General features: G+C 33.3%; 5 protein-coding genes and 1 long non-coding RNA gene across 7 annotated transcripts; 4 read left to right on the top strand and 2 right to left on the bottom strand.

Annotated features, from left to right (window-relative positions):
* The first annotated feature begins 16,590 nt into the window (after window positions 1–16,590).
* LOC133181240 (uncharacterized) lies at window positions 16,591–32,398 on the top strand. The gene is made up of 5 exons (XM_061315775.1): window positions 16,591–16,636; window positions 17,027–17,236; window positions 17,503–17,718; window positions 31,703–31,912; window positions 32,169–32,398. The coding sequence occupies exons 1-5, from the start codon at window positions 16,591–16,593 to the stop codon at window positions 32,396–32,398; spliced, it is 912 nt and encodes a 303-aa protein (XP_061171759.1).
* A 3,359-nt stretch (window positions 32,399–35,757) lies between these two features.
* LOC133180993 (uncharacterized) lies at window positions 35,758–36,997 on the bottom strand. The gene is made up of 2 exons (XM_061315491.1): window positions 36,027–36,997; window positions 35,758–35,781 (listed from the first exon to the last, which is right to left on the bottom strand). The coding sequence occupies exon 1, from the start codon at window positions 36,993–36,995 to the stop codon at window positions 36,447–36,449; it is 549 nt and encodes a 182-aa protein (XP_061171475.1). The 5' UTR covers window positions 36,996–36,997; the 3' UTR covers window positions 35,758–35,781; window positions 36,027–36,446.
* A 12,364-nt stretch (window positions 36,998–49,361) lies between these two features.
* On the top strand, window positions 49,362–88,023 carry LOC133181247 (fibroin heavy chain-like). Its single transcript, XM_061315783.1, has 10 exons — window positions 49,362–49,407; window positions 51,704–51,913; window positions 52,166–52,303; window positions 65,596–65,805; window positions 66,423–66,566; window positions 78,381–78,590; window positions 78,771–79,037; window positions 86,946–87,002; window positions 87,384–87,590; window positions 87,809–88,023. The coding sequence occupies exons 1-10, from the start codon at window positions 49,362–49,364 to the stop codon at window positions 88,021–88,023; spliced, it is 1,704 nt and encodes a 567-aa protein (XP_061171767.1).
* A 9,439-nt stretch (window positions 88,024–97,462) lies between these two features.
* On the top strand, window positions 97,463–133,136 carry LOC133181001 (uncharacterized). Its single transcript, XM_061315504.1, has 6 exons — window positions 97,463–97,482; window positions 105,270–105,361; window positions 108,189–108,463; window positions 117,494–117,635; window positions 126,411–126,617; window positions 131,605–133,136. Exons 2-6 carry the CDS (start codon window positions 105,271–105,273, stop codon window positions 131,778–131,780), a joined length of 891 nt encoding a protein of 296 aa, XP_061171488.1. The 5' UTR covers window positions 97,463–97,482; window position 105,270; the 3' UTR covers window positions 131,781–133,136.
* LOC133181002 (uncharacterized) lies at window positions 131,831–134,496 on the bottom strand. 2 transcript variants are annotated; one of them, XR_009720423.1, is made up of 3 exons: window positions 134,430–134,496; window positions 133,348–133,480; window positions 131,831–131,914 (listed from the first exon to the last, which is right to left on the bottom strand). It is a non-coding gene; the product is annotated as an uncharacterized LOC133181002 (long non-coding RNA). The 2 variants fall into 2 exon arrangements; XR_009720424.1 differs by having other exon boundaries at window positions 133,348–133,483; window positions 134,430–134,462.
* LOC133181000 (hydroxylysine kinase-like) lies at window positions 133,888–141,038 on the top strand. Its single transcript, XM_061315502.1, has 6 exons — window positions 133,888–133,978; window positions 136,248–136,507; window positions 136,864–136,974; window positions 138,229–138,353; window positions 138,479–138,653; window positions 140,425–141,038. Exons 2-6 carry the CDS (start codon window positions 136,255–136,257, stop codon window positions 140,883–140,885), a joined length of 1,125 nt encoding a protein of 374 aa, XP_061171486.1. The 5' UTR covers window positions 133,888–133,978; window positions 136,248–136,254; the 3' UTR covers window positions 140,886–141,038.
* Window positions 141,039–144,179: the final 3,141 nt, after the last annotated feature.

The following is a 144,179-nucleotide window of genomic DNA, read 5'->3' on the forward strand; positions in this document are numbered from 1 at the left end:
CTTGTAAACAAACTTAAATTCCCTTTACTCAAGGATGTTTTGTTGCAAGTTTGTTTGAAATTGGCCCAGTGGTTCTTGAGAAGAAGCCGAAAAAGTGAAAAGTTTACAGACGAATCACGACAAACTATGGACGACAGACGACAGAAAGACGACGGCCACCCTTCGATCAGAAAAGCTCACTTAACGAGGCCGAGTCTAATTTGAGTGAGCATGACTTTGCGCAGCTTTTTAATTTCATGCAGTCATATTTGAAACATTACACCTTTCTCAAACACTGTGATTTTAATACAAAATTATCTGTAACACCTTTGGGTCTGAAATTGTGCTTTTACGACAATAATTAGGAAAAAACCGCTGAAAGGCTCTGATGATGTGACTGTTTTCCGATTTTGTAAGAAACGCATGACGCTTAAGAATGACACATGACTCGCTTGTATATTCAAGACGTCCATGGATATTTGACTAAAAACTGTTGAGAACATCAAAAGAAACATACTAGCAATCTCAACATTGCTATTTTTACCAAAATACATGTAATTTATTTGCGCCGATAATTCATCTGCACCGATATATACAATTACCGGAATATCATGGCAATTTTGGAGGTTTTGGGCATTGAAAAAATAAATTTTGTAATAATTCCTACATCAACCAAGATGGTCAACTTTTTTGAAATATTCACAATTTGGAGATTTTTTACAATATCTTTGATGCATTTGGTTGAAAAAGAAATCTCTAGGACAGAAATACAAAAGATATGGAAAAATGTGATAATTTTGCGCTTTTCCAACAAATTCCCATAAGGTCCAATGTAAAATTTGACAACTTTTGAGATGACCCCCTAAGAAAGCGAGACAGAAAACATTCGATTTTTAAATCTTAAAAACAATAAATATAATAGTAAAAATTCATTCAAGAAAATTTATCAAAATCTCTAAGGTAGAAATAATTAGACTCGGCTTCGTTAAGCGTTTGGCTCAGGTGAGCTAAAAAAAAAAGAACCACTGTATCCGTTTGAGATACAGTTTATGATATTCTGGCTTCATGATCATGATATTCTGGCTTCATGATCATGATGATGATAATGATCATGATCATCATCATAATCACCATCAGGATTATTACTCTTATAATTAAGATCTTCCATCTTGCAGGATGAGGACAATCATGTTCTTCAATACACTGAAAATATTGATGATAGTTTGTTTCTTGAAATCCTTTTGATGGAAATTAGGGGGGTTACAATTTCGTGTTACAGTTGTTAAAACTATACTTACATGTATCCCAAAAGTAAATCACCTGTTCATATCATTGCCAACACCAAAACCAGAAGTAATCTCTTTTCTTTTTCGAGATGTTTATAAGTTCATTTGGAAATCAAAGTGTGATAAAATTGATAGAGTTACTATAACTCAAGATTACCAATTGGGGGGGGGGAGGGGGGGAGGGGCTTAAAATGATTAATTTCAGCAAATTTATTATGGCCCTGAAATGTTCTTGATTTAAGAAATTGTCAAATTATTGTTGTAATAAACCATGGATGGATTTATTCATGGCTGTAAACGTCAATGACATTTTAAATAAGATAATCGATTTTGGTGATGATTTTACATCCAAAACTTTAAGGGCAAAAAATAATATATTCTGGCAAGATGTTTTTACTTCTTGGCTTGAAGTTATAGAAACCCCGAACGATTCACTTTCACAAGATAATATTTTAAATATACCAGTGTGGTATAACTCAAAAATGAAAGTTAATAACAAAAGTATTTTTATTCAAGATTGGTATAAGAATGGTGTTAAAACTATTGGTGATTTTCTAGATGAAAAGGGTTCTTTTCTTACTCAAAAGATTTTTCAACAAAGATTTAATATTTATACATTATAATAGTGCTGTTTGTGCAATTTCAAGGTACATAAAATATATTTACAATTGTTTAAACACAAAGGAAACGCTTATAAAATCTTTATACAGGTGGATTGTGGAATTATCTTCATATGGAATTAGTGAAATTTGTGTCAAAGTTGTTTTTAAAGTCTGTTTCAAAACGACAAAGGACTCAACAATTCAATAGCAATTTAGAATTTTACATAGAATTCTACCTTTTAACTCTTACTTAAAAATAATTAAGAATAAGAATTCGGACAATTGTACTTTTTGTAACCCAGAAGCAGAAACTAATCAGCATTTTTCATTGGTTGTGAAAAAGTTTTATCTTTGTGGACCAACCTCAGTTTACATAGTTACAAATCAATGAACAAAAGAGTTGTCTTTAATGTTGAAAATATTATTTTAGGTGAACTATCAATGACATATAGCAACAAAGTCAAAAATTTTATAATATTCTATACAAAACAGTACATTTTTATATGTTTAATGCAAGGTTAAATTCCAATTTTTGGGGGGCTATTAAGTCATATTAAATTGAAATATAATATTGAAAAATGTAAAGTTATTAAAGATTTCCATAAAGAAAAATTTGAAAAAGAGTGGTCCTTGTGGAAAAACATATATCAATCAGCTTAAAATTGTTACATTGTCATATTTAGATTTTCATTGGTGTATCTATAAATCAATGTAGAGTAGTAGATATATATATATATTATAACAGTAACTTGATCTGAAGAGCCGTATCACGTCTCGTTGACAGGCGCGGATCATCAGATCAAACTCGTTTGATCTGATGATCCGCGCCTGTCAACGAGACGTGATACGGCTCTTCGGATCAAGTTACTGTTATAATGATAAATTTATTATATACCCCTTAACAACTAGCAAAATATGATAAAAGAAAAAACTTTTTGGATCAATTACATAACTTTTATCCATTAAACAAACCATTTTGTCAAGGAACTTTTTGATGCGCGAGAATAAAAAGGTCATTTATCTGTGTACTACGTCATCAGTTTCAGAGAGGGGTGATATGGATTCAGAAAACCACAGTGTGGTGATCCGGAACGTCGGATCACATCGTCTCGTGATTGCGTAAATTCAACAGTAAAACTGAGTGACAAACAGTTGGGTATATAATAAATATAATTTCAAGTAAAGTTGTGATAATATATATGTACTATAGATCTTTTTCAACCATTTTGCCATTATTATTATAATCTAAAGAATGAGTCTGTATGTAAGATAGTAAGTGTCTGCTAGTGAAAGTGATTATAATGTTAAAAAAGAGCTCATCAATTGTCTTATTTTTATTCATGTTATGATATTGGGCAATGTAAATAAAAAAAGATCTTCCGTCATCACGGAATACCTTATAGTGATTCCACTGTTTCTTCATATTTTTGCCAAATTTTCTGCACGCGATTTCTCCAAGACAAATCGGTTGTTTTTAACGAAACTTTCAAGGATAATTGGGATTTTGTTTTACTTTTTTCCAGCTCAATATGAGATTTTTCCTTGAAATGTATCTGATATTTTTTCCGTTCAAATTACGCGATATTTTAACAATAATCACCTTTCATAATATTTCATGTATGAGGGAGTAAAAGGGAATGCACAACGTAATGCATATTGTGTTATGAGTGAAGAATCAACTTTTCAGATGCCATGGCAACAAGGTATTTAGTTATTATTATTATTATTATTATTATTAACTAGTATTCAATTACCTATTCCTTGTTCTCAGATCTTTAATCTTGTAAAAAAAAAAAAAAAAAAACAAGCAACCTTCTGCAGTTTTGGCACAAGAACGAGTTGCAGGCTGGACACATGGTCAGGGGGTTTGAAGCAGCTGCGTTACAGAATGTACGATCTGGATCTGCACAAAATGCACAGGAGGCATAATTTATTCAACATGCTCTCAGAGGAGGTAGAGCTGGGCTGCATTATTGCAATTAAAGATGGACTCCGATTAATGAATGTCACCTGATGCTTGAAAGAATAAAGTCTGAAAATTTAAAAAGGAACTATCATAAAATAATAAGAGGAAATAATTAATAGTACTTTTATGTAAGGTCAAACAAGCGGAGCTACAGTATCACCAAATACCTTTGGTTTTAAAGTCTGACAACACCTTCCTCGAATCTTTTCGTAATTAATAAAAAAGAAATATTCATAATCATCATGACCTTGTGATTTTTAAACCGTTTTCAAGATGTCTTTAAAAATAAATACACACCCAAAAAACGTGTCATGTGAACAATCCAAGTGATTTCATATAGAAGTATGTAGGAAACATTGTCCCCTGGTACATGTATCTTGCACAAATGCCTGGTAAGGTACCTTAATTTTTTGTGAGGAAACTTGTTAAAGTAACAATAGTACAGTGATAAATTCTTGGGGAAAATTATATATTATTGAGAATTGTGTCGTCTGACTTTAAATGGTTTCCTACAGTGATCTATTACATATCCCTTTTTTTTCGCCCATATTATGCTAACTGCTAATAACCCATCGGACACTTATTTAGATGATGGATAATGTAGTTAGAATAATAATTCAGATCAAATCTCAGTCTTCATAAGGGTCTCCCGGCGGACGGTCTGACAGTCACTTTTGAGGTGAATATCACTGGAGCCTAGAAAGGTTTTGTAATTCTTTGAACATCTAGACTTTTTAAATTCATAATCATGTCAACTTAAATCATTTTCAGGTAACGATCTAAAAACATAAATTTTTAATCGTTTAATATAATAACTTAAGGGTGTAAGTGTGTTCTGCTGAAAAAAAATTACATTAACTTTTTCAATTTTGGTATTTTGATTCGATGCATTCATTATTTGAAGTCAAATTATTTGAAAAATGAGTTGGTCAGCATATTTTGAGATACAAAGCGTAAAACTACGGTGGAAAACCTGATTTCTTGTGATTTTTTACAGACTGAGTGAAAACTGTCCCTGAAAACATACATGTGTGATTTAGAATTTTTCTTCATATCATTTTATTTATAAAAATATCAAAATTAAACGCTAGAAATATGAGTAGAAAATAGGGGTAAATGAGCATACATTTTTATGCTTATTTTTTTTATTAACATGATAAGAGCGGTAATATCAGTTGACGCAGAAGGAAAAATACTCAAGCTAAATACACAGATCTTCTTTCTAGATTATCAAATGTGATAAATTAATAAAAAGACATATATTTGCATTTATTTTATATCAATTCTATTTCTGAAATTTCAGTTTAAGCTGACCTGGCGATTACAATGTTTTCTAAGCTTATTCTGTGTCTTGGGTTCCTTGCTGTTGGTGAGTTTTTAAACTTTTATTCAAATTGAAGTAGTTATGGAGCTACTTAGTATTTTCAGTAACCTTAAAGGGATCTTAGTTTACAGATATTTAATTTGAAACAAAAATGAATGGGATGTTTTTCTGCAAAAAAATTGTTGAAAGTAAAATAACTAAAGAAATAACCAAATCTAGTTCTAACAATCCAAACATTAAAAGAATCGAATCATTTATTTGTATTTCAACGTAAAAAAATATCTTTAAAGAAAAAATATGGCAATAAAAAATGGTAAAATAAAACATCTTGATTTTTACCCTTAACCTGTGTTCACAAATTGTTCATACATGAAGTAAGAGTTTATTAAGCTGTATTATGAGGAATCAATTTCTCTTAAATTTTTCAAGGGTTTCGCCATGCCCTGGCAGCTTATGGAGGGCAAACTTGCACCATACCCACGGCAGGTAACCCGGGGGCCACTACTGTGTGTACAGGGACTGCAAATGGCTTTTGTTTGGTAGACACTTTTACCACCGCGGGTAGCCCATCTCTCACTTCCGCCAGTGTAACTGGAAAATGTGTCTGTTATTATGGATACAGTGGTGCAGCTTGTGGAAGTAAGTTTTCTTTTACGCTATCAGGCACCTAGCATCAGCCTACCCCCCCCCTTTTTTTCAAACATAACTTTTTTTTTACTATTGAAAATGTTTATTGAAAGACAGGTTGCTTCACCCCAAAAGTTTTTTTTTTGCTTGTCAAGTTTTTCAGGTAAGATGGATTTTTTTCTCTGGCTGTCCCCTTTGAAAAACGATGTTACGTCCCTGTTTATACAACATTTTAATGTTTGAATATCCATTACAACGTTAACGATGTTCTTTTCAATACTGCGGACAAAAAGAAAACCATGATTATTACTATAAAAATTGATGTCAGAATTTCCATTTTTTTTTTATTTTACTAAGAGAGCTGCATACAATTCAGGACAGCTATAAACCAGACAGTCTGAATGATTGTTGACTCTTCATAATGTAAAAAAGTTGTCAATTATCCATTTTTAGCTGTTGACCCTACAGCTACATCATCTTCAACCTCCTCAAGCGGTACTGGTAACGCCATTGCAGCACTGGGACTAGGACTTGCTGCAGCCTGGGCACTCAGTCAGGGGCTCGGAGCAGGTGCATCACAGAATGCACTTGGTCTAGGAACTGGATCTGCACAAAGTGCACAAGAGGCGTTATACCTTCAACAAGCCACCGGATGAGGAAATGGCTATGGTTATGACAAATAAAAGGCGGAGTACGATTTGTAAATTCATATGGAACTTCAAAGAATTAAATTGGATATTTGATTTGCCCAACAAGTTCCAGTTTTCGATTTTTTTAGCAAAAATACTTGAACGATTGATCTTCTTAAATTTAGTGTTTTGTCAATGAATAAATAGGAAACTGAAAAATCCTGTTTTCGATGTCGACAAAATGTTATGAATTTTATTTTAGTTGTTTCAAAACCCATCAGCGTTGACTACTTTCATGTGTTGCTCTCCATATGGAATCGATGAATGTTTTATGTCGTTTACTGTATGGAAAAAATTCTAAGATTAAAATAACACGGTTTGCATAGTATATATAAAAAGTACAGTAGATTGTAATTCCCCAAAATCTATGCATTATTATATATAGGCAAGAATGTAAATGCAATGCTTTTGGTTTCGAATGATTTTTTTTATTGATTATATAAGAAAGTTAACTCGACCAGTAATTTTGACATACTTCTATGCTTTTTGTATACATGTACATACATTTACATATCCACATTGTCCGGTGTCCGATATTTAAAGGGACTATTTTTTCTCACGTGTACCTCTTGGAACTTGCAACTTTCTTGTATCGATATAGCTGCTATACATGTATTTTTTCATTGTTCCATATCAAAATTGCTATATCGACATGATTAAATCAATGTTTCAAAATAATATTTTGTCAAATCAATATAACTTATAGAATAAAATCGATCAAATTAAATAAGGTGCTTCAAATTACATACAAACACCTAGATACAATTAAGAAAATAAATAAATAAGCTGTCATATTACTTTATATTCTGAAAAAAAAACACTAAAAAAATAAGACCATGTATAAGCTGTATCAACAGACAATTCTACATTTACCTGCCGCTGAATTATTTAGTAAATACATGTTAGTTTCTTGAAATGCTTTTTTTTGGGGGTGGGGGTGGGGGGTGGGAGGGGGGGTGTTATTTTTGTTATCGATATAAAATGCTTTTTATCCACAAGTGTTAATGGATTATAGAAACATTATACATATTGAGTTATACATGCAATTTAAATAGCTTTCATAAGAATCATTTGACATTTGTAATTTCTGTATGGCAAAGTATATTCATTTGCAGTGGTAATTTTTTTGTTGCAGTTAAAAGAGGTTTCATGCATATATGTACGCCTCTATGTGTGGAATTCTTGTTTAAAAGTCACAAAATGAATTGCACTTAACCTAGATATATGTAATAGAAAACTCCGAAATCATGTTGTATTCAATGCATTATACAATTTTTAATTAAAATAGTTTAAAGTCGCCCGATTTTTATCATAATTTTTATTATTTGCTTAAAAAATTACAAATAACATTAATATATGAAACTGATTACAGTGATATATTTAGCATGACATAATATATTTCAGCTTACGTCTACGACTGTTTGTTAAATTAGAAGTTACACAAACAGTATCCATGGAATTCATCATTACATATTTTTCATACAGTGTGAACCTTCATAAAAATAGTGTTTTCCTCCAAAAATAATGGTCCCAAATATCCGTTTAATATCATATTCAAATGAAATGTATTGTTAATACATTCATTTATTGATATCATGCAGTTGTTATACAAAGGGTTGTAGATATGTTAATATTGCTGAATGGCTCGAACTATTTTACAAAAATCAAAAAGAAATGAAGGTTTATCACTACAAATTGTCGATAAAATGTTTAGAGCAACTTGCAGATAAATGTTAAGATGTCATACAGGCAACATGTTTGGTATAAAACACGTTGCTACAACATATTAAAGAGTGGTGTAAATGAAATATGGAGATAACGAACAGCAATCAAGCTATAAATCAATTGAAACAATACATATTTGGAGCAGAGCAAATACGGACCTCCAAAAACATCAGAAGTGGGATCAAGTGCCATGGAGGAGTAAGTGTCCCCTGTCGACCGGTCACATTCGCCGTGTTCTCATTGACATGACCGGGCAAACGAAAAAATCCTTAGACAAATCAGTGGGTAAATAATGGCATCAAAATTGTAAATCAACATTTTTAAATTTGTAAATTTTAAACATTTGTGAATCAAATGTGGATTTTCACAAACTTCAAAAAACTTTTTTTAAAAATCACAATATTTGTCATCAAAATGTATTATTTCAACGCTTTATACAACCAGCCCACGTGATTCAAAGACTGGGCTTTTCGACATCGTAGACAACTGCTTTTTTTAAAAAAAACATATCTTGTTAGTCATCAAAAAAATTAGTTTGTCAAAAATCATTCAGGTTTTACGCACATGTACTCTGAAGTTGATATTACAAAGATGTTGGAGTCCATTGACAATACCTATGTAGTCTTTCGAGATCAGGTCTTCCAACAATCTGTTGAAATACAGATAGGCATAATCGTGCTCATTTTTTCACCGACCTGTTTTATATTATTTGATAAAAATCTTCTATAAGACAAGAAAACTCTTGATGTGGTTTTCAATTCATCATTTCGAAATATCGTTCTATAAATTAACAGAACTTGTTTTCATTCATATGGCCACGCATCTGTTTTATAGGGTGTTTTTGTTTCCCAACTTCGATACGCAAGGGTGTGGTCTGAGTTCAATCAAAAAATTGAAGCAGGTTACTGACAAATAAGTTGACGTTCCAAATGTAACCTATCGTTGACTGAATTTGACTGATTTTTTTTCCCACCAATCGTTAGGCCATGGTTTAATACTAATTTGCCTAAAGATAACTCCCTTTACCTGATTAATACAGAAGGCTCACAGGAGGTTTGCGCTGTTGACAGGAGATGCTTACTCTTTTTAGGTAGGTGATACAGTTCTGGAATTGCGATGGGTCCGTGCATGTTTTTTGTCCTGTTTACAATTCGTTTTATTTATTATGATTTATAAGATCGATCAATGTTCGATATCTTCACCTTTTACATTTATAACAAGATGCTATAAGAAACAAGAGAAACCAAACTATCAATATTTCCCAGAGAAAACATACGAATCGGCACGATTTTCTAACCAACACCATTGCACCAAAAGCAATAAAATATTTTTCAAAATTAAAAAAATGAAAAAGAACGAGGACTATAATGTAACATATTTGTTATAAAACACACCAAAGTACATACTTACATGTATAAGTACAATATTGTAAGCAAATGTGGTGTATCACAATGAATGAACGAAGACTAGAGATTGAAATCTTGCACGATAATATATACATATGTCTGTCATTTTCTTTAAATACAGTCATGTACTTTCGATTACAAAGTTTCCCTTGCCGTTGATATCATCTATATTGGCGATTGGCGATATCATGTCAATATCACATCATGTTTGTCCACTCACTACTGGTCATTCTGCTTCTTTATATATATATATATATATATATATATATATGACTGCCGTCATGAGAAAAGGGCCCTTATCTTTTGACGTCATAATGCTCAGAAAACGACGTCAAAGTCGCGGTGTTGTAAACACGGAAGTAATTTTTGTCGACTGCGTTTCGTGAACAAGAAATGAAATTGGATTTCCAGGTGAAATAAAAAACTATTTGAAAATTGATGATGAAATTTGTAATAAATAATATTATTACTATTTAGTACATGTATTTATTCATAATTCTGTTTATTAATAAGCATTTTTCTTGATATCGCATAATTAATCTAATTGCGACATTGAACACATCGTTGGGTACAGCGATTTATAGCGATGTCTATATACTATGCATGACTAAAAATACTGTGTACTTGTTTTCTGAGCAATTTGCAAATACTTAAATTTGACTCATATGAATTAGACTTATTAAGGAGGCTGGGGGGTCAACAAATTAACCACCAGATTTAACTTAATTTTTTAGATATGATATCTTAAGCTGTCAACTATCATTTGGCAAAGAAAAATTTCAAAAATTTTAGTTTTAAAATTTGATCATTTTCTATATCTTCATATGGAGCTCTTCTTCTAAAGGAGATCAATATAGTCTAAAAATGGCCACAACCCCTTAGCCTCTTTAAAAGGTATTCTACAAGCACGTAAATATTTTTTTCAGAGAGAGAGAGAGAGATAAATGCACATATACGCGTACTTTACAAGCGCTTTATTTTAAAAATTCCTTCATTTTAAAATGGTTATTTAAATTTTAATCCATAGTTAATCATATTGATATGCACAATTAGACCAGAGAAGGGTGAAGCGTTGATGTGTGTGTGTGGGGGGGGGGGGGATCGGGAGATTATTGACAAACAAAAAAAAATATAAATAAATAAATCGACGAATAAAAAAGACAAGCGGTAAAAGTTCAAACAAAAAAAAGAGAACATCTTGTTTTTGATATAGATACTTGTAACATGGGAGATTCGAACCTACATGTACTACAACAAATGAAAAGGGGGGATTGTATAAATTTTATGTAAATAATTCTCTACAAAATTAACAGCAAAAGAATATGCTTAGGGAAAAAAAAGGAGAAAAGGGTGCCACGAAAATTTTGCTACAAAATATAATTTTGAAAAAAAAAAATAATGAAATGATCAAATAATGCATAAAAAATAGTACTCCCTGATACACAATTACTTTTGTATCAATTTTCTTAAATTGTTCCGATGAAAGCTGGCTTGAAATTAAATTGCGCTTGGGTTAGGAATTTTATTAAAATACATCTAATGTGGGCTTTTCCATGAGCATTATACTCAACGTTGAAGAAAATAACATTTATATCGAACGTGACATTATGCGTGAAAATATGCCTATGAAACAGAAGAAAAAAGCAGATTAAACAATAGATTAGGTTGTATATAAAGAAATTACGAACTTCTGGTAAATGTTGATATAGCGACATCTTTTGAGAATAAATCACTGATAGAGGAAAAAAGTACTAGTAACAAGTGGTTAAATTATGAATGTCATATTATATTGTTATAAAAATGTTCTGATCATCAACGACATTAACACCAACTGTAAGACAACAATAAAAAATCTACATTTTGAGAAAGATGGAAAATAAAAGAATGGTGATGTTTCGACCGACAAAAAACAAAACAAAAACGGAGGCTCATGCAAAGTTTTGATGACCGTGAAATATGAAGGGAAGCATTTTTTTTTTTTTACTGACTATTGAAATCATGTATGTAATAAATTAGTCACGTTTCGCGTTTAAATCTTGGACGTCGAGTCTCATCTCGATAACCCGGATATCTCGGCATTTTCTGAAAGTTCCGTTGATGCCGGGATACTATTAGTTATCCAGGTCCAATCAAGGGTGTACGGGGATTTACCCCGGGTTTTATTCCATACACCATGAGGCCGAAGTTTATAACTGTACCTGACTTTAAGGGAAGGATTAAATAAACACACATACCTTTCTGCTTTTAATAAAAAATATATATTAATTTCTCTTCCAGTCGAGTGGTGACAGGAAAAAATACGAGTCATGTTCTTTAATCTCACCATTCCAAGAAAGTGGTATTCTTTGAAAAATGGATTGCCTATTTTACTTTTAGCTTCCACGTCACAAGCAGATACTAAGTCTCCTATGAAGAGATTCAACTTAGAGCGGCAGAGTTTCAAACATTCAAGGGAATATTGCTTAAACGCATCAAACAAAAAATATAACGTGTATTGAACGTAATATTCAATTATTGCTTAAGACTTCTGAAAACCTTTGATGTCAAGTTAGCTGATGTCACGGATTAAGATGAATAGATGACCTCAATTGCGTAAAAATATATTTAAGTCTTGAAAGATATTCAGTTTCAATTTCAAATAGATTTCGTCAAAATTGTAACGCAACTATATTTTATTTTGCTTAGAAAAATCCAGCTCCATTAAGTGTACATATATTAAAAAGAGTCAAGAGCAGTACAGCCCTCTCTTTGATCAAACTGTACAATGTTATTTTTTACAGAACTTTCCGTAAATCTGAGTTGGAAACCAGACAATCGTTTACACATGCATTTTGAGTGATTAATATCTGACGAGATTTTATCGATTCCAAAAATCCAGGGAGGTTATTATTTCAGATTGAGCGCAATGTTACAAGGAATTAAATTTTTCTAGAATTGAAATGTCGAGCATTGATAAACTTAAAATATGACACGTGTCTGCCGGCTATCTTTGCATGTCCAGCAGGTGATACAGAGTAATTAGTATCTGGCAATATGATAGCGAATTGCCAAATCGTTTCGACATTGAATCATTTTTACAGAAACCAATTTTTATAAAGTTTTCTTTTTGAGATTACATTAGCGACCCTTCTAAGAAATATTGAACGATTGTTGTGTCCAAGTGATACAGTAGTAGCGTGGAAACCACAGGTGCAAAGCACCCCCCCCCCCCAAAAAAAAAAAAGTATAGAAGCATTTATAGCAGCTTTTTTTTATTAAGCATGATTTACTTTGAAATTTTTAAAGAAGTTGAGAAACAGTTTCAATTTTCACGTACGAATTAACCTTTCTTAAACGACAATCCTTTGACATCATTATGTGTCTCTCTTTTATGTTACTAAGACAGGAGAAGAAATTGAATTGTATGATGAACAATGAAAATTTATTAAACATTTGTTTTATCAAAGTATTTTTAAAAAGTTTATTTAAAAAAATCGCTCGGATGTACAGAACATATTTATTATTTATGATTTTTTTATGAACTGAAGATGCTTTAAAAAAAAAAAACATTATGGCGTCCATTAGAATTCTTTGGTGATACAGAAAATACATAAAGTGTTACATATATTATTCCCCTCCTATAACAACGTGTGTGTGTCTGTGTGTCGACGGGGGGGGGGGGGGTCTAAGTTAATGCCTGCTTATATTAAACCAAAAATATTTTTTTTTATATATATCGGGATCGATGTGCTGATGTCCTGCGTTACGCGCGTTGCCCTTCCTTGGGTTGAATCTATCCTTTCTCTGTGAAGTTTTTTTTTATGTTTTTAATTTACAAGTGTTTTATATATTGTATAAATTTGGCTAGAGTATTAAATATAAAAAGAATATCTTGTGCTGAAATAGTGGAATTGTACAAATATTATTTTTTCAAATGAATATAAACCGTTCCTAGATCCTGTCATGGCCATCCCACCCCCCTCCTTTACGATATCACTGAATCTGTCTCTAAAATAGTATGAACTATAAAGGCAACTTTCCTTAAGAATAATTACATACTAGAAGCTTGGAAGAAGAAATCAATTTTTTTTTTCAAGTTTATTTGTGTCAAAACGATTAAAGTTATTTAAATAATTTTAAGAATGTTTGGAAACTGAATTTGACGCACGCGACGTCATTACATTTTCAGTGAGTAACGTCAACGTTATTTTGAGGCGATTTACTAAAATGCTCATAAAATATTGAAAAATTGAGATATTTTTAAAAGTTATGTATTTTTGCATTCAGAAAGAGTCAGGCTATCAAAATATACCAAAAAGTCAATTTGTGAAATTTTGACCTTAAGGGCCCTTTTCTCATGACGGCAGTCATATATATATATATATATATATATATATATATATATATATATATATATATAGATATAGATAAAGATATAGATATATGTATGTATGTATGTATGTATACTTTTTAAAAACACTTTTTGGCCCTACTTCCGAATATTGAGATATCGTATCAATGTCAAAGCAGGTGATGTTATTTTGTTTTCCCCCTCTAACCTAACCTTGCCCTTACACTAACTCCTCAGCCCAATACTAACTCTAAACCTAACCAACCTTATGTGTGAAATCTTAAATTATTTACAAATTCCTGTCAATGTCAATTGGATATCGACTTTGCAATCGTTAATTTACATTCTTTAACTTGATTTTTTACAGATCAGGATCGATATGAATCAATGCGGATACGATATTGGCAAGGTATGGCGAAGGTTTGGGGGAAGATATCGACAAAGCAATCAGTCTTGTCTTTGGTGATCATTAATTTTAATAACATTATACAGATCATGATACAGATAGATAGGATTTCAACATGATTTTGTCCATATCGATACTGAATTCGGTCTTTGACATGTATATCTTGACATTATTTTAGCGCCCAAGTTCAAATATTTATATTTAACTCATTTTACTCATTACATAATACAAAGTGTAAAAAAAAAGCTTACAGAGTGCAATTTTTAAAAATACAGATGAAAAACGAATTTTCAATTAAGATTGCATTTAGAATAATAATAATAATAATAATAATAATAATAATAATAATAATAATAATTATTATTATTATTATTATTATTATTATTATTATTATTATTATTATTATTATTATTATTATTATTATTATTATTATTGATTTTCTAAATTCACAATATCATCACTTTTCTGTTTTCATTTTCCTATATAACTACGTCTGAAGTTTTATCTAATATTTTTGTGAGGAGTAAAGGTATGGCTTGGTAGAACATTTACTTGACACTGCAATGTATCTGTTTGTAAGAATTTTTTATGAAGCTATGCAATTTAGTATAGGTATGCGCTCTCTCTCTCTCTCTCTCTTTCTCTCTCTCTCTCTCTGCATTTTATAAGTTTTCTGACTTCATACTAGATGTCGACTAAAAACTACTTTTAAATTTTTACAACATGTATGTTTTATAAAATGTCCTATCTGATTTGCAATATCATACCGTGAAATCTAATTTGAAAAACACTGTTTTCCGTTTGAGACAAATTTTATGACACTCTAGATGATGATGATGATGATGATGATTAATATCATCATCATTAACATAATAGTAGTAATAGTAGTAGTATCAGTAATACTGTTCAATTCATTTTATCCTTGCTTCCTTGCTGTAAGTCCTTCAAACTTCTTAAATAAAAGTAGCAAACCCACATAGTTTTTGCACAAGAACTAGCTGCAGCCTGGGCGCTTGGTCAGTGACGTGGGGTAGGTTTATCAGGATACACTTGGCCTAGGATCTGGATCTGCACAAAACGCACAGGAGGCATTATTTATTCAACAAGCCTTCAGAGGAAGTAAAGTTGGGCTGAATTATGGCATAAAAAGACGGAATGTGATTTTTGTATGTCATATGTTTGAAAGAATAAAATTTGATTGTTGAGATTCTTAGAAAGTTCTATTATTTTGTCTGTGTAAAAATTCTTGGCAATAGATTTCATTATTCAGTGTTTTGTTATCAATGAATAAATGGAAAACTCTTCGCAAGATTACTTTCTAAGAAGAAAAAATTGATGGGTGGACATGAAATGGAATAAACTGTTAGTTCAAACCAGCAGAACTACATTATCACTAGATACCTTTTCGCACAGTGATTTATAACATATCTTTTATGCTTCTAGATTGGCACTGTTATGCTGACAGTTAGTAACACCTTGAACTCTATGTCACCGTGATGGATTATAAGTTAGAATAAATACGCCATAAATTCTCAGTCTTCATAAGACTCTCCCATTGGACGGACTGACAGTCACTTCTGAGGTGAATATCACTAGAGCCTAGGAAGGTTTTGTAATTCTTTGAAGATCTAGACTTTTGAAATTCACACCCATGTCAACTTAAATCTATTTTGGACAGCCATCATTGGATATATATATATATATATATATATATATATATATATATATATATATATGTTCAATGTTAAAAATAAATGGTTAGGAGTGCATTCTGCTTAGATTAATGAAATTAAACTTTTGAATTTTGGCGATTTATAATTTAAAAAAAGTCTTGAATCAGCGAGCATATTTCGAGATATATGGCGAAAAAAATTATTGCAGAAAAACATACTTCTTGGGATTTATCATTAGAGACCAAGAGAATTATTATTGAAAACATAAGATCTAGAATTTTTCTTCAAAATATTTTAGAAGACTATCAAAATTACAATTAATAAGAATATGAATAACAAATAAGCGGCAAGTGGGCAAAATTATTTATACTTATTTCGAGAAGTACGGTTAAATCGACACTTTAAATCTGACATTTTAGAGAAAACATATTTAAGTTATACATTTATTCTGCTTCCTATGTAATCAGATGTGATAAAATGCAAAAAGGTACATTTAGCTAGTTCAAAGATGTTTATTTGCATTTATTTTGACCTTAATTCTCTTTCTAAAATTTCATTCCAAGCTGATTTGGCGATTATGATGAGCTGTAAGGTTATCCTGTGTCTTGGGTTCCTCGCTGTTGGTAATTTTTTTTTAAACTTTACTTTATCCAACTTGAATAGCCATAGAGCTGTTATGATTAAGTTCAAGATATTGTAGTTTACAAATATTAGATTGAAAATAAGATGAACTGGATATTTTCTGCCAAAAACATTTTGTTGAAAGTAAAATACTGATTTGTAAATCAAATCTTCTCATTACTATCATTCAGAATTTTAGAATAAATCGAATTCATTTTGTATTTCGAAGTAAAAAGAATCTTTTAAGAAAAAAATCTGTTAAATAAAGTGTAAAAATTGAAAAAAAAATCTTGAATTTTATCATTTACCCGTTGTTCATAAATTGTTTATGCATGAAGAAACAGTTCGTTTAGCCAAATTCAAAGAATACATTTTTTCTTTGATTCTGCCAGGATTTCGCCATGCCCTGGCAGCTTATGGAGGGCAAACTTGCACCATACCCACGTCAGGTAACCCGGGGGCCACTACTGTGTGTACAGGGACTGCAAATGGCTTTTGTTTGGTAGACACTTTTACCACCGCGGGTAGCCCATCTCTCACTTCCGCCACTGTAACTGGAAAATGTGTCTGTTATTATGGATACAGTGGTGCCTCTTGTGGAAGTAAGTTTTTTTTCATTATTTATACGTTTTTAATGTTTGAATGTCCATTGGAACATCAACAATGTTTTTGTAAATACTGTGGACAAAAGACGACCATGTGTTGTCTATATTATTTTCCTTCATACTGTCTATTTGATTTTATTTAAAATTTAGCTTAGAGAGCAAAATAAAAATCGAGAGTTATTAACCACAAAGTAGGCATTATCGGTGAATATTTATAGTATAAAACATTTTTAAATTATTCATTTAATGCGCCCTTGTTTTAGCTGTTGATCCTACGGCCACATCTTCTTCATCCTCCTCAAGCGGCAAAAGTAACGCCATTGCAGCATTAGGGCTAGGACTAGCTGCAGCCTGGGCACTCAGTCAGGGGCTCGGATCAGGTGCATCACAGAATGCACTTGGCCTTGGAACTGGATCTGCACAAAGTGCACAGGAGGCCTATTACATTCAACAAGCCACTGGAGGGGGAAATGGTTATGGTTATCGAAAATAAAAGACAGAGTACGATTTGTGAATGTCATATAGAGCTTGAAAGGATTAAATTGGATATGTGGAATTTCCAGCAAGATTCATCATTAGCTTATAAAAAAAGTAACAATAATTGAATAGTTGATTTTCTTGAAATTTAAAATGTATGTAAAAGGCGATGATAGTGAACAGTGATCTATCTAATCTCATAAATCCAGTAAACTAAATAAATCGTGAACAGGGCAGAAACAGACCCTGGAAACACAGAGGTGGGATCAAGTATCTAGGAGGACAAAGCATCACCTGTTGACCGGTCACTTCCGCGTGAGCCCTATGTATTGATCAGGTTTACAGAGTACTCCTTAGTCAAATTTTGTATAAAAGCAATGAACTAGCAAATGGTATGAAAACATATCAGACAAATTACGACCCAACGATAGGTTGTACTTATAAACAAGGCTATTATAACGACCGTAGAGTTTCCGAAAAGCTGACTTTAAAAGATGTTGATGAAAATCTTGTAACATCAACTCATTTGTCAGTAGCTTGCCTCGGTTTAAATATTGATTGTTCTCAGAGCATGCTTTTGCAGATCGAATGAGCAGGGAGACAATCACCATATGCAGGTATGTTGGAATATTACAACATAAAAAAGGAATGCTATAAATATAAATAAATTCTGCTTCCAAGGAATATAAAAAGACGTCGGTTTATAAAGGAGCACAATTAGTGCCCATCGAAATTCCAACAGTTTGTTGGAAGACCCGGTCTCCAAAGTGTACATAAAATGTAAAACTTATGATGTTTTGATTACAAGCTCTTCTTTTATTAGCAATCTTACTGGACAGAGCATCTATACCAAAACTTGTAAAAATCTGAACTGCAAATCTTCTTACGTTATCTACGGAATAGAATGTACTCTTTGTTGGCTTATTTATGTTGGTGAAACCAGGGTTCATTTAATAAAAGAATATCGGGGCACTGATTTCAAATTAACAACGGGGGTCAGCAGCTTCTCTACAAGCACTTTAGTCTACCCGATCATTCTATTTTGTCAATAAAAGTTATATTTCTACAAAAGATTTACCATCATCATTTATTGCCCATGATTGAAGTACACCTTTCTGTAAACAACGAGAATACTGGATTAAAAAACTAGGCACGGCCTTTCCATATGACAATGACAATGTCATAGCGTTTGGAATCTTTCTAGTCCACAGTGTACCAGTGTGAATGCGATGGGACTTTTAACAATACACAAAGACGTAAGCGTAATCATGGACATCGGTCTTACAATTAACCTGTTCTACACGATGTCTCCTTTGATTCACTACTTCCTTATTTAAATAAACAGTTAGGTCTTCATCACATTCTCACCAAACTATACGCTGTCCCTTTGAAAGTTTTAAATAGTGTATTTGAAAAGTCAAAGAAAGTACATATTTGGATTCTTCGACACCAGAATGCAGGCTCGGATCTGTGCTTATGGATATTGCAAATCATAGGCTTTTTAAACTGCCACGTTTTACGGAAGAAAATATTGCTCAAACAACACGTTTGTTTCTTAAACTTCAATATGCCAACAAAGGAAATGACGCAGTTAATATAAGTAATATTCTTAATCACAAAAGGGTCCGGTCTTGTATTGCACCATATTTCCAGTTGAAGTCCACACCTTGTATTTCTTAAAATATACATTGACTATTGCTTCCAAACTTTTTAATTACAAAAAACTCTACTACAGTGCCTAGATATCGAACTTCTGAAAAATAATCCTCCAAAGTGTTCATGTACTTCACCCTACAATATAGGCATTACTCCCACTGGAGCGAAAATATGTCTTGCCACTTTTCGCGATGAAAGGAATCGCATTCTTACATCTCATTGTCGACAAGTGTGTATGTTATACATCTCATTGTCGACAAGTGTGTATGCTATACACTCCACTAATAGCAATATATCAATTTGTTTTTATCACAGACATTGTTTTGAAATTGTAAGTTTAAAGATGTATTCGCTTAAAAAACTAATTTAATTATTTCTACATTTATACAATTAATTTGATATTGATATTAGCCAACTCTTGACAGTAGATGTCCTCTTGTTCATAACGATTTTTTAGCCTGGGGAGGGGGGGATGGGGGTTACAGACTACAGATCTGAAGATATATGACATTTTTTAAAACTGGAAAAATAATATAATAAGTGATAATTTTAATCATATCAACAATTTATTGTTGAAAGAAGTAATTAAAATCAGGCTTAAAACTTGGCTTAATTTAACAACTTGGACACTGGGTGTATGCATGTAAATTTATATAATTGAAAATAATTCAGTGTAATTGAAAAAGAATTTTTTTTTGTTTCCAAACAAATACCTCTCTCACTCTTTGTCGGTTTATCGTATAATGTACACACTACTTCCAACTTTATTCAGGTAAAATAAGCAGCTATGCTCTGTAATTTTCGTCATATTTCACTTCTTCCGTTTTTAAAAAAAAAACGATCTATTTAGATCCGGAAGGACTTTTCAACTTTATACACAACCATTCCCCACGATAAATTGAAGTCCAGGCTTTTTGATATCATTGACAGCTGCTTTTTTAATAAAAATGGAAAATTTATTTACCTTGTTATTGGTCATTTGCAAATTTATTTTGTTAAAAAACATTCTGATTGTACACACAAGTACTCTGAAGTTGACATTAAAAAGATGCTTGAGTTTCTGATTGACAATTTCTTTGTGGTTTTTGGAGACCAGGTCTTCCAACAATCTATTGGAATTCCCATGGGTACCAATTGCGCCCCGTTATTAGCAGACCTTTTTTGTATTCATATGAAGCAGAATTTGTCCAAAATCTTATACGTGAAAAGAAAAAAAACACTTGCTGTGACCTTTAACTCGACATTTAGATATATCGACGACGTATTGTCAATTAACAATGGTTATTTCCATTCTTATTTCGATACGATATATCCTGGTGAGCTTCAGATAAAAGATACCACAGAGTCTTACACATCTGTTTCATATTTGGATATTTTGCTTGAAAAGGACGTTAATGCTAATCTAACAACCAAGCTTTGTGATAAACGTGATGACTTAACTTTTCAATCGTCAACTTCCTTACTTATGCAGCAATATACCTTCATCACCTGCATACGGGGTATATATCTCTCAGTTGATTCGATACGCAAGAGCATGCTCTACGTATGTACAATTTCTAAAACGAGGTAAATTATTGACAAACAAGTTGATGAAACAAGAATATCAGCAGTCTCGTTTCAAGTCATCATTTCGTAAGTTCTATGGTCGATACAATGACCTTGTCAGCAAATACAATTTATCATTGAGTCAAATGCTGACTGACGTTTTTCATACTAATTGTTAGACCATTATTTACACACTGAATTGTCGACGGATTTTTCTGTTATTTCCCGATCATGACAAGGAGCACACAGCGGGTGTGACCGGTCGGCAAGGGATGCTCACTCCTCCATGGCACCTGATCCCACCTATGATGTTTAGAAGTCCGTGTTTGCTCTGCTCCTATTTTGTATTGTTTGAATACTGTTCGTTATCTCCATATATTTCATTATTTTAAAAGGGGCAAAATTTAGGGAACCCCGTTTTTTTCAACAGGCGTCATAATATTATGAATTCTGTGGAAGATTACCTCAGACAATTGTCCAAACATGAAAAAGAAGATCTTGACACTTCGTTAGAATTGATGAAAAGTATCAGATGGATGTTGAAATCTCGCATTAAGCGATTGAGGGGCAATATGAAAACCATTTATCCTTCTGTCTTCAATAATTCAGAAAGGAAAAAGGAATTAGATATATTACACAATCAGTATGTACTCGTCCCAGCTGACAAAGCATTTAAAAACATTGTCTTTGTTTGTAAGGCTCAATATTTTAATTGTATTTAGGAGGAACTGGGATTGAATTCTGCTAGTGGTAATCCAACTTATACCCAGAGCTCCCTTTCTAAGGAGGAAATTCTTTAAAATCATATGTCAGTTTTAAATATTTTTAATTTTCCCAACAATCAAAATTAATTTGAATTACCATACCTATACTGGATTCGGATTCCTAAACTTCATAAAAATCACTACAAACAAACATACATAGCGGGTTCCAGTAAATGTTCTACCAAGCCTCTTTCTTTACTCCTCACTAAAATATTAACAGCAGTAAAGGAGAAACTTCAGAAGTTCTGTACAACAATATATTCGAGAAGTGGTGTAAATCAGATGTGGATACTTAAAAACTTTTAGAAAATTTGAAATCGAAAAATTTTACCAAAATCAGTAACATCAAAACGTACGACTTTCCAACACTTTATACAGTCATTCTCCACGAAAAATTAAAGCCCAGACATCATAGACAGCTGCCTTTTCAATAAAAATGGAAAATTTACTTACCTTGTCATGGGTCATTTACAAAATTCTTTTGTTAAAAAACATTCTGATAGTACACACAAGTACTCTGAAGTAGATATTTGCAAGATGATTGAGTTTCTGATTGACAATATCTATGTAGTTTTTAGAGATTAGGTCTTCCAACAATCTGTCGGAATTACCATGGTTATCAATTGCCCCCATTTATTAGCAGATCTATTTTTATATTCTTATGAAGCAGAATTTATTCAAAACCTTATACATGAGAAGAAGAAAACCTTGCTGTGGCCTTCAACTCGACATTTAGATATATCGACGACGTATTATCAATTAACAATAGTTACTTCCTTTCATGTCAACTCGATATATCCATGTGAACCTGAAATATGAGATACCACAGAATCTGACACATCTGTTTCATATTTGAATATTTTACTAGAAAAACGACGTTAATGGTAACCTGACAACAAAACTTCATGATAATCGTGATGCCTTCAGCTTCCCATACTTATGTAGCAATATACCCTTATCACTAGCATCTGGGGTTTATATCTCCCAGTTGATTCGATACGCAAGATCATGCTCCACGTACAAACAATTTCTAAAAAAAGGAAGCTATTGTCAAATAAGTTAATGAACCAAGGATATCAACAGTCTCGTTTCAAGTCATCATTTTGCAAGTTGTATGGTCGATACAATGACCTTGACAACAAATACAATCTATCATTTAGTGGAATGCTGACTAAAGTTTTTCATACCAACTGTTAGGCCATTATTTAAACACTGAATTGTCTAAGATTTTTTCAGGTTGCCCGATCATGACAATGACAATGATCACTCGGCGGGAGTGACCGGTCGACAGGGGATGCTTTGTCCTCAATAGCACCTGATCCCACCTCTGATGTGTTAGAAGGTCCGTATTTGCTCTGATCCCGATTTGAATTATTTTAATAGACTTTTGAGTTTGATTACAGTTTGTTATCTCCATATTTCTTTGTATAAAACGTAGAAAAGTCATAAGATTTGATGTTACAAACTTTTGAAAAATGTGATGATTTTGAATTTTCTATAAATTCTTTGGGGTTGTCGATTTACACCAGTTCTACAATATTCTATAACACAGTACGTCTGAAGTTTCTCCTTTACAGCAGTTAATATATTTGTGAGGAGTAAAGATAGGGGCTTGGGAAAGCACTTGGTGGACCCGGCAATATATCTTTGTAAGGATTTTTATGAAGTTCAGTATAGGTAGAGTAGAGGGAATTCACCTTCGTTGACTGGAATGTTAATATTATTAAACACTGAAATGTGATTTTTGAAGAATTTCATCCTTAGAAAGTTGACTGTGAGTATAAGTAGGATTTCCAGATGTATGATTAAAACCAAGTTCTAAAATACAGTTATAATAACAAGCCTTACAACAAAGACGACATTGTTACAAGCTTAATTTGTCTGCTGGAAGGATAACATAATGTTCGCACATGCTTTCTAAACTCTCCCCTTTGAATTAGTGAAAACGGAAGAATACATTGTTTGCATATTGCTATTTAACTTTCTAACACGATTATTTAATGTATTTCTAGAACACTTAATCCATTCTGAAAAAGTGTTCAGGTCTTCTTCATATTTCGCTCAACATCTGGCATAATCTTCAACAGAATTCACAATAGAAATGAAGTTCTGCCACCAATTTAAGAAAGATCGGGGCTCCCTGTATTTAGGATCTTTTAAAATGAATGCTTTTAGGTCGTCATTTAAACTATATTTATATCACCAGTAATGGTGTGTCCAGCGCGATTATAGTTGTAGAAGTGGAAAATCAAGAACACCCAGGATTTTGATTTAGTTGTTAAATATCTAGGCACTGCAAGGTTTGTTTATAATTAGAAATTTTGAAGCAACAGTTTGGGGATATCTGTAGGAAATACAGGGTGTAGACTTGAACTTCAAATATGGTGGAATGCAGGACTGAACTTTTTTATGATTAAGAATGTTACTCATGTACAAAGCACCTATTTCCTTTTTTGGCAAATTTAAGTTTAAGGAACCGACGGGTTGAATCGGAATTATTAGCTTCAGACAAACGTGGCTGCTTAAAGAGCCTGTGCTGGGCAATACACTACTTGTATTCTCCAGTTAAAGAATCCAAGTATGAGCTTGGTTCTTCGAAAAGTTCATTCAAAAATTTTAATCGAACCGAGTAAAGTTTAGTACTGAAGTCTTGATTTTGTATTTACGTAAGGTTAAAGTGAATCAAAAGAGACATCATGTATATATTTGGTCTATTGTATGATCGATGTCCATGACTACGCCTACGTCTAAGCGTTTTTGAAAAAAAAAATCCCATCACATTAACACTTGAACACTGTGGGCTTGAAGTTATGTGGTCGTTGCAACCATACGGAAATGCAGTGCCTAGTTTTCTGATCCAGTATTCTTCTCGTTGGTATCAATCAATTTTCCTTCAATTTACTCTAAAAAATCAAATAAAAATGTTCATGATACATCATGATATAACAATTTATTATCTTTCAAAATTATTTTAAAAAGTCAACCTGAAGACATTAATATGTAATATTGTGAATATATAACCATCTGGAATCATAAAAAAATGTCAAGATAACGATCCCTGATCAATTTCAAATCCTCTAAACAATACAAAACGTGAATAGGACAATAGCACGGACCACTGGAAACACCAGAGTGGGAATCAGGTGCCAAGGAGGAACAAGCATTCCCTGTCGACAGGTTACACCCGCCGTGAATAACTATGCTATTTACTGCTATGTATGAACTTGAGAAAAAATAGCATAATACAATAAATTGCATTTCATACAAAGTGCACGTAACAAATTATTCATTCAAAGAAACGGACGACAAAAGTAAATTAATTTTTGTCTCGTAAGAAGCACTAAACACATATGATTTGCAGTTGTAACGTAAGTATATTAAGTAATATGTATGGGTTTTAAATAACAATTTATCGAGAAAAGGTACAATCCAATTAGCTTATTATGTAGGGTACATGCCTACTGAGTTGAAAAAATTTGTTCAAATAAAAAAAAATCAACAAAAACGTAATATTTCAATTTCGTAATCTTTTATATAAATTTCTCGCTTTTCAAAATTCAAAACTGTATATATTACGCAATACTTCAATTGATTTTTTTAATTGATGATGACAATAGCTGCCATTGAAGTTTTGAGAGAACACAAGTTAGTTTATCGAAACTTTTTCAGGAAATGTTGATGATTTTATTTATCGCTGTAAAATGTCTTTTATCCACATGTTTTTCCATATAGAGTTTTTTCAAATGTCTCAAATTCATGCGATTTCATTGACTTTCATAAAATCTGTGTGACATATGTGTTTTGTATAGTACAGTATAGCCTTTAAAGACGTGTATCCGGAGAAAAAAGGTTTAATTGATGTTTAATTCATGTTTTTTTCACTGATAAATTTGATTGAGAGTGATCTCCCATGTAGAATTCTCTACGCAGTGAAAACCAATAAAGCGTTTGTGCTTCCTTCAATGGATAGAATCATCTCTACAGCAAAAAGAAAAGAAGAAGATTTATCTTTTAAAGCCAGTGTGACGTCATCTGTGTATTGAATATTTTTTTATATCTCTTTTCATGTTTGATATATTAATACCTTTTATTTCCTTATTATTTTTAAGTTTGTAAGCTAATATTTCTGCAACAAATAGATACAATAGGGCTGAAATAGGGCATTCTTGTCTAATATCTCTATTCATGCTACAAGTTTTTGAAATCCAACCGTTCTTTTTAACTCTGAATATTTGTTTGGTGAACAGAATTTTAATCCATTCAAGAAAGTTCTTACCAATATTATTTTTTCAAGAACTTGAATAAAAATACCACTTAATTAAATCGAATGCCTTTTCGAAATCAAAAAATAGTAACAATCCTTCACAATAATTTTCCACGCAATACGTGTATTCACAAATGTCTAAAACTAATCTTGCATTTATACCTATGAAACGACCTTAGATATATGCCGATTGTTCATTTGTCATGTTGTAAATTTTGAATATACTGCCACCCGGTAAATTCATAATTTACAACATGACTCGATGACTGTAATTTTTTTTGAAAGAACGATAGCTATTTTCTTATAATCAGTGTTTGTAAAGCTTAAAGGTCTGTAAATTTCCGCCTTTTTATCAATAAAAGAATGGTTAGTGTTAAATGCGGGGAAAATGGTAAATTTTGTTTTTCAAACACACTTAATAATACGTCATAAAAGAGACGTCCGATTATTTTTCAAAAACATTTATAATATTCACCTGGTAACCCATCTAAACCAGGAGAACAGTTGTTGTTTTTGTTTTTTTAAATTATGAGCCACACCTGTGCATTCATCAATTGTTGGCAATGTGTCGCAAATCTTTCTTCCGCGATCGTTAAGTTTTGGACATTCAACGTCTTATAAATATGACGATATAGTTACATCATCAACAGATTTACTTGCATATAATTAAATTTTCATAAATTTAACCCATTTCTTGTAAGTTCAACACTTTTATTTTCAACACTTTTAATATTGTTTTTAATTTCCAATTTTGTATTATTTATTTGTTGTTTTTTTTTCCCAATCCCAGGAAAAAAACCCCTTGTATTTCGCTCTCCCTCACTTATCCATTTCGCTTTTGATCTTATTTGAGGCCCTTTTGTTATTACATCATACACTGCGTGTAAATCTTTCTCCTGTTCTCGCTTTAAATTAATTTTTAACATATGAACTAAGCAAATATTCGATATTATCAATTTTTCTTCAATCAATTTTAGTTTACATTTTAAATCACTTTATATAGGGAACATTGACGATGGGAAAGTTGAAATCATCCAGTTTGTCGTATAGTTTAGTTGTTGGTTGGCTATTAATGTCTAAAGTCAGTAAAAAAAAATGCTTCACATGTAGCAGACTCTGTAGATTCTTTAATTTCGAGTTGACTGGCATACATATGGACTTCATTTCTATGATGAATTCTGTCGTAGATTATGCCAGACGTTGGGCTAAATAAGCAGATTACTTGAACACTTTGTCAGAATGGATTAAGTGTTTTAGAATTTTATTAAGGAATCCTATTAGAGAGTTAAAAGGAATTTTTTTGGTTGTTTTTTTTTTGTTTGCTTTACGTCCCTTCAAGAACATTTGTACAGATAAGGATCGATGTCGATCTGAAGTTTGTCCTTCACACAGTTAAAATTGTTTATGAGGCATTTAAGCAAAAGTGTGTGTGTGTGTGTGGGGGGGGGGGGGGGGGAGGCAGTCCTGTGTGCTGATATTACTTCAAATGGTATTTCAAATCTTTGTAACTTATATCAAAGTTCCGTGTTTTTTTTTTCAAATAGACTAGACAAAATTGCTAAAGCACCACTTGTTATTCTTATTTGTGATTTGAACATTTGCCTAATCGGTACTATTAAATATATTATGCCATCTTTTCCAATACAGTGGGGTTCACAAATGTCTTGGTGACATGACAAGACCCTTAAATAGCCTTCTTGTCCGAAAAGAAATTTCCCGGCGTGCACTGCGTCCCGTTTTTTTCCAGATATTAAGTTGATGATTGCCGATGATGGTCCATGAGGTTACAATAGAAACAATCTCTCAGTTTAAAATCAAATAATATACAGTTATTAACTATCATATCGCCTAGTACCTTGGTGACCATACCCAATCCACCCAACTTCCAGCTGATCCAATTTTATGGGATAATCTTGAAATTTTGAAATTGTCGTGTGGTGCTTATTTAATGCCATGGCTATCTATAGTGAACATTTTTATATTTGTTAATCTATTTGCAACAATTTCTAAGTAGAGGAATGAATCAGTCGTTTAATTGTTTTAATTTTTACAAATATCACCAAAGGAACCCCCCCCCCCCCCTGCAGACGCCATACTGACTGCTTTAGCTTGTTCTTCTAGGGTCAAACGCCGCATACGGTTTTATATTTATCATAAGTTTTTAATTGATACAAGCATAAAGAATAGAAACACAAAGACAAAAAATAGAAATTTATTCCTCCAAAATAGCATGGATACGATTATGATTATTTCTATGAAATGGTTATGCTTCAGTGTACGTTGTAGTTATTTATCAGTTAAGACATTTAAATGCCTCTCATTTTTTACTTAAGTGACATAATCATACATCAAATACATCATAAACAAGTTTTGAAAAGTAAAAAATATCAATTTTCTCTGGAATTTGATAATTCAGGCCGAATAAATTAAAGAGGATTGTTTCGCACTCGTGAAAATATCAAAAAATCATGCCCCACTCGTGAAATAAACTCCATATCCATCCACAAAACTTTGAATATCCTCTATTTAAGATCACAGTCTTCCAATTCATTAACATATATATATATCAATAATAGGCTTTTGGTGATACGAGTAGTCTTTTTTTAACTATTCAATTGTAAAACAATAACATAAATATAAACATAACTGTTCAGATTCCATCTTTTGATATAATGTGTAAAATGATAATATCAACGAAATATGTGAAAACAGTTCCTGAAAAAATTTAAAAACTAAAGTCAAAATTGAACAAAATTCGTGCATTTTCTCCCATTTTAAGAAATAAAGGGAAATATCAGTAGTTTGTGACGTCACATAAACATAAATTCATCAATAATGCATATTGTTAATTCAGATTTGCCTTATTATGCACATTTCAAGAAATTTTCAAATTTGACTAATCTTGGGGCAGGGATATGTCATTACCGTGATGACTTTAACTTTTCAATCGTCAGCTTCCCTTACTTATGCAGCAATATACCTTCATCACCTGCATACGGGGTTTTATATCTCTCAGTTGATTCGATACGCAAGAGCATGCTCTACGTATGTACAATTTCTAAAACGAGGTAAATTATTGACAAACAAGTTGATGAAACAAGTATATCAGTAGTCTCGTTTAACGTCATCATTTCGTAAGTTCTATGGTCGATACAATGACCTTGTCAGCAAATACAATTTATCATTGAGTCAAATGCTGACTGACGTTTTTCATACTAATTGTTAGACCATTATTTACACACTGAATTGTCGACGGTTTTTTCCGTTATTTCCCGATCATGACAAGGAGCACACAGTGGGTGTGACCGGTCGGCAGGGGATGCTCACTCCTCCATGGCACATGATCCCACCTCTGATGTTTTGGAAGTCCGTGTTTGCTCTGCTCCTATTTTGTATTGTTTAATGGACTTCTGAGCTTGAATACTGTTCGTTATCTCCATATATTTCATAGTTCTTTAAAAATAACATCGTCAGCAAAGAAATGTGATAACTTTCTTGGATCCATGTTGGCATTTTAGAATCCATCCAAATGAAACACCGCTCCAAAGCCCTTATACGAGGTATTGGCTCTGTCCTCAGTTGGACACGTATGTTTGTAGCACAAAGGATCATTACAAATATATGAACGTGAATCCAATATTAAAAAAAAACATCCAAAAACTAAAAAAGACAAAACGCGAAGATTGTAAAAATATAACAACAGAAGTCAAGATTATGGACGCGAGGAAAGACTGGGGTTTCCTTTTTTCTAATGTCGACGAGATGAAACAATTCAGGTAGATTTAAAGTAATTCTTAGGTAGAGGGTATCATTAAAAAAATCCATGTTTCTCACTGATCAACTGTGTGATGAAAAAAAAATATATTTCAAATTGCATTTGACAGAGTTATAGAAAATAAATTTGGCCAAAGTTCTACGTGTTCAACGTTAATCTGAAAAATCCAGTATGTTCTTATGATTTGTTTTGCTCGGCAATCTACTACATATCTGTTACATATTCTGGTAGTGGGTTTACTCTGTCACGCTAACCGTTAGTAACCTGGTGGGAATATACATTTCAGCAGCGCAAGTAAATCCTCGGTTCCTACGTAATTGTGTTGGATAATGTAGTTAGAATAAATACGCCTCGAATTCTCAGTCTTCGTAAGCCTCTTCTGTTGAACGGTCTGACAGTCAATTCTGAGGTGAATATTCTAGGAACCTTAGAAGGTAGTATAATTTCTTAAGTTCTAGACTTTTCTTTAATTAACAACATGCCAACTTAATTAGATAATGAAGACTACAATTTATGAGCATATTAAATATTCAACTATTTAAACTAAATAGTTAAGCTAACTGAATAGAATCATTTTCCTAGTAGTCGAATGTATATAGGATCTCCCATGATTTGAAGTTGGATATTATTTTTATCCAACGAGTTGTGTGTTTTTTATCCCCGAGCCTTGGCGAGGGGATAAAAACACACAACGAGTTGGATAAAAGTCATATCCAACTACAAATCATGGAAGATTCTTTTTATCCCATGTTTAATACTTCACATCCAATGTTTTACACTGTTTTATATAGGACTCCACTTTATTTTACTCTATTTTACTTTATTATCACTCTAACGCAAACACCATTGTGACGTCACAACTGCACTTAACTGTGGAATATGAAAAAATTATCCAATGAGTCATATCCACGGGATAAAGGGGTAAACATGGGATAAAATTAATTATAAGATAGAAAATGTATTTGGCTAAGTTCAAAGTGTTTTTTCCCCATCTATTTTTTACTTTAATTATCTTTTTACATTATCATTTTAAGCACGTGGCAATTATGCTGTCCTCTAAGGTTTTGTTGTGTCTTGGGTTCCTCGCTGTTGGTAAGTTTTTGAACTTTTAATTCATTCAATTCGAAATAGAAATGGAACTGTTTTAAATAATCTTCTCAGTTGTAAGAAGATGTATGAAGATAGTGATGATCATGCTGGCTTGAGGAGTTAATTCAACGTCGATTTACCTATGTGCTTATTTGTAAATCTCTGTACAAATATGGCCTGTTTCTTGACGGGATATGTAAATATGCGTATTTATTAAAGGAATTTTGACGAAAAGAGGAAACATAAGAATCGATCTGGGTAAAAGCTGCATCATAAATATGTTTCAAATTAATTTGAAATTCAGACCTGATCATATAACTGTATGGAAGACGGAAATATCCGAGATATATGTACCAAATCACGGCGCTTAGACGGACTGGGTGAACGCGCCAGATTTACTCTGATAGTACAAACCACTCTAATGTCGACAGTGTATTTATCCACATATATTCAACCGTACATTCGAAAAGTATTCTTGACATTTTTTTCCAAATAGAATATACAAATATTTGAAACTCAGTTTATTCTATTGTGATCAGCATAACAATTTTTACATTCTTTTAAAAGTTTTAAACCAAATACTTATACTTTTGTATACTAAGTTTTTTTATTTGTTACAAAATGAAGAAAATTCTCAAATGATGATACATTTTTTAATTATTCTGATAATGGTTTTTTTTTGTTTGTTTGTTTTTTGTGCGCGTTTGATTTATTCGGATAGAAAGATATATTTTTGATTTTAGGGTGGACTTTAAAGAAAAGAAAAACTTCGACGGGCTTAAATAAAAATCTTGAAATTCTCAAGAATTTTACCTTATTTTTTAAGATTGTTTAGGAATTTAAAAAACATTATATTTAATTAACGTAGATATATAAAAATCTTCTAATTCCAGGATTCCGGCTTGCCCTAGCAGCATATGGTGGACAGACTTGCACCATACCCACGTCAGGTAACCCAGGGGCCACGACAGTTTGTACGGGAACTGCAAACGGATTCTGTCTGATTGATACATTCACCACCGCGGGTACCCCCTCTCTCACTTCCGCCACTACTACTGGAAAATGTATCTGTTACTATGGATACAGTGGTGCAGCTTGTGGAAGTAAGATTTTAGATTATTGGAACATTTCAAACTGTCTTCAGCAATATCAAATATCCGTTTGTCAATACTGCGGACAGAAAGGGAACTACGCATTTTCTATATGTTAATTTCAGACTATACGTACTTTTTTAATTTCACTAAGAGGGCATGAAATTCAGGACAGCTTTTAACCAGACGAATTCTGAATGATCTATGACACTTTTTTAGAGTAAAATAATTGTCAATTATCCGTTTCATGAGATCTTTGTGTTTTTAGCTGTTGACCCTACAGCTACAACATCTTCAACCACTTCAAGCGGTACTGGTAACGCCATTGCAGCACTGGGACTAGGACTCGCCGCAGCCTGGGCACTAAACCAGGGCCTTGGAGGAGGTGCATCACAGAATGCACTTGGTATCGGAACTGGATCTAGTCAAAGTGCACAGGAGGCCTTATATATTCAGCAGGCCCTTGGAGGTGGACCCGGACTCGGTATTGGTAAATAAAAGGCAGAGTAGGATTTGTGAATGTCACATGGAGCTTGAAAGGAATAAACTGGATATTGGCATTTCCTAGCAAGTTCAATTGTTGCATTTGTGCAAAAATACTCGAACGGTTTATTTTATCTTGTTTGTTTATCATTGAATAAATAGAAATCTGAAAATCAATTTGGTAAGAATATTTTCTTTGGGAAAAAAAAAACAATTGGTGAGAAAAAATTTGTTCGCAGATTACAAACACAACAATTAATATATGGTTGTTTTGAGATTTTTTCATACAAAGTCACACGCCCATTAGCCTTAATATTTTCGGGTATTGCTTTCGATGTCGGACAAAGGACGCTTTGGGGAATTCTTCTCAACTATAGATCTTTTGACCTCGCTCCATACTATGTTGTACAATCAATACAAGGAATATTTCTTTTAGTTGAGGAGAAAAGACTTTCATTATTCTTTTCTCTCTGATACATTGTCTGTTTAAAGTTTATTGACACACTGTATTTTTAAAAGGAAAACAAATGTACGAATTGACGGTGAATTCTTTGCTAAAATTGAAGATATTTTCCAAGGTCAAAATTTTGTAGGTGTTCTAGAATCTCTGTATTTATTGATAAAAATGTAAGTCGTACGTTTGTAGTTTATAATTATATATATATATATATATATATATATATATATATATATATATATATATATATATATATATATATATATATATTTTTTTTTTTTTTTTTTTTTTTTTTTTTTTTTTTTTTGTCCCTTCAATTTGGAACAGCGTTGAGTTGGTGAGTAACAGAGCTTATTTTTGTTTTTTTCTTAGATAAGAAGTTTAGCGAATTGTTATGTTTAGATTTTGTCGTAGCTCTGGAAATTGGATTTATGTTTTGTCCTCCGTTCTGATCGTTGGCTTTGCTGATGAGACAAATCTTTAAATGATACAAAATTAGCGGTAAATTATGTTTGACATGCTAAAGTGACAAAATTCACTTTCAGGTTTTGAAATAGTACTTCTTAAGAATATTTTTCGCTGCTGTTTCAGTTCAAATACTAGCACTTTTAGCATGAAATTTGAAGATAACGAAAAGTAAACTAAAACCCAATAAACAGTACAAAATATTTACATTTGCTGCGTTTTTCTACTTAGTCAACTATGAAATTGGCTTGAATGCATTTTCGTGTATACTCACGCGTAGAGACATTTAAGGAATGACTGTATAACCTGGGTTGGGGCAGTTTACGCTTAATAAACCGCAAAGCAGTTTATAAAATAACTTAAACTGTTCCAACCCAGTTATACCTGTATAACCTGGGTAGCTATTAAAGTCATTCTTTATAATTAAATTTCCACCATTTAGTGTAGAAAATAAGACAATTTCTCTCTCAAAAATGCCTTCAAATTGTGCATATTTAAAATGTAACGTCGAGCGGATTGATACGTTTTTGACTTAAATCATTGTAGCGTAGGCAACACAGTTTATACGACATAAACTATTTTTTTTATCCAATCAAATGACGCGTTACAACCAAAATTAAATTATATAAGGAGAAACTCGATTCTAAATGACGTCACAATGAGGCTAAAGAGACGTTAATAAAAATATAATGATATAGGGCAGCGAGAAATTCAAACAATGAGTATATTTTTGTTGCCTTTAAACATCTAAAATGTAAATATAAGAGATGGTTTTCAGTTTAGTATGAATTATTGGTGTGTAAATCATACAGACATGTCACGTAGGCATATTTCATGAAGCGCGCTCCCTTAATTGAGAGCAGATCAATTACGAACCCCTGGAAACATCAGAGGTGGGGTCAAGTGCTATGTGGACGGGTACAGGTAAGCATTCACTGTGTACCGGTGTCACACCTGCCTTGCATTTGAAACTTTGTCTTGATTTGGAAAATGGAGTAATTAGTAGTCAAAATAAGTATGAAAACAATGGCCGAACAATTGGTATTGAACATGCCTGTCAAAATTCGATCTAACAACAAGCTGGATTTGTAAACTTGGTCATTTTAAAATATTAAATTGTGAAATGCTGACGTTATACAAAATTGTTAATTCCATTATATGAGAGTACACTAAGTGCCTCGCATATAACCGACTTATAGACATATATATATATATATATATTTACATTTGCAAATGTTTTCTTTTATATAACACTATAAAAAGCAACGCGTATCTATATCCGTATAAACACAGGTTCCTCGCGTCATAAACGTTCGACGTAATTTCTCAGTGACGTCATAAAGGGTCGATGCGCAATCAGTGGATCAAACACGTGCCGTTGGGTTTGAAAAATAAAACGTTTCACGCGTTAAAGATTATAATCAGGCAAATATAAAATATGAATGAGTCACAAAAGTAAATATAAGTAATAAGGTATCATTTTAAAACATCTATCGGGCTATAAATACGGGTTGGTACGTTACCATAAAGCCCTTCGGGCTTTATGGAATTTGATCTCGTGACCAACCCGTATTTATAGCCCGATAGATGTTTAAAAATGATACCTTATTTCTTATATATATATATATATATATATATATATATATATATATATATATATATATATATTATCCAAAAAAAAAAGTCTCAGTGGTCGGAATAAAATACTTAAAATAAAGAGGAAAAACACGAAAAACCTCTCAGTAAAGCTTTAGGCCTTTCATTCTATCTTCAGAAGCTTTACAAAATAAACAACAGTAGTTACATAGTAACGTTACACAATGATACGCGGAGTATATGACGTCGTAATTGTGAAGTCAAATGTACTATGACGTCATAGTCAATTACTCTTTGCGTTCAGGTAAAAAGTTCGGGAAAACTTCAATAAAAATACAGATATACATATGTAACCCGGGGTCTTAGGGTTGGTTCAGGTTTAGTAGGAATGACTACGTAAAGCTTTCCATCCTTTATTTGCAATAACCAATAGACAAATGTTCAGCTCAGAATATATTTAACCCTGTAACATAGTAAAAGCTCAATAAACAACATTGCAAGAAAGATAACTCTTACGTTCATGTTTCCGAATAAAATAAAAATACTAGTTACTTCCCTTTTATACACAAGACTCAAAAATATTTGCGTCTATTAAAATATCTATGACTGTTCATTATTTTAACAAACAAGGTATTATAAATATACTGATAATATACTCATTCCAGTTTCACTACATACTATCATGTAAAACCTTATTTCACATGAATTCATTAAGAAAATATTTACATGTATGTTTCATCAGTATTATGATCATAGATGTATCATGATATATACTTCAAACATAATACTGGTACTCTAGAAATTATGCTTACCTCACATGAGGTGTAAAGGTCGTTTAACAATAAGTTTAGGCTACGTACATCATCTGATCTTGAGCATTCTATGTAAAGGTAAAAATAAATACACTGACTTCAGCTATTCAGTTCACTGTGCTATATCTATAATTACATTACAAATCCTATCTTTCCTTTCAAAGTAAATGTTACACTTATATTTATGCTTTCAATATAATCAGCTATTTCAATAAACATGATAAAACAGGTTTCTAAATATTACTATTATCTCAGAAACAGATATTTATGTATTTAATATAAAGACTATATAGGTATATATAAATCAACTGACCTGATTATGAGAATAAGTTCCAAAGTATAAAAATAAATCAATAAACTGACTGATACTTTCAACAATGACTGCAGCACAGGAACTACTTAACACAATAGACAAATTCCCTCCAAAATTATCACATGATCAAATTCTTTACAATTGACCATAACTGACCAATCAAATACAAGGAAAAGGTATTCCCTCTAAATATAGTTACAGTATGTAAAAGTTAAAAATATTCAAATGAGTGACTTACTAAATTCAAAAGTAACTTACAGTACTATAAATATATTCATATTCAACAAACTCATGTGTTGCAAATTATTCTATAAATAATAATAAATTAATTCATCATTATAAATTGATAAAATTAATTACAAATTTCACTCTGTCACATACTCCCCCTGGTTTGAAAAAATGACGTCCCGACATTTTATTTCACTTCAAAGTCTGAGATGGATGTGACGTCAATATGTCCAGTATTGCCTTCCCCGCTTCAGAACGCAAGTTTTCTAATAAGGGTGAATTAGCTGCTAAAGATGTAAGGCAGTTGATTCTGTCCTTCCAATCTTGTGTCAATGATATCGCAGACTTTGACATCTCGAACTCGTTCGATCTATATCGCATAGGTAGTCTTCGCTCCCTAGTGGATCGACGTAATGGAATCCTCGTCTCTTGATCATTCACATCTGTACGGGTTGTATCTTGGCCATCAAGTGTTTCTTCTCGATTTGTCTCACGTTGCGTAGCGCTACTGTCCCGTATAGAGATATCTTCCTCAGCACTTACTGTGTCTGTAGAAGGATGGGCGTCCCCTTGTACCTCTGTAGGGCCTTGTTGGATATCAGTCTGAACATTAGGTTCACCAATAATATTTGAATTATTGTCTCTCTGTTCTTCCTGACTGAATATATTGTACCTCCATTCCGACTCATCTTCTGAAGAACTTTCATCTAAATCATCAGAATGGGAAAATTTTGGTTCCATTTTCTGTAGCTTTGATCTTCTCTTTGCAGGTACAGGCTTTTGGGCTTTCGAGTTTACAGGTGTAGGTGTGTCATTGAGAACTCCTATGGGTAATAGAAGGTTACGGTGCAGTGTTCTGTTACGTCCTTCTCCGTTTTCTTTCTTTACTACAAAAACAGGTATATTCTCATTGGGTTGTCCGATAACAGTGTAGGGATCTTGTTCCCACCTATCTGCCAATTTATGTTTTCCCTCAAAAGCGACTATTTTCACAAGTACTCTGTCTCCTACTTTCACAGTACCACCTCTAAGTTTAGTATTATAACTTTCTTTCTGCTTGGTTCTGGCTTTGTTTGCTGCTTCTGTTGCTAACTTGTGAGCTTGGATTATCCTTTCTCGTAAATCTTTGATGAATTGTATAGTTGGCTCCTTTTCATTCACACGTAAACCAAATGCTACATCGACTGGTAATCTAGGATTATTTCCGAACATCAAAAGGTAAGGTGTTTGACCAGTACTTTCGTGACGGGTGCAATTATATGCATGTACCAGTGGATTTACATATGCTTTCCAGTTGGCTTTCTTACTTGGATCTAAGGAACCTAACATGTTGAGCAAAGTACGATTAAAACGCTCACACATGCCATTACCCATTGCATGGTAGCTGGTAGTTCTGGATTTCTCCATACCCATGATTTTACAAAGTTCCTGAATCACTCGGCTCTCAAAATTTGCGCCTTGATCTGAGTGGATTCTTTCTGGGATGCCATAATGAACAATAAAGTGATTATAGAACATCTCGGCTGTTGTCTTGGCTAATTGATTTCTTGTAGGGATGGCCATGGCAAATCTGGTGAAATGGTCTGTGATAACCAGAATGTGTTTATAGCCTCCCTTGCATGGCTCCAAAGTGAGAAAATCCATACAAACTAACTCTAATGGAGAAGTGGTTGTTATGTTTACCAAAGGTGCACGTTGATTGGTAGGGGTCTTTCTTCTGGTACATCTACCACATTCTTCAATCCAGGTTTCTATGTCTTTATGCATCCCTGGCCAGTAAAATCTGTCGCGAATTAAGGATAATGTCCTGTCCTTGCCAGGATGACCCATGTCGTCATGAAGAGCTTCTAACACTGCAGACGCATGTTGAATGGGTAACACAAGTTGATGTCTGGTTTCCTCATCCATACATGTCACACGATGAAGTACTCCATTTATGAGTTTCAGGTGGTTAAACTGTTTGTATAAAGCATTGGATCCTATCTCTCTCCTTAATGGTTTCTGTTTACTTCTAACATACTCAATGACACGGTGTATATCTGGATCTAAGGATTGTGCTTTAGCCCAGTCTATGATGTTACCAGTGCTGGTACCTCTTGGATCCATATCGTCATGTATGACATCAGGTGAAAGAGTCAAAGATTCTACATATGATGAAACAGCAGAATTGCAGATAGCTTGGACTGTCTCAATGCTCATAGGAATTCGGCTTAAAGCATCTGCATCAGCATTACTCTTTCCAGGTCTGTACTTAATGTCGAAGTTAAATGCTGCTAAAGCTGCCAACCATCTGTGACCAGTTGAGTCGAGTTTTGCTGTTGTTAATACATAAGTAACCGGGTTGTTGTCGGTAAAAACTGTAAACTGTTGTCCGTATAAATAGTCTTTAAATTTATCGCAGATGGCCCATTTAAGTGCTAAAAATTCTCTTTTGTGTGGTGGATAATTCTTTTCTGCTTTGTTTAAACCTCTGCTGGCATAGCTAATAACACGTTTAAGTCCATTTTGATGTTGATATAGTACAGCTCCTAAAGCATCACCTGAAGCATCAGTGTGTAATTCATAAGGGAGAGAACTGTTGGCATAACCCAGAATAGGTGCAGATGTCAGATGTTTCTTGAGTGTTTCAAATGCTTGGTCTTGCACTGTTCCCCATTTCCACTCTTTCAATTTCTTATTCTTTTCTGTTTTCTTCTTCAGTGGTGTTGGCATGAGGTCTGTTAAGGGTCTGCTTATACGGCTGAAGTTTTCAATAAATCGCCTATAGTAGCCGACAAAACCAAGAAATTTGCGAACTTCTTCAGGACTGTTGGGTTTTGGCCAATTAATAACTCGTTCTGTCTTATCTGGATCCATTTCGACACCTTGTTCTGATACGACATGACCAATAAACTTCACTTTCCTCTTAAAGAATTCACATTTTCCAGGGGATATCTTCAGATTTGCCTCTCTAATGCGGTTAAATACTAATTCGATGTTGTGAAGGTGTTCCTCAAAAGTTTTTCCAAAAATAATGATATCATCTATGAAAACACAGCATATATTCAAGTTGTAATCTGCTAGTAGATTTTCCATTAGTCTTTGGTAGGTTGCTGGTGAGTTGGTTAAACCGAAAGGCATACGGTTATATTCAAAGAATCCTAAGGGTCCAACCGAGAATGCGGTGCGTTCTTTGTGTTCTTCATAAATCTCCACCTGGTGGTAACCGGATTTCATGTCAATATGTGAAAAGAATTTGTTTCCAGATAAACAATCAAGTAGTTCTTCAATCCTTGGAAGGGCATAACTGTCTTTCTTGGTTAATTTATTCAATTGTCGGTAGTCGACGCACATCCTGAGAGTACCGTTCTTTTTTCTCACTAACACTAGATTAGACGCATAAGGTGAATGAGATGGTCTAATGATGCCAATGTCCAATAACTGTCTTAAATGTGACCTCACTTCATCATACATAGAAGATGGTATCCTTCGATATCTTTGTTTAAATGGTACATCATCTATAAGATCTATCCTGTGTTTTATCAAATCTGTATGTCCGACATCATGATCTCCCTTGCTGAATATGTCTGAATAAGTCAAAAGGAGATCTTTTCCACTCTGTAACTGTTCTTTGGTCAAATCACTTTCTGTAATATCAACTTTGTCTAATAGTTGTGTTGTCTCTGTTTTCCATGGTATAGGATTGTTTTCAACAATAACAGGTTGTACTTCACAAATGATTCTTTTAGGTGGAATGGCTATAATTCTTGTTGTAACGTTGGACAATGTAACAGAAATTATCCCATTTTTCCTAAAATGGTATGGTCTGTAAGTATTTGTAACATCAATGTCTTTGTAGTGAGGTGCTAAGATAGACGACTGTAAAATTGATGATGTTTTCTGGTATGGAATTTCTTTGTCGTAATATCCATCAACCTCAACAACACTGTTCGGTGGAATAATAATTCTGTTCACAGTTCTTACTACTGCAAGTCTATTGTCATTCTTCTTCAGTTCTTTTTCTCTTAAGGATAAACATCTGAAGCTTATATACCAGGGCGTAGTAAGAGAAACAGTCTGTAAATATCTCACTCCATGTTCTTGCTTTAGTTGGTGCATCATGGATTCTAATATGTTGGTTCCAATCAAAACAGGTATATGTTGACTGTAATTGCTGTCAGGTACCACAAGCATTACATGTTGTGTTGTTTCACAGCTGTTTTTCGGCATATTAATGTTCACTTCAACATAGCCTTTATACGGTAACTGAGTACCTCCTGCACATTCGATCTGTAGGATATCATCTAAAGTTTTCATCTCAATACTCTGTGAAAGTTCTTTATTATAAAATGATTCACTTATGGTTGAAACAGTTGATCCTGTATCTAGCAGAGCTGGTACATTTTTTCCATTCAAAATAATTTCTGTTTCTGTTGGACTTCCAAATATCCCTGGTGGTATAGGTGTTTTTATGAGATTGTTTGTTACTATGGGACCATGAGATATCCTTTTGTTCCAGCCTAATACCGGCCCCTCTGTATAGGCTTCCTGGAGTTTAAATTGAACCGTGAATGGTCTAGTCTCACACGACATCCTATGGCTATGTGACCAGGTTGTTTGCATCGATGACAGATTATTTCTCCTTTGTTTACGTCATTGGATGTTGCTCGTTGTTGTTGTAATAAGTTGTTGTCAGCAGGTGATGGATACATATTCTTCTGTTGACGTTGTCCGTTGTTCCATTCTCTAAATCTTCCTCTGTTGTTCCTGTATCCTCCTCTATACACTTGAGGAAATTGAGGTTGTTGACTTGCAGATATTTTGTGAGATAGTTGTTGAACCATTCCCTTGAGTTCTTCCATGTCTGATGAGATATTGGCTGACTTCACAATGTTTGGCTTAGATGATTTCTTTGGAATGTGGTCTTTTTCTATTTGCCGTAAAGCAATTCTAAGCTTGTTGTAGTCTTTGATAGTGTCATATTTATAACCGCTAATGTCCTTTAATTCTTGTCGGAGTCCAGTCCACAACATGGAATGTAACATAGAGTTCATGTCTGTGTGTTTTATGATTCCCTTTTCAAGACCTTTTCCTAATATGTCCTCGAGTCGGGCACTCCATGCTGTAATATCTTCTTCTTCCTTCTGTCTAGCACCATAAAAATCAGCTAACAATTGTTCTTTACTTTGTACACCACCATACACACTATCCAGAGTCTGAAGAATATTTTCTATTGGTTTTTCCAATCCTTGATATATAATCATTCTTGCTGCAGATCCAGTCAGGGATCTCCTGATTGCGAAGTCTTTTTGTTCTTTACTGTATGTTGGATCTTTTAGTGTCATGTTAACTTCATATCTCCATACATCGTATGAAACTTCGGATTTGTTGTCTCCTCCAGAAAAAGATCTAATTTTAGGGGGATATGGAGATAATGTAACTGTTTTCTTTGGTATTGTTCCAGTGTCCGGTAGAGTAAGTGGTTGGAGTTGTTGGATAGGCTTCGTGTCCTTCGACTTGATGTAACTTTGAATCCAATTGTCCAGTTCCTCTGGTGTATCACCTTTTGGATTTAATCCCATGGCTTTGAATGTTTGAAACATTTTTTCATATTCACCTTTTAGAGGTGTAGTAGTTGTAAGAGGTGCTGTAGTTGTCATAGGACTAGTTGGTTGTTTAGTGATTGCTGTTTCACCAGTTGCCATGATAACATTTCACTATTTTCATTCACAAAATTTCACAACAAATCACAATTACTAGAAATAAATCACATTCACTGTAGGGTAACTTTTAAATAAGAGCTAACCTGTTGATGGAAACATGATTAACATTGTTTTGCTGCAACAAAATTTTTTCAACATGCATTGTAAACCAAAATCAAGTCTAATTAGCATCCAAATTACTACAGTCCTATTCAAATGCAAGAAAAAAAAATATGTTGCTTTCAACTTAATAAATATTCAAATACATTTAAGCTCACTGTTCATTTTTAACAGAGTCAATTTAAATGTTCAATCAAAGTATGCTGGAAATTTTCACTACCGGAAGTAAACAAAATGTCACTAAAATTGAGGTCCAAACCGTGGAGCAGATATTTCCGGTTCCGGAAACGTCATCCCATAATCACGTTGGGCGCCATTGTAACCCGGGGTCTTAGGGTTGGTTCAGGTTTAGTAGGAATGACTACGTAAAGCTTTCCATCCTTTATTTGCAATAACCAATAGACAAATGTTCAGCTCAGAATATATTTAACCCTGTAACATAGTAAAAGCTCAATAAACAACATTGCAAGAAAGATAACTCTTACGTTCATGTTTCCGAATAAAATAAAAATACTAGTTACTTCCCTTTTATACACAAGACTCAAAAATATTTGCGTCTATTAAAATATCTATGACTGTTCATTATTTTAACAAACAAGGTATTATAAATATACTGATAATATACTCATTCCAGTTTCACTACATACTATCATGTAAAACCTTATTTCACATGAATTCATTAAGAAAATATTTACATGTATGTTTCATCAGTATTATGATCATAGATGTATCATGATATATACTTCAAACATAATACTGGTACTCTAGAAATTATGCTTACCTCACATGAGGTGTAAAGGTCGTTTAACAATAAGTTTAGGCTACGTACATCATCTGATCTTGAGCATTCTATGTAAAGGTAAAAATAAATACACTGACTTCAGCTATTCAGTTCACTGTGCTATATCTATAATTACATTACAAATCCTATCTTTCCTTTCAAAGTAAATGTTACACTTATATTTATGCTTTCAATATAATCAGCTATTTCAATAAACATGATAAAACAGGTTTCTAAATATTACTATTATCTCAGAAACAGATATTTATGTATTTAATATAAAGACTATATAGGTATATATAAATCAACTGACCTGATTATGAGAATAAGTTCCAAAGTATAAAAATAAATCAATAAACTGACTGATACTTTCAACAATGACTGCAGCACAGGAACTACTTAACACAATAGACAAATTCCCTCCAAAATTATCACATGATCAAATTCTTTACAATTGACCATAACTGACCAATCAAATACAAGGAAAAGGTATTCCCTCTAAATATAGTTACAGTATGTAAAAGTTAAAAATATTCAAATGAGTGACTTACTAAATTCAAAAGTAACTTACAGTACTATAAATATATTCATATTCAACAAACTCATGTGTTGCAAATTATTCTATAAATAATAATAAATTAATTCATCATTATAAATTGATAAAATTAATTACAAATTTCACTCTGTCACACATATGCATACATCATTAAATTTATATATATATATATATATATATATATATATATATATATATATATATATATATATATATATATATATATATATATATATATATATATATATATTAAATCAGATTGTTTAGCTTTGGTTTCAACGTACAAATAAAATGTTTTTCTTTTGACGTCTACAAATATCATTTCCTCCAGTTACTTTATAAAAAGGAAATATCTTAAATTTCTTTTGTCCACACACGTCTAAATGTTCACTAAGTGGTATCTGTCTGTATTCTGGCGTGTTGATATGCTGATTATGAATATGAACCCGGATACGGAGAGTGTTACTGGTCTCACCAATATAATATTCACTACACCCTGGACATGTTATAACATATAAAACATTTTGAGTATCACACGACATATTGGCGTTCACTGTAAATCTTCGGCCGTTAAAACGAGATTGCTGATATTCTTGTTTCATCAACTTGTTTGTCAATAATTTACCTCGTTTTAGAAATTGTACATACGTAGAGCATGCTCTTAATACGTATCGAATCAACTGAGAGATATAAACCCCGTATGCAGGTGATGAAGGTATATTGCTGCATAAGTAAGGAAAGTTGACGATTGAAAAGTTAAAGTCATCACGTTTATCATAAAGCTTGGTTGTTACATTACCATTAACGTCTTTTTCAAGTAAAATATCCAAATATGAAACAGATGTGTCAGACTCTGTGGTATCTTTTATCTCAAGCTCACCGGGATATATCGTATCAACATAAGAATGGAAATAACCATTGTTAATTGACAATACGTCGTCGATATATCTAAATGTCGAATGAAGGCCACAGTAAGTGTTTTCTTCTTTTCACGCATCAGACTTTGAACAAATTCTGCTTCATATGAATACAAAAAAAGATCTGCTAATAACGGGGCGCAATTGGTACCCATGGGAATTCCAATAGATTGTTGAAAGACCTGGTCTCCAAAAACCACATAGATATTGTCAATCAGAAACTCGACCATCTTTTTAATGTCAACTTCAGAGTACTTGTGTGTACAATCAGAGTGTTTTCTAACAAAATAATTTTGCAAATGACCAATGACAAGGTAAGTAAATTTAGGAGTTCCATTTTTATTGAAAAAGCAGCTGTCAATGAAATCAAAAAGCCTGGAGTTTAATTCATCGTGGGGAATGGTTGTGTATAAAGTTGAAAAGTCATAAGTTTTTACGCTGTTGATTTTGGTAAATTCTTGTGATTTCAAATTTTCCAAAAGTTCCTTGGAATTTTTAAGTATCCACATCTGATTTACACCACTTCTCGAATATATTGTTGCACAGTACTCATGAAGTTTCTCCTTCACTACTGTTAATATCTTAGTGAGGAGTAAAGAAAGAGGCTTGGTTGAACATTTACTGGAACCCGCTCTGTATCTTTGTCTGTAAGGATTTTTATGAAGTTTTGGAATCCAATATAGATATGGTAATTCAAATTCATTTTGATTGTTTGGAATATTATAAATATTCAAAACTGACATATGATTTTGAAGAATTTCTTACTTAGAAAGGGAACTATGAGTATAAGTTGGATTACCACTTGTAGAATTAAATCCAAGTTTCTCTAAAATACATTTAATATAATGAGCCTCACAGACAAAGACAATGTTGTCACCTGCTTTGTCAGCAGGGACCAGTACGCACTGATCCTGTAATATATATAAGATATAAGACTACATGAGTTTCACATGGCAAACCCTTTCGGCGCATGACGTAATATGTCATATTTTTTTTTATTTAAGTTTCAAACGTGAAGAAAAAAATTAAAAGATATTCCTTTAAATTGCAGGGAAAAGTATACAGGTATTAAAAAGCAGTAATTGTGCAGTAACTCTGCAAATTTTCAAATTTCCGACATTGCGTTTTTTGAACTGATTGATGCTTAAACTAAAGTAAAAAAAGTCTGTTATTGAAGAGGGCGAAAATAATGACGTTTCACAACGATATAGTGCAAAGGATATGTTTTGTTCTAAATTGAGTGACTCCGATTCCGACATCATTGATTTTATGCCGAACATAGAAAAATAAAAACATTTCTAATTAATTGGTTTAGGAATTGCATCAAAGATTTATAACTTAATTTTTAGAAAAAGCACTAGCTCCGCTGGCGACCTAAACACAGTCCTTGTAGAAAGCTACTAGCGTTCAACAAGATATCGACGTTGGTCGTCTGGAAACTGAAATCTGTGTTGGCTGGGGTTGCGACACTTTCCAAAAAATTTTGTCAGAGAGATGGGAATAATATAAATTAACAATGATGACAGTTATTCGGAGTCAAAATCAGTTTGGTTTTAAAAATGAATTACATAGATGGGCGTATCTTTATCAAAAACACATTGTGCAAGCTGGAGACAATTCATTGCGATGCATAACCTTTTCCTTTCTCATCCAATTTTTGATGAGATATTGGATTGAGACTTCTCAGGTATTATTTAAAGTCATTTGTAAATTATAAAATTTTCGGAGAATGCATTCATTATTTTTTTCAGTTACATGCGAAGTCAACGATTTAGCTGGACAACCTTCGTAATTTTTGCTAAAACACCAATATGAATCATATCAATATGAAACTGTAAAAAAAAATTTCCTGAAGTGAGATTCATGAAGATCAATCATATGCACTTTTTTTGGATTTTTATGAAGCCCACTGGGATTTTATTCCTTCCCCGAATTCTTCCTTTTCTTTAGTCTAAGCTTTCTGGATAAGTCGTTCAATGGCATTCTCTAGGGATGTTCATGCTATCGTAACTATATATTAATAATTATGGATAAGGGTTAATAGAAATAACTTCCAATCAAGTTCAAAGCATGGAACATTACAACAACCTGAAATTGGTCAGAACAAAACTTGATGAATTTTCTCATCAGCTAAAGTAGTGGACTTTTATTGCCTTTCTGCATTAAGCATATAACTCCTCATGTATCAAGCAAATTGTTGGTGTTAATTGATACCTATAAGACATAGTAAACACAGTTTAGGATCGGCATCCTTACTTCTATTGTTAAAGTAATTGTTGATTTTGGGGGAGGCGCATATCATATCCCACCCACCCCCCCCAGTAAAATTTAGAAAGTCGTGATAAAATTTATCCTAAAAAGCTAATAACTACAGGAAAGTGGGATTAATTTCTGTAATCATTTAAAGTTTAACACCTGGATCAACCTCCTGGATTAAAGATTTAGTTCAATTCTACATGTTACAAGAGTATTTAAGAAATAAATAGATAAGGTTTACTGTGAGAGAACTTGGTTGGTCACAAGATAACTTCCGTTGAAAAAAAATACAATTGAATTACACCCCAACCTACTCTGTTATCGACCTGATCTAGTGACCCTTGAAAAAGTTCATGCTATTGCTTTCTGGTTGGTTCATATAAGAAAAAAAATATTTGCAGACATTAAGCTTTTTTAAAAAGAGTCAGAAATTAGTATTCGTTTATGTTAAGATCGTTATTTGTTGTCTAGTGATTATTTTTCAAGAAGAAGTTAAATCCATAATGAAAAAGGAAATCAGGGGGAAAAAAAGAAAATGTACGATTAAAAGCATCAATAGTTTTATTATTTAAGTATCAATTTATGAAAAACATTTTATTTAAAATGTATGTTTAGAATATAAATTAGATCCATTTTCAAGGCATTGTTGTGTCATATTATGTCATATTATTTCGTCATAATTGATGTCAACAAACAATTGTGATTTCATCAGTATTGTTATTCAACATAAAAATGTTTCCATTTTTCAGATTCTTTAAATATGCATGTATGTAAATTTCATATTCTCTTGTACGTTTATTTTCCGCTTTAACCAATAAAATTACGTAATAAACATTGTACAAGTGTTTAAGCGGTAGAAAATGCGAATTATTTTTTAAATTATAAGTTATTATTTTTTTCCTTCAAATTTTGCTTCGTTGCTGCAATACATATTGTTCTTGATTTTGTTCCCGATATTTTTTCTGAAAAAAAATCTTAAAAGAAGAAATTTTTATCAAATTTCGATTATTATCATGAAACGTGTCTCAACAATTTTAAAAATACATTTCAATTAGTCATTCATTACAATCCCGCTCCGAAGGTTACCCTTGGATGAGGGTATTTATAAGAAGTAAATTATGACTGTGGAAAGACAGTTGTGAACTTAATATTTTTAAAGATTAGTTAGCATGCCTTGGTAGGTATCTTTTTTTTTCATTGTCATTTCATATACTTATTTATTTGTAAGATTAATACTCAATGTATTTTAAGAAATTGTTATCTAAACAGTTTGATTTCTGGTCTTATCGTGAACGAAAATAACATATATTTGGATATTTCCTGAAATTAGTTTTTGTCTTCTAAAAAAGGCACTTCTTTAAAATTTTAAAGGAATTTAATTTTACTTCTTTTCTTTCGACGAAATACATTTTCAGTAATATAGATTTATTCATTGCACGAGTATTGAATATATTAAACAAATCAATGAAAATAGAACCAAAAAAAATGTAAATTTCGAAAAGTCTCATGAGCAAAAAATGAACTTCAGGATTTGCAGTTCGTTTTGTGTAAAATTAATCATGGTGAGTATGGTATTTATGTGGCTGTAATTCACACTATGATTTTATTTATACTTTGCCATTGAGTTTTTGTTACGTAGACAAGTCAGCATTAATGATGAAGTAATTCTACTGCTATTCACGACATGGTATCTTTCTACAGTCACTGAAAATTGCTTTGATATCAGCTATTGTGTGCAATGCGTTATTTAAGTATGGTGTATCAAATTCTATGATACTATTAACAAAGATATGCATTTCGGTGTTCTTTAACTTAAATTTTGACGCGTTTTTAAAGAGTTTAGCATCTAAGAATGATATCCCTGATATGGCGCCCGAGGGCTGATTCGACATATGATATGAATTTTTATATGTAGACGTTTCGCACGGATCTCAGTTATCCTCATGCATATCTCCTAATCTTCATTTCTTATTATCTGGGTGTATGTCTTTTAGTCTCTTTTAAAACAGTTCGAGAAGCTTCCTCTTCCAACTGTTTCTCCCTCATTAAATTTTTGCGTTAAGTCATTCCAAGTTTTCTCTTTCTAGCGTCCGCATACACCTGGTTCTTTACGTCTCTATTCAGCGAATAACACACAAACCCAGTGGTCTTCATATTCGGTCAAAAAAATACTTCGATATACGCAGTTTTCATGAACTACCTCCCTGGTACTTTGTTTGCTTCCTATCGTTTGATGTTGAAAAAAAAGCTTCAATGTAAAATTGTTTGATCTTATAATGCTCAAACTCAATCTGACAATCTACTCTGTTTCTGTTACTTATTTCGCTTGGTAATCTACTACATATCTGTTACGCGTATTTTGGTAATGGTAATTGCTCGTTAGTAACCTGATGGGAACTTATAGTTCCGCAGCGTAGAGTAAATCCTCGGACTCTACGTAACTATGATGGATACTGTAATTAGAATAAATACATCTCACAATAATCTCAGTCTTCAATAGCCTCTCCTGTCGAACAGCCGCACAGTCATTTCTGAGGTAAATATTTTAAGGCCCTTGGAAAGTATCAAGCCTATGTAAAGTTGTTTCCTTTTTTAACTATATATATTATAAAGTGTTTTTTAACAGCGACAAGATGTCCATAGTTTAAATTATATAATTAAGCTTAACATAGATTTGCCATTTCATCTAGTAACTAGTTTTAAACAAATGTATCTGGCTAACTGAAAGATGTTGTTTTTCTTCTTCTTTTTTTTTTACCCACGCTCTTTTTTTTCTTTCAAGCAGACTAGGCGATCATGCAGTACTCTAAGGTTATACTGTGTGTTGGGTTCCTCGCTGTTGGTGAGAATTTTAACTTTCAATTCATGAAACTCAATGTAGACATGAAATTCTTTTAAACAATGTGCAAGGGACAGTAATTTACAAATATTTGTTAAAAATCGAGACGGAGGGAATTTGTTTTTGGTCAAAAATTGTTTTGTTTGAAATAGAATCATAATTAAGTTAAAAACGATTTCCTCTGATATCAAATATTCAGCAATAAATAATAAGTCAAAAGTGCTTGAATTATTTTTAAAAAGTATACAGTGATATCTTTGAATTTTCTTATTTACTCTACGTAAATGTAGTTCGTGGGTTTGCTTTCGTGCAAATTTTATACGTCCCGAATGCCCATTGTGCACATATGATTATCAAGTTTATAATCTCACATAAAAGTTTGATTGTTTCAAAATTACTGAATGTTCCAATCTCGTAAGAAACAGGGTTATTTTCAGTGATAACTCTGATGAGTTGATATGTATTGTCTGGCAGAACATATATCAGTCCAAGGAATAATTATTCATTTGTTGGATAAAGGGATGAAAGTTATTTTACAAATGAAGGTAAATTCCTGGGGGTCGTAACATAAAGGTGGTTTAAGAGTGAGATCGTTCTTCAGTAGTGAATAGAAGCGTACAAGCTCTGAATGTAATACTGAGGCAGTGACCGCCATATTTCTTTCACCATCCTGATAGGTCTTCCATACATTTTTAATGATGTTTATGTGTGGAGATTGTGATGGCCAAGTAAGACTTTTAGTATCATTTTTGGTTTTCCATAGCCTAATTTATAAGCAGAAGATGAGTGGACTGGAGCAATATCGTCTTGGAATAAATAGTCCTCATTCGGAAAATGAGTAATAACAGGTCATGAATTTGTGTCCAAAATGTTTATATACTTTTGATAAGGGATATTCCCATCGACTTCTGTAAATGTTTCGACTCCTTCGTGAGTAACTCAATCCAAAACATTGCCGAGTACTTTCCGTTTCCACTGACGCCAAGACATTCTGGTTGCCATACTTCGTCCGACCTTCTCCGGACATAAACTTGATTATTCTGGTCAATATGAACCTGAGTTTCTTCACTGCCTTCGGCGTTTATGCAAATTATCACGCAAGCCAATCGATTGATCACATCATGAAACCAAAAAATTAGATAGTTATTCCTTAAATATCACCTTTTTCAAATGATTATTCAATGCCCTGAATAATAAACTACGATACCAATTTAAACGGCGAGTGGGATTCACAGTCCAAATTCTTAGTGTCTTCCTTGTTTTCATTCTTGTGAAGTTAAAAAAACCTCAAACGGCTATACCGTTCTTCAAGATATGACATCGGGTAGTTTTGTGCTGACTTCATTGGTTATATCCTTCAGAATTTGCCTTCGGAATGTTGATATTTTCATTTTCATTTTCATGACAGACATGACAAAGGAGTGTATATCTTAAGAACCATTTACATATATTAAAATCTGGAAAATGTCAAATCTCGGCATAAGAGCATTCATCCATTCATTTCAAACAGTAAATAAAATAAAATAAAAATATGCATGTAATACCGAAAAAAAATTGATAAATACATTTTTGAACAATAATAGTAGTAATCCATTCAACATGGAATACTTCTAATAGTATATGGTTGGGTTAAAAATATTACTCACCAGATGTAAACAATGAATTGCGATTTTGTATGTCCATTCGAAAAATGTGGTAAAGAAAATACACCTACATTAACTAATCATAAATATTGAGTATTTACAAAGATGAACGCTATTTACAGTGTGCAAATTGCAGTGAAAAAATATGTATATGATATCTAAAATCTAACGAAAAAGCATTTACTCCTCAGAATTTCAGGGACAGAAATAAATATTCCTAGTATGCAATTATTAACAACCTTTCCTTCCATTTTATCTTATATGTTTTAATGAATATAAATATATGTTTTAATTTATTTGTATTTTGTTAAATTTTATCTGTTCGAACAGCTGCTGAATTGTTGAAAATGGCGGCTGCTTTGACACAGGCAGCACACTGAACTGTGATCAAATGTTTTGAACCTGAACGCTATAATTGAATGCTATTTTTTTATACAGGTTTATTAGTTGTTATATGAAAAATATTTATCAAATGTCAATATAATAAAATGAATTCTACATCAATTTTAAGGACATATTTTTTTCGGTGGATTTGTTTGTGCTGTAAACCCGGGAGTCAAGTGAACAATTAATTCAAATATTATAATATTAATTTGTAAATAGTGCATTTAACCACCTTCTACATGAAGGTCTCAATAACTTTTTCATTATTTCAGGAATCCACCTTGCCCTAGCAGGCTATGGTGGACAAACTTGCACCATACCCACGTCAGGTAACCCTGGGGCCACGACTGTTTGTACGGGAACTGCAAACGGATTCTGTTTGATTGATACATTCACCACTGCGGGTACCCCCTCTCTCACTTCCGCCACTACTACTGGAAAATGTATCTGTTACTATGGATACAGTGGTGCAGCTTGTGGAAGTAAGATTTTACAGTTCAGTATTTTAGACATTTTTGGTGTCTACTGCAACTTATAGTTCACACTGTGGACAGAAAGAAGATCAGGAATTTTCTATTTCATTGTCAGATTTTAATATTGAATATATATATATATTAATTTCATACACAGAAGAGAAAATTTGGAATAGCTAGAAGTATTTCTAATGATCTTTGACACTTGAAAGAGAAAAACAATTGCCAAGTATTCATTTAATGCTGTCCTTGTGTTTTTAGCTGTTGATCCTACAGCTACAACAACATCTTCGACCTCTTCAAGCGGTACTGGTAACGCCATTGCAGCACTGGGACTAGGACTTGCTGCAGCCTGGGCACTCAGTCAGGGGCTCGGAGCAGGTGCTGGGGCAGGTGCAGGTTCACTTTTTGGCAAATAAAAGAAAAAATACATTTTGTGAATGTGGCAAAAAGCTACGATGGGTAATCACAGATAGTTGATTTCCTAGCAAATTCATTCTATTGATGTCTGCAGTGATACATTGATAAAATAATAATTTTCTTTCATTACTCAAAAGTTTTCTGCTGAATTTGTGTGTCAATATGAAAAAATATATTTTGCTGAAAAAAGCAAAAATATTTTGTTATGACCCTTGTCTACACAACCTCCACTCATGGAAGTGAGTAGATAATTTAATGTTGTCTTAACGTAGACCCTACGTCGTATGACGTCATATCAAGTAAATGAGTTTAGATCGTCTTTTTGGTGCTAGATTCATTATGATGTCATAATTAATTTAATGTTACTTTTTCCCGTACTTTCTCCAAGACTATATCTTGTAATGAAGTTACACATCTGTGATAATGTGAATGACATGCAACTATTTTGAAGGAAATCAAAAATCCTATGATATCTAAATAGTACATGAAATGTGTCTGAGTCAAAGATCTTCTAAAAAATTGTGGGTAAATTTTGTATTGTCTATCATGAAATGACATGCATTCCCTTTCATAAATATTTAACCCCAAAACAGTCATTTAATAATTAAATCCTGTGTAAGTGCAAAAAGGTCAACAAAAGAAGTATTAATAAATAGAGTGTCTCTCATTCGATTGTCGGGAAAAGTATATATTTTAATCACTTTTTGTAATTATTTGGGTAGGCCTATATTCTTCTTCATATTAAAGATTGAAAACATTCTGACAAAGACTTTTGAAAAATATTTACAAATTTATGTGGTAAATTGACTCAAAAAATATTGAGCACATTTTCCTATATTCGTTGAAATGTGGACTTAATCTTTTATGACAATTGAATAAAAAAAAAAGAATTTATTCTTGAATAATATTGCTTAATACTGTTCAGTTAATAAAGTCTATAAACAACGATGTATAAATTTATTTTTGTGATTTTCTATATTCTCTTTATGATCAGTGCCCCTAAAAATGGCTGAAAATATGTAGTCGCAGTGTAAAATTATAATTCCAAGTTGCACAGGCTGCACTACATTTAGTAACAAGGAAACATACCACATATTTTTAACTGATTGATAAACGAGTGCTAATTTATCATTTTGAAAAGTTTGAAAATCTTGTGACAAAGACTTTTCCGACATAGGTTCTACCTTAAGACATTTATTGATAAATTGTGTATCGTCTTTTGTAAAAATATCGCAAAAAATAAGGGTGTTTTTTTTGTATTTTTACTTGAAAAATTTACATACATTAAATGTATTTCAAATAAAACTTATCTTATCATTGAGTTTGTTTTGATTTTATTGGTATAACTGATATTACTTTAAATGAATATCACTAAAATATGTTTACATTTTATTTGCAAAAACCGTTTGTATGAGTAAAACATAATAATTTATGCAAAAGAAAATTTGTTACACATTTACATCCTTAAACATTTAGGAAATTTTGTTGAGATATACATCACATATTTCACATTCAATTGACACGAAATTTTTATGAAGCCCACTGGTATTCTTGCTTCTTCGAATCTTCCTCTATTTTTCTAAGCTTGTTGGATAAATCGTTCAATGGCTTTCTCCTGGAAATTTCTAACCATCGTAATTAGCAATAGGAGAGCATAAGATTTAAAAGCATAACATCCAACCAAGATCAGAGCATGGGACTTCAAGGTAGGCACTTGTTTGAATATTTCATCAAATAAACTAATAATGAATTTTCATTGCCTCTCTGTCTTCTACATTTCAAACAAGATACCTAAGATGACAAAATCAAACGCAAACATTTAATGATAAGCTCATTAATTGAATAATTAAATATAATGTACAACTAACTGAGAAATAGGACAAATAAAGAAGTAAATATACAAAGCGAAGAAGACAAAGTGCATGGAAATATATATGAAGGAAATACAAAAACATCCATTTACAGACTTTAGCTTATAATAATCTTTTTCTGCAATTCTTCCAACAACAGATAGAGATGGCAATAATTTTACATTTCATGATATGCTGTCCAATGTGAGCCAGAATATTGAAGAAAGTTTTTAAATAGGATTGTTCCATGCTTTGGTAAACAACGATTATAATTGAATTCTGAACGCAGAAAATAGGAATCATAACACAATGAAAAACAAGATCCTGGATATATTCAGGGTTTATGCAAAAAAAAAAGAGTTTTGTACAATAAAATACACTTATATAGTGTAACTACTTGAAACACATTTAGCCATCCTAGTTTTTCAAAAACAGGTTTTGATAGTTCGTTGGGTGCTTCATCAAATATAATTCCAGCGGCTCCGTTTCTATAGTTTAAGGATTCTTTCAGTTTTAGATACATTACCCCAAACCGTAAGAGCATAGTTTATTGAAGGCAAAATGTATGCATTATAGAAGACTTTTCTGGTACTTAAGGATGTACAACACACCCACCCCCAAAAAATTCCCGTCGTTTGATTTTCGTTTTGTTTTTTTTTTTTTTAATTTTTCTTTAATGGAATTTTTTTTTTTATTTCACGGAGCGTAAAAAACATATCAATTACTAGTAACACATAAAGGAATGTCATTTATATACAATAAAATCAGAGTGGACTAAAAATAGATCCCTGTAGCTTCCTGTTATCACAAGAAATATCGAAAGAACATGCACCAATTTTTACACTTTGGGTCTCGTCGTTTAATGAGACTGAAACCACTTAATCAAAGTTCTAGTGTCTTAATTTCTCACTTAGAATATCATGGCTGAACAAATCAAATGCTTTACTGAAATCTCGAAACGTCATGCCTATTAGATTTCCTTGGTCCATCGCATGCAACCAGTAAGTTTGGTTAGTGCTATTTGGCAAGATTGATGTTGTTAACGTCCAATTCGAGAATTTTTCATTCATATAGAGAGGTCACCGTATGCGAGTGAAGGACTTCAAATTTAGACCTATACTCGGTACTCAGGGCCATTGAGCAGTAAGGGTTCTTTATCTTGACACGGGACCTCGGTTTTGAAGGTCTCATCCGAAAGACCCGTGATTTTGACTTCTTGTGTCGGGCACTTGGCGAAGGAACAGTCACTATCTATGTTTACGTTTTAGGTTTGACGCAGCGCGGCGAACGAGAACCGAACCCGGACCTCTCAATCACAAAGTGAGCTCCCTACCACTAGGTTACCGTGACCGGTCTACAGTGTATTTGGCAAGAATGGAATTATCTAAAACTGGACTGAGAGCTCATAATGTGGTTAAAGACTCTGGATAATTCACGTACTTCATTATCTATGTGCTTTTCAGTGATTTTTTAAAAGCTGGTCGGTAGTTTATCGCCCTTCTTATATATAGGGTTTACTTAAGCTTGTTTCAAATGTGAAAGAAAGATGTCATAAGTAAGTCTAGTATTAATAAGATGAGTTATGGGCTTCGAAATTACATTTGCATAAAGTTTTTAGAGACGGGGACCAATGAAGGAGTAAGCATCCTCTGTCGACCGGTCACACCCGCCGTGAGTCCAATGTATTGATCAGGTTAACGGAATAGTCTTTAGTCAAACTTAGCATAAAAACGAAGGCCTAACAATTGGTGTGAAATTGTCAGTCAAAATACGACCCAGTGTTAGGTTATATTTGCTAACAAGGTCATTATAAAGACCATTCTAACTAATTTACGAAAAGCTGACTTTAAACGAGGTTGTTGAAATCCCTGTAACATCAACTTATCTGTCAGTAGCCTGTCTCGGTTTTTAATTGATCGTACTCAAGGCATACTCTTGGGTATCAAATAAAGTGTGAGACATAAGGACCATATGCAGATGATAGCGGAATATTACTATATAAATAGTTTTTAATTTTGACGATGGAAAAGCTGGTGTGAAGTCATCTAATTGTTGATTTGTAATAAGTACTTTATTCCTCCAATGGCGAAAGTTTTTAAAGTCTCTATGTTGATTGTAATCTCCTAAATATTGCCCATCATCATTAATTGCTCTGATAACCATTTTGGACGAGACTCAGTTCTCACACGTTTAGTTTTTTTTATCTTAGCATGTCTATTGAGAATAGTATTAAATTTATTGTAGAAGTTTTCTAATATGTCAATTGGATTGTGCAAATTTGTAAGAGCATTAAAATTGGCAGTTTGTAAATCAGAGAGAGACTTTTCTTCATTAAAATTCTTTAAGTCGGATTGAATTAAGTATTATGTATTAAGTATTGAATTTCAGTATGTTTTAACTTATTAGTTTGAAGGCTAGGCTTAGGCTTAGGCTTAGTCAGGACTGTAAAACCTATAATGTAATGTAATATATAATTTTGACATCATTCAGCTCTGCAGTGTACTGTATTTTATTGTGTATTTTATTATTGCATCTTTGCAGAAACATTATTTCAGTTGTTTGTAAGACAGTTTCTGTTTTTAAAAACATGTTTTGTATTTATTCTATTTACAGCACATGCTGATATGTAAATAATCTATTTTCTAATTTAATTCAGTATCTCATGAATTCGGTCACATACGTTTTCAAACTACATGTTTTCTTGTCATTATTCATGAACTGGGGGTGAGATGTTATAATCTTAAAGAACTGTAATAGCGCGATTTATTTGTTCTGGATACTCTTGTATACAACCCGCTGCCATCTTTGTTGATGTGACGTACATACTAGCCAGAGTTTCGCATTTTGTATCTCTGTGATTTTATTGATTGTTTATTATTTGAAATAACTCAAGTTATTGCTAGAACAATTGTTACAAACTATTTATTATAATCAGGCAGTCATTTGTACATTTAATAGCTTATCATTGTGCTCGTATTTGAAATTACTTAGTTAACATCGTCTGCTATACGTATGACAATTATACATATTTCTAAGAACTGAATATTTGCTTACAGATTAGGACAACATCCAACATAGTCATATTAATTTAATCCATGTGTATTTGTTAAATCACAGCTTGTTTCTAATTCATTCTTTGTGTACGGCAAACTTGTTTGGCACTGTACGGCAAATCTCATGTTGTGCGGTGCCGTACATTGCCACTATTGGTCGAGTGTCACCGTATAGTTATTTTATTGGTTAAGCCCTATCACGTGGTATCTCGGAAAGTCTATATATATGAGTCGATCAGCCAATAATGGCAGATAATCTTGTCTGAAGTTCTCTAAGCGCTAAATTCGAATTTCCGTAAGATAAGCTTTCCATCATCCAATATTAGGTGAGAATTAATTAAGACAATTATCTCCCAACACACTGGACACCTATTTATTATTTGAAAACATTATTATTAATTACTATTTAATATTTGAGTTGACGGTCACCTTGGTGCCCCGCCCCCTTTTTACCATCGCCACCGACCAAACTCATGTTTTATACCTGATGTTGTTATTGCTGAAATGTGCTCATAAATAAATTATTGTTGTTACCTTTGAGAAACTCTCTTTCTGTTTACAATATTGAAGTTAACCAGGACTGAAGTACCACCGTACTTGTGTGTGTACAGTATGATGTTATATTTTGTAACCCCGATTTTTGAAAGGCCATCCGTGGGGAGCTTACAGGACTGCTTTTGCAACCCTCACCAAAGTATGGATTTTAGCACAATACAGGACAAAGACCAAACTTAAGATCTTCAACACAAATGTTTTATCTGTGTTGCTGAATTGTTGGGAACTATGAAGAACCACCGAGAAAGACGATGAAAAGTTGGAATACATTCCATCGGAGATGCCATAGGAGGATCCTAAAAATCCAACCAACAATTGTTTGAGAGAGCAAGATCCATACCTCTATCATGGACGATCAAAGGAAGGAGATGGAGATGGATAGGCCACATCCTCCGAAGGGAAGCCAGCTCACACATAAGAACTTCTAGTATAACATCCAAATTCAGTTAAGTTGTGCCAGTCTTTAACTTTCTTGTCACAAGCAAAAAAAATGTTTTTAATGCTTGATATACCAAGAGAGTGTTTTATTTTATAGAATACAAGTACATTAAGCTGGAAAAAAATCACTATAAAACATATAATTATATGCTATTTTAAAACATAAAAGTATTAAGAAACTGTCAGAAAAATAGTGTCACAAACTGACACAAAATGCAAAGAAAATTGCATCTTTGCATCAAATATAATCTTTCTAATATATTTTTCCAAATAAAATCGAAGAATTCGAAGTAAATTATGAAAAAATACTGTATTAAAAATCAGTTTCCAGATTAGTGCTAATTAAATGAATAATTGTAATATATCAATGTCAAAAAGTAGAGTGAATTACGTTTACGGAATTCTATTAACATGAAACCCTATAATCTTTAATGCTTTCCATGTTTAAATTATATAATTAATTTTTTTTTTTTTAATATTTTTATTTTCTGTCTACTACAAATACAAAACATTAAAAATTCCAGTATAGTGTATAAAATTCAAAATTTCAATTTCAATGTAATAATATCTTTCATCCAAATATTTTTTCATCAAAAGTCGACATGCAGAAAACCCTCGATTATGTTCTCTTTATTACAATGATTTATAACAATGATTTTGAAATTGGAAATAATCTTCTGTTGAACAACAACTATGATGACATCACAACAGGTGGTCAATTACTTCGAAAAATAATTAATTAAATTACAATTACTTCAAGATCTCATGTTTTCAATTCAATAAAACCTTTCTTTTTCTGGATAGTTATTATTTGAATTACAATCCATTTTTACTAGGTTATCAAAATTACTTTTTAATTACTTGACTATTTATAAGGGGCATATAGTTTGAACATATTTTAAATTTTTGTATATAAATTTTTAAAATTGGAAATTGGTTAAAATTCTAAAAACTCAGTACTCCTTTTCCTCACATGTTGAAATATAGAAAAAAAAATAACATACATGAAATAAAACACAGGATCACAATAATCAGTTGATCAATTATTTCTATGAGTAACAAATGTGATACACATTTTATTAAGAGTATATACATGAAAAAGGTAAACATTTAAAAGGCATTTTAGCATATAACTGCTGAAATAGTGTTTGCGTTGTGAAATTGGATATAATTTTTTGTATGTCCGGAAATTATTGAACTGCATAATCTATACATGTTTGCTTTCACTGATCCTTCAAATACATATGGGATACAAATAGATGAAGATAACGAACAGTCAGTGATCAATATCATAAATTCTTTCAACACTAAAATTGTGAACAGGGCAAAAAACAAGAACCTCTGAGAACACCGATGGTGGGATTAAGTGCTTGGGAGGAGTAAACATCCCCTGTCCACGGGTCCCACCCGCCTTGAGCCATCTGCACTGATCAAGTTAATAGAGTTGTCCGTAGTCTAAATCAGCATAAAAACAAAGACCTAAACATTGATATGAAACATGTCAGTCAAAATGCGACCCAAGAATAGGTTGTGTTTGCGGACGAGGTCAATATATCGAGCATAGATTTTGCAAAATGCTGATTTTTAGCGAGACTGCTGAAAACACTGTAACATTAACTTGTTTATGAGTTAGCCTGCCTTGGTTAAGAAAAATTATCGTATTCAGAGCATACTTTTGCATGCCGAATTAGCGAAGAAACAAAACTATCATGATGATATAGTGGAATGATACTAATTAAAATGATTAAGAAAAGTTGACGATGGAAAAGCTGAAGTCGCCCTGTTTGTTATAGAGTTTAGTTGGTCATTAACGTCTATAGTTAATAAAACATCAAAATATGAAACAAATGCGGTGGACTATGTGGTGTTTTTTAAAATGAATTTCACTAGGATACATCAAGTCAACCTTAAAAAAACTTGTTAATGCCTGTATATATATATATATATATATATATATATATATATATATATATATATATATATATATATATATATATATATATATATATATATATATATATATATATTTATCCCATGTTTACCCCCCTTATTCCGTGGATATGACTCATTGAATAATTTTTTCATATTCCACAGTTAAGTGCAGTTGTGACGTCACAATGGTTTTAGCGTTAGCGTGATGAAGTAAAATAAAGTGGAGTCCTATATATAAAACAGTGTAAAACATTGGTTGTGAAGTATTAAACATGGGATAAAAAGAATCTCCCATGATTTGTACATGTAGTTGGATATGATTTTTATCCAACTCGTTGTGTGTTTTTATCCCCTCGCCAAGGCTCGGGGATAAAAAAAAACCACACAACTCGTTGGATAAAAATCATATCCAACTACAAATCATGGGAGATCCTATATATATATATATATATATATATATATATATATATATATATATATATATATATATATATATATATATATATATATATATCTCGAATGGAAGGCCACAGCGAGAAATTTTTCTACTTCTCTTGTAAAAGTTTTTATATCAATTCTGCTTCATTTCCACTTAAGTAGGTTGTTAGTCATTATATGGTTGATTTTAAGTCATTTTCATATAATTTAATTCTGGTTGTAACGCTGTATTTGATTGGATAAAAAATTTACTTTATATTGTATAAAATGGGTTGCCTACGTCATAATGACTTGCGTCAAAAACGTATCGATCCGCCTGACGTTACATTCAAATTTTGAACAAATTGTAGTCGTTTTTTAAGGACAATCATCTTTTTTTTTCTAACACCAAATGAATGAAAATTAAATTATAAGGAATGAATTTAATAGCTACCCAATTTATACGGTATAAACTGGGTTGAAACTATAAACCGCTTCGCGGTTTATAAAGCGTAAACTGCCCCAACCCAGTTTATACCGTATAAAATGGGTAGTTATTAATTCATTCCTTAATTATCAATGATTAATTACAACAAACATACAGGTAATATTTGGAAACAACGTCTCATACTTTTCAAATGTGATGTTATTTAGAAAAGATATTGATATTTAAGAAAAAAAAATGCATACTAATAGTAGAAATATACCTTTACAATACTTTCCCTTTTCAGAAGGGTGGGGGAGGGGGTTGTATAGGGGATATAGATATAGGATTTCATGCATAAAAATGATTCACCATTGGACATGCCTTTAAAGAATCAAGAAAGTTTAAAAAACATTCCATAATCTTAATGCATCATAATGCATTGCCATTTTTTTTTTTATAAAAATTTAACCAGAAATAATCATGATTACAGTCAACTTCTCCGTAGTTGATTAAATTATATTACGAGTAATCATTTTTTCCTGATTACTGATTACATCAAAATTACTCGGAAAAAGTAATTAACTACACCTTATTACAATTACAAATAACAATTACCACACGACTGACGTAAGGTTGTCAAATTATAAAACTTCTTAAAGTCCTATTCCTTTTTTGTGTGTGTTTGTGTGTGGAAAAAAATATAGTATGGTTATTCCTAGATTAGTCAATTCATTGTTTAATATCACACATATTGTAACAGATATTGTTTTGTAAAAAATGAACTTTAGTACTCATAAAATATATGTAGTAAAAATTCTGTCAAAGTTTGAAGAGAGGAAAGCATTATTTTGGGATACATCAATTTTCTGTATAAATTACCCTAGAAAATGGGGTATAACTCTTGTCATAACAGTGGACTTTAGTTCATATCTTTGTGCACTTTTCTATTTTGAAGAGGGAGGAAATGGATTAAATTCTATTATAGAATATCTGTTTTAGGTGAAGCGGAAACCGACGACTACGTACATGCACAGGCACGCCCCCTTTGATTTTTTATACTGTCTGGGATACACCAACACAATTTATTCTGTCATGGTTTCTTCATGTTTTTCGTTTTACGATTACTTTCGGTTGTAAATAAACAATAAACTCAGGTACAATGTTCAGATTAGAAGGTTGTAAATGCGATTTTTAAATACAAATTATAAGTTTTTCAACTTTTGTTTTTGTTCTTTTGATGAATATTGTCTTTTTTCTCTCTCAATATTTTTCGTAAAAAAAGATACTTAATTTACAAGACATACTGCAGAAATACTTTTTCCGCGTGGCATTATGTACGCGGTCACTAATTTTCGGAAGAACTTAAAGTAGCTTGAAGTAACTTAAACAGCGTACTTAAAATACATTTAAGACATACAGAGGCATCCTCGATGTGAATTTACAATTTGACGACAGTTCAATATATACCATCTAAACCATTTGCGCTATATATGTCGATTTTATATTTTACACATATATGTGGTGTGCTAGCGTTATAAAGGGATTAAATAAAATTAAACTTGAGAATAAATATAAACAATGTAACAACTTTTGAAAATTACACTTATAAGTAACTGCAAAGAATTTAAAATAGTGTTATTATTATTACATCGTCAGCAAGACAGCTTACAACCTTCAAGAATTCATGTCGAAAAATTCTTTCGAGTGCATAGTCAATACGATTGTTCAAATTGTCACTAAAGCTATTTTTTCAAGAGAAAATCATACCTGACGATTTAACTCTGTCCTGAGCTGGCTTTCAGACAGACTGACCTGATTGTAGCACAAAGATATATTATAAATACAGCAACTTAAATCTGTGGAATCCAATGAATATACAACATCCAAAGCTTTTAAAGGCAATATCCTGAAATTATGAACATAACAAAAGAAGTCAAGATTTTGAAATTGAGGTCAAACCGTTGCCGCTTTGTTTTTATGCTCATTGTTGTGAGATCAAATGATTTTACAAGAAAGTAATTTATAGCTACAATATATCCACGAGATATCGATGGTCAAGGTCAAAGTTCTCCACTGATCAACCCAGAGACAAACATAACTGTTCAAAATGCAACTGACAGACTTATAGAATTAACATTTATCTCAAGTGTTCAACCTCAATCTCACATTCTTCTCTGGGTTTTATTATTATTATAATTATTCGTTTTCCTTGGCAATCTACTACATATCCATTACAAGTATTCTTGTAATTGGTTTGCTCTTTTTATTACCATTATTGACCTGAGGGAACTTACATTTTTGCTGCGCAGAGTAAATTCTCGGACCCAACGTAACTGTGATGGATAATATAGTTAGAATAAGAACGTCTGTAATTCTCAGTCTTTTTTAGCCTCTCCAGTCGAACATATCTAACAGTCCTTTCTGAGGTAAATATTTTAAGTATCTTGTAAAGTATATATTAGGCCTTTGTTACGTTGTTTCCTTTTTAAGATATATAACTTATTATCAAGAGTCAAATTCAAACAGCAACAACATATAGACTTACAATTAGACATTCATTCTTCAAAGTAAGTAGTTAAATTTAAAATAAATAAATAAAAAAAAGAATCGCCAATTTAGATGCTGAGATCAAATATAACACAGAAAAAAAATATTTGGCTAGTATTTCCAATTAATATTTACCTTAGGTCTTCTCTTAATTTTTTTTTTTTATTTCTTTCAAGCAGACTTGGCGATTATGCAGTACTCTAAGATTATACTGTGTATTGGGTTCCTTGCTGTTGGTGAGAATTTCAACTTTAAATTTTAATTCAACTAAAAGTAGACATGAAACTCTTTTAGAATAAAATCCAAGAGATTTTTATTTACAAATATTTATTTAAAATTGAAACGGGATGTTTTATGTCAAAAATTGTTTTGTTGGGAGTAAAACCTTAAGTTTTTAAAAATTCCTCTGATATCAAATATTCAATAATTATTTAAGAATGAATCAAATGTCCTATATTTGTCAGAATAATAAAAAATTATAAAGTAATAGCCTTGTATTTTGCCCCCTTCCCCAAAAACAAAAATGTCCAGAGTCTAAAATGTGCAAAAATAAGATCCAGCCGTTTTTCGAGGGGTAAAATTTTATTTTTTTTCATCGATTACAAAATTAATTGTATGTTTATAATGTGCTTATACAAAAGGTCAGAATGAATGTCAGATTGATTAATTTACTCAATAAATTAATATTTTACGCAACATTTAGGAGGTTCAAAATATTTGTCCAGTGGACGTTCTCGACGCATAATTGGATTTGCTTCAATGTAATGCGCGAAAATGCGTTTAAGAGTGATTTCAGTACTGAACAATCTTTATCATACACAAATCGAAAGCGCCTTTTTTGTTCATTTGTTGAATTACAAGTAATGAATGATTTTTTACTCATATTTCAAGTACAAAGAGATAGTGATAGGGCATCAGTCATGCTAGAAGCACTATTAGAAGCGTTACGTTAATACTTCCGTAGCGCCATTAAAGCGTTACGTTAAACGTCACCAACATCACGCGGAACTTCATTATACGATTTGGTTGGCTGACCACAGCTGGAAAGGCTTTACAAAGTTACGCACATAGGAAAATGTTCCATCTAGTTTGAAATAACATGTCAAATTGTAATACTTAGGAAATAATCAAACTATAACAAAGTTATGCTTCACATAAATAATAAACACCTACAAGATAATAAGGGTATAGTTAAATGCAATTACAAGTACATGTGTATATATTAAAGTTTCTGTAGGTTGGAAGAATTGCTTTTGCTCTCGATGCAACAGAACCAGAATTTATCCATTTTAAAATAAATCAGTACAAAAAAATTAAACTGACAAAAGAATCAATTGTTTGCATTAAAAAAAAATATGTTAACGCTCCATGCGAGGATCGAACTAAAACATTTTCGACTTCATTGCACTGAAATACCAATACAAGGAATAATTTATCATTTCTTGGATAATATTTAAAAGTTATGTACATATCTGCTTATGTACATAAAAATGAATGACGTGCATTGGTGAAAATTGTCGGCACAGCCGCCCATGTTATGACACAATGAATGTCAAAAAATATTGATTCAACTCTATATTTGCATTATTATAGCATTTGTATTATCTTTATATTCATATTATCAGGTAACATTTTTAAATGGATCAAGTTCATCTTTACTTGCTTTAAAATTAAATTTATTAATTAAATTAAATTAAATCCGGCTTGTATGTATACTGTACAGAAAAGCCGCCTATTCCTACGGCTAATCCGGCCTGTATGTATACTGTACAAAACAGCCGGTTATTCCTTTACTCCTTTGCTGTGGATGCATAAAAATATAGTCCTTTTATATTTTTTAAAATGAAAGGTTTTCACAATTTCATTTTTACAAAAGTAATAAGACAAAGAGGGAACAAACTCGGGCTACCTTTACAAGAACTTGATACATTTGTATATAGATATGGCATTTAATTAACCTATTCGACCTAAACAATTACTTCACACATTTGTTTATAGACAGGGCATTTACTTAACCTATTCTGGGTCTCAATTTCTTTCTAATCATTTCAGGAATCCACCTTGCTCTGGCAGCTTATGGAGGGCAAACTTGCACCATACCCACGTCAGGTAACCCAGGGGCCACTACTGTGTGTACAGGGACTGCAAATGGCTATTGTTTGATAGACACTTTTACCACCGCGGGTAGCCCATCTCTCACTTCCGCCACTGTAACTGGAAAATGCATCTGTTATTATGGATACAGTGGGGCAGCTTGTGGAAGTAAGTTTTTTAAACATTTAGGTATTTGTTAAGTGTCGTGAGTAACGTTAGCAATATTACATACATGTTATTGTAATACTGTGAAAGAAGAATGCATTCTTTAAATTATATTTATTTGGCTGTTTTGTTTTTCTTTTGGAATGAATAGCTTGAAAAAAATCTTTACCCAGAGAAGGAGAATGCTGAGGAAAATGTTGACGATAAGCGTTCCGAATGATTGAATTATCTAGATTGATCTAAATGTCAAGTTTTAAAAGAAACTTGAGCTGCGTATCTAAAAATTTTATTTTGCTTTTAAAATATGCTATTGTGAAATATATTCAGCATGTGGCTTAAACCTTTATGATCAATAAGACTAAGTGTTCAATTTGACAGGAATATTTCTATACCATAGATTGTATAGTATTGTACAGGAAATCATTTTTACCGGAAGACAGTAATGTTATTTTGCTTAAATTAAAGCTTCTAATTAGCCTTTCATACGCTATAATGAATAATAGATGTTTATAAACCTTCATGTCGTTGAAACTGTAGTAAATTGCAAGTTCTCATAGAAAATTTCCGACACAAAAATTGCAGCTCATATTGCTTTAAAGTTTTTTTAACATATTTTTTAGCTGTTGACCCTACTGCTTCGACCTCGTCCTCAAGCCCCACAAGCAAAAGCGCTGCCAACACCATCGCAACACTAGGACTTCTAGGCGCTGGTGCTTGGGCTCTTTCACAGGGACTCAGTTCCGGTGGATCACAGAATGCACTTGGTATCGGCCAAGGATCCGCACAAAGTGCTGAAGAGGCTTTATACATTCGACAAGCCTTGAGCTAATAGAATAGATCTGTACCTCCATCTCTCCAACAGCTGATTTCTAGCAATCTTTTCTACATATTGTGAGAAAAGAAATGAATATTTCAGTCATTATTTCAATGTGTAAATTGGCAATAAATAATGATAAATAAATTAGAATAAATTTATAAATGAAATGACTCTTTAAAAAAAAAATTGTGAGGATCTTTGCAAAAAAAACTGAGATTTTTTTGCTTATACGCTAAGGATATATACCCCCTGGAAACGCCAGAGGTGGGATTAAGTGCCTAGGAAAAATTTAATCTCTGGGTCCTCTTTTTCGATCATTTATACGGGGAGTACACCGCATGTGATAAGAAATTTCAAAGATTGTAAATGTTTAATGCATATTCCGAAAAAAAAAAAGGAAAATTAATTTACTGTGAATTATAATTTCAACAATATCAATTACTAGAATAAAGGTCCAACTCTAGATGCATGATTGATATTATGTACATGTATACTCGAGGGCTGATTCAAAAGTAACGTCATCTTGTAACAATCGAAAGATAACAAATTAAATATTGAATCAGATTTTCAATCATTTAAGAAATAAACAACAATGTTTAAAAGTTCTCTGGGAAATGAACTTGGTTGGTCACGTGATCAAATCCTGTGAAGCCCGAAGGGCTTCTCAGAAGATTTGATCACGTACCAACCAAGTTCATTTTCCAGTGAACTTTTTAACATTGTTGTTTATTACTTTTATTTACATTTGAGACGAATATTCTGAAAAGAACTGTATTTATTACACGAACGGCCCGCCGTATTGCTATGTTGTGACGCGCAATGACCTAGAAGCTGTTTGGTCTTGAGAGTTCGCCTCGCTCCAACATTTGAATACTTACATTGATGTTCAGCAGTCCAGTTCAGGAAATATCTGTTCATAATGAAAAAAACAGTGATCGCTACTGAGAATAATCTTATTATTATTGTATGAGTTCTTTATATATGAAGTTAAAAGCGGTGATATCGTCTTCAGTTTACAAACCTTCAAAGGAATTTCGGGTTAAAAAGGTAAGCATGATTTGAGGCTAATTAAATACATTTTTCACACCAAAGAAAGAACTAATGATCATTTGTTGAACGAAAAAAAACAACATAGTTTATCTTTTTCATCGCTTTGACGGCTTAGAAGTTACGAAACCAGTGTCACCGTGACAGAAATATGTAGACAAGATATCATCTCGCTGTGTGATTCGGTCACTCCATGACCTCTGACCCCCTAATAAGTTCATTTAAGAAATGAATTTAATTTTTTAAGATTCATGAGGACATGAACTACGACGCTTCACGCCGGCATATTTCATGAAGCGCGTTAGCGCTTCGTGATAAATATGCCGGCGTGAAGCGTTGTAGTTCATGTACCTCATGAATTTTCAAAAAATAAATTCATTTCTTATATTTACATTATTTTTCTGATGAGTTGCTACAAATTACGCCATTCAACTGTCATTTTTTAAAACAAAACAGTTTGCACTATACTTTTGACGTCAAGTGCGGTATTATGACGTAACAATGGAGATATTCATGCTCACCCATGGTAGTTCATGAGAAAATGAACAGTCTTCTAATTTGCAAGGAATATTAAGGGAAAATATTTGGAAATGTAAATATACAGAAATATTTACATTTCCAATAAAATTCCCCCTATGATTCTTTAAAAAATAGAATACAGTTCATTTTCTCATGAACTACCATGAATGGGCATGAATATCTCCATTGTTACGTCATAATACCTCACTTGACGTCAAAAGTATAGTGCAAACTCTTTTGCTTTAAAAATGACAGTTGAATGGCGTTATATGAGACATATCATCAGAAAAATAATGTAAATATAGGAAATGAATTTAATTTTTGAAAATTCATGAGGTACATGAACTACAACGCTTCACGCCGGTGTAAAGACGAATAATGACCCCCATAGAAAAATGACCGAGAGTCATTTTTCGACGTCGAATAATGACCCCCGGTCATTATTCCATGGCGAAAAATGACCCCCGGTCATTATTCGACGTCGAAAAATGACCCTTTTGCCCGTAGAAAAAGTGTCATCACCCTAAAAACATGCATACCCCACGTGAAGAAAAATGACCCCCGTAGAATAATGACCCCTTGTGAATTAAAGCGGATCAAAGTTGAAACTTTTGGGGGGGGGGGGCAAAATAAAAATAATAAATCAAGAGACCTGTTGGCCAAAAGGCTCACTTGAGCTTCATTGGGAATAAATCGATGATATATTGATCTCATTACATTATAAAACCATTGCTGATTTTAAGGTTAATTTCATTACATAATACAATCATTGCTGTTTTTAAGCTCAATTTAGTGATTCAGAATCTAGTGAAGTTAAAGATTTATCGATTCCAAAGGGCGAGGAGGGCATTGTTTTTCGATAGTGGAAAATCACTGATTGCCCTGACAGAAAAAACAACAATAATTGTTTTATTATATGATTCAACGATTAAATTGATACAAACTGATTAAGCAGACATGTCAAGTTTCTTGTTAACATTTGCTCAAGTCCTAACTAACACAGTGAAAGAATAGGAGTTAACATAAGCATAGCCAGTATTAATTTTGCATTTGAAATCTAGTTTTGGTGCAATGTAGAAAAAATAAATGTCAGGCTTAGCATCGAAAGGGGAAATGGCTCATTATAAGAGGCAAAAAATACTTTTAGTTGAAAATATCTTTGATGAACCCCTCAAAAAGTTTATTGATATAAGTGGGATTTTCTTTTACTCTACTGTATCGAAAAGTTGGGGGCAGGACAACCAGACTTGCAATGACCAATTTCAATCGAAAAAAAAAATACATACGTTCATGGAAATGGAAGGGGGTGGACACCCCATCCCTGATTCTATGTGCCTGAATTTTATGTTCATCTTGTCCAGTCAAGTAGGAGAGATTTTTTAAATATACTGTACAAGAAAGAGGCAGTGGTTACAAGACTTTTAATGAACATTTTCAAATTAGAAATTGCTAAAATTTACATTCAGAAAAGGGGAAACAATACCTCCCTCTTCTCCGATTCTTTGTGCTTGAATATTATGTTCATTTGAGTAGAATTCAGATGCAGATGAAATAACTTTTCAGAATTGTTTTCAATCTTTTTTTAGTTCAATGTAGGAAAAATAAATCCTTATACATGTATTCACCTTGAAGGTCACTAGAATAGTCTGTCTTTAATTATAAATTGAAAACATTAATCTTCTTCAATATACACTGTATTGAAAATGTTTCCATATTGATTTGACAAATGTATCACTGTTTTAAAGTGGATTAAAAAATATTCCTCTTACATGTATGTTTCTATTCTCAGACGACCATGTTAACAGACTTGAATGTACATTTTACTGGGATTCTCCTGTATTACTTCTATATACTTGAAAAGAAATTCCCATAGAGTAGACCATTGTTTATAAATAAAATTGAATGCACATTATAAGATTATATATATTTCAGACATGCAGATATTTGATGTCCTTCTTATGTTTGTCACCTTTGCTTCATATTTGGACGTTCTACTGACTATAGACGATAAAGACCAACTAACAACTAAATTGTCTGACAAACGGGATGACTTCAGCCTTTTCTATTGTCATTTTTCCTTATTTATAAAGTAATATTCTGCAAACATTTGCATATAATGTTTACGTCTACCAACTTATTCGATACCCAAGAGCACGATTAATTTTTAAATCGAAGCAGGCTACTGACAGATACATGTAAGTTGATGTTACAGGGGTTTCAACAACCTCGTTTAAAGTCAGCATTTCGTAGATTCAATGGTCGTATCAATGACCCTGTCAACAAATATAACCTATAATTGGGTCAATTGTTTGGTCCTTGTTTTTTTTACTGAATTCGACAACGGAATGTCACGTTTACCCGATTTATTCATAGCGCTCACGGCGGATGTGACGGACAACAGGAGATGCTTCTCTTTCTAGGCACCTGATCCCACCTCTGCAATTTTTGGGGGTCTTTTTTTATGCCCTGTTAACAAAATTGTACTGCTTGTGGATATTTTAAAATCATCACTGTTCGTTATCTTCACCATTTTTTCATTAAGAAATATATATATATATATATCCACAGTATATCGTTCGCACGAGTTATTACGTCATTTTCGATACATTCTACCTCATTTGCACGACTTTTAATGTCATTCAAAATATGCATATATATTACATTGCATAAATTTCCGTATTTATTTATGAAAAAATATCACATTCTTTTTTTCCCTTCATTTTTTTTTAAAAAAGTTTTTCCAACTCAAAGCATGCTGATTACTTTGGGAGACATGTTTACCAATGAAAAGCCAGAACATCCCGCTTGTCTGTTATTTAGCTATGAATGTCTTTAATCAGTCAAATATCCAAATATGAAACAAATGGAAGACAGTCACAAGTTTGGCTTTCCAGAAAGCCTAAAATGTCATCTCTTTGGCTTCATGAATGTCACAGAATAAACTGTGGAATGTTATATCATTTTCTCAGCTATTACAGGCAGTAGTATCGCTTTTGAAAAAAAAAAAAAGGGGGGGGGGGAGAGAAAAGAAATCGACGACTTGTCTGAACAATCTTTGACAAGGGGAAAAGGGGGCTGTCCAAACTCAACATTCTCATTTCTTGGAAGGGGGGATTACAACTTTTCCAACAAACATATTTTATATCATAATACATTCCCATGGGATGATTTGATGTACGATACTGCAACAAAAGATGGAAGATGGGGCAAGGGCGCGCCTTTCAATGAATATTTTCAATGTTTGGGAAAAAGTGGAAGGGGCCGACCCTCCTGATGCTACGTGCCTGTATTATTTTACCTGTTGTAAATACATATATGCTTTATTCATTTTAAATATTGTTTGTTCAATGTCTGTAAAAATCTAACCACTGAGAAATATTCGTAAAACTTAGACAATAAAGGGAAATTACGTTAACAGTTATAACCAATAGTAGCCATTTTGCGATTTTCATTTTGTGCTGAGAACACAATAGGCTTAAAAGATAGAAATATGCAGATAAATGTAATGCGGTTTTATTGCATTTTGATTGCGCGTTCGTCCAGTGTTGGTCAAAAAGGGCATAAAGAAGAATATCAAACATTGAGGTTCATACCTTGGCATCAATTACCTGTTATAAATTTTGTATCATGCACTCTGCTGGAAAGGGGGTCATTTTTCAACGGGGGTCAATTTTTTATAGGACACACACATAAAATAATGACCCCTAGGTCCCTTTTTCTACAAAAAAATAATTTTTTCTACGGCTGGGGGGTCATTTTTTGTCGTTGAAATTTGACCCCCTGGTCATTATTCTATGGGGGTCATTATTTGTCTTTACACCGGCATATTTATCATGAAGCGCTACCGCGCTTCATGAAATATGCCGGCGTGAAGCGTCGTAGTTCATGTCCTCATGAATCTTCAAAAATTAAATTCATTTCTTAATTGAACATAATTTCTTTTCAATAGGTTCATCTAAGAAAAATATTTGCAAATATAAATAATTAAGAAATGAATTTAATTTTTGAAGATACATGAGGACATGAACTACGACGCTTCACGCCGGCATATTTCATGAAGCGCGTTAGCGCTTCATGATAAATATGCCGGCGTGAAGCGTTGTAGTTCATGTACCTCATGAATTTTCAAAAATTAAATTCATTTTTTATATTTACATTATTTTTTTTTATGATTTGCAACAATTAACACCATTCCTTTGTCATTTTTAAAGCAAAAGAGTTTGCACTATACTTTTGACGTCAAGTGCGGTATTATGACATAACAATGGAGATATTCATGCCCATTCATGGTAGTTCATGAGAAAATGAACTGTACTCTATTTTGTAAAGAATCATAGGAGGAATTTTATTGGAAATGTAAATATTTGAAATTATACTGGTGCAGACTTTACGTGAAGCAATAACATTTGCGGTGTTTTTGCGATCAAATTCGCAAACACACACTCACACTCAAGATTCTTTGAATAGCTAAATTGAATCAAGAATAGTTTGATTTTGCATAATAACACACACAATTAAAAAAACGATTTATATACTCCCGCCTCTACATATACAACTAAATCATTATATCTATACTTATAAATTAATAAATTTTGCAAATAAACTCCGAAACGGGTGCACCAGAGTTCTTACTTACTGCTCTAAGAATACACACGATACAAGATGATGTCCGTAAACTATATTTAGATTTCACTTGCATTGTAAGTATCGTACATTAAATTAAAAGTCTACTTTTATTTTCTATAAACAGCCATAAAATAGCAAAAACGTGAGTACGGTGGCGTTTCCGGTTGGCGGATCAAAGTTACTGGCAATTTTTAATGAAACTGACAACAAGCAATCGTTTATTTATTTCATGAAACGTCATTACTGAATTATTCAATCAAAACTTGATTTAAATGATATAAAAGAAATAAGTTGTGATAACCGATTAAAAAGGGAAATATGCAAATTATTTTCGTCATTCACCGATCGTAATATTGACGGAAGCTTCTAGAACATCATATAGCATCGAGCCCGATGTTAAAAAGAAAAAAAAAGCTTTTGTGTGAATGGTCATTGAAATAATGGTAAATCATTGATAACACTGTAAGTTGTGAATATATTTATATATTGAAAGACTATTACATATCATATATGTAGTAGGTTTTCCTTATAAATTTATCAGTAAAATTTGTATATATTCCTCACTGAGAGCATCGTGGCAACGAACCCGAAGTACAATTTGTACTTCGTAATAAACTTGCTTACATGAAAAGAGAATATCAATGAATAAGGCATTATTCAAATACAATTATGCTGTATAATTTTGTGCTTTAATTAATACATTTCAGTTTTTTTCTGAATACAGTCTTTTGTATCAAATACTCGGCCTATTCCAGTGGCAGATCCAGGAATCTTGAAAAGGGGGGGGGGGGGGCAACCAGTTTGGGGTTGGGGTAGGGGCTCACGGACACACCAGAAAAATTGATTTATTAAATTTTATGTATATTTTGGACACAAAACGGGAGGGGGGTTGGGCCCCCCCCCTCTTAATCCGCCAGTGTATTCATAAGGCGTTATATAAAAGCTAATTTTTACACAGGTACTTGGGTCTTGGATTATAAATATGTATACATGTTCCTTATTGATATGTAAAAAAAAGAGGTAAGGTACAGTTTTTACATATCAATAAGGTACATACATATTTATAAACCAAGACCCAAGTACCTGTGAATTTTTACCCAAAAAATCTATTTCTCAGTAAAATGTGCATATTCACTGCTTTTATTCGTGACGGAAATGAAATAAGAGCATTTGAAATACAATATCCATAATATAGTACATTGTATATAACAGGTTTCACAATAAACGTCAATTAATGATATTGTTATTTAAGTTTTACAGGGGGGGGGGGGGGGGGGTTGGAGACGTACTTCTACTTCATGCGGGATTTTGAACAAAGTATTTCTTCCTGCTATAAGCCTGTAGGCTGGCAGTAGAAACTACAATATATATATATTATTAGATTTTTTCTGTCGGTAGTGGTATAAATTCAATTCCCCGCGCTTGCGCGGGATTTCATCTAGTAAAATTCATTTAAGAACCCACTGTACACTAAAGAGTTCTGATCCTGTCGTTTTTGCTGCAGTTAGAGTGATCTGCCCTTAGATTTAAATAAATTTAAATAAATTGAGATCTACAGAATTTACTCAATTTGTAATCAATTCAAGCATTCTAAACAAAAGGTCAAGATAAATTAATAGAAACACAATTATTTGCATCTATTTTCTCCACTAAAGTAAACAACAGTGATTTCTGTTCATTGATACTTTGTTGCCTTTGAACATTTTTTCCTGGGGGTAAATGTCACGTACCATACATTGAAAATTAAATGGTTAAGCTCAAAATTTACATATTTATACAATATAATTTTCTCAGTGTCCAAAAACATTTTGCACTGGTGTATACAGGGCCCTTAAAAAAAACTCTGTCGCCGATATGGTAAACATATTAGAGTAACATCCCTTTGCATCTAGATACTGCATAGATTTTACTGTGGCAGGGCCGCCCCATCAAAACGGCTCATGGAAAACAATAAACTTAATCTTTCTATGTTAACTTCTGCCTAAAAATATCATTCAGATATATATAATACTTTTTTAATATTTAAGGAATCACTGTCTAGTTTGTTGGGTATGCATACCCAATAAACTAGACAGTGATTCCTTTTATTTACATTTCTTTGAGAAATAAAATTGTATTTATAATTTTTTTTTTTTAAAAAATGCTGTCTAATAGATTTAAAATACACGAGGCCTCCCATGTTAATTTCAATAGCCCTCGCCCACCGACGTCAGACACAAAGACAGCCGCACGAGATTGACATGCATATAAGGCTCCTGACCTTTCACCTGGCGAAATTAACATTTCGGTTGAATTATCAAGAAATCAACTTACATAACTTTCGAAGAGTTATCACAGAGGAAACACTTAGAAATGGAAATATATAATAATTTTTCCATTTCTATTTGTTTTCTCCGTGAACTCTGAGAAAGTTAGTTGAGTTGATTTCTTGATCATTCTACCGAATGTAATTTTCGCCAAGCAATAGGTCAGGAGCCAAGGCGGCCTAATATGCATGTAAATCTCGTGCGGCTGTCTTTGTGTTTGACGTCAGTGGGCGGGGACTATTGAAATTGACATGTGAGGCCTCGTGTAATTTAAATCTATTGGTCTACATTTTTAAAATCTAAAATTACAATTTTATTTCACAATGAAATGGAAATATAAGGAATCACTGTCTAGTTAGTAGAGTATGCCAGGGACATCAACGATAGTTGGAAACGTGGGATAATTTATGCATAACGGGCTACGCCCGTTATGCAAAGTATCCCACGTTTCTAACTATCGTTGATGCCCTGGCATACTCTACTAACTAGACAGTGGAATATTTTAAACGGAATATTGAATACAATTCACTTTTAAAAGTAGAATGATTAATGACATTATTTCTAACTTCTATATGAAGTTAAAGGTAAAAAAAAAAAAATTAAAACTATTTTCACGCAATTGCAACTTCGTGATAAAGCCACTATAGGCCTATCCGTATTTTGTTTTCTAGTACATGGAATTTATTCATCAGAAGTTGTTGAAACTCCATAGCCTGCATCTTATATCAGTTTAGGTTATTAATGACACATCTTAGTTTACATTCTACAGCTTGAACATCTCTGACGTCCTGTCAGTGTTTATTTACTGTTAAGGACCCTCTCTACAATGCACTCTAATTTCAGGGTACTTTTGTGTAGTAGGTTGACCAACCATTTGACATAAAATAGAATAAATTGTTATCTGTACTGTATGACACAATTTAAAATAAATCCAAGTATTATAAACATTTTATTAGACCAAGATATAGTAGTTGAAAACTTTATTTGTATGTATTTTCTCCATTTGAGTAAGCAAAAGCGATTTTTCTTTATTGTTACTTCATTGTCTTTAAAGATTTTTCCGGGATAAAAAAGGCACGCTCCCTTTGTTAAAAATGAGTTAGTTAATTTCAAAATATACTCCCTTACGCTCTATAATTTTCCCAAAGTCCAAAAAACATTTTTTCATCAGTGTATAGAGGGTCCTTAACTAATATTTCATTGTCTCCGAACATTTTTCCTGGGGAAATAGGGCAGGTACTCTAGGTTGAAAATGAACTAAATTAACTTAGTATATATACCTTTGTATGATTTACATGTATAAACCCATTAATAATCTTTCTTCAAGTCCAAAAAGCAACATTTTTCATCAATGTGCACAGCTTCCTTAAGGGTACACCGTCTGTCATACAGGTATTTTTGCTGAATAAGGGTTTTTTTTTCAAGTTTATAATTATTGTGCCGGAAAAAATGTCATTATTCTTTTCATTCTTATTTAACAAACAGTATTAGCGCAAATAAATGTCTGGCCAGACCGTGTTCAAAAGTACAGAATATTTCTTTCAAAATTGAGAGCAAAAAGTTTTTATTCTGCAGACATAACCCCCGTATAGAAAACTGAAATCACAAGTGCTCGAGTTTTGTAGGCCCATATATCAATAACGGGGGTACTCCTTGGTGATCGATGACGCTGTAGTTAATTATGTCCGGTTAATGAGTCCGGTCTTCTAACATGTGTTAACTGAATAGGACTGTTACATTGTAACGGACCCGGTGAAAGCACTTGGCTTGTGTTATCGTTTCTACATGCTGTAGAGAGATAATAAAGGTTCGATTATGCCCCCTCCAGCTCTTAGTTCTCTTAAACGTCTTCGTCCGGACAGACAGTTTCCTTTTGAGGTAAATATCAAGGTTTTTTTTCTCTCTCTCTCCCCATCTCTCTGTCTTTTTTTTTCAATAAGAATGTATCAAGATTATATAAACATTAATTATTTCCCCCGAATGTAAAAGCATATGAACTAAGTCAATTTTAGAAATATGGTTTGCTGTTTTTTGTTATATATATATATATATATATATATATATATATATATATATATATATATATATATATATATATATATATATATATATATATATATATCAACATTTAGTGATCATGAATGTCAAGTTTCATAATGATATCACATTTGATTAAGAAAAAAATGTAAAAATAAAGAAAGCATGTACTGCGTACGTCGGCGCTCAAAAGCAAAGGTAGTTTACATCATGATCATTCCTTTTTAAAATAATGGTCTTTTGCGCAACATGCATTTCGTGACATCGCTGACTTTTTTTCTCAAATACACTGGCAAAGCAATCTTGACTCAAGGACGCATTAAAATTCATCATTTCTTGATCAAAATCAAATTTCCGTCCTCGTAAGAAACAGAAAAAACAACAAAAAGTTTAACGTCGATAGTGACCCATACCGTTTTTTAACATGATAGTTAGGCCTCCCTATTTTATTGGTGCTGAGTTGAAAATGTTAGTGAATCTCATTTACAAATACCCTCTCTGCTAACGTTATACCGTTCTAGTGTGTTATGTTAATTCAAAATCTTTTTCGTCTTTGAGGGATTTAAACTATATATTCAAAACAAAAGAATTTTGTAAATATATCCCGGTGCCCCAGAATTGCATTTGACGACGTCATTTTCAGCAAACTCAATTCAGAGTATTGTTTGAAAATTACGTCACTACTCATCCGTCTCTGAAGTAAATAACTTTAACAAATGTCTGAGAATTGTTTTAATCAAAAAAAAAAAATTGGCTGAATGATCACCGAATCTGTAAAAAAAAAAAAGTCCTTATCTCATCTCCAACGTTGTTTTTTTTTTTCTCTCTCTCTCTTACAGCCTCACAATCATGCTGCACAATAAGTCTCTGCTTTGCCTGAGCTTCATCGCTGTAGGTAGGTTTGATCATTACACTTTTTTAATATCAATCGACTGGTAATAAAAACAAAACTGTTGTACAAAACTGCAGAAGTAATAATTTACAAAAGCAGGAATTTTTTTTTTACCTGAATAAGCTTTGCATCGGTGCTGAAATTCCTAGTGGAGATTTTATGTTACAGAGGAACCGGTGGTTTATTGTATCTACGCATTGTAATGAATGGTTTGATATATTTAAATTAACATTGTTTTTCAGGTCAAGTCCAATTGAATTCGGGCATCTTTTACATTAAATATCATTGATGTATTTAAAAGATTTACTTTTCAATTATTTTTTGACAATTTTAGGCCTTCGTCATGCCTTAGCAGGTTATGGTGGACAAACTTGCACCATACCCACGTCCGGTAACCCCGGGGCCACTACTGTTTGTACGGGGACTGCAAACGGATTCTGTCTGATTGATACATTCACCACTGCAGGTACCCCTAGTCTCAATTCCATCTCTACCACTGGCAGATGTGTCTGTTATCAGGGATACAGTGGGGCAGCCTGTGGAAGTAAGTATTTCCATGATATTTAAGTATTTTCGTAATTGTTCATTGCAGAAAAATATCGAACTGGGTATTTACTGAGAGAGAGAGAGAGAGAGAGAGAGCTTATATTTCTTTTTCATGTTCAACACAGAATATACAGAAGTTAAATTTATTGTTTACTTTCAAATAATTCTATCTTTGCAGCTGTTGATCCTACAACCTCTTCAACCAATACCAATGCTATTAATGCCATTGGAGCTTTGGCAGTAGGAGGCGTCGGTGCTTATGTACTTGCTAATGGACTTGGGTCGGGTGGATCGCAAGGCCCACTAGGCATAGAGGCAGGATCTCCACAGGCTGTACAGGAGGCCTTGTATATACAGCAGGCCTTTGGTGGACCAGGCAGTGGCCTAGGGGGTTTAGGTGGAGTCGGGCAGCAGGGCTATGGTGGATTGGGCACAGGAGTAGGAAGTTTGGGTGGCTTGGGGAAATAGAATTGAGTGTTGAGATATTGGGTAACAAATTTGCTGAATTCAGCAATATATTATTCCACTTTTTATAAGTGAATATTTGTACATTGAATCCTTCTGAAATAGAATTACATAACGTTTTTCTTATAAAAGATAGTTGCATAATATGAAATAAAGATTATTAACAAATTAAGCGCGTCTTTTAAAAGCTATTTCTAAACATGAGCATCGGGCTTTCCTCAAACACGCTCTTGTTATAAATAATTTAAGTTTATGTTTTGATTTGTATTTATTTAATCTGAAACAAAGACAGAAATCCAGTAAAACTTGGTTATAAGGAAGTAGCAGGGACTGCAATAATCAAGAGTCTATATATCTGTAGAAGGAATAGAGTGCAAAGTCTTCTATGAAATTAAAAAAAGTTTCCTTATAACAGAGGTTTCCTTAAAAGTAAGTTCTTTATAATTGAGTCTAAATGTATTGTTTTCTTGTGGATTTCATTATAATTATTTTTCAATCCATTTTGATTTATTTCAGTTTTTAAATCGGTTATTTTCTACAGAGAGAGAGAGAAAGAGAGGGAGAGAGAGCGAGAGAAAAGGGGAAGCACTTGTTTCATTCACTTAGTAATTATTAACAATGTGGTAGTCTGTAGTAAAAAGTAAAAATTCTGCAACAGTCTTTATTATACATATGATTTTTCAGAAACATTTTTCGACTTCTCAAAAATATTTCTCCATTTGGTTTCATTTGAAAGTTTAATTTAATTTTATTAACTTATTTATTTATTTTTATTTTTCAATAGATTTACTAAAGAGTTATACTCTAATAGTTCCTCATTGATCTGTCGGAAAAAAATCTTTTTGGACAAATAGATATCATTTAATTGTAAAATTCACATATTATGTTTCAAAATTTTGTTAAATTCAGTATAACAAAATTGCAATCAGTTGTTTTCAAACACCAAGATTTTTTCCCTAAAATAAATGTGATCCATTAGAAGTTTATAAATCTTTATTTAAATTTATCACAACAATTAGGTATTTTGTGCTTACATATTTAACTGTTCCAGTTGTTTCAAACTTTAAGTTTGTGTCTAAAATGAATAATAAAAAATAAATGCCAAATAAATTAACATTATATTTTGTTTTTAGGCCACTATAAAATTAGCTTCCATTTTAACATATATTTACAAATGAACCATTTTTAAACAATCATTGGTTTTTTTTTTAAGGTCAACTAATATAAACTCTGATATATTTCTTATGGTAATAATAATACTTTTTCAAAAACATGTACTCGTTTAAGAAATTTTTGCAATAATCAACATATTGATTTGGCATGTTTTCTTGAAATTCCGTTTCTCTAAAGACCATATTTCTTTTGCTCTTTTAATTAGTCGTTTGTGTGATTTTTTTTTTCTATATTGTATTCTAATGTTAAAATTCTATCCGATGTGGCTTTTACCGAGGAATCTTTTGACAAAGTAAAAATGTGCTTCGTTTAGTTCGAATTTGTTGAAATTAAAGTCTGTGCAAGGCCAAACCAAATGATATATGCAACACTAAATCAATACCATGCTCTCTAATACCTACAGAAAAAATCTGAAAAAAAATGATTACAGTCAATATCATTTTTCAAAATGAAAATAACATGTCTGTGAAAGTGTTTCATTCATTGGATGAATTACAGTATTTTACTGTTGAAAACACGAGTATTTGTTTCGTAAACAGGACATCCCTCCTTCTTCTTTCCAGAAGGTAGGAGTAACTAACTCTATTTCAGACACACCCACTTCAAACTCGTATTTTATTAATTTATCAATTATTTACCTACTTTAAACAGGTAGACTTCAGAATGAAAGCTCGCTGAAGTAGGTTCATGAGGCCAACTTAAAATGTATTGTTTGTTTGCCATCTCCAATGGGTCGATAGGTACGTTGGAGCCCTCTCTCCCCCCACCCCCCCCCCCCTTCCCGAAAATTTCAACATCAATTCTGTATTTTTCCAGAATGTATAAAAGGAAAAATAAATGTTTCCTGCAGGTTAAAAAAAAGTTTTGAGTCGGGCCATTTTTAGGTCGGGAGAGGGCAACCAAACAATGTTTTAAAGATGGCCTGATTGATAAATAAATAAAAAAAAAACGAGTTTGAAGTGGGGTGTCTGAAGCTTAGGTACCTTGTGGAAAGAAAAAGTAAGGGGTGCCCTGTATAGGAAACAAGTGCACGTGGTTGAAAATGAAATAATCCCCACCATCACCACCATCCATCATACATTTGTCCAATTAACATTATTGTTATACTTATTTTTGCACTACCTCTTCAGTATACATGTATTTATTACATTTTCAACAGTGAAATACTGTAATTTATTTACTGAATAAAAGTAGTATTCTGACACAGTGTGAAAGGATACCAAAATGGTATTCTCACAGTGTGAGAATATCAGAAGTGCGGCAAAACTTACGATTTTCCTTTCCTTCACGAAGAGTGTTTTTTTTTTTAAATCCCTGGCCTGTTATAAGATAGAGTTAAGGTTTTGCCAAAGGTCAACATGTCCAAAAATTTATTTTTACAATAGCTCCAAAACTATCTTGTTTATAAAGTTAAAACTTTTACAGTTTATAAATATATCATTGATTAACAGATAGAACGTATCACTTGATAACAAATACTTAAAATATTTATCGAGAAACATTCTTTTAAAAAAATGCATATATTTTTATAAAAAATACACCTAATCAATACCGTACTTTTAGTGAAAGCCATCATTGCAGAAACATTATATGTTTATCAATGAAGGGCAAGTTGGACTTCGATAGCCTCTGGAAAGTTGTTTTCCCTGTTTATTTTGTCCAAATGTTAAGATTTGAAACCGAAAGTACATTGCAAATGGTGGATTTTATAGGGGTGTTGTCTTTATACATGTCATGCTTTCAATAACAGCCTTTCAGAGACCATTTACGTCCAACTTGTCTTTCATTGATAAACATATATTATTTCTGCAATGATGGTTTTCAGGTGCATTTTTTTTTTTGAGATATACAAATTTTTTGAAATATATTTTTTTAAATATTTGTTTTCAAATGATACTTTCTATCTGTTAATCAATGATATATTTATAAACTGTAAAAAGTTTAAACTTTATACATCACATAGTTAGATTCATAGTTAGTTTCATACTCGTGAGACAGGATTTTTTGATATTTTCACTCGTGCTTCGAACTCATGAAAATATCAAAAAATCCTGTCCCACTCGTGAAATAAATTCCATATTGATATACAAAACATTGAATATCCTCTATATCCACGAAAGCCGGATAGACTCATTTTTGACAAGGTAAAACAATATTAAACTAATTCGTAATATAACAAGTTAGTATCTCTTTATAACGAGTAAATATCCTGTTATTACGAGTGAGTATCTCGTTATAACGAGATAACTATCGTTATATAGCGAGTTATTTTTTTTACCCTCTCAAAAATGAGCACTGTCAGCTTTCGTAGCCATATAAAAGATGAAAATAACGAACACTGATCAATCTTATAAATCATGTAAAATACGAATCGTAAGCAGGGCAAAAACACTGACCCCTGGAAACACAAGAGGTAGGATCAGGTGCCTAGGAGGAGTAAGCATCCCCTGTCGAACGATCACAGCCACTGTGAGTCCTATGTATTGATCAGGTAGACGGAGTAATCTGTAGTCAATATAATAACGGTAATATGAGAAACAAAATTATCACCTGCATATGGGGTATATATCTCTCAGTTGATTCGATACCCAAGAGCATACTCTATATATAAACAATTTCTAAAACGGGGTAATTTATTGACAAACAAATTGATGAAACAAAAATATCAATAGTCTCGTTTAAAGTCATCATTTCGTAAGTTCTATGGTCGATACAATGACCTTGTAAGCAAATACAATCTATCATTAAGTCATATGCTGACTGAAGTTTTTCATAATAATTGTTAGGCCATTATTTACACACTGAATTGTCTACGGATTTTTCCGTTATTTACCGATCATGGCAGGGAGCACACGGCGGGTGTGACCGGTCGGCAGGGGATGCTCACTCCTCCATGGCACGTGATCCCAACTCTGATGTTTTTGGAGGTCCATGTGTGCTCTGCTCCCGATTTGTACTATTTAATGGAGTTTTGAGCTTGAATATTGTTCGTTATCTCCATATTTCATGGTTTACCAGATGTAGAATTAAAAGCAAGTATTTAATAATGAGCCTTACAAATAACAACTACATTGTTACAAGCATTGTCAGCTGGAAAAAAAACATATTTTTCTTATAGTCTCTCCTATTCCTTTATCACTTCCGGTCTACTGAAAACTGAAGGATAGATAGTTCGCATTTTGGCCTTTGATATTCTAATGCGATTCTTTAATGTACTGTTTCTAAAACTTTTTATCCATTCTAGCAGCGTGTCAAGTCCTTTCCCTTCATATCATCTAGCATATTCCTTAGCGGAATTCATAATGGAAATGAAGTTTTGTTTGAAAGATCTGGACTTTTTGAATTTAGAATCTTTGGAGATGATTACTTTAGTGTCGTCATTCGAACTGAACCTACATCGCCAGTAATGATGTGCTCAGCTGGACTATAGACCCAAATTTACTTAAGTTGTGCCAATCATAGATTTTCTTGTCACAACAATAAAACAATGTTTTAAAGTGCTTGATATGCAAAAAGAAAGTATAAAGGTATATAAACCTGCCAAAAATTCATTATGTAATATAATATTACAGGGTATATGCTATTTTGAAACGTAAACGTATCACAAAACCCTCTGAAAACTCGTGTCACAAACTGACGATTTGCACAGAAAATTGCATCTTTGGTCAAATGTATTCTTAGACAATATATTTCATAAATTCAATTCGCAGAAGTAAAATATGAAAATTACTATATTGAAAAGAACTTTCCAAATTAGTGCTAACTTAATGAAAAAATTTGTTACATCTCATTGTCACAAAAAGTACAGTGAATACATTTCTTTGTTGAAAATATTGTTTTGTTAGAAAAATGTGTATATTTTCTCTCTTCTACAAATGAAAAATATTATAGTAAAGTCCATATAATTTGAAGTTTCCTTTTTTGTGACCTTCATTATCAAAAAGTATCCATTAACCTTTAATACAGCACTTATATGAAATGGAAATCATTCATTTGAAACAATTAATGGTGCCATTAATTTAACTATACGATTTCAGAATGCTGTATTTTTTAACGGCTAAGTAATCATCTTTTTTGTTAATTACGTTACTTTGCATATGTTTCATGTTATATTGTATCTAGGGCCGAATTTTTCAGTTAGCGATTACTATTTAATAATAGCTTTCATTCAAATACTCTTATTTCATCAAAAGTTGTCATACAGAAAATGTAAAAAAAAAAAAAAAAAAAAAAAAAAAAAAAAAAAAAATCTCTTCATTATCAGGTATGAAATGTAGTGGACATTTTAAATGGCAATTGGAACAACCCTATGTAGTTGAAAAAAAAGTAGTGAACAAAATACACTTAGGAGGATTTTGTTTTAGATTATCAATGTCAAGGCATTGTAGAGTTTGTTTAATTGAAAATGTTGAATCCAACATTTGGGGAATATCAAAAAAAAAAAAAAAAAAAAAAAAAAAAAAAAAAAAAAAAAACATAGTCTAAATCTCAACTGAAAATATGGTGAATACAAGACTGAATTTTTTTCTGATTAAGAATGTTGCTAATGTTTAAAGCATCTATAACTTTGTTGTCAAATTTCAGCCTAAGAAATTCACGGGTTGATTTAGAAAAATTATTATTATCTTCTGTGACACATGGCAATTTAAGGAGCCTGTGTTTGGTAACAAGTGTTGAAGAATCCAAGTACGGACTTAATGTGGCTTCTTCGAATAGTCCAACTAAAGTTCCAGTGGTACAGGGTAAAATTTGATACAAATGTGAGGTAGACCTAATTGTTTATTGACGAAAGATAAAGTTTGGCTTAATATTGTATGAACGATGTCGTGAATACGTTCACCTCTTGGTGTACTGTCCTTTCTGACATATTTTATTTCTTAAATAAAATCTGCAACATGACGACTTTTAAATAATCTGATAACATTCACATTAATTGGCACATTGAGGGATTGAAAGATTATTGATGTGGTCATTGCAACCATATTGAAATGCAGTTTAGTTTCTTCTCGTCTGCGGAATGGGGTTCTTCAAGAAGAGTTATCAATGGGATGGTATTTTCCTCCATATTTTTTACCCTCGTTTCATAAATTATATTTTATTGAAAAAAATCAAAATGCCTATCTGACTTCTTGACATGTTTTATTAGATATTTATGTTACGCATTTTTTAATGGCAAATTTTAAACTCTACAGCATATATATTTGCAAATAAAACAAATCTAATGTTTCCTTTGAAAAAATACAACAAAAAAATATGTATGAATACTTAAAAGCTAATATTAATCTTTCCATGCTGAAACCATATTTCAAAAGAGATGTCTTAGAGAGATTCATAATATAAAACTTTGGCACTGAAGCATCCCTCCTTAAATACAGAATCATCTTCGTTTCTTTAAACAATGAAAAAAATTCTATTTGCATTTTGCTGTTGTTTTTGTATGGATTCAGAGTAATTTTTAATCCCGTTCCAATATTATCCACCACAGTAGTAACGTGACAGGTACATTTGTGTTACATTTCAGTAGCGCCAAGGAAACCGTGCTCTCTCCTGTCGAATTCTACCCGCGTTCATAACCGTGATTGATAGTGTATTGGCCATAGAATACATCGTAACATTAACACTCCCGTATTCCATCTCCCGAACACAAGACGACCTATTCATAGGTGAATATCATCTACCATAAAATTTTATCGCCATCTAAAAATGAAAGGGAAAACAAAATTAGACTTTGTCGCTTCATTGTCATGACTGGAAAAAAGTATTAAATGCTTTGTACAAAATGAGTTTTGCTATATGTGAAGCCAAGGTCAAAAGTTACTTTGGTACAACCTTTTTTACATCGGATACAGCATGTTTGTAGTGCTTGTTTTGCATAAGAAGGAAAAATAAACCTGCATTAAGGTAGGGAATATCAGCATAAATAGTTCTTGAAAAAAAAAAGAAAAAAAAGGAAGAAAACAAATTTAAGATATACGTCCTATTTGATATACCGAGGGTATTTTACTTTGCAAAATAAAAAAAAATGGAAAAAGACTATGATTTTTTATTTTATTTCGCAACATAAAATATATCATAGAGGACAAATATAGTATATCGGGTAGCGCGGAATTTCAGTTATAAGATCTTTAAGAGACAAGCACCAGATCCCATCTCTGGAATTTCCAGGATCCGCGTTTTATGCCATGTTCACACTGTATAATTGTTGTTTGTAGGGTATTTTTTTTAATAAGATCGATCACTATTCGTTTTTTTTTCACTTCCTCAATTCTACAACAACTCCTGTATGGTTTGATATATACCGTTATATTCAACATGTTTATTTAAAGTGCAACAGCCATGTTTGAATTTTATATACTAAGTTGGGATTTCGGGATTTGATATAAATGCGTCAGCTGTATGCTATGACATCTGAAAACAGTTATTGTGTAAAGAAAGATCGAACGTTTCCCCATCCTGGGTTATTCCTTTTTCTTATAGGACAAAACTGACAACGGTTATCGGATGTTACGCCATGGTTGTATCCGATGTAGAATTTATTGTACCCGGGGAATGTTTGACCACGCAATGAATAAAGTCACCTTTGGTTTGTGTTCCTATCAAGTGAGAGAAAATATCAGAGAACTTTTAATGTGCATTCATTCTTTTTGAATTCATTTCACTTAAAAAAAATAAGCCCTTTATGTTATTGCATGTTACTCAGTTCTTTTTTTTTCAGATTCGCAAATGGCGAAGTACTATAGGGTTCTCTTGTGTCTGGGAGTTCTAGTTGTCGGTACGTTTATTTATTTACTGACGTGAATCCGCTTGAATTATGAATAACTATGCAGTATACTAGGGCAGAATGTGAAACGTGGACATCCGGCCCCTGGAAGTGACCGTTAAGATCCGGACATTGAAATATCATGGAACGGAAATGAAATGTCTTTTATTAATTTTTTTTAAGTTAATTTATTTAATTGAAATGAACTAGCAAAAACAGTTAATACTCAAAATGTGTCACTATTTTTAAAGTAGAAAGATTTGCCGTTTCCTGGAAGAAGAAATATTATGTGCAAGGGATATAGAATTATGAAACTTTAAGATTAATGACCAATACCACTCACTTGGATATATATAACAGTAAAACTTTTAACTTTTTTTTTTTCAAATATAGGTCTTCGCCAGACCCTTGCAGCTTATGGCGGACAAAGCTGCACCATACCTACATCTGGTAACCCCGGAGCCACCACCGTTTGTACGGGGACTGCGAATGGCTTCTGCTTGATTGATACATTCGAGGCCACGGGTAGCCCAGTCACTACGATCGCCACTACAGGAAAATGTGTCTGTTACTATGGATATAGTGGAGCCGCCTGTGGAAGTAAATGCTTTCTTTGCTTAAATATACCTGTATCCCTTGCACCAGTATCACTGACGGTGGTGTATTTATGAGAGAGAGATGGGGGGGGGGGGGGCTTCATTGTTGCAAGTCTCAAAAAACTGTTATACTTACCTGATTAGCTATGATTATCAATATTTTAAGTGATACATTGAATACAAGTTGTTAAACATTTTGTTCATCACCTTGTGTAATTTCAGCTGTTGATCCAGTGTCTACCTCAAGTTCGACTACCTCAACCTCATCTGCCAGTAACGCCATTGCAGCGCTTGGACTAGGACTTGCTGCAGCCTGGGCACTCAGTCAGGGGCTCGGGGCAGGTGCATCACAGAATGCACTTGGCCTTGGATCTGGATCTCCTCAAAGTTTACAAGAGGCATTATATATTCGACAAGCCCTGGGCGGAGCTGGATAAGGCAGTTTAGGTGGTTTTTAGTAAATAAATGATATGGTGTTTCGGGAAAAAATGGCTAGTTGGACTTTTGATTCAAGAAACTTTGTGCTACAAATTTTTGTGTGTAGTGAGGAAATAAGTAAACAATTCATTACAACTACAATCATCTTTCATGTATCAATTTTAGATATATTACCACACAAAAAGAGAGAAGCTATCGAGTGGAGGGGGGGGGGGTTCTTGGGCAAAAGCGAATGTAGTAATGAGTGAGTTCTACAATTATTACATATATATCCACATTAACGTTAATAAAAGATGTAGTAAAATTCAGTTGTTGAGTACATCAATATATATGTATCTCCCCGATAAAGATGAAACTGGACAACCTCCTTAATTCACAGGCTGTGAGGGGATCCGTTCAATTAACATTAACCAGAACTATATGTTTTACTCAGGCTTGTCCGAGATCACTCCTTTTTGAGGATTTGAAAGTCGTTGATATTTTTTTTAATACTGAAACCCACTCCATATTTTTAAAATTTATTGAATATATCATTTAAAAAAAATACGGATGCAATTTCACATACCTGCAAGTCTTGTCAGACAACTTGATCAAATTTTGTTTTCCCTAACATTTTAGCCCTTTTTTTTCTTTCTGACATATTATATCTCGTCAAATAAAATCTGCAACATGACTTGCAAGATTATTTCACAAAATAAAATATGTCAGAAAGGACACTTTTAAAAGGTTATTTAGATATCAAGCAAGTACAAGTGACATGTGCGCTCATTTCGAAATGGTAAATACTTGACATATATTATTCAAATTTAGCTTTACTATGGAAAGCCGTAGGATACCCTACGGCTTTCCATACTTTACCTATCCAATACTATGGTTATTCCTACATTTGTAATCAGAAAAAAAAATGAATTCATAAAACCATCTTATTGGGGAAAAGTCAATTATATTGTATTTTGGTGACCTTGACAACTCTAGCTAGCTTTTATCAGAATAATGATCGGGCAGAGACAGCTAGAGGTAAAACAAACATTTTATAAAAAAAATTCTACCCACTGTCTCTATATAAATCTACATGTATAACATTAGAGTGGGTAGATTTTTTTAAATAAAATGTTTGTTTTAGGTAATCGGTATCACAAACATCACACTTACCGTATATGAGAATAAAAGTCGAAACGGCTCGGGGGTCTATATCGGGGGAAGAGGGCCCTATCTTCAAGCACATGTGAGCAGAGGCAGAACATCGTTTTCAGAAATCATTCGAGCATGCATGACATCAGTTTCAGATTGCTGTGGTCATTCAGCTAGTTTCACCAGAGGCTTGTTATGAAATATTTTCATTCTTTAAATATAGTTGCAAAAATAAAATTGTAAGCCCCGAAATAGTTTTATTCTTTAAATATAGTTACCCCTTCTATAACATCACAATCTTATTTTTATAGTAGGGCAACTACATTTAAGGTAGTCCAATCCTCAGGTTCTGAAAATTGGCTTTTAAGTAATTGAAAATGCTTTCAAAAATGTCTCTGATTTCACAGAGTAACGTGAATTTACCCATGTTTTTTCTTCAAAGTTCATCATTATAGTTAATCATATTATATATGGAAAATTATCAAATCTCGAATATATTTTCAGGAAATGCGAATATAAACACCAGCTATGCATTTTCTAATTGAAAATTGATTAACAAATATATTTTAGGATAAAAAATAATATAGGTATCCAGGCATTTGGGGAAAACTGCATCTTTTTTATGCTTATACAGTATTTAGTTCTATTTACTTCAATTGTCATATAATACATGGTGTAAAATGCTTGTGCTATCATTGCTAGACATCACAAATCACGTCTAATTTCATATCATGCTAATAAGCATTGATATCTAATGACAGATTAAAGGAAATTTGATTTCTCTGAAAATGATTTTTTTTTCTTTTTTTGTGGTACAAAGGTAAACTTTTTAAAATACCTTTTCTAAGACTTAGAACCTTGAATCAATTAAGATGCATAAAATGAAAATTGTTGCATGAAAAGATCTTCATTTTGAGACTTTTTGAATAAAATAATAAATTTAAGAGTTATCCTTTCTGGCTGAGGATCTGATATCCTTAAAGAACGAAAATATTCCGTGACAAGCCCCTGTGGTTTCACCTATTAATTCGCCGGATGGGTGTCATTTACGGCCATTTATTCGATATAATGAATATTCATAAAATCTTTGTTTATCATCGTGCTGGTGTAATGCATAATATACCAATATACGAATATTATGTTCTACAGTCGACCACCGTTAAACAAAATAATAGAAAGAATAATGCTGTAGAACTGTTTCCTTATTTCGATGTATTTAATATGCATGCATGTTTTTACATTTTTGTCCTATAAAGCAACATTTAAATTAAGTTTTCTTGCTGTCAAATAAAGGTTGGACCTTATCTATATCTCATAAATACACATCTGACAAGACTCAGCCAAGTTTTCTTGCTGTTAAATAAAGTTTGAATCTTATCTATATCTCATAAGTACAGATGGTAAACAAAACTGGAGATGCAGCAATTTTAACCAAAACTGCGAGTTAAATTTTCATGAAACTCCAGAAACTGCAAAGAAATGGAGTCAATAAATAAAACCTGATCAGATATCCATATCTCGTAACCAACATGTATTTGATTTGTTGTGCTTTATACATGTACCATCTTTGATTTTCTGTACGAATATATTTAATTCGTCCGAAAAAAGAACTTATTTGTACACACAAATATCTTGTTTGTTAGAACAAACTTTTCAGAATTACTATCTTATTTGTCAGAACATATTTTTAATTCGTCCGAACAATTATATATTTTTTCAACGTCACCGTACTATTGCATTATGTCCCGTATTTATAAAAGTTAAGGCCTTTATGGATTTTTTTTTTGAAAATATGTTAGATTTATCAAAATTCTAAACTTGCAAAATGTATAACCTTACAACATAAACTAGAGTGTTCCAGGGAACGCATGTGTTGCCTACTTTGTGGCTTCATTAAAGATGTAAATAAATCTAAGTGTGGTCATCTACTAGCATTATAGTTCGTGCAAAAAGATGTAAATAAATCTAAGTGTGGTCATCTACTAGCATTATAGTTCGTGCAAAAAAAAAAAAAAAAAAAAAAAAAAAAAAAAAAAATCCACCGATAGTATAAGACTGCGGTAGAATCTGACAATCAAAGAAAGTATAGTTCCCTAACCCTCAAATGAATAAACTAAATTGAAATTATGAGAAATACATGTAATTAATTCTGTATCATTTTATTAATACATGTTTTCAACAACCCTCCAAAAGAGATTTCAGCCTGTCTTTACTGTCAGTCTATATAATCCACTGGAATATCGAATATCATACAGTTTCAAAGAATAGTATCATGGGCTCATAAATATGTATAAATGCACTAATTAAAACCCTGCCTCTCAAAAATCAAAAGACGTTAAATAAAACTGTCTGGGTATTTTTTGCAAAGTAGGTCAAAGGCATAGATCAAGTACATTGTAAAAAATATGCTGTTTATCGGCAGTATGAAATTTTTTGAAAAATAGGTCAAAGGTCAAGAGTCACGAAGTCAGTAACCATGGTAATTTACAAAAGCCATAGTGCCAAGCAATATATGTACAAAATATCAAATCCATACCTCTTACAGTTCTCGAGATATAAGACGGACAGATAAACAGACAGACGCCGGGTATAGTAATCCCTAAATGTTGCTCTGCTCTGCAGGCGACACAAAAATGGAAAAAAATAAATGTATTTGTTAAAATGGTCATTATAGTGACCCAGGAAATTTCAACTTGCTGATTTTGATTAAGACAGTTGAAAGCCTTGTAACACAAACTTATTTGTCACTATTCTGCCTCTGTTTAAAAATTGATCGTACTCAGAGCATGCTCTAGCGTACCAAATAAGTTGGGAGACATATACAGCATATGCAGGCGATAGTGGAATGCTAGTACTACTGCAATAAATGTAACAAACTGGCGTTGGAAATGGCGACTCTGAAGTCATTTCGTTTTTCATATACTTTAGTTGTTAGTTGGCCATAAACATCTAAAATCGTTACAATATCCAAATAGGAAACAGATGATAAAGATAGATTAAGATAACATTTTTCACTGATAGCCACTGTAATGTATCTATTGTACGATTTTTATTGTGTGGATAGGAACTCATGTTATATCAAATTTTAATTGGGTCTTCATCCAGTGTTCGTTAGGAAAACGCAATTTAAGAGAATCAAACGTTGAAACCCAGACCTAGGCATCAATCACCTCTTTTTAAACTTTGTATCACTGTCTTGGGATTGGGGTCATTTTTCATCGGGGGCCAATTTCTTTTAGGTTGCACATGTAGAAAACTGACCCCTAGGGTTCTTTTTCTACAAAAAAAAAAAAAAATAGTAGGAATCGTTATTAACTACTATGTTGGCCCTCTAGACATGAACATGGGATTGGACTTGAGGCCAAACACTTCCTTCCTTAAAAGAAAAAAAAAACAGATGACTATGGAAATGCAAAAGTTGGAAAATCAATTGAACACTGGGGAAGAGTCATGGTACGAGAATAGGCACCTTGAATGAAAACAGGAAGAAGTTAGCAGAAATGTGTGCCATAAACAACAGAATCATCATCTGTGGAACTCTCTTTAATTAAGCACCCAGACATATACAAGCTTACATGGGAGTCTACTGAAAGAGATAAAAATTGAATTTACCATGTATAATGGTGAATGACAGATATAGGAGATGTGTACATGTATGAGATGTCAGGTTCATGTAGGTGCAGATACCAATTCAGATCACCATACATTCTAACGAAAGTAAGGCTGAAGCTCTACAGAAATACGAAACAAACAGCAGGAAGATATATGATGTCAGTATACTGAAAGATCCAAGAGCATACGCGGAGAATTCCAATTTGAAAAGAAAAACAGATTCCAACAACCGTCAGAAGAGGAAAACGCAGTTGATGAAAAGTGGACCCATGTGAAAGAGATGTACAACAAAACAGCAGAAAAAATCTGAGGAGTGAGAAGGGGGAAACATAAAGACTGGCTCACCACAGAAACCTACATAGTCAGAGTTGAAAGAAGGAAACTGAAAAAAACAAATAGGAAGAACAAACTCGGGGAGAATAAGGGATTATAAGAAAGAATACAAAGCAAGAATAAAGAGGTTAAAAGAAACCTTAAAGAAATAACGTTCAAGGCAGAAAATGCAGTACACACAATCCATCTGAGCGAAGTGTACCATCTGACTAAACAGCTCCGTGGAAAGAGAAGAAGCTGAACAAATGGCATACCATCAAGAAATAGCGAGCTTCTAATCCAGGATGTCAAGGTATTAGAGAGATTCGAGAGCACTTTGAAGGAGAACTTTCTTAATGTCCCAGCAGAACTTCCTGAAGAATGTATTATTCAAGAGAATACATGTACAGAAATAGATGCATCGCCAGTTAGAGAAGAGGAAGTTACAAATGACATCCTAAAACGGAAAAAAAACTTTGGCATAGATAACACCAATTGAGAACTATTAAAAGAGACGTCTACAACATCCGAGCTAGCAGAACTGTCAGTGAGCAGGAGATACCACCAGATTGGAACAGATTACTCATTGTAAAATAACAAAAGAGGGTACAAAACTAATAGAGGAATTACTATTATCAGTACTATCTAAAGCGCTTTGCAGAATAGCGGTAGACAGAATAAGAGATGAAATAGAAGACAATCTAAAACAACCAGAACAAGCTGTATATTGAAGAGGAAGAAGGACATCAGAACAAATATAAATCCTAAGATACATACTGTCCATAGAGTGGCAAGCACCAGTATATATAAGCACTAGCTTCGTAGACTTCAAGAAAGTCTTTGACAGCATAATTAGGGACAAGCTGGGGGATATACTGACAGTATGTGATTCCTGAAGTAGATGACGTCGTGCACAGAATAATGAACTGGGGCTGATTTTGTAACGTCAAAAAATAGCGTCATTCAAATGTCAAAAGTTGACGCTCAAGTGTGGAAATATAATTTATATCTATTACGAATAATTGGTTTAAAATGTAGATGCATATATTGCCCTGGTTGAGTTTAATTATAGTGCGACAATATATAAATATTAAATAAATATATGATGGAAGCACTAAATCTGATATAGAGAAGAACAGACTAGTTTGAAGTGGAGACAAGCGTGAGGGATGTGTTTTGTGACTTACGTCTGACTTTATGTTCATCATTGTGGTGGACTGGATAACGAGAAACACTCAAGGAACACGCTGGAAATTTATGTCCACCTTAGAATAGACAGATTATGTCGAAGACCTGGCACTGACATCCACCGACATGCAAGGAAAAAAAACAAGCAGACTTATTGATGTTGCAAAATATACAGGATAAAAAATTAATGTGGATAAGACAGAAGGCATCAATGGGAAAAGAATGATGTCATCAGTCTGACAAGCAAAGAAGTAGAAGACGTTGAAACCTTCCTTTACTAGGGGCCACAATTATAGACAAGACGGGGAACAGAGGCATACATAAGAAGAAGGGTTTAGCCAGAAGTTCATTTTCAACCCTTAGCCAAGTATGGACAGCACAAGAACAAAACTAAGAATCTTTAATAAAAAAGTGATATCTGTATTGTATTGTTTCAAGCTCTGGAGAACCATAAAAAGATGATGAAAGACTGGATACACTCCAGGTGAATGCCTTCGGAGAATCCTGAATATATACTGTGGCACTAGCTGGCCAGATAATATCTGAAATCCACAATTACATAAAAGAACAGAAACCAACCCTGTGTCTAGAGCGATGGAAATGGATCGGCCATATTCTCCGAAGAGTACCAATATGAGAATTGCTTTAACATGGGCTCCTGAAGGAAAAAGAAAGTATGTCCCTGTGGTAAGTTGCTTTGAACATTTACTCTCAAAAAGTTTGTATTTTTTCTGAATTTTATTATTGAAAGTCAAAAGTATTTTTTCTATCATGATTATAAATCAGGTCCGTAGCAACGGTTTCAAAAAGGGGGAGGGGGGACAACTTCCAAAAAAAATCTGACAAGCCAAAAAACAAAGCAAAAAAAAAAAAAAAAAAAAAAACCACACCTTAACTGACCAAAAGTGCGGGGGGCAACTTCCCAAAATTGGTCTGACAAGCAAAATTAAAAAAAAAAAGAAGTAATTTTCTGTCCAAATCCTGGAATTCACCAGTGCTCGACCTTACAACATCAAAAAGTGGGGGGGGGGGGGGGCAACCAGCACCTAAAGGAAAGTTTACGATAGTAAAATACTATACTCAGAAAAAAGTGGGGACGCCCCCCCCTCCCCCGCTTTTTACGGGCCTGTAAATTTTTAGTTTTCAATAAATGAGCAAATATATGTGCAGACCCGGACTTACGCGCTTGTACATGTACATGACAGCTACGCGCCTGTATGAAAATCTAAGTCACTCGAAGCATCCAAAACCTAACGGCCATCTCAGTTCAATCTTGATATTACTTTTTAGTGACAGACTGGGGAAAAATCTTAAAATTTGATGACAAACATTTCTAAAGAACCATGTCCCTTTGAGTTGATACATGGAGGGGGGAAAAATGCAAGTGTAGTTCCTGCAGAAACCACAGCGTGGGGGCAGCATAGCTGATGAGACAATATTTACTTATTTATTTTAGAGTCACAGTCTTCTATTTTTGCAGTTTTTCATTTATTTTTGAAGTCTTTCATTTGCTTTACTGATACCACCTCAATTTATTTTATTTAGTTTTTCTAAGTTTCTTTTATATCTATATATTAAACTTTGTTATTTACTTAAATTTTCAATAATAAGGACCCTGGGGGCTGAAACTTTTGGAGTAACATCCTATGATGGCAAAGGTGTAAGCTCTCCAGGATCCTAGTTTCTTTTATTTTTGTTTTTGATTACTGCTTTTTCCTAACCTCACAACAATACATATCCTGTCTATGTAGGTAGGGACTGACCCAATCACTAGACAGTATGTGTGTTGGTGAGGAACTTCAATTATTTTTTTTTTTTTTTTTTTATTTTGGTTAAGCTGTATCTGCTTGAATTTTTAAGTTTCTAAGCTATCAATTTTATTTTTCTATTATTAATACAATTAGTGCTTTTTAATCTGATCCCATGTGTTTAATGTAGTGCTTTATCTAACTTGTTATTATGATGATGCTTATTATTATTATTTTTTTTTTGTTCTTAATGCAGTCATTTTGCTCTTCAGTTTTCTGTTCTTTTTTCTAATTCTTAAGTTTGTTTTATCTGCCATGCGTGTGTATATATGTACATGTGTTTTTTGCATGTTAATTTATGTTGTAAATGTTTTCTCTGTGATATTTTTAGCTGTGATAGTCGGTTTAAGAGCTCTCCAGAGCTCATGTTCATTGTTAAACTTTGTAAAAAATGCCGACTTTAAATAAAATTTACTTACTTACTTACTTTTTTTAGTTCCTTTGAAGTCTTGGTGAAGATGTCGAATATTTTGAGTTTCTCGATATATACTTATATTGCACGTCTATAACTTGTAATCGATCATGCATTACTAACAAAACAAAAAAAACGAAAACAAAAACGCAGGCACTAGCAACAGGGAGCCGGGGGCTGCCCCCCCCCCACTTTTTTCCCATACGTAACTTTTTAAGTTGAAAGGCCGGTTGCCCCCCCCCCCTCCCCCACTTTTTGTTGCATTATAGTCAAATAAGGGTAATGTAGTAGTGTATGAATAAAATTTTGTACTGACACAAGGTGGACCCCTCCCCACTAGGATTTTCGAGTTTTCCACGTAAGTTGAAAAGTTTTTTCTCTGGTTGCCCTTCTCCTTTTTTGTTTTGTTTTTGTTTTTTTTGTTTTTTTTTTTCAAGTAACTTGTGTTTCAGGTAAGTTGAAAAGTTTTTTCTCTGGTTGCCCTCCTGCTCCCCCTCCCCACTTTCAAAACAATGCTACGTCCCTGAAAAGTACATTTTCCCAATAATTAACTTTTAAGCACACATTAAATTTTTAGGCAATTGGTTACTTCCTGTGGTCAATTCAAAAACTCAGATAAAACATTATTGGCCTAACGTTACATACACTGTAGGACTAGATTACACTACTGAGCCAAAAAAGGAATATTTCAGGTGGCAAACTCTAAAAATTGAGAAAGGGCAGAGGACTGTAGGGAATGACCTTAGATTTCTCTGGAGAATAAGAGATTGTCAATATTTTTATATAAATGAATCGATCACTAAATAGTTAAATATAATACATATATTTTAAAAATATAATGAATATTTTTCCGGAAATATCAGTTTGTTTAAGAACGGGTTTTAAAGTTTAAAATTGGGCTTATTCGATTGGTTAGTTCATAATGTTTATTTATTGTCAGCGCCATCTTTGAAAGCTAAACACATTGAACGAAAACAGATCATTGCACTGGAAAGGTAAGTTTACTTTACAAATAGTTTATAAACATGATAAATGGCTTTTTTTTCCTTTTGTGCATTTTTTGAAAAATCAAGTTCTCTCTTAAAATACACCGCAGCATAAATAAACGTGTGTTGTAGACTTCTCTCGACCAATGTAACAACTGAGACGTACGCAAGCTCAGCCCCCCCCCCCTTTTTTTGAAGAGTGAGATAATTATCAATTATTGATTGTAAAAGTATGGCCCAGGGATCTTTTAACACCAGTCATGTCTCACACATGGCGAAAATGAAGTTTTGTTAATGCAGAGCTCACTTCATCCAGAATAGTATCCTTTTTTAGAGAACAGAACACAGGCATGGCACTTGTTTCGTATACGGGGCACCCCTACTTATTTTTACCACAAGGTACCTAACTCAATTTCAGGCACCCCCGCTTAAAGCTGGTATTTTGTTTATATATCAATCATTAACCTACTTTAAAATGACATCGTTCGCTTCGAAAGACTTTTTGCTTGTCAAATTAATCGTTTCGGATGTCTTTGATCGATCCTCTTTACTGTAAACAGCTCATTTCTTCTTCGAAAATTATCTCAATACAAAATAAGACTACGAATGGGATACATAGACTTCCGGTTGGGTTTATAAATGTAGGATAAGTCCAGAGACTTACGAGTATTCCTTTCCAAGGTCTCTGGTTTTATCCTTCATTTATAACCCAACCGGAAGTCTATGTATCCCATTTGTAGTCTTATTTTGTATCAAGATAATTTTCGAGGAAGAAATGAGCTGTTTACAATAAAGAGGATCGATCAGAGACGTCCGAAATAACTGACAAGAAAAAAGTCTTTCAAAGCGAACGATGTCATTTTAAAGTAGGTTGATGATTGATATATATAAACAAAATACCAGCTTTAAGCGGGGATGCCTGAAATTGAGTTAGGTACCTTGTGGTAAAAATAAGTAGGGGTGCCCCTTATACGAAACAAGTGCCTCTGGAACAAAAACTCAGAAAGTGTACATGGACAAATGACATAGCAGATACATGTATTACATACACTCACTGTATGCAAGACCCTAGTATCTGTACAGTACTGAGTCTGTAGAATGTAATTTTGGTACCAGTATGTCATTTTTATCTGAAATTTCAAAACATGCATTTGCATACAGATGAATATTGAACAAACTAACAAGCCAGTGCTAAAATCTTGTTAACTTTGACATAAACCGTTTTCCTGTTTTCCATTATGAGCTTTTGTATGACTTTCACAGGTCAAACACATGAACCGTTCATGGTTACCATTCAAAAACAAAATTGTGATTGAAAGAAGTAAACAGACATGTATACAATTAGTGCTTACTTACATTTTCTACACACATATTGGGTGTCCTTTGAATTTCAGTAAGCCAATTTTAGCCATAATAATCTTGGAAATTTCATTTGACAAACCAGAAATTGAGTACCTGCCTATATGTGGTATAACGTATTTGTAGTACATGTAGTAGTATACCTGAGAAACCTATTCATACAACTTTTGACAAATTATTCTCCCATTTATGAAATTTGGAAAATTTTTAATTTTTAAGAGGCAGTCCACCAGAAAACCAGGCAGTATTGTATTAATAGGCGGCACATCGAATGTGACGAATATTTGATATTTTATTGAAAATGATATTAACGTAGTCCATATGGAATAATGTAAGTAAAGATTTGTTTGAAAATAGCTTATTTACTAATATATCGTTTTGTTTTGTTTTTTGAATTCCCCTACATAAACCATTGAATGTAGGTCGGAAACAAAGAACTGTAAATTCTAATACATTTTCAACAGATCTATAATTCACTCCAAACTAAATCAAGAAATATATCATCTTTTAATTTAAAAAATAAAATCAGTGGGAAAAATATTTTCAATAGTAATTTTCTTGCAAAATAGACAGTCATTTTTATGAAATTCTGTGATGAAAGAGTTATCTCCCGTAGCATTGGGAAATCGGCTAAACATCTTACTATCAGAACCCCTATGAGATATTTAGAACTGATACGCTAAAGAATATCATTCAACCAAAAATAATTGGTTTATTTTCAAAAACGGAATTAATTTTCACCTCCAAACATTATATTTAGTTTAAAATTTGCTTTATTATTCAGGTTGAATCCACGATTCCACTGATGTATCAGTGACGTCAAATACCTATCTAATATTGCGTCACAGTAGTTGCAAATATTCCGCGGAAGTTGGTAAATTTATGTAAACGTGCAAAGAAAAAGATTTTTAAAAAGTTAAGTTAAATAATTTCTCTTTTCTGTCCAATTACTTTTCCGAGTGCATTAAATAATATTGTGATCCAGAATGTATTTTATTCACGGGCGTTACCTCAGCTATAGATGTTTTAAAACGAGTCAGTATTGATAGGTAATTCTATACATGTACCAGTGCCTGGGAAGGTCAAGCAACAGGTGGGGCCAATGGCCCCACTGTTCATAAAATGATGGGGCCATTTTGAAATTTAAGGGGCCAAGGGGAAATATATTGGGGCCATTCTAAAATAAATCATATTATGATGCTATAGGATAATGCATATATCTCTGACAACAAAATTTAGGAAAATTAAAAAGAAAAATGCGATAGGAATTGGAAAGTCATATGACATTGCATGACTAGTGCAAATGATTTTTCCGTTTCTAAGAACTTCAGTCAATCGTCATCTAGATTCTAACCAACTAGTATTTAGAAAAATTATATTTAAACCAAAAGCACCATTTTTTAATGATGCCGATTTAGAGATCACGGGACAGGCTAAAATAAGTGGACTTCGCCGAAAAAGGTTTTTCATTGTAAGGTATATAAATTTTCCATGTGCGTGACTTTCGTAAAGCTGTGGTCAACCATCGAAAACGAATTGACACTTACGAATCGAACGACATGAAAAAAAACTGTTTCTTTGCCAGTGGATGTCAATATGCCGAATGATGGTTCCGATTTTATTATATAATACATTACAGATTCCATCTAACCTCAATGAAGAATACAGATAGTGTGGACTGCGATGAACTTACAAAGTAATAAAACATGCATACTCGCATTTTGCGGGGCGCGCCGCATGGCGCTGCGCACCATTATTTCATTGCGCCATTTTTCGACAGTATGCGCATATGGCGCATGGCGCGGCCCCTTCCCAGGCCCTGAATGTACAAAACGTCTTTACAGTAATCATAATAGATTATATAAATTGTTTTATTTTTTTAAATGAGTTAATAGCACATGCATATACTGGTATTTTATAATTCCTAAAAATAATTTTTCTAGTGTAATTTATTATGAACATTTCTGATAAAACTGGGATGTGAAAAGATTATTATTCAGTAATGATGAATATTCCAGATTAACGCAACATTAAATTCAGCAAAGTCGAGATGTGCACTTCATAAAGTGTTGTTAATACTTGAATATGTTAACTTATATGCAGTAATATCAAATATGCAGTCAACATTATACGATTGCTCACGATCGACTGTCAAACCGAATAAGTAAGAACGGAAGTACTCGTCACATCCCACTTCACTAATTAGCAATAATTGTTTACTATTAGTGTCGGTGGTTCAGATTCTGTTTAGACTTTAATCTTTTAAAAATGTAAAACCTGAAATAGAAAAAAAAGTTATAGAAATCTATAAATTTACTACTTAATGAGGAAAATGTTGCCAATACTACTGCTGGACGCCCCACTTCAAGCTGACACTAAAACGGCAGATGATTCAATGGAACTTTTTTTTATTTTTGTTTTTAAAATTTGACAATTGTTCCACATACCCTTATACTTTATATCATATGGAGTTAAAATAAGTCAGTAGGTTGGTAAATTTCCAAAATATCTCATTATTATCAAACCAGTTACAAAACGGATGCCGCCCAGACGACCCCTCCCCCCCCCCCCCCACCGCTTTTTTTTTCTGGGCTCTATTATCATGATTATATGTATGTAAGTGTACAGGTTTTTTTTTCTTATTTATTTCAAGTTAAATTTCTTAGAGCAGGAAAATATTCCCTAATATGATGAATGGATGAAAAAAATTGGATTAAAGCCGAGGCTGTACACAAAAAAAAAATACTTGCTGGATTAAAGTACGTGCATGTATAATTTCGCCACTGCAAGACTTTTTTTTTTGTTTTTTAGATTTTCTTTTTATTCCAGATAATTTAAAAGATTATTTTTCTTGGAAGTGAGATATCTTATTATTAAGCTTAAAATTTGCTATTAATTGTTACATGAAATAAATATTTTTTTTTTTTTTAGGTGTGTATCAAGAAATCAAACAGATGTTTTACAAGTAATTCAAAAGATCTTAATGGACCTGAAAAACATTTAGTAATTAAGATATATGTAATCTATGGATAACATCATCTAAAACCATGTAACATACAGAAAAGAAATAAAACACAGACATATTCTTATGATAAAATACAACGAAGAGCGATTTTAGAAAATATTTCTAATTTTTAATATAGAAACCAATCCCGATTGAAATAAAACCGATCCCGATCGAAATTAATGCATAATTATTAAGTAATCAAATTAATGGTAATTGCCACCTAGAAAACATGTTTAAAAATAAATCAAGTAATTTGTAAACCATATTGAAACAAAACAACCAAATTTTATGATGAAATCGTAGTAGCTTTCTTCTTTATATAATTCCGGTCGGGATCGGTTTAATTTGGATAAATTCATAAAAAGTAGATAATTTGAGGCCTCTTATTTCACTCAATATATCTGTTCCCACCAATTTTTTAAATTGATTCAACAATTTGTACTTTGAATTCATAATAACATGAGGAGAAAGTTCTGACATTTCAATGTATTGGATTTTAGAACGTAATGAAAATTGGATAGTGACTTCATTAAGTCACTTGCTTAACTGAAGTTTAGACCACATAATTTTTTCTAAAGAAATATAAATTGGTGTCTTATTCATTGATATTATAAAAGATAAGGGTTTATACTTTAAATAATATTTATTGACATATTCAGTTTTTGAGTATCTGTTTCAAATAAAACAAAACAAAAACATAGTAAACTTTTAACCAACTTGTTGACCTTTTTGCACTTAAAATTAAGCACTTACCAAAAATAGGACTAGAGGAACACTAAAAAAATTTTTGATGTTGCCATGTGTAAACATTTGCTTGAATAAGTCTACATGCAAAAAATAATTAAAATCCATGACATGCGATGTGCCACCCATTGCCTGGTTTTTAGCTCACCTGAGCCAAAGGCTCAAGTGAGCTTTTCTGATCAAAATTTGTCCGTTGTCTGTCGTCGTCGTTGTCGTTGTCGGCGTCGTTGTTGTCGTAAACTTTTCACATTTTCATCTTCTTCTCAAGAACCACTGGGCCAATTTCAACCAAACTGGCCACAAAGTATCCTTGGGTGAAGGGGATTCAGGTTTGTTCAAATGAAGGGCCATGCTCTCTTTCAAGGGGAGATAATAAAGAATTAGTGAAAAATTAATAGCATCTTTTAAAAATCTTCTTGTCAAGAACCACAAAGCCAGGGAAGATGAAACTCATGTGGAAGCATCCTCAGGTAGTGTAGATTCAAGTTTGTTCGAATCATGACCCCCAGGGGTAGGGTGGGGCCACAATGGAGGATCAAAGTTTTACATAGAAATATATAGGAAAAACCTTTAAAAATCTTCTTCTCAAGAACAGCAAAGCCATGATGAATCATATTTATATGGAAGCATGCTCAGGTAGTGTAGATTCAAGTTTGTTCAAATCATGACCCCTGAGGGTAGGGCAGGGCCACAATGGAGGATCAAAGTTTTACATAGAAATATATAGGAAAAATCTTGATAAAAAAAAAATCTTCTTCTCAAGAACAGCAAAGCCCTGATTGGTCATATTTATATGGAAGCATCCTCAGGTAGTGTAGATTCAAATTTGTTCAAATCATGACCCCTGGGGGTAGGGCGGGGCCACAATGGAGGATCAAAGTTTTACATAGAAATATATAGGAAAAACCTTTAAAAATCTTCTTCTCAAGAACAGCAAAGCCATGGTGAGTCATATTTATATGGAAGCATCCTCAAGTAGTGAAGATTCAAGTTTGTTCAATCATGACCCCCGAGGGTAGGGCGGGGCCACAATGGAGGATCAAAGTTTTACATAGAAATATATAGGAAAAATCTTTAAAAAATCTTCTTCTCAAGAACAGCAAAGCCCTGATTGGTAATATTTATATGGAAGCATCCTCAGGTAGTAAAAATTCAAATTTGTTCAAATCATGACCCCTGGGGGTAGGGCGGGGCCACAATTGAGGATCAAAGTTTTACATAAAAATATATAGGAAAAATTTTTAAAATCTTCTTCTCAGGAACAGCAAAGCCCTGATTGTTCATATTTATGTGGAAGTATCCTCAGGTAGTATAAATTCAAGATTGTTCAAATCATGACCCCCTGGGGTAGGGTGGGGCCACAATGGAGGATCAAAGTCTTAAATAGAAATATATAGGAAAATATCTTTCTGATGAAGAACTGCAAAGCCATGATTAGTCATTTTGATATGGAAGCATCCTCAGGTAGTGTAGATTCAAGTTTGTTAAAATGATGACCCCCGGGGATAGGGATGGGCCACAATGGGGTGTTGAAAATTTTACATAGGAACAAATAGGAAAATATCCTCTTCTCAAGAACTGAAAATCATGTTTAGTCATTTTGATATGGAAGCATCCTCAGATAGTGTAAATCAAATTCGTTCAAATGATGACCCCGGGGGTAGGGTGGGGCCCAATCGGGGATCGAAAGTTTTACATAAGAACATGCAGAAAAAATATTTCTTCTCAAGAACAGAAAAGCTATGTTTAGTCATATTGATATGGAAGCATCCTCAGGTAGTGTAGATTCAAGTTTGTTCAAATATTGACCTCTGGGATAGGGAGGAGCCACAATGGGGGATCAAATTTTTACAAAGGATTATATGGGGAAATTTTTTCAAAATTTACTCAAGTACAACAAAGCCATTTGTTATATTGACATGAAAGCATCATCAGCCCCCCCCCCCCCCCCCCCCCCCCGGTAACCTTTTCAATACTGAACTGATTTGTGGTTTTGCCTAGCCAATGTGCTCAGGTGAGCAATGTGGCCCATGGGCCTCTTGTTTGGTGGACTGCCTCTTAAATTTTTAAGCACTCCATACTTACAACAGACAGGGCTGGCAATTATAGGAATATCTTAAAAACCATCTTAAAAATATCATCAAAACATTTGAAAGTTTTTTATTTACTTCAGGAATTAGACCTCAAAGTTTGAGTTTCATAATCTTTAATCTTTGCTAGTAACTTTTGCACCAAAACATAACTTATTTCTTTTAAAAAAAAGAAAGATTGTTTTTGACATGATGGACAGACAAAACAGTTACAATATGCCATAGATCATTGTGTCCCAATCAATAAGACCCTGAAATTGGGGACCACAATTCTCTGAATTTGCTTAAATAAATTTAATACAAGTACAATATTGCAACAGAACCTCCTCCTCCCCCCCCCTCCCCCTTCCAAAAAAAAAAAAAAAAAAATCGCAGCCACCAATCTTCAGTATGTGTGTGTGTGTGTGTGTGTGTGTGTGTGTTTTAAACAGGATTTTTTTATTGGGGAAAAATGGAAATGTATATATATTGGCTTAACATCTAATAGATAGTTAGTAAGTTGACCACTTGGACCAATTGAGAATTTTTAGTTACCTGGTATAGAAATTTATATTTTTTTTTATGTGCAGTAAATGTGTTTCTCTTTTTGTCCCCAGAATGGCAGCGTTATCCTTCCAAACCTACATCGACAAAGAGAATTCAAGCAGTTTCCAGTCCAAGAAGGTTACAGGCTTAAAGAAAGGACTTGGTATAAAATCTTTTTTTAACTGATATTTTAATCATTTAGATTACAAACAGTAAGAGTTAACTGTATTTTCTGAATTCTTAGAAGCAGACCCAGTTTACAGAAAAAAGGTTTCATTTCCTAGATCGACACCTGAAAAATCAATGTTTAAAGTCACTAGCTCAAGAATCAGCATATTTTAACGTGATTAATAAGCTTTACAACAACCACTGTCAATTAAAAATGTTCTGATCATTAGCATGTGATGGATGATATATATGCTAAAAGTTCTTTAGTTGAAATTTGAAACTAAAATTGAAATTAAAACTAACAAACTTTATGATAAACTTGATAATTTCAACTTTTCTATCATCAACTTCCCTTATTAGTCCCCTACTGGTGAAACCGGAGGGGACTATAGGTTTCCTCTGAGTCTGTCCGTCCGTCTGTCTGTCTGTCAATCCGTCTGTCCGTCTGTCCCTCTGTCTGTCTGTCAGTCTGTCCCACTTGGTTTTCCGCACTTTTCTTCTAAACGCTTGCAGATATTGAGCTGATTTTTGGTATGTAAGTGTATCTTGATGATTTACAGATCAATTTTGCATTTCGTTCCGCTTCATTGATTTTTGACGGAATTACGGCCTTTTCAATTTTTAAGGGTTTTCCGCAATTTTCTTCTAAACGCTTTCAGATATTGAGCTGATTTTTGATATGTGGCTTTACCTTGATTAGTTATAGATCAAGTTTGCATTTCGTCCCGCTTCATTGATTTTTGACGGAATTATGGCATTTTCAATTTTTAACAGGAACCAGATTACACTTGCCGGTAGGGGACTAGTATTGCTAATGCAATACTCTCAGAATGCTTGTTTATGTAGCAAAATACATGCACTATTATCACCTGCATATGGAGTTGATTCCGTACACACAGACTTTGGTCCTGAAAATGCATTAATTCTTTGACAATCTTCTTCTCTGCTCCTGGGTATTAAACAAACTAACTAAGTACATAGCTATGATGAGCAAGGGTGCCTCTTCCAAAATTTTGAATTTCATGGCCCCTGCAGGGACAAGGGTTCTGGTGAAAGGGGGTCTATTGATTATATAGGGAAAAGGCATAATTTCTTTGAAAATATTCTTTTCTACTCCTGGTAATAAAACAAAGAAACTAAACGTATAGTAAATACTTATGATGAACAAGATTGCTTCTTCCAGTGTTGTGAGTTTCATGGCCCCAGGGTCAGATGTTCTGCTATAAGGGTTTGGCTCTATTGACATTATATAGTGAGAATGCATTAATTCTATTAAATAATCCTGTTTGCTCCTTAGTGTTGAGCAGATAAACAAAGTGCCTAGTGATAATGAACAAGGGTGCTTCTTTGGTCCAAAACTCAAAATTTATAAACTTTGTGATTCCAGGATCAGGGGTTCTGGTGTTTTTTTTCCTTTCTTTTTTTTGGGGGGGGGTATTGATAATATAGTGAAAATGTGCTAATTCTTTAAAAATCTTCAACAAAGTGCATAGTTATGATGGTGAAGGTACTTCTTCCAAATCTGTGAATTTCATTACCCTGTATCATGTGTTCTGGTGTTAGGGTAGGGCAGGGCTGTGTTGAATCTGTAGTGAAAATGCATTATTTCTTTGAAAATCTTCTCTGCTCTGGGCATATCAGAGGCAAACGGAGTAAAAGTTTTAATAATCAAGAGTATTTTTACCAGATTTTTGAACATCTGGACCATTTGGTCAAGTGTTCTGGTCCTCGCCAGGGTTCTATTAATATTAATTTGTATTCTACTGAGAGATGTTATTCCCCTTTGCCATTCACACTTTTGACAATCCATCACCAAATTTATGTATTTGAAAAGTTAATAGAATAAGAGAATTATGCAAGAATTTTTATTGTATAATACAAAAAGTACTTATATAGTTTTAATGATCAGGTAGACTTGTAAATAATAGATAAATAAAAGTGAGACAAAAATAACTTTTCTTAATAAATTTTCTTCAAAGACCAAGTGAGGCCAGTGTGAGAGGTTTCAATATAGGGTTAAAAATAGTACAAAAGTTTACACAAACAGTTTGCATGGTGATAGTGATAAATGGAGGACAGATTAGAACTTAATTTATGAGTTGCTACTGAATACTAGACTAGTAATTTCATTGATCCTGATCATCCTATTTCTCTTGCTTTTGGGCAACAAAGCTTTATCTATTACCGTATATACTCACCTATAAGTCGGTCCGCCTGTAAATTGGTTGTATTTTTTAAGCTTCAATTAGAGGGATGACCCACTAAAATACCAACCATTTTATAACTTGCGTATAAGTCAGATAAAGAGTTTTGGACCAAAGTTCAACTCCCAAAAATCCGACTTATAGGCGAGTATATACGGTAGTTTATTTTATACTATGTGGATCCTCTTAATTGTTGTATTATACTCAGGTGACTGTTAAGGCCCTTGGGCCTCTTTTAATGGGAATACAACTGTTTTCATTTTTAAGGGGAACAAGATTACAATTGCCAGCAGGGGATAAGTATTGCTTATGCAATACTCTCAGAATGCTTGTTCAATAAATACTTTAATAGGCCAATGAGATCAGCATTTAGGAAAATCATTAATGCTATAATAGTCAAAGTAAGTAGCTTGCATCTTTGGGTCAATTTTCGGTATGATTATTACCATTTTACTGATTTTAGTAACTGTAGTCTTTGTTTTTGATAGTTGTTTTTGATAGTTGATAGTTTTTTGTGTGTTTTTTTCATTTTGGAAGGCTGTCAGTTTTTCATAAACTTAAAAGAAAATAGGTTTGATTGCTAATTAAAAACTCTATACAAAAATATTTCTCTTTCAGGTCTGAAAGTAGGAAAAACACTAGATGAAAACTTTGTCACTCCTCGTAAAGCATTGGGCAACATCAACAAAGAAAACCAGGGGGTGAAAGCCTTTGGCTTGAAACAGGGCAGTGTCAATCCACTGAAGCCACTGAAACTTGCAGACAGCACAAATCTAGTCACACCCAGGAAGGCTTTAGGAAGCATTAACAAGGACCCCAGGGCTGCTAGTATCAAAACACCCAGTCTCAAACAGCTTTGTAACCCTGACTCGGGCAAACCAGAAAACTTAAAGGTAGTACATGTAATGATACATATATTATATAGGTAATTGGTGTTGCTGCAAAGCAGAGCACCACACAAGGATCACTTTTCCATGATTGTCTGACACACCATACATCTTTTATCTTGCATGTCACAAAACCTTTTAGAGAAGATAATAGGCTGTTTTTGATTTGGTGACTTGATTTCTTCAAGCAATAATGTTAGATAAAAACCAATCTTCTTTGATATTACATTTTCACAGGCACTTAAGACACTTGCAAGGTTGGAAATAGGCAGCTTACCTCATTTCCATCCATGCAGTTAAAACTTTTGATGCAAGACAGTGTAATAGGTGTGTAGGATTCAGCAGGGGTGTCCATGAAACCATTGGATTGATAGTCTAGTTTCAATCTAGCTAGCTTCCCCTACCAAGAGTATTTATATGAAAAACAGTCATTTGAATTAATAAATTATTTGAGAATTTTCTATCCAGTGTTGTAAAAGACACGCAAACTGTAAATACAGTAATTCTTGATTAGTATGAACACAGATATAAATAGCAAAATATTGTAAAAGATATGTAAAACTTAAATAAGTGTATATGGTGCAGATTTAAGAAGTCTGATTTTAATTAGATTAAGAATAGCTAAGTGGATTGAAATTCAATTCAAAAATGATCATTTATCCCATGTCTTCACCAGTGTATGCAATGGGTAATTTGGCAGCTTACACAGCAACATTTCAATCCAATGTTTTCATGGTCATCCTTGCTGACTTATACCTGTCCATTTCATTGTCTGATATGAAATGTTTTGACTAGAATCAATAGAAATGACATAAACTGCCAATTTCCAAATATGCCAGTTACTGTTCTGCAGTCTTATTTCTGAGCATTTGGAAAAATCCTAAACTCTTATTGTTAGGATTTTTTATGCCCATGTAATCAAATATTCTGGGGCATAAAGTTTTTGGTCTGTCCATCCATCTGTTTGTTAATCTGTCTGCAAAAACTTCAACCTTGCCTGTAACTTTGAGTGCTTTGAAATCTCGTGACAAGATCTTTCTTTTGGAACCAAAATATTTGACCTCTTGACCTTGGAGGTTGACTTACTTTTGCAAAATTTTATGAAACATTAACCTTAGCCATAACTTTTGAATTATTGGTGCTTTTATATTTCACATGTGACCAGACCTTAAGGCATTGACATTTTTTAGCTTTATCTTGGTGTTTGACCTACTCTTGAAAAACTTTAACTTTTGTCATTTTTTCTGAATGGTTGATGATAGTGCTTTCATATTTCACATGTATTCCTTGTGACAAGACCTTTCTGTGGGTACCATCATACTTGACCTTGGAGTTTGATCTACATTAGAAAAACTTTAACTTTGGCCTTGAGCTGCCATATGGGGGCATAAGTGTTTCACAAACATCTTGTTTTTTGTTGTTGTTTTTTTTAACAAAAACAAATAAGTGTTAGTGCTTTCTACATGTTCTTTATGTCTTAAATATCAGTATCACAGCTGACATGATCTTTGCAAACTGGAACTTTTAAAAGTTCGCTTCTTTATTTTAAGAGTACTGTTCTACAGTATTTAAAGAGGTTTAATAGTATTTATCACATTTGTAAATAACTTGAATTCTATGTAAGTATTGTAGTCCTTATACTGGAATGTACCAAAATTAGGCCAATTTTAAAAAAATCCCTGCATATACCAAAATTATTAAGAAAAAATGTAAGAATCTTTGCCAAATTTTTGAAGATGAAAATAGAGATATAATTTTTGAAAAATTATTTAAAGATATGAAATTGCTGAATTAATCAATAAGATGTATACAGTAAAAGACAGTTACTGTAACACCAAACATTCATATAATGAATTCATTCTTACAGTGAATTCAGTCTTAAAGTCAAGTCATTTTCATTCCCTGAAGCTTTTAAATATATTGAGAATTGGATATTGCAATTTTTAAAATTGTCACCGATTTTCACTGAAAGTGAAGGATGTTAATTTTGCTCTGTGCATCATCAATTGATTTTGAGGTCAAAAGGTCAAATGTCATGGTCAAAAATTCATATATTGTAAATAACAGTTTTTAGATAACATTTCAGTTTTTTTTAAGCTTTTCTCAACAAAATTTAATATGGCAACTCCCTATTGCTTTAAAAAAGATCCCTACTGATTCTGAGATCAAAAGGTCAAGGTCTGAAATTTATATACAGGTAACTCTTGATGGCTCGAACTTCGATCTCTCGAAGTTCTTGATCGCTCGAAGTGAGTCTCTGGTACCAAACTTTTCCCCTATATAACTAAGCAAATTTACTCTTGATTTCTCGAACTCTTGATATCTCGAAACCCTTGATCCCTCGAAGTCAAAATGCAGTCCCACTATGTATTTTCTATTGGAATTTACCTTCGATACCTCAAAGTGGCTATGTGTATACAGTGCCTGGGAAGGTCAAGCAACAGGTGGGGCCAATGGCCCCACTGTTCATAAAATGATGGGGCCATTTTGAAATTTAAGGGGCCAAGGGGAAATATATTGGGGCCATTCTAAAATAAATCATATTATGATGCTATAGGATAATGCATATATCTCTGACAACAAAATTTAGGAAAATTAAAAAGAAAAATGCGATAGGAATTGGAAAGTCATATGACATTGCATGACTAGTGCAAATGATTTTTCCGTTTCTAAGAACTTCAGTCAATCGTCATCTAGATTCTAACCAACTAGTATTTAGAAAAATTATATTTAAACCAAAAGCACCATTTTTTAATGATGCCGATTTAGAGATCACGGGACAGGCTAAAATAAGTGGACTTCGCCGAAAAAGGTTTTTCATTGTAAGGTATATAAATTTTCCATGTGCGTGACTTTCGTAAAGCTGTGGTCAACCATCGAAAACGAATTGACACTTACGAATCGAACGACATGAAAAAAAACTGTTTCTTTGCCAGTGGATGTCAATATGCCGAATGATGGTTCCGATTTTATTATATAATACATTACAGATTCCATCTAACCTCAATGAAGAATACAGATAGTGTGGACTGCGATGAACTTACAAAGTAATAAAACATGCATACTCGCATTTTGCGGGGCGCGCCGCATGGCGCTGCGCACCATTATTTCATTGCGCCATTTTTCGACAGTATGCGCATATGGCGCATGGCGCGGCCCCTTCCCAGGCCCTGTGTATACGCGAGCATTACATAATTAACACCTTTACCTGGACATTTAAATGGCCCCAGGCAGAAGACGTGGTACTCAAGGAACGGGATGTTTTTTCTGGTGACATTTATACTGCAAGGTGATAATTGATTTATAATTAATCATATTTAGCCTATTTGCTATTAAAATAATTTACATCGACTGTCTTATGATAATTATAAGATGCAGCGAAAGCTAGAAATTGATTACAAGACGAGACACTAATTTAATTTTTATTTCGAGTCAGTGTCAAAGTTAGATAAAATATGAAAAATCGGAAACTTTGCATAGCAGCCTCATTGTCAATATGATGACTATTGCTGGACAAATATTTACAGATTATGTTTGGTATCAACATGTACAAATAGTCAGTGCTATGTATGGTGCTGTAAAATGTCGTTTTCATTTAACGAATGCATAGCATGATGTTCGTATTACAGAGAATAAATAAATATACATGAAATGACGATAAAGTGTTTTTTGATTTACTCAGTTTATTAAAATATTCACCTAAAACACGAAAAAAAATATCGTTGTTTTATAAAAACAACGTGCAAAATGTTAGCACTGCATGGAAATGAAGGAAAATCATTTCATCTGGTAAGACTAATTTTAAAACCTGTCAAGCAGACCGGAATATTCCGGATTCTTGAAAACTCGAACTCTTGATCTCGAGAAGTTTTTTCTCGGTCCCGCCAACTTCGAGGTATCGAGAGTTACCTGTATTGCAAAATGTTTTCAAAAAGATAACTTTAGTTTTCTGAGCTTTTTCAATGAGGTTATATATCATACTTCCTAGTGACTTAAAAAAGACCCCTTTTTTAGGTCAAAAGGACAAGGTCAGAAATTCATATACATGTAATACAAAATAAAATGATATCCGGATGATAACGTCAGTTTTCCTTGAGCTTTTTTAATGAAATTTTATACAATTCCTTTTGATTTTTTTTTAGGTCAAAAGGTCAAGGCGAGATATTCATATCTTGCAAATATTTGAGAATAAAATTGACTCTGAGAATTTTTCTGTTACTCAACATTTTTATAGCGGCGGTTGAGTCTGAGAATTGAGGAGTTGAGAACATTCTCAGACTTGAGAACATTCTCAGACTTGAGAACATTTTCAGACTGAAGTATGTTTTATAGCGGTGGGGCCTGGTGATAACTCTAGTTGTCTTTGAGGTTTTGCAATGAAAATTTATACCTTTAGTCAGTGAAACTCACCATAAAATTAGCTAGACTGCCTAGACATGCAGGGCTGACTGCTAGTGAAAGTTGTCAATCCTGCCAAAATCTACTAGCTCAAGAAAATAATTTTCTTTTCGGGTGAAACACAATAAAGGGAACAGTACTTTTGCACTTGGGGATAAAAGATTAATGTCCTTATTTTGCTCCCAAATATTTTTTTCTGAAGAGTAGAGTATCTAAAGGATCTAAAACTTAAATGGTTTTGTGAAATTCACATTAGAACTTTATTTTTTTCAGGCTGATAATAACCTCATTTTCACAGGTTACAGACACTACAAGTGTTGTTTTCTTTGAAATAAATATTGAAAACTGTTTATAAACTTTATTTTTTCAACTGCTCACAAACAAACAACATATAAAAATACGTAATATGGACAAAAGTTGGACTAAAAAAGGTGGTAATTTAATACTTTAAAATGAACATATTTCTTAATACATACATTTTTGTTTAAAATGGTAGTATTTCAATTTATGTGAACTCTTCAATACCAATTTAAATAAAGATAAATATTTTTTATGTCTTTGTTGAAACAAAAATACTTCCATTAAAGTAGGAAATTTCATTTTCATAATTTTTTTAAAATAATATGATAGCTTTATTTAGTTATGGACACTACAAAATCCAAATATTTAAGATTGGCTTTGGGTTGTGGAAAAAAAAATTAATAAACATCTGAACTATTAGAAATCAGATTTAAATGATTATTAAATACAAAGTACATGAAAATTAAATATTATTTCAAGTAAAAATAATTTACTTGCAGAACTAATGCCAATGGGAAAGAAAAATCCAATTTAGAAAATTCTTAAACTTCCTGTTTTCACATAACTATATAACTAAAGTGCAGAACAAAGGTTCTCTAACTCGCTAATGTTTTATGAAAACTATGTACTAGAATGTAGATACAATGATCAACAAAGTCAATCAACCAAATTTCAGGGTTATGGACACATGACTTCAATTTTTCACAGGCTTGAGGATCAAGTTTTTAAATTCTCTCCATTTCCTAACTTTTTCAGCATTTTTTTTTTGTTTCAGTTTCTCCTGATTTTTTAGGTCACCTGAGTAAACTCAGGTGACCTATTGCTATCAGTTTTCGTCTGTCGTCGTACGTCGTTCGTCGGTCGTAAAATTTTTGAACATTTTTAGCTTCTTCTCTGGAACCGCTCACCCAATTTCAACCAGATTTAGCATATAGTATCTATGGGTGAAGGGGAACAAAAATTGTGAATTTCATGGTCCCTGCCCCCCTGGGGCCTGAGGGTTGGGGCTAAAACCACCAAAATTAATGCAATCTTTAAAAATCTTCTTCTTTACTCATGGACATCAAGCAGTCAAACTGTTGGCATCATTGTAATGAGCATTGAGTCCTCTACCAAAATTGTGAAATTCATGGCCCCAGGGTCAGGGGTTCTGGTGCTAGGGCGGGGCTATATAGATCATATAGTGAAAGTGCATTATTTCTTTGAAAATCTTCTTCTCTGCTCCTGGGTATTAAATAAACTAACTAAGTATATAGTTATGATGAGTAAGAGTGCCTCTTCCAAAATTGTGAATTTCATGGCCCCTGGATCAGGGGTTCTGGTGTTAGGGCGGGGCTCTATTGATTATATAGTGAAAATGCATTAATTCTTTGAAAATCTTCTCCTCTGCTCCTGGGCATTAAGGTGATAAACTAAGTATATAGTTATGATGAGGAGGTGGGCCTCTTCCAAAAGTGTGAATTTCATGGCCCCAGGGGCAGGGGCTCTGGTGTTAGCTGGGCGGGGCTCTATCGACTATATAGTGAAAATGCATTAATTCTTTGAAAATCTTCTCCTCTGCTCCTGGGCATTAAGGTGATAAACTAAGTACATAGTTATGATGAGGAGGTGGGCCTCTTCCAGAATTGTGAAAGCCATGGCCCATGGGTCAGGGGTTCTGGTGTTAGGGCGGGGCTCTATTGATTATATAGTGAAAATGCTTTAATTCTTTGAAAATCTTCTCCTCTGCTCCTGGGCATTAAAGTGATAAACTAAGTACATAGTTATGATGAGGAGGTGGGCCTCTTCCAAAATTGTGAAATTCATGGTCCCAGGGTCTGGGGCTCTGGTGTTAGGGCGGGGCTCTATTGATTATATAGTGAAAAAGCATTAATTCTATTAATTAATCATTAATTAATCCAGTCGGCTCCTTAGTGTTGAGCTGATAAATAAATTGCTTAGCTATGATGAAAATGGGAGCTTCAAACAGATTTTTAAATCTTGTGGTCCTAGGGTCAGGGGTTCTGGCATAACGAGGGGGGGGGGGGGGGGCTTTTGATAATATAGTGGAAAAGTGTTAATTCTTTGAAGTCCATAGTAATGATGATGAGGGTAACTCTTCCAAATAATCAGGTAGACCTGTAAGTCATAGATAAATAAAAATGAGACAGAAATAACTTATCTTATTAAAAGTTCTTCAAAGACCATAAGAGAGGTCAATGCTAGAGATCTTAATATGGGTTTAAAAATAGTACAGAAGCACTAATAGTTTGTTAATAGTCTGCATGGTGATAGTGTTAAGTGGGGGACAGATTAGAACTCAATTTCTGAGTTGATAGTGAATACTAGACTAATTATTTTGTTGATCCTGATCTTCCTACTTCTCTTGTTTTTGTTCCTCTGCTCTGCCTCTGGGTATTAAGTAATCAAAGTAAGCATGCTAACTGTATAGTTATGATGAGCAATAGTGCCTCTTTCAAAATTGTGAATTACATGGCCTCTGGTGCAAAATACAAACCAAATTCAATTGTTGGAAAGTTGTTACGCGATACTCAGGTGACCTATAAGGCCCGTGGGCCTCTTGTTTATTCTTCAGATCTCAACTCCATCTGATAAAAGCACACCATAACCAATATACTTTGTCTATTTTAATTTATACACTTGTAACTTTATACAGGTGTCATGTGCAAGTAGAAAAGTCAAAACTTAAAGAATGTAGCTCACTTATTTCTTTAATGTATTTTTTTTATTCTGTGAAGCATTCTGTTTTTCTTCAAACAGTTAAATATACAATACTTCATCTGAAATTGGTGTAATTTTAGTTCTTTTCGTTTTTGCGATATTTTGTAGTGTCCGTAACCAAATTACTTCCCCACTATTAAACATTTTGAATGCAAATTTACTTGCATTAAACACATTGTAAGATATTTTCTAATAAGCAATAAGACAATTGAAGCAATATATCACAAGAAATATGGGTTATGTAACTCATTATAATAATTTTTCCACATATTCTATGTCACTGTGGGTGTCCAGTCATTATTTTAGTACTTGCAGTAAAGAAAAAAAAAACCAAATGATCTAAAAGAATTCCGGCTAATAATCACCTTTTTATCTCTAAATTTAATGTTATAATACACTGCTTCAAAATTTATCTGTAAATTTTTTGGAAAAAAATATAAAAATTTATTTTTTCAACTTTTGGTTACGGACACTACACACTCTACAAGTTATTTGAATTAGGATGAAACTTAACCTTAAATATAGGAATTCCAACAAGATTTTGTTAAATGTGACACCAGTTGACTTCAACAGTGAAAAAAAAAATAATGGCATGCTATCTGTCTTAATTCCTAGGATGTCAATAGCATCTCCCAATATGATGGTGATGGAACACCAATGATCTTGTATATTGAAATGATGCAATCTGGGTTTCAAATTAAAATTCTACCCTCTTTGCTTCTTTCAATTTACTACTGATACTGTTGGTTAATTTGAGAGAGGTTTATCAAATGTATGAATTTTAATATATGGGAAATTTTAACACGTCCAGCAGGGCGTCCTTACGTGCAGATAAGTTCGCCTGTGGCAAAATTTGTGCATCTCCGGTGGTCGGGTGCACGGTTATTTCAAACACTGCTTTAGTCAGTATTACATAAACAAGACTCTTATTGATTTTGAGGTCAAAAAGTAAAAAAAATTCATATATTGCATACATAGTTTTCAGATGAAGAACTTCAGTTCTTCATTAGCTTTTGCAATGTAACATTAGGGTAGGTCATGAATTTTTTGAACTTAAAGAAGACTCCTATTGACCGTAAGGCCTATAGCTGAAAGGTCAAGGTTGACCTTTTTTCTTTTTCTATCTGCGTTTTAGGTCTTCAACCTTTTTCTTTTTTCCTTAAAGCAATATGAGCTGGATTATAGAGAATTTTATTTTGCTGTTAAAATGTGCTGTTATGATATATTTATATGTAATTTAAACCTTTGTGATCAATTAGACTAAAAGTATCAAATCTTTTTCAGAAGAAATATTTCTGTACAATGGAACGTATGGTATTATATAAGAAATCAATATTTTACAGGACAACAATAATGTAATTTTGCTTCTATCAAAGCTTGTAAATAGTTCTTCCATCACAAATATGAACAACAGAGGTTTATGAATGTTCTTTTTTCTGTCATTAAAATAGTTAACTACAATATTGCAGCAAAAATTTCCGACATCAAAATTGCAGCTCATATTGCCTTAAGCAAGGGACAAAATCCCTGAATTAGCTTGTTACCTTTGTAATGAATCAAAATTGTCTGTCCCTTGCACTTCCCTATTAATGACAAAAAAAGTAACTTTTTTTTAAGAAATCTAGTAAGCCACAGATTGACCTTGGGAAAAAACAGAAAACTGTTGCCCCACAGCTCAAGTTAACTAAGCAGCCAATTGTTCCCACCCGTCACCAAGTGGAGGAAATAGAACACATGTACATCCCCCTAGATAATGAAGGTCAGTATAAATTTGTTACAGTCACATGATTTATTATATAGTGTATAAATAGTCCCTATATAATCTATACAAACGCAAACAGTTCATAATAATACATATTCACTGGATTTGAGGCTGCATTTAGCGGAGGGTGAGTGCGCGTGTATATATAGCAGCATTGTGACGTCACAATCAATACCTCAAACAACGTTGAAAACAATGGATGCAACGGCCGGAGCCAGCTGTGTATCTGAGCAGGAAAAATGTCAAGTCTATCGCAGGATTATTTTCCAAACAATTGATGACTTACACACAGCAAAATGAAAACACGGAAGTGTTAAGCTGTAATCTAAACATTTTTTTTTTTTATTTTTCGCCTTGGTCAATATTGATATTTTTCTGATGAATAACAAACCATATTCACCACCCAAAGAGTCCATAATTGTATAATATTAACCATTTGATGTATGAAAACTCTTACCAATTCAATTTTTGGGTTAAGCCTATGCAAATTCTACTTGAGGATTTAGAAAAAGTTAAATTGTTTTCCCTTATTAGCTCACCTGAGCCGAGGGCTCAAGTGAGCTTTTCTGATTGAAATTTGTCCGTTCATGTCTGTCTTTGTCGTCGTTGTTCAAATGAAGGGCCACACCCTCTTTCAAGGGGAGATAATTAAGAATTAGTGAAAAGGATCAGTGAACTTGAGCTATGAGAGTTGGATCCCGGTGCTTTGCCAATAATAAATTTCCGAAATTTATAAACTTTTTGAAACAGAATTATTAAACAATATCTTAAGAGCAGGGTTTGATATATCATATCACATAAAAATATTAAATAATGCCGAGCGACACTGGTTTTTGCGACAGGGGTCTAGCAGTTTTGTCACATTTCTATTGTTATTCATATGCATACCAGTTTTCAACGACATTGTTTACATCGAGCCACAACTTGTCCATTCTTCTCATTTTCACAGAATGTGTATTTTGATTTAAACTTATACATATCCAAAGGGCAATGTTTGACAATTTGCGGTTCATATGTAATTTTTTAAAAAATTTTCCAAAGTACTGTCGGGTTAGCTACTAAATTAACAGGTCACCGAGTGTCAACCTATTTTGACCTGTTTGATACTATAATCACTTTACTCACGTGACATTCCACTGTTCGATATGCTTTCATTGTGTCTATCAATGGACTTCAGGGCTGTACACACGGATATATTTAAGTACAAAATCTGACTATGTATAGACTTTTAATACGGTGAATCCTAAGATTTTTCGAATATTATAAAACTGTATTAAGAATAGGGCAATGCTCTATTTCTTAATACAAGTCTTAACTTACCTTTCATTTTTAAACCAATCAAAAGTACTCACATTGTGGTCATCCTATTTTTATCATAACAAAAAAAAAAAAGCACGTGGTAAATAATGGTCGACTTTAGCAGTAAAAATATAAAAAAAAAACTCGTTGTTTTATGGGAAGAAGATCAAAAGGAGTTACTACATGTAATTGTAAAAGTTGCTCAAATGCAGCTTTATCTATTCTAGAGAAGTTTTTATAACTACTGGGGTCTTCTCTTTGCACCTCATCTAGCAATGCATTGTGTGCACCAAGTACATATACGAGTGTTCCGCCGCTGTTTCCATTACGATGATTTTTTCAGTTTTAATGCAATGTATAATACGATAACAGATACTGCTAACAGAACCTCGTTTCCCAATATTGAGAGAGAGAGAGAGAGAGAGAGAAATATTGCGAGAGAAACACGTAGAAATCCCAAAAGTCTATTAACAATCTAATAAAAAATACAAACGTGTGTACAGGAAAGTATTACAATACAAATATAATACTTGTATTATACAGGAACTACAAATCTCACCGTTTATACCGGCCTGAACAACTTCAAAATAATGAAGAATTTTGCGAAAATTTTATTAGGGTCTTAAAGTTTACCTTGTCTTCTTTCACTAAATATTGTGTTTTTCGTTTGGTATTTTGAAGGAAATACTGGTATTGCCAGTGCAAATCAAGTGCACAATTAGTTATATAGCTGTGTTAGCTCATGTCGCCTCTGTAATATGGTCTGCAGGCATCTACAGACACATCCCTAAACACTTGTATCACACCTGACAATATTTGAATTGCCGAAATGAAAGAGATATTGAAGACATAAGCGAGTGATTCTCTATATAGTAACGTTGTAGAATTTTCGTTGACTATGTTTTTTAATCTGAAATATACTTGTTCCGTCAAAAAAACGTTAATTAATTAATTAAAATTTTTTATCATATACGAAAACTGAAGATTGATCTAATTCGGTGCTAGGCATCAATATGGTTACGAATCATGAAAATGATCAATATGTATGGCCCTGAATCATTTATTATTTGTGTGAATCATGAAACTACACAATCTTTCTCTCCCCCATTTAAATTCATACTGTAGAATCAATCTGGAAATATGTGAAAATGTTTACATTCCACTTCCATGTGATTTAAATATCTCCGCCCATTTGCGGGTACCTTAAATTCGAAAGTGGTCCAGTTCAAATTTCCGGAATTTAAGGCTTATACATGTTCTTTTCAATGACGTTGTGTGGAATTATAGCAATATGTTTAACAAAAAATTCGAAGTATAAATATCAAAAGCATATGTATGCACAATAATCATAGATTAGTTTAGCAATATAGTCTAATTTAAGGCTTAAAATGGGTGGCCGAAAAGACTCCAAATGACACTCCAAAGTTCACTCATTCTTTGGTGGTATCTTTTAAAAATCTTCTTCTCAAGAACCACTGGGCTGTAAAAGTTGAAACTTGTGTGAAATCTTCATTACCTAGTGTAGATTCAAATTTGTTCAATTCATTACCCCCTGGGGTAGGGTTGGGCCACAGTGGGGGGTCAAAGTTTTACATAGGAATATATAGGAATAAATTTTTAAAAATCTTCTCCTCAAGAACAACTAAGCCACGATTAGTCATATTGATATGGAATCATCCTCAGGTAATGTAGATTCAAGTTTGTTCAAAACATGACCCCAGGGGGTAGGGTGGGGCCACAATGGGGGATCAAAGTTTTACATAGGAATATATAGAAAAAAAATCTTTAAAAAATCTTCTTCTAAAGAACAACAAAGCCACAATTAGTCATATTGATATGGAATCATCCTCAGATTAGTGCAGATTCAAGTTTGTTCAAAACATGACCCCAGGGGGTAGTCCCGGTGGGGCCACAATGGGGAATCAAAGTTTTACATAGGAATATGTAGGAAAAAATCTTGAAATTGTTTTTCTCAAAGACAACAATCCACAATTAGTCATATTGATATGGAATCATCCTCAGGTAGTGTAGATTGAAGTTTATACAAATCATGATCCCTGGGGGTAGGGTGGGGCCACAATGGAGGATCAAAGTTTTACAGAGAAATATATAGAAAAAAATCTTGAAAAATTTTCTTCTCAAGAACAGCAAAGTCACAGTTAGTCATATTGATATGGATTCATCCTCAGGTAGTGCAGATTCAAGTTTGTATCAAATCATGACCCCGGGGGTAGGGTGGGGCCACAATGGGCGATCAAAGTTTTACATAGGAATATACAGAAAAAAAGCTTGAAAAATCTTCTTCTCAAGAACAGCAAAGTCATGTTTTGTCATATTGATATGGAAGCATCCTCAGGTAGTGTAGATTCAAGTTTGTTCAAATCATGATCCCTTTGGGTAGGGTGGGGCCACAATGGGGGATAATGTTTTACATAGGAATATATAGGGGAAAAAACTTGAAAAATTTTCTTCTCAGGAACAGCGAAGCCATGTTTTGTCATATTGATATGGAAGCATCTTCAGGTAGTGTAGATTCAAGTTTGTTCAAATTATAACCCCCAGGGGTAGGGTGTGGCCACAATGTGGGATCAAATTTTTACATAGGAATATATAGGAAAAAATCTTTTCAACAACAGAAATGCCATGTTTAGTCATATTGATATGGAAGCATCCTCAGGTAGTGTAGATTCAAGTTTGTTCAAATGATGGGGGGGGGGGGGGGGGGGAGGTAGGGAGGGTCCACAATGGGGGATCAAATTTTTAACAAGGGAATATATAGGAAAAAAAATCTTTAAAAATCTTCTGCTTAAGGACAGCAAAGCCATTTGTTATATTGATATGGAAGCATCCTCAGGTAGTTCAAAATCCAAGCCCCCCCCCCCCCCCTTTTAAACTTTGCAATACTGAAGTGATTTGTGCTTTTTCCTAGCCAATGTGTTCAGGTGACTGATGTGGCCCATGGGCCTCTTGTATTGTTTTATGTTCCTTATAAATTTTGTAAGCACAGACTGCATAGTATTAATTTTATCACATCAGTCCACTAACTTTTTAGCTCACCTGAGCTGAAAGCTCAAGTGAGCTTTTCTGATCACATTTTGTCTGTAGTATTTTGTCTGTAAACTTTTCAAATTTTCGACTTCTTCTCCAGAACCACTGGGCCAATTTCAACCATACTTGCCACAAAGCATCCTTGGGTGAAGGGGATTCAAGTTTGTTCAAATGAAGGGCCACACCCTCTTTCAAGGGGAGGTAATTAAGAATTAGTGAAAAATGAATAGCATCTTTAAAAAATCTTCTTCTCAAGAACCACAGGGCCAGGAAAGATGAAACTCATATGGAAGCATCCCCAGGTAGTGTAGATTCAAGTTTGTTCAAATCATGACCCCCGGGGGTAGGGTGGGGCCACAATGGAGGATCAAAGTTTTCCATAGAAATATATAGGAAAAATCTTTAAAAATCTTCTTCTCAAGAACAGTAAAGCCATGAAGAGTCATATTTACATGGAAGCATCCTCAGGTAGTGTAGATACAAGTTTGTTCAAATCATGACCCCCGGGGGTAGGGCGGGGCTACAATGGAGGATCAAAGTTTTACATAGAAATATATAGGAAAAATCTTTAAAAATCTTCTTCTCAAGAACAGTAAAGCCATGAAGAATCATATTTATATGGAAGCATCCTCAGGTAGTGTAGATTCAAGTTTGTTCAAATGATGACCCCCGGGGGTAGGGCGGGGCCACAATGGAGGATCAAAGTTTTACATAGAAATATATAGGAAAAATCTTTAAAAATCTTCTTTTCAAGAACAGTAAAGCCATGAAGAGTCATATTTATATGGAAGCATCCTCAGGAAGTGTAGATTCAAGTTTGTTCAAATCATGACCCCCGGGGGTAGGGCGGGGCCACAATGGAGGATCAAAATTTTAGTACATAGAAATATATAGGAAAAAATCTTTAAAATTTTTCTTCTCAAGAACAGTAAAGCCATGAAGAGTCATATTTATACGGAAGCATCCTCAGGTAGTGTAGATTCAAATTTGTTCAAATCATGACCCCCGGGGGTAGGGCGGGGCCACAATGGAGGATCAAAGTTTTACATAGAAATATATTGGAAAAATCTTTAAAAATCTTTTCAAGAACAGAAAAGCCATGAAGAGTCATATTTATATGGAAGCATCCTCAGGTAGTGTAGATTCAAATTTGTTCAAATGATGACCCCCGGGGGTAGGGCGGGGCCACAATGGAGGATCAAAATTTTGCATAAAAATATATAGGAAAAATCCTTAAAAAATCTTCTTTTCAAGAACAGTAAAGCCATGAAGAGTCATATTTATACGGAAGCATCCTCAGGTAGTGTAGATTCAAATTTGTTCAAATCATGACCCCCGGGGGTAGGGCGGGGCCACAATGGAGGATCCAAAGTTTACTTAGAAATATATAGGAAAAATCTTTAAAAATCTTCTTTTCAAGAACAGTAAAGCCATGAAGAGTCATATTTATATGGAAGCATCCTCAGGAAGTGTAGATTCAATTTTGTTCAAATCATGGCTCCCGGGGGTAGGGCGGGGCCACAATGGAGGATCAAAGTTTTACATAGAAATATATAGGAAAAATCTTCTTCTCAAGAACAGCAAAGCCATGATGAGTCAAATTTATATGGAAGCATCCTCAGGTAGTGTAGATTCAATTTTGTTCAAATGATGACCTCTGGGGGTAGGGTGGGGCCCAATGGGGGATCGAAAGTTTTACGTAAGAACATATAGAAAAAAAAATTTCTTCTCAAGAACAGAAAAGGTATGTTAGTCTTATTGATATGGAAGCATCCTCGGGTAATGTAGATTCAAGTTTGTTCAAATGATGACCCCTGAGATAGGGAGGAGCTACAATGGGGGATCAAATTTTTACAAAGGAATTAATGGGAAAATTCATTTGTTATATTGACATGAAAGCATCATCAGGTAGTTTAAAATTCAAGCCCCCCCCCCCCCCCCCCCCCCCCCCCCCCCCCCCGGTTCATTATTGAACTGATTTGTGCCTTAGTCTAGCCAGTGTGCTCAGGTGAGCGATGTGGCCCATGGGCCTCTTGTTGATAATCCCTCGTATATGGAAGCATCACCATGTAGTGGAGATTCAAATTTGTTCAAATCATGATCCCTGTGGGTAGGGTGGGGCCACAGTGGGTAATGAATGTTTTACATAGGAATACCTAGAGAAAATCTTCAAAAATCTTCTTCTCAAGAACAGCACAGCCATGGTTGGTCATATTTATATGGAAGCATCCTCAGGTAGTGTAGATTCAAATTTATTCAAATCATGACCCTCGGGGTAGGGTGGGGCCACAGTGGGCAAACAATGTTTTACATAGGAATACATGGGGATAATCTTCTCAAGAACAGGAAAGCTTTGATAAGCTATATTTATATGGAAAGCACCTTCAGGCAATGTTGTTTTAAATTTTTCAAATCTTTACCCCCGATCGAAGTTTTACATTGGAATATGTAGGAAATATCTTTAAAATCTTTTAAAATCTTCTATCTAAGAACAGCAAATCCTTAATTACTCATATTAATTCAGAAGCATCCTTAGGCAGTGTAGATTCAATTTTTTTTCAAATTATGTTTTCCGGGGTTAGGACAGGGCCACAAAAGAAAATCAAACATATAGAAGAAAAAATCTACTAAAGTCATGTTTAGTCAAAGAAATATGGAAGTATCCTCAGCTAGTATAGATTCAAGTGTGAAAAAATCATGCCCCCCTCCCTTCCCACGGATGGGGTGGTGGGTTATTTGTGATCACATAATATATAGGGGTGCAACGATATACCAACCTCACGATATGTATCACGGTATTCAATTCACGATATGATACATATCATGATACATGTCAATGTTACGAAGTCTTCATATTTTTTTTTAACTTGACAGGGTTATACCAAATTTTCATATTTTTTTATAATACTTAAAATATCAATTTGTTAACTTGAATTGGATTGATAGGTAGATCTTTGAGTTGTGATAATATTCTAAACCAATGACGAACATTTGCAGGGAACTAGGGGGACCTTTCCTCATAATCTTCCTTTTAAATTGGAATGAAAAAGGAAGATATTTATTCTTTTATTCCTTTTATTTATGTAGAAAACCATTTGTCATATTTATCGTGTTAACATGTTTTAGTCAACAAGACAGGGAATTTTCATCAAAATACAAGCGTGATGAGATACCGTGTATTACTATAAAATACATTTAGATCTAAAGGGTTTATCACTTGTCTTAACATGTATAACTTTTAATCACATAAGGAATGAGATAAAGTTCTTCAACGTGTTAAATCTGAGGTCTGCAAGATGCTGGAGATGAGTTTAACTGCCGTTAAGCCATTATCCCTGAGCTCATGTTTTGCGCAGAAGCCATTTTGAAATTGTAACAAGAAAACATAACGGACATTTGAATAATTCTGGACCGATTGAACAGAACCGCGAAATCAGTTTAGCGTACAGTGAATTGAACCGTTGAAAACTATACCGCAATATACCGTCAAACGGTTTATCGTTGCACTCTTAATAATATATTATCTTTTCAATACTAAACTGATTTCTGCTTTTTCTTAGCAATTGTACTCAGGTGAGCGATATGGCCCAAGGGCCTCTTGTTTTATTTGTTTAATTGTTAAAATTTTTATTTGATTATTATCCATTTTCCCCAATTTAACATTGAAAAATTCATATTCTGAAACAGGTTGCAACTTGAAATATGTCCATAGGACATGAATGCCCCACCGAGGGTATATAAGTAATGCAACATTTTAACACAAATTGAGAAAAGTGAGGTCAAGGTCAAAGGAATGGTCAAGGTGAAAAAATATTGATGCAGTTGATGCAAAGGAAAGGTCAAGGTGAAAAAATATTGAAGCAGTTGAATAGCTTACATCAGTATGTATCAGCATATGAAGTTTGACACTTATTTAAGAAAAGTGAGGTCAAGGTCAAAGGAAAGGTCAAGGTCAAAAATTGTTGATGCAGTTGAAAAGGGTACATCAGTAAATATTAGCATATGAAGTTTGATAAAAATATTATGAATGGTTTCTTTAAAACTGAGCTAAACACTTATTAAGAAAAGTGAGGTCAAGGTCAAAGGAAAGGTCAAGGTCAAAAAATGTTGATGCATTTGCATAGCTCTCATCAATATCTATCAGCATATGAAGTTTGATAAAAATATCTTGGATAGTTTCTGTGGAACTGAGCTTTGAACAGAGCTAAACACAAAGTGTGACAGAAGGACATACGGAAGGACGGAAGATGGACATGACAAACACTATATGCCCCGGCCATATTCATGGCGGGGCATAAAAATGATGAAAAATCGAAATCAATATATATATAATATATGTAACAGAAACAAAAAAAAACAAGATGTGATACAACATTTCCTTCAATTTATTAGGAATTATTGTTTATTTTTTCTTAATATTAACAGAAGATGATTTTGAAGACATCATGCCAAAGTCTGAGAGAATCAGCACCTACATTTCCAAATTAATTAGCTGGAGGCCTCCATGTTTTGGAAATCCACATTTCTCTGATGCGGAAGAGGAGAGATATGATGAAGATTTAATGAAGAAGAGAGAAGACATAGCTCAGAGACTGGGACAGAATCTACCAAATAATGATCTCATTGAACCAGGTTAGCTTCATTGATTATTGAACAATGAATCACAAGGCTTGTTTTTCTTTCACAATTTTGTTATTTGAACATGTACATGGGTATTTCTTTTCCACTTTCTTTCCATTCAAGATACAGACTGATAAAAGGGATATAGACACAGTTTTGGAAGTTTATATTCTTCAGATTTGGGAGGGGGATTTCATAACATGCATGTTGCAAAAGCATTGCAGACTGATAGTAAAAGCATGTTTAGAAATATTTTTTATCCGAAAATAACGAAGACTATAAATTTATTGTATTGAATGTATTGATTGCCATACATTCTTGCACTTTCACATTCTAGACTTTATTCTTAATACTTAAGAAAAATGGAAAATCGGCAGTGTATTAATAAAAGGAATTTAAACTACAGTTGAGAAAAGTAAGAAAGCAAAAGCAACACACCAATGTTGAGTGATGTATACAGTGTTAACAAATCGATTACACTTTGTAAAACACAAACAAAACAGGACCCAAACTTTGTTTACAAACACAAGTGTTTGGTGGGAGGTCATGAAAAAGTGATTATCATGCAATCTTACTAACTTAGTCCTCTTCGTGCTTTGAGCACATGAGGCCTGCTGCATGCTATCTTAATGTAAGTTTAAATCATTAAATTGAATTTTAAAAAAAATAAATAGCCTAGAAACATTCAAATTTATATAAACAAAACGGCAATGCTAATGTGTGTCATTGTCCCTTGAAATAATAATCTTTCACAGTATATCTGTATCCACAAAACTCGAGAAAGTCAAACATGAAGGAAAGTTGATAACTGTAATTTTAGTTCACATGAGCTTAAAGCTGTACCACAAAGCATCCTTAAAGATTGATCAAAAAGCGGGCAATCTTTTCTAAAGGGAGATAGGGATAAGTATCACCAAAAATTTTGTACTGCGATATATCATGATTTTATCCAAAAATATCACAATAATACCATGATATTTTTACATGCAATTTTTACTATGATTTCAAATGAATTTCCATAATTTCTCTAACAAATACATGTAAGTTGTGAAACCATAACTTCCCTTTTTAGGTCACCTGAGTCACTCAGGTGACCTGTTGCTATCCGTTTTCGTCCGTCGGCGTGCGTCTAGTTAGAATAATCTAACTGTGTCTCGGGACAAGCCCTCACCACAGTTAGAATACGTCCTATATACTTGCAATGTAGGAAATTGGAGTGGATCCACTCCGAAATGATTTTGAAGAACACAAAAGGAGTTGCACTGAAAATAACTACCAAATTAATCATAACAAACCTTTTTGAGATTGTATATGCCTACAATCTGATTAAAATCAGATCCTTTGATCCGCTCACATAGATCGCTACACAAGGATCTGAAGAAACTCCATTTAGGGTCATCTCCTGGTGACCTTTCCAATAAAAATATTCATTAAAATTTTGACCAATCAGAGAAATCGTACTTAAGCGACATTCGGGAAAATGAATGTAGAAGTGAAAGTAGCTGTGGAGAAGATCTTATCGTTTCGTACAAAAAAGAGCTAAAAAACAAGGCAAAAGCAAATACTACATATATTTCTGTACAGAAAAGACTGTGGTCGTTTTATTTTTACAGGCTAGGGAAACCGTTCGTGTATCATCGGGCTTTTACTTCTGTAACTGAATTCCAAGACACTTCTAAATTCTCGAAAGCAAATGTTTGATTGGATAATTGAAAGGTCACCAGGAGATGACCCTGAATGGGGTTTCTTCAGATCCTTGTTTAGCGATCTATGTGAGCGGATCAAAGGATCTGATTTTAATCAGACTGTATATGCCTATTAACCCAAAGAATAATCCATATAAATATGAAAATTCAACTCATTTTCTCAACGTTTTTTCCTCGCTTCAAATTTAACGCCATGTTGACATTCGGAACTCTCTGGATTGTTAATAGAAAATGCACAGAGTTCGTGTTATTGCCCGTGTTTATTTTGCAACATTGCCAATACACAGAATGAATTCTATCATTAAACTGGGTCCGTAGGACAATATCATTTTAACGATAGAACGTTCTATATAGCGTGCATTGTGCGTTAACATTTGAACATTTTTAGCTTCTTCTCTGAAACCGCTGAACCAATTTCAACCAAATTTGGCATATAGCACCTATGGGTGAAGGGGAACAAAAATTTTGAATTTCATGGTCCCTGCCCCCCTGGGGCCTGAGGGGTGGGGCTAAAACCACCAAAAATAATGCAATCTTTAAAAATCTTCTTCTTTACTCCTGGACATCAAGCAGTCAAACTGTTGGCATCATTGTAATAAGCATTGAGCCCTCTACCAAAATTGTGAAATTCATAACCCCAGGGTCAGGGGTTCTGGTATTAGGGCGGGGCTCTATTGATTATATAGTGAAAATGCATTAATTCTTTGAAAATCTTATGCTCTGCTCCTGGGTATTTAATAAAGTAACTAAGTACATAATTATGATGAGCAAGAGTGCCTCTTCCAAAATTGGGAATTCATGGCCCCAGGGTCAGGGGTTCTGGTGTAAGGGCGGGGCTCTATTGATTATATAGTGAAAATGCATTGATTCTTTGAAAATCTTCTTCTCTGCTCCTGGGTATTAGATAAAGTAACTAAGTACATAGTTATGATGAGCAAGAGAGCCTCTTCCAAAATTGTGAATTTCATGGCCCCCAGGTCAGGGGTTCTGGTGTTAGGGTGGGGTTCTATCGACTATATAGTGAAAATGTATTTATTCTTTGAAAATCTTCTCCTCTGCTCCTGGGCATTAAGGTGATAAACTAAGTATATAGTTATGATGAGATTATTTAAACAAACTAAGTGCATGATTATGATAGGCAAGGATGCCTCTTCCAAAAGTTTTAAATATAATGGCCTAAGTTTTTGGGTTCTTGAGGAGGAGGAGGGGAGGGGGGGGGGGGCTCTATTGATTATATAGTGAAAAAGCATTAATTCTATTAATTAATCATTAATTAATCCTGTCTGCTCCTTAGTGTTGAGCTGATAAATAAATTGCTTAGCTATGATGAAAATGTGGTCCTAGGGTCAGGGGTTCTGGCATAATGAGGGGTGGGGGGGGGGCTTTTGATAATAAAGTGGAAAAGTGTTAATTCTTTGAAGTCCATAGTTATGATGATGAGGGTAACTCTTCCAAATTTGTAAATTTCTTGACCCTTGGTCTTGGGTTCTGGTGTTAGGGTAAGGCTTTGTTGAATCTGTAGTGAAAATGCATTGTACCTGTGAAATTCTCTGCTTCTGGGCATATCGGAAGCAAACTGAGTAAAAGTTTAAATGATATAAGTAAGCGTATTTCTACCAGATTTTTGAACATCTGGACCATTTGTCTAAGCATTCTGGTCCTGGGCAGGGCTCTATTAATTTGTATTCTACTGAGAGAAGTTATTCCCCTTTTCCATTCACCTTTGATAATTAATCACTGTAAATAATGTATTTGAAAGGTTAATAGAAGAAGATAATTATGCAAGAATGTTTATCATATAATTCAAAAAGTACTTTCTTAGTTTTAATAATCAGGTAGATCTGTAAGTAATAGATAAATAAAAATGAGACAAAAATAACTTATCTTATTAAAATTTTTTCAAAGACCATAAGAGAGGTCAATGCTAGAGGTCTTAATATGGGATTAAAAATAGTACAGAAGCACTAATAGTTTGTTAATAGTCTGCATGGTGATAGTGTTAAGTGGGGGACAGATTAGAACTTAATTTATGAGTTGATACTGAATACTAGTCTAATTATTTTGTTGATCCTGATCTTCCTTACTTCTCTTGCTTTAGGGCAACAAAGCTTCATCTATCAGTGTATTTAACTTCTAAATTGTTGTATTATACTCAGGTGACCGTTAAGGCCCTTGGGCCTCTTGTTCTTTATGTATACCCGAACCGAAAAACCCGAAATCAAACTTTAAAAAATTTAGAACCGACCCGACCCGAAAGATAATGGAACCGTGACAGCCCTAATAGTAGACACCGATATTTAGTCTCTGTATCACAATATGTATCATGCTGTAAAAAATCATGATATACTGGTATATTGTTAAAAATCTTGCATCCCTAAGGGGAGATTAGTGAAAATAAGAGTAAAGATATTTAAAAATCTCTGAGAAGAACCAAAGAAAACTTTTGTGAGATTTTCCATACTGTGTGGAGATTACAGCTTCAAAAAATGGTTCCATTGATTTCTATAGTGAAATATATGATTTTTACCGAAAATATAGAGTATTTCCTCTTTCTTTTAATAAATACTTCAAATTTTATGAAAATTCATATATTTATATAATTTTAAAGAAATCACTGGAATATAAAAACCATTGAAAATTGACCTGGATGTAGGGTAGTGAATCAATACCATGGTTTGCAGTCCTTTTTAAGTACAGAGGGATTGGGCACACATTCTTAATACTTATGTCCTCTTCCTAGAAGTATATTACAAGTGTAAACTAAGACACAGTGAAAGTAATCATATAAATTTAAAATGTTTGTATTAAAAGATTTTAGCAAGTTCATAGTTCCTGTCAGATGAGGGGAAATTAATCCAGTTTCTGACTTGCAATGGTGAAACATTGAAAGCTCATACTTGACTCAAAGATTGCTTGTGACCTGATAGTATGCAGTTCAAGTTCACTGGCAAAAAAATGTGTAATTCCAGTTCAAGAGATTTTGAAAACATAATAACAAAGCTAATGCTCATGAAATGAAGGTGTTTTATGATCTCTCCAACAGTTAAGCAATTTCAAGGCCCCAGGCAGAAAAACTGAGACACAAGGACATATTTGTAAGATATGCCTAATATAAATGTCCTCTATAATCTGAAAATACAAAATGTGATAGTACTGATTGAAGGCTATTTACATAGTGTTACTGGGAGAAGGAAAAAAAGAATGTGGTGTAATGGCACCAGGTAATTGATGACCAAGACATTTTAACATGATGTAACATCAGAAGTAATTCATCCAACATTTTCTTTTGAAAGTAATGTCTGAAGAGGAATTCCTTTCTGTGGAACCCTTAGAGGAAATCCCATTACCAACCCTGGCGTCCATTTCTGCGGGTGCGGAGTCATTTCCTGGTCTGGACGATTCTGTGGACATTGTGACTAGCATGGGTACTCTTCAGCTCCATGACCTCTCACCTGTCTTGAACACTTGACCTGTTACATTTGCATATTGAATCCAGTGAGAATCGTGTGACTTGAGTTTATTTTTTTCAGGGCATATTTAGGATATTGTGTTGACTGTTTATTGTATGGTTCCAAAATGAACTTTATATGAAGTTGGGAGATTCTGTAAAATAATTTTAGTCATTTTAGAAATTAAAAAGCAAGTGTATTATGTGCTGCTGAATATGAAATCATAGATTTAATTTCTGGCATTTTCAAAATTAAGGTTTTCTGATAGACATATTAAAAAGTTTAGTCATTCTGTTTTCTTGATTCAATTATTAATAAATATTTAAACTTTTGCAGCAGTATCACATCACTTTTAAGCTCCCCTGAGCCGAAGAGTTTAACTTCTTTGACCAAAATATGTCTGTTGTCTGTCTTTGTCATCATAAACTTTTCACATTTTAATCTTTTTCACAAAACTGCTGGGCCAATCTCAACCAAACTTGCCAAAAATTATGCTTGGGTAAAGGGGATTCAAATTTGTTCAAATGAAAGACCACACCATATTGAAGGGGAGATAATGAAGAATTAATGAAAATTTAAAGGCATCTTTTAAAAATCTTCTTCTTGAGAACCACTGGTCATAAACATGAAACTTATCTGAAAGCTTCATTATATAGTGTAGATTTGAATTTGTTCAAATTATTACCCTCAGGTAGGATGGGGGCACAATAGGTGATCATTTTACAAAGGAATAGATAGGAAAAATTTTAAAGATCTTCTCAAGAGTAGCAAATCCATGATTAGCTTTATTTGTATGGAAACATCTTAGGTAGTGTAGATTCATATTTGTTCAAATCATGACCCCCCGGGGTGGGGCCACAATGGGCAATCAAAGTTTCACATAGGATACATAGGAAAGATCTTTTAAAATCTTCTTTTCAAGAATTAGTCATATTTATGTGGGAGCATCCTCAGGTAGTGTATATTCAAGTTTGTTCAAATGATGACCTCCAGGTAGGGAGTGGCCACAATGGGGTATCAAATTTTTACAAAGGAGTATATGGGAAAAAATCTTTAAAAATCTTCTGCTCAAGAACAGCAAAGTCATTTGTTATATTGATATGGAAGCATCCTCAGGTAGTTTAAAATTCAAGCTCCCCCCCCCCCCTTCCCCATGTAAACTTTTCAATACTGAATTGATTTGTGCTTTTTCCTAGCCATTGTGCTCAGGTGAGCAATGTGGCCCATGGGCCTTTTGTTTTATATTTTCACTGCATTTTATTTTGTCCAACTCACAGGCCAGATAAAGTAAAAATGGACCTAGTTTTATTTTTCATTTTGTATTTGATCAATTCTTGTACACATTTTTAAGACAGAATAAATTTTGTATTAAAGTTTTTTATTTCATCTTATTTCAAAACATTTTTTATAGCTCAGGCCATATTTAAAAAATTGTTTGAATGCCCTCTCCTGACTGAGTGGTGAAAAATTGCCCAAGTTAAAACTTTTTTTTAACCTCCAGAAAGCAAATTTTTTTTATGCATTCTGGAAAATTGAAAATTCAGCATTAATTTGGATTTTTTTTGGGGGGGGGGGGGGAGAACTTACCTTCCTATCGACCCAATATTTTCATTGTGAGTTGGGCGAGGGCAAACAAACATTGTTTCAAAGTTGGCCTCGGATGATCTTTCTGCTCATATCTTGCAAGATGGGCATTGTCAACTCCTCCCATTTTCCAATTCTGCTAAAGGAGAAATTTTTTTACTTGACAGTACAAAGAACCCTTAGATTTAAAAAAAAAAAAAGGATTAAAAGAGTGTTTTAAACATTTTGGTTTAAAATATAAAATATTGATGGCTGCAAAGCTTGTAATGGCATTATAATATCCCTGATTCTGAAGGAAAAGAAAAATATAATGACCTCTCCCTGATTTTTTTAGGAGAGTCAGCCATCACAATCTAATATTAGATTCTTTGATCCGCTCCACTAGATCTCTACTTATGTAGCGATTTAGAGGAGCGGATCGAAAGATCTCATTTTAATTAGATTGTCAACAATGAGAGAACTAATAGAAACCTTGAGAGAACCACCTTGCGAAATAGAGTTGAGAAGTCCAGCGTCAGGACTGGTCGTTTGTAAACACTATAAGGCGAGGTATTATTGAAATAGATTACACGTGGAAACACGGAATTGTGTCACCTTGTGGACGGACTTGTATACTTGCCAAGGATTAATCGAGGTAAACATGTCGGTGATTAATATTCATGTACACCATTACAGCTAAGCTACTGATAGTTACTATTCATGTACCAAGTATTTAATGATACTATAAATGGGTATGATGTACATGTACAATGTTATTGACAAGTATCAGTTATTATTGGCTTTAAAAAAAATAACTTTGTAGGTACATCCGCCAAACAAACTAGAACAGACCCTTAGGATGCAATTTCAGGTGGTGGTGGGGGTTGGGAGACACAATCAAACAGTTCAGTTGGGAAGGGGGGATTCGCTACCAAGCACAAAATTCCTTGACAAACAATTCATGAAAATAAAAAAACGGTAATCGGACTTAATTATTGATCATGAAAATCTATTCAGTTGTTCTGTTTTCTACATTATCCTATTTCAGCAAAATTATTTGGGGGCACCCCCTCCCCCCCCCACCATTGCCCCCTAGCTACACTTACCTAATACCGGTATCTATTAACAGTCTCGCTGTAATCGCACTAGATCTCGCAGGAGCTACTGCGAACTCCTCGGTTATTATAATTTGCAAAACACTGCAAAATGAAAGATTCCGAACACAAGAACATCCTCCCCATCCCCCCCCCCCCCCCGAAAATAGGTTTTTGGGGTTTGAAAAAGTTAATAAGTATTTTTTTTCTCTCTCTCTCTCTTTCTCTTTTTTGGTCAAATATTTTTTGAGTGGATAAGGACATCCCCTGGAAAAAATTCCCGTAAATCATGTCTGTAGAGAGCGAGAAACGTATAGTTATTAAAGAAACTGGGGGGATAAGCCGAGCCATATGCCTACATAACGATCGATAAAAAATCAATAAATTCATTTCACAAAAATTTCACTTTTTGTTGAATTAATGTAATGCTTATTACCATTTGCATATAAATTTGACAAAACCTGAATACTGTAACAGCGAAAATGATTCTGATTAACACAACAAAATGGCATCACGCTCAATTTTCACAGAAACTGACATAAATTGGATTATATAAATACATTTTTTAAATAGAGTGGGTCATCGTACCATTTTTTTGAGAACGATTAATGAAAGGCAATGGAAAGATGTTGCTTTTTACACTTGCAAAAATTTGGTATGAAGACCCACTCTACATAAAAAATTAAGTTAACTTACTTAAATTTTCACCGTGGTCTTAAGAAATTCTAAGTCCAAAAACGCTTGCTAAATATAGAGAACTGTATGCTATTTAAATGGAAATGTTAGTGTGACTCCGTGGTCTAGTGGTTAGCGATGAGCTCTTTAAAGGGACATTTACCGAGGAAAGTGTTCGAGTGATGCTCTGATTTTTTTTTTTTTTTTTTTTTTTTTTTTTTGGTTTTAATTTTGTTTTTCTTTATAAAAAATGTCTATAGGAATAACATATTTTTCACTGGAAATAAAATGTATACATGTAGTAATGAACTTATTTACAGTAAATTATTTAAAATGCCGGATAAAAATTATAATAGATATTTGAATACTTTTATTCCCGTTTTATTTATTTTAAATAAAAGCGCTTCTAGATCACCATTATCATTATATACGATGTTAACATTTTTATAATATCTCCACAATAAGTGTAAACACTCAATATGCAGATTAATTAATAGAAGTCCTTACCCATGTTAGACATTTGAGACAGTAAATGAAAGTCAACTGTTTAGCTTGTTTAGAATATAAATATCATTTTGAAAACTACGGTAAACATTAAAATGCTTAAGTAAATTCGAACAATTGAGAGATTTTTTCCAATAAATGTTCTTGCATAGCCGAAAAATGGGCATGGGCACATGGCTCGTCTTATCCCCCCAGATTCTTTCTTCGTCAATGGCTGTAAAAAGACGTTAGGGAAATGAGGGTAATAATAAAGGAATGAATGTAGTTATTAACTCCACCGACGGCGTTTTATCAAATCACTTGTGTAATATTAAGTAACACGTACGTTGTCGTGTACATGTATACATGACTGCTTAACGTAATCAGCAGCCAAGAGCTCGGACAGCCAAAGGACGAAATTGCAATGATTGAATAGAGTAAAAGATAGCTCCGAATCTGACGTAATGAGAAAAGAAACAGCTTAATGAAAATTGTACTAGTTTAACAACAGGTTATACGTACATTTTTATAATTTTGAACTTGTAAAAGATTATTTATAATAATGAATACAATTTTTCTCTCGTTTATCACATCACATATTCAATTTTAAAGGAACATTTTAATGATCATTACCATTAATTGTAATAATATGAAAAGTTTTTTCCCCCCAAGATCTACCATGTCGGACAAAAATCGAACCGTGTTGAATCCAGGAGAAAAAGTTCAACCGGAATTAAATAACAAGGAAGCCAGTCGCCTGGTACAACGTCTCTACGGCCTCTCCGCCATCAAAGTAGAAGAACTGAACAGTTATGACGACAAAAACTTCCACATCCATGTCGACACCACTTCCGGTGACATCAAATTGTCAGAAGAGGGATATGTTTTAAAAATCCTCAACTCTCTAGATTCGAGATTTTCAGAAGCGATTGGTATGATATATGTCAGTGAAGATATTAGCATCCTCCTCGAAATCATCGAAAAACGAAATTTATTTCACTAACTCTTTTTATAAAAAATTAAAAATTATTAAAGGGGAAAGAAAATAAAGTTATCGAGTTCTTGAGATGCTGTTACCGACATGCAGTTATGTATGTCGGGGTGCGTTGGGTGTGATAGCGGCCTACGTGTTTATTAAATAATATTCTGAGTATATATATATATAGAGAGAGAGAGAGAGAGGGTTGTTTGAGAGTTAAAGCTAATATTATTGTAGTGTAACATTTGATAAAAATAAAAAGCAAATCATAAAAAACCCTTTTCAGAGAGTATTATATGAAACTTACAGATGCTCAGAATCATCTAATTCTACATGTGGCAAAGCATGGAATACGTACTTCCTGTCCAGTTCCCAATCTTTGCAACAAATTGTGGTCTTTGGAACAACTAGATAGTTCAGGTAATGTAAGAGTTTTGCAACCTTCAAACGATCTCAGTTATTAGTGTTGTTTAACAGATTGTTTTATTTCATAAAGGGATAAAATTGTTTCCTGCAGTTCCATCTTTCACAAATTCTGTACAGGCCTTTAATTTTGAAACTAGGGATGTCAACGAATATTCGAACATTCGAATATTCATTTGATGAGTTGATATTCGAATATGAATTTAAGATTCGGAAAATTGTCTATGAAAATGTTTGTTTATATTTTTAAAACACTGTATCAAAGATTATAATTATATCCCTTATTAGGCTGATAATTGTAATTAATTACATGCATTGAAATCTGAAAAGTATACGACTATTCTGCCTTTGGTGGGACGACTGGTTCCTCAGTTGGAGCTACTGTAAAAACACGTGTATCATTTGTTAAAATTATACTTTTCTACATTTAAATCAAATATTTATTTCAAACATGCATTGACAAATATCAAACGGAATTCCTTATTGTACACCTACAAAAGTCTTCATACAATTTTACTTCCAATATAAGAATACCTACGCTAAACCTTTCATGAAATTAGGATGATGCATATTTAAAATAAACCAGATTTTATCGAATATTCGAATATATTCGAATACTTTCATTGAATATTCGAATATGAATTATTGACAAAATTTGACATCCCTATTTGAAACCATTCATTATTTTATTGCAATTGGAATAAATTCATACCCTAGTATATGTTGTCCATAGATACTACTTTGTCCATTATTTATATAGTTATATTTCAAGGCCAAAGTCACTATGGACACTTGATTTCTTGCTGTATCTATAATCGCTATGTTATCGTCTATGACATTAATACATGTATACATTTTCCTGTATTTTACCTTTATCTACATATCGACAAATTCACCGTCAGAGTTTAATGAGATGTCGAAATCATGTTCAGTGGGTGGTAAAAACTTTGCAAACGACGAATGTTGTTGCCGGTTGCATTAAAGTCTTCTGTTCAAGGCCATTACATCAAGGTCAAGGAGTGATAGCCATGGATACGGCTGGAGAAGGAAGAAATATTCTGCTGGATATGGTTCTGTTGTTTGTCTTACAGTCGGAGTACATAAGGAATTGCACACCCATATAGGCCTACATGCGCATGGTTATTTACATGCATATAATAATTTATATATATCAAACAATGAAAAAGTACCAAAACTCCTTTTATCAAGATATATAACATCTGAATATAAATTCTTTTTTTTTTTTGATAGATTCCAAGTACATCGTTCGTCTGTTTACCTTCATTCCGGGAAGAGTATTTGTTGGCATCAGATACACTGCTTCACTAGTGCACAGTGTCGGTAAATTGGCGGGAAAATTGGATGCAGCGTGTTTGGTGAGAAATCTCATTCTACATTTTACTTTTAAAAAAATGAAATTTGGGAAGAAAAAACAAACAAACAAATAAGATGATATCTTCTTGAGACATTTATTTTATCGCAAATGCACTATTTTTCGCAGGAATTTTATGACACAGCCTTCACTGATCATAAAAGGATCTGGAGTTTGACAGAAGTTCCAAAACTTACCAAGTTCCTAACTTGTTTAAAGGAGGAGAAGAAACGACAATCAGTATTGTCCGTAATAAAACAGTTCAACGATTCAGTTGTTTCCAATTACAGTAAACTCAAAACAGGTGCATATTATAATAATGACCAAAAAGTTAGGGTCAGCAATTTAAATTCTCCTTACCGTAGCATTACATTCTCAGTTTGAATCAACATTTCTTTTCCAATAATGTGCGACGGCCAATTGCATGTATAGAGCTCAAAAAAGGGTAATAGAGTCAATTTATCACATGACTTCGTTCTTTGCGAAAATGAATGGTTCTGAAATTGATTTTTAGCATTTATAATTTTGCATTAGTTTTGAATTGGTGTAGTTTTATTCTGATGCCTTTATCCATATCTCCCTAAACTGTGGTAGTATTTATAAATAATACTCCTAAAAATATAATAAATACACATTGCACAGTTTAAAAAGGACCACGAGAAAGTGGTAAAATCTGAATTTGCAAAAAATGTAACAGGACCCAAGGCTTGAACACTCTTAATTCATACTTGTTATTGGAGCCAATATAGGAAATTAAAAAAAATATGAACATCTCAAGAATGATACGTTGAAAATGTTTAACTTCAAATTATTAACATGAAAATATAAATTCTGTGAGTTTTGTTAAAACACTTTTGGGTTTTGTCAATAATTATGGTAACATACTAGTAATTCTGTCCCAAAATACATATCGACATTGCATATCGACGTAGTCTATAGAAATTAAACGGACAGAAATATGCCATCAAATATTTTGTAAGTATTTGGAAAATTATTTACAATGAAAGCCACTTTTTAGCTTACCTCAAACGAAGTGGCGAGAGCTTATGTTATAATTTCGGTGTCGTCGTCCAAAGTTCACTAGTTTTTTGAGCAGTTTTCTTTTTAAGTATTTAAATGCCCAATATTGATCCTAGCAGTAACTGCGTGGCTGATGCATCTAGTATGTCTTATTGTATCATTCAGGTGTCAAATGCTGCATTTTCAGCCAATGTTTTAATGGTTTCGGTGCAGGTTTAAGTCTTTTGAGCAGGTCTCATTCCCAAGTAACTAAAAGCCCTACCTGGACCAAATTTGCAAGGGTGATGCATCTAGAGATGCACACTACCAGGATTGCTTCGGATGATGGATCTAACCTACATTTTCCTGATGAGTGAACAGGGCAAATTTTTTGGAGTGGGTTCATTCTAAAGTAACTATAAGCCCTATGGGGACCAGACTTGTATATATGATGCTATATTGGGGATATACACTACCAGACATGTTTCCGATACTGCAACTGATCTACATTTTCTAGGTAAGTAGAGAGGCTAAAGCTTTTGGAGCAGGTCAATTCCCAAGTAACATTAAGCCCTACCTGGACCAAACTTGCATAGCTGATTCAAGTAAGGATTAAAGCTTTCTTCGGACAATGGATCTGACCTACGTTTTCCAGATGAGTGAACAGATTAAAATTTTTGGAACAGTTCCGTGCTTAAGAAACCATATGCCCTACCTGAACCAAACTTGCATGTATTATGCATCTTGGGAGACACACAAACCAGACTTGCTTCAGATGATGGATCTGGCCTATATGTTTTTCGGATGAGTGACCAGCATGGTAAAGTTTCATTCTTAAACCAGAAAGCGTCTTTTGGAGGGGAGAGGTAAGAAGGTACATTGAACTTGGTATATTCTATTGTAAAGTAGGGATTAGTTTATACATGTGCCATTGTTGTTGAAAAGGCTTGCTTAAAACATGTTTTATTATACATTCTAAATAGAAATTTTCACTCGACACAATAGCTGATATGTAAAACTCTTAGAGATATAGTTTTCCTTTTTTTTTCTTTTTAAAATGAATTTCTTTAATACAGGAGTTATTCATGGTGATTTGAGTGACCACAATATTCTTATTACACCGTCATCACCAGACGACTATGAGGTTGCTGGCTTTCTAGACTTTGGCGATGCTACAATTGCATATTACGTGTTTGAAATCGCCATACTGATGTGCTACGTCCTGCTTGGCGCTGGTGAACAGGACGATCCAGTTGAGCTAGCAGGTCATGCACTTGCAGGTTACTTGTCCGAATTTCCTCTCCCCGCAATGGACTTATCAGTTCTAAAAATATGTATTTCAGCGCGACTGGTCCAGTCTCTTGTGATGGGGGCATACACTGCTTCAGTCCAACCCGGTAATACTGACTATGTGTTAAATACACAAAACAAAGGTTGGGTGCTACTGCATGAGTTCTGTGCTAAATCTGATTCAGAAGTGTTCGATTCATGGGAAAGAATTCTTCACGAGTACGGCTTAAAATTTGATTTCAAATAACGTATCTTCAAGGTGAATGCTTCTTACTAGCTTAATTTGAAAAGGCAGATCAGCAATATAACCTAAAAGCCTTTTCAGAATTTGTCGAGTGGCTGTGCTATGTTTGCAGTTTTAACATTGCTTTTGTGTTACATATCTTTCAATAAAAATAAAATCAATGCAAAATGATACTGCAGTTTAATGTACATGTATGTGAATTATACTCACGGTGCAAAAGGCAGTTTTGTGACACTGTAATTGACATTACTTTGAGGTACGCATAAACACTGCTGTTTTAAATTAAACCAGGTTTCACATTGTAATTACATGTATTTCCAACATCCGAAAATAACTCACATTGGAATCAAGTCACCGTATTCCGACAATCTGGTACAAATATTTAACAAATTCCAGATAACGTATGATAGCATAAACACTATAGACAACAAGAGGCCCAAGGGCCTTAACGGTCACCTGAGTATAATACAACAATTTAGAGAATCCATAGAGTATAAAATGAACTGAAAAGTGAAGCTTTGTTGCCCAAAAGCAAGAAAAATAGGGTGATCAGGTTCAACAAAATAATTAATCTAGTGTTCATTAACAGTTCATAAATTAGGTTCTAATCTGTTCCCCATTTATCACTATCACCATACAGTATATTAACAAACTATCAATGCTTCTGTACTATTTTAATTCCTTGTTGAAATCTCTTACATTGGACTCTCTTGGTCTTTGATGAACATTGAATAAGACAAGTTATTTTTGTCTCATTTTTATTTATCTATTACTTACAAGTCTACCTGATCATTAAAACTATGAAAGTACTTAAAAAATCTTGCAAAATTCTCTTATTCTATTAACCTTTCAAGTACATTATTTACAGTGACTAATTATCAAAAGTAAATGGCAAAGGGGAATAACTCCCCTCAGTAGAATACAAATTAATAGAGCCCTGGCCAGGAGCAGAACACTTGACAAAATGGCCCAGATGTTCAAAAATATTTATCAAAACTTTTACTCTTTTTGCCTCTGATATGCCCAGGTGCAGAGAAGATTTTCAAAGAAATAATGCAGTTTTTACTACAGATTCACTACATTATCAATAGAGCCCCCCAGCCCCCCCCCCCCCCACTTCCCATCCCCACCGAGAAACACCAGAGTCTCTCACCCTGGGACCAGAAGTTTATTCATCATACATTTAAGTAATCACTTTGTTTATCTGATTAACACTAAGGAGCAGACAGGATTATTTAACAGAATTAATGCATTTTCACTACATTATCAAGAGCCCCACCCTTACACCAGCACATCTGACCCAGGGGTCATGCAATTCACTACTCTGGAAGAAGTAATCATGCTCATCATAACTATACACTTAGCTTCTTTGCTTTTTAACCAGAAGCAGAAAAGAATATTTTCAGAGAAATTTTGCTTTTTCACTATATAATCAATAGAGCCCCCCCCCCCCCTTTTCACCAGAACCCTTGACCCTGGGGCCATGAAATTCACAATTTTGGAAGGGGCATACTTGCGTATCATAACAATGTACTAATAGTTTGTTTAAATAATACCCAGGCGCAGAGAAGAAGATTTTTAAAGAAATAATTCACCTTCACTATAGGATATATATGGCCCCGCCCTAGCACCAGAACCCCTGATCCAGGGTCCATGAAATTCACAATTTTGGAAGAGGCATCCTTGCTTATCATAACTATGTATTTAATTTGTTTAAATAATACCCAGGAGTAGAGAAGATTTTTAAAGCATTAATGCATTTTCACTATATGATTTATATAGCCCAGCCCTAGCACCAGAACTCTTGACCCTGGGGCCATGAATTTCACAATTTGGTAGAGTCACCCTTGCTTATCATAACTATGTATTCAATTTGTTTCAATAATACCCAGGAGTAGAGAAGAAGATTTTCAAAGAAATAATGCACTTTCACTATATGATTTATATAGCCCCGCCCTAACACCAGAACCCCTGCCCCTGGGGCTATGAATTTCACAATTTTGGTAGAGTCACTCTTGCTTATCATAACTATGTATTCAATTTGTTTCAATAATACCCAGGAGTAGAGAAGAAGATTTTCAAAGAAATAATGCACTTTCACTATATGATTTATATAGCCCCGCCCTAACACCAGAACCCCTGCCCCTGGGGCCATGAATTTCACAATTTTGGTAGAGTCACTCTTGCTTATCATAACTATGTATTCAATTTGTTTCAATAATACCCAGGAGTAGAGAAGAAGATTTTCAAAGAAATAATGCACTTTCACTATATGATTTATATAGCCCCACCCTAGCACCAGAACCCCTGACCCTGGGGCCATAAATTTCACAATTTTGGTAGAGTCACTCTTGCTTATCATAACTATGTATTCAATTTGTTTCAATAATACCCAGGAGTAGAGAAGAAGATTTTCAAAGAAATAATGCACTTTCACTATATGATTTATATAGCCCCGCCCTAACACCAGAACCCCTGACCCTGGGGCCATGAATTTCACAATTTTGGTAAAGTCGCTCTTGCTTATCATAAATATGTATTCAATTTTGTTCAATAATACCCAGGGGTAGAGAAGAAGATTTTCAAAGAAATAATGCACTTTCACTATATGATCTATATAGCCCCGCCCTAGCACCAGAAGCCCTGACCCTGGGGCCATGAATTTCACAATTTTGGTAGAGGGCTCAATGCTTATTACAATCATGTCAACAGTTTGACTGCTTGATGTCCAGGAGTAAAGAAGAAGATTTTTAAAGATTGCATTAATTTTGGTGGTTTTAGCCCCACCCCTCAGGCCCCAGGGGGGCAGGGACCATGAACTTCACAATTTTTGTCCCCCTTCACCCATAGATGCTATATGCCAAAATTGGCTGAAATTGGTTGAGCGGTTTCAGAGAAGAAGCTGAAAATGTTTAAATGTTAACGCACGACGGACGACGGACGACGCACGACGACGGACAAAAACGGATAGCAATAGGTCACCTGAGTGACTCAGGTGACCTAAAAATGCTAATGCACCACCAAAGAAAATTAATATTTTATCTTTCAAAGCGTGACTATGATGTATTTGATATATTAAAAAAAATGAGGCATTTAGATGGCTTAACCGATGAATAACTACAATTAACTAAAGCGTAGCCATATCATGGGGAAAAATGAAAACCGTGCTCAGAATTTTTGTATTTATGAATTTCTATTTTTGTTTGTTTGTGTTTTTTTTTTTTTTTTTTAAAGTTTTTTAATACTTATAAAAAAAACTCAGAAAAAAAATATTACACCTTTTGCCGTGTTCGACCC

Source organism: Saccostrea echinata, unplaced genomic scaffold (assembly GCF_033153115.1).
Source record: "Saccostrea echinata isolate AGI-Se365-2 ecotype Australia unplaced genomic scaffold, CSIRO_AGI_Sech_v1 ptg000008l, whole genome shotgun sequence".
NCBI lineage: Eukaryota > Metazoa > Mollusca > Bivalvia > Ostreida > Ostreidae > Saccostrea > Saccostrea echinata.

Bases quoted from the DNA above. Each gene is read 5' to 3' on its own strand.
- LOC133181001 (XM_061315504.1), top strand. From the start codon at position 105,271: ATGGCAGCGTTATCCTTCCAAACCTACATCGACAAAGAGAATTCAAGC. The intron at 105,362-108,188 runs GTATAAAATCTT...TTTCTCTTTCAG, and splicing joins AGGCTTAAAGAAAGGACTTG to GTCTGAAAGTAGGAAAAACA. The intron at 108,464-117,493 runs GTAGTACATGTA...CTTTTTTTTAAG, and splicing joins GCAAACCAGAAAACTTAAAG to AAATCTAGTAAGCCACAGAT.
- LOC133180993 (XM_061315491.1), bottom strand. From the start codon at position 36,995: ATGGAACCAAAATTTTCCCATTCTGATGATTTAGATGAAAGTTCTTCA.
- LOC133181240 (XM_061315775.1), top strand. From the start codon at position 16,591: ATGATGAGCTGTAAGGTTATCCTGTGTCTTGGGTTCCTCGCTGTTG. The intron at 17,719-31,702 runs GTTATCGAAAAT...TTCTAATTCCAG, and splicing joins TGGAGGGGGAAATGGTTATG to GATTCCGGCTTGCCCTAGCA. The intron at 31,913-32,168 runs GTAAGATTTTAG...TTGTGTTTTTAG, and splicing joins CAGTGGTGCAGCTTGTGGAA to CTGTTGACCCTACAGCTACA.
- LOC133181000 (XM_061315502.1), top strand. From the start codon at position 136,255: ATGTCGGACAAAAATCGAACCGTGTTGAATCCAGGAGAAAAAGTTCAA. The intron at 136,508-136,863 runs GTATGATATATG...TGAAACTTACAG, and splicing joins GAGATTTTCAGAAGCGATTG to ATGCTCAGAATCATCTAATT. The intron at 138,354-138,478 runs GTGAGAAATCTC...TATTTTTCGCAG, and splicing joins AATTGGATGCAGCGTGTTTG to GAATTTTATGACACAGCCTT.
- LOC133181247 (XM_061315783.1), top strand. From the start codon at position 49,362: ATGCAGTACTCTAAGGTTATACTGTGTGTTGGGTTCCTCGCTGTTG. The intron at 52,304-65,595 runs GTTCACTTTTTG...TAATCATTTCAG, and splicing joins AGGTGCTGGGGCAGGTGCAG to GAATCCACCTTGCTCTGGCA. The intron at 66,567-78,380 runs GTATCGGCCAAG...TGACAATTTTAG, and splicing joins TGGATCACAGAATGCACTTG to GCCTTCGTCATGCCTTAGCA.